Source organism: Eulemur rufifrons, chromosome 9, assembly GCF_041146395.1.
Source record: "Eulemur rufifrons isolate Redbay chromosome 9, OSU_ERuf_1, whole genome shotgun sequence".
In the NCBI taxonomy this organism is placed as follows: Eukaryota; Metazoa; Chordata; class Mammalia; order Primates; family Lemuridae; genus Eulemur; species Eulemur rufifrons.
This window is the reverse complement of record NC_090991.1, coordinates 3,983,145-4,126,393: the sequence shown is the minus strand read 5'-3', so window position 1 is coordinate 4,126,393 and position 143,249 is coordinate 3,983,145. Positions and strand designations below refer to the sequence as shown.

The window sequence follows — 143,249 nt, the reverse complement described above, 5'->3', positions numbered from 1 at the left end:
CAATGAGCATCTCTGCCATTCTGCCTGCCTGAGAATAAAACCAATCCCCAGAAAAGGAGTGAGATAGCAAGAAAGTGATCTGATGACATCTTCTGAATACCCAAATCCACTCATATCTAAAACCAGACTTCACTCTTTGACTCTCATGGCAACCCTTTTGTTTAACATAGCCTGCAATGAGTTTTCACAAATTAAAGAGTCCTGGGTAGCCAGCAGGTTTAAGTCACTACAATATGAGATGCATAGGTCATAAGACTGGAACATGAGTTGACCATACATAAAATTATTATATGTTTGGTATGGCAAAAATAACACTTAGGATGGTGGCTGCTCTGTATCATCTTGGGTCCCTAAATAACTACTGATGAACAAAAGCCTCCCTGCCAACCAAGAGTGGACAGGTAGTATAAGTTAGCATTAAGAATTGGCACTCTGGTGAGAGGTATATGCTTTTTGTATATGTATCAGAGCCCTGCATCAAAGAATAGAAATCATTATCAAAATATAACTGCAATATGCAACAGAGAACTTTCACATCTATAATTTCCTGAAATTCCCACAGAAACCCTATGAAGTTGATGTTGTAAATATTTTCTTAGGTTTTGGTCCTCCTGTCAATGGGCCACTGTCTGATCTTTGAAAAACAGCTCTTTTGTGGGGAATACATGGCAGGAGGAGATAGACTTATTCATGCTGAAGTTCGCTTCCCAATTGCAGTGTTTGTTTTACCTGCACAGCATCTTTGGATTTCTTTTAGGGAAGCCCCCCTTCCCCACCTGCAGTACAAGTTGTGTCAGTGGGATGGACTCTACCTTCCCTTGCTCCAGGGTCTTACACAGACTCAAGCCCGGTCAGTGAGAGACCCCATTTCCAGAGCAGTAAATGGTTCAGTAATTAGCATGACTCAAGCAAAGCTGAGAAACAGCCTTGGGGATTGTGCTGGAGCTATTTGGGAAGAGGCACTCTCCTTGGGATTGTGAATGCTAAGAACCGTAACAACTTGCGATTGCCAGTAGACATACCTGTCACCACAGGAGGAGATGAGGAAAATAGAGCCAACATAGGAAACCAGCGCAGAGATGGAGGTAAACAGTCCTTGATCTCACAAGGCCTGAATCTCCAGTTTCACCTAATTCCCCAGATACGTGAATTTTCTGACATGACGATAACATGTTTAGGGCTGAATTGGTGGGAGTAGGAAGGAGGTGAGGTATGTACATTTTATGTACAGCCCACTCAGTCTCCAGGTAGATTATCCAATTCATGGATGAAAAATGTAACGAACAATTCATTGAGCACATCTAAGTTTTTGAGGGCATTAACTGGAGCTACACAGTAATCTACAGATTACCACAGGGAATACCACCCTCCTCGTCAATAACACTTATGGTGAGGGACAACTCGTGTGGCTCCGGATCCCAGGGCCGTCCAGCTGAGGCCCAGGAATGGAAGGGAGAAAGCAGGGACACAGAGCTGCCAACTTGAGACCTGTTCTAATGTGACCAAAAAAAGTGAAAACATGTCTAAGAAAATAAAAACAATGAAGGACTTTTAAAAGATAATTGAAATAGTTAATTACAATTTAGTTTGAATGATTTTGGTATTCTTATACTATTATTTTTATACTTTTGGGTGATATTACATTGTCTTCCCCCAAACCAGATGTAATTCGAAGTTAACATTAAACCAGGTTTTCTTCTTTTTCTTTCTTTTCTTCTTCTTTCTTCTCTTCTCTCTCTCTCTCTCTTTTTTTTTTAACCATATTTTGCCTAGTTATAACTGTGCTTTTTATGTGAAGTTCTTCCCTCCCTAGTCCCCCCAGTACTCTGCTAAGTGAGTGGTACCTGTACTTGGCCTGAGGACTCAGCACTATTTGGTAGAAACCACTCTCCTCCACTTAACTTTCTCACAGACACATGGGCTGCTGAGGGTATTTCCCACCATATCCCTCCAGAAGTGAAGCCAGATGAACTAGAAATGGACTGATTTCCTCAATGATATGGAAATATTTTATGGTTGGGCCTTCAATACATCTTAAAATATGATCAGGAGAATTTAAAGCAATTTACAAAAGTCTCTGACAAAACATATATAAACAACAGCTTTATTGACAGCAAGCCAATAAGAGCAGTCAAATTTAGTTTATAGATAACCAAAAACATTTGAAATGCATAACATTAAAAATTCCAAGATTCATGTGGAGTACAAACATGTAATCAGGTTGAACATCATGCACAAAAAGGACAAATACTGGAATGCAAAGGGCCAGAGTTCCCAGTAAAACTGACTTAGAGCAAATCCATTAACACTATTTAAACTGCAATCAGATTGCAAACTTGAGCCTCTGGAATCATCAGATAGCTCCTGGTTAACTGATCCTCAGAAGGAGAAAAGCACATTCAAGGAGGTCTCAAGGAGCCTGTGTAGGGAATAGCACCAGATGGAAGCAAGAGCAGAAAGAAGCCAAGCCCTTTCTCTACAAGCCAGAGAGCAGCATGGTCACAGTTCATCGGTAAACAAAAGGTGTGGAAGATACTCACTCCTAAGTAACTTCTACTGACCAATGCTTAACCACTTTATTATACATATACACACTCACATACTAACTGATGCTTAGCCACACATGACACACACATAAAGTGGGAAGCAGAAAGGGAGCTTTCTATATAGCGATTTATTGTGTGCCAGGCCTTTTATATGTGTTGTCCTATTTAATCGTCATGACCACCTTATGAGAAAGGGATGATTTATTCCCATTACTGAAATCAAATACAGATAAAGAAACTGAGATTCAGAAAGAGTAAGTAGCTTTTCAAGGTCACATCACTGCTAAATGAGGGTGGCAGAATTCAAGCTCAACTTTGAAAAGCCGAATTTGGTCTTATTTGCTTAGTCAAATTTTGGCCCCCAAATGAATTTCTTTTCATTCAAGCATTTGGCATACTGAAAAAGTTCCAATAACTTCAGTTCTCTCAACGATGTATAGTAACATCCTACAGTTAGGGGTATTTTGATACATCATTTCCCATCTTTTATCTCCTGACCCCAATTCTCTCTCTCTCTCTCTCTCTCACACACACACACACACACACTCTCCTGTAACCATAAAAATAGAGTGACAGGACTATTGTGTTACAGAGTAGTACCACTGGGGGTGTTTATCTGCCTTGCTCTGCTTCCCAATCTGGCCAGTGAGGGTAACTACAATGGCTTTAGTCTCTAGTGAAGGGTAAGTTCACCATCATTACAACTTTTTGATTCCACCTCATTTCTCTGTTTAATCTCTCTATCCCACCTTTTGACAGGGATGCTCTAGCACAGGGACCAGCAAACATTTTCTGCAGAGAGACAAATAGTACCCATTTTAGGCTTTTTGGAACATACAATCTTCTATGGATGACTGAATGTCCCTCTTCCCTGCAAGACGTATGTTGAAGCCTAACCAACTATGTGATGGTATTAGGAGGTGGGGTCTTCAGGAGGGATTATGTCATGAGGGTGTGGCCCTCATAAATGGGACCAGTGCCCTTATAAGGGGCTGTAGAGACCAGAGTTCTCCCCTTCTACCATGTGATGACATAGCGAGAAGGTGCCTCCTAATAACCAAGAAGCAGGCCCTCACCAGATCCCGAAACTGCAGGTGCCTTGATCTCAGATTTCCCAGCTCCCAGAACTGTGAGAAATAAATTTCTATTGTTTACAAGCTACCCAGTTAATGGTATTTTGTTATAGCCCAAAGACACAATTTCTGCTGCAGCTACTCAACTCCACCATTGCACACAAAAACAGCCAAAGACAACATGTAAATGAATCAGAGTGGCTAAGCTCCAAAAACTCTTATTTACAGAAATAGGTGTTAGTCCAGAGCTGGTCCATGAGTCCAAGCCATAGTTTGTCAATTCCTGCTCTAAACCATTAATACAGAATATTAAGGTGATGGAAAAGTTGAGCTCCTTTCCCTGCATTTTGTTCCTCAGTCATTCTCCTACCCTGACCTCTTATACCCTAAGCCTTCCTACTGTGACCCCTTCAATGAGTTTTTTTGTTCCTTCTGAAATCTCCTCGTGAGGAGTCCTTTCACTTGTTTCCTATGATGTCCACCACTGCTGGATTTACACTGCATTCACCTTTAATGACTGTGCTCTCCACTACCACTTCTTTAAACTCTATCCTTCTAGTTTTCCACAATCATAAAACTAAAGTCTACTTAGAGGAAATTATAAGAAGTAACAGGGACAATGTGGAAGGGGCAGGAGTATGGGCTGGTCATGAAGGATAGAATTCAGGAGAGAAGAAGAAATCTGTGATTAATTCTGTGATTAACGATGTCTTTGCTACCATTTTCTATACTTTTCTTTCCATACAACATGCAATATGTAATACAGTAACAATAAAAAATTGACATTCGTACAGTGTTTTACTAAATATTTATTTGAACTTATGCTTTTGTGTTTGCAATCCCATACTGGTCTGTGGTCACCCATATAACTTATGCTAATACATCACTGTGGTTTCATGCCTTGTCTGCCTCCTTTAGGGCTCTGGAATAAATACCAACCAACATATAGAGAACAATAACAACGACAAAAAAATGTGGGCAAATACAAAGGCCAGAGAAATGGCAACTCCTTCATGAAGGGAAGCTGCTTATCCTCAAGTGAGTCACTTAAGGACTGTCCTGTGAGCTGTTCTCCATACCTGACGGGAAAGTGTGCCCTGGCATTTCACAGGTTGCTTCAGTTCTTCTCCTTGACTGGGACCCTAAATATAATAACACATTGAACCCATCAACTTTTCAACCCTCAACATCCCTGGGGCTTTTTCTCAAAGTAACACAGCATAGCTTACAGAAAGCTGAATAATGTAGGGAAATGAAGTCTCCCTGATGCTTTGATTGTGGAAAACTAAGGATCCATTCAATGTCAAGAATAAAAAAATGGGGACTTGATCAACAAATACTCAAGATCCGGAACCATTCTTTACTTCAGGGAAACTCCCAGGGAAATGGAAAATGATGGAAGATCTTCACAGAAGTGTAACAATTATATACACCCATGACCAACATAATCCATGTGAGCATAACTTAGGATCTGCTGTAAATATAATTAGTTATGTTCATCACATTAGACAGCAGCTTTCAGAGGGAGGAAGGGAACCCTAAGCGGCTTTCAACTCTTAACCTTTTGGCTAATATAAAAGAAAGGACATTCCCTGGAGAAATAGCACCCTCTGAATATCTAGATCTCTACTTGGGATTCAAAGAGTAACAAATAACAACACTGTATCTTCCTGATAATGACATAAGCCCCAAGACTAATCTACCAATTAAGAATTTCCTTACAAGGTAAGAGGCTACAACAAAGCTCTGACATCACCAAGAGAGGGGAAAACTGGATTTTACAATGTTTATACTGATACCCACTCTCAGGGATTTCTTGAATATTCATGAATAGGTATTTGGGAGGTCAGGGATTAAAATTTGGGAATCTCTGATTAGAAGTTTTCATAGTTATGAAATTACTGGCATAAGGAAGTCTATGGCTCAAAACTATGTATTATGTAAATAAAATCAGATGTATGGAATTGACCCTCAAGGGCATATTATGGGTCTTCCACCTAAACACTCTGGTATTTAATATACTGATAAAATCAACTTACATTTCTTCACATTCAGTAATTTTTTAGGGTTGCTCTTCAGTGTGAATTCTTTGATGTCTGATGAGGGATGAACTGCACTTAAAGCTTTTCCCACATTCACTACATCTAAAGGGTTTCTCTCCAGTATGAGTTCTCTGATGTTGAATAAGAGCTGATGAATGAATGAAGGCTTTTCCACATTCACTACATTTGTAGGGTTTCTTTCCAATATGAATTCTTTGATGTTTAGCAAAATTTGAACTCCGGCTAAAGGTTTTTCCACATTCATTACACTCATAAGGTTTCTCTCCAGTATGAATTCTCTGATGCTGCACAAGATGTGTGCTCTGACTAAAAGTTTTTCCACATTCACTACATTCATATGGCTTTTCTCCAGTATGAACTCTCTGGTGCTTAGTTAGGGATGAGCAATGGCTAAAGGCTTTTCCACATTCTTGACATTTATAGGGTTTCTCTCCAGTATGAGTTCTTTGATGCTTAATGAGTGCTGATGAGTGAATGAAAGCTTTATCACATTCATTACATTCATAAGGCTTCACTCCAGTGTGAATCAACTGATGCTGTACAAGATGTGTACTTCGATTAAAACCCTTCCCACATTCAGTGCATTCATAAGGTCTCTCTCCAATGTGAATTCTCTGGTGTATTGCAAGGGATGAGCTTTCTGTGAAGGTTTTCTTGCATTCACTGCACTCAAAGAGAATTCTAGTATGAGTTCTCTGATGTTTAGTTAAATTAGCTCTGTGGCTAAAAGATTTCCCACATTCATCGCAGGTATAGGGTTTCTCTCCAGTATGGACTCTCTGGTGTCGAATAAGCACTGAATGGTATGTGAAGAGTTCACCACAATCATTACATTTATGAGGTTTTTTCTCTTTATAAGTTCTCTGCTTTTTCATTAAGTTTGACTTCTGTTTCAATCTTTTTTCAAGCACATGAAAGGCATAGGATCCTCTGGGACCTCTGTCATCGGTGATAAGGACAGACTTCTGACTGAAGTTTTTCCAGTATATATTATGCTCATGATCTCTTTCTGCAGGGAGTGAATTCATGTGAGCAAACATTTCTCTCAGATGTCTCTCCTGATTTCCTTGCTGATCCTCTAACCAATTTTCACATTCAATTGTTGTTTCCAAGTTGGAGTCATAGACACTACTCCTTGTCAGCCTGTCTATTACTGCAACCTGGCATGACTCTTCTTTGGAAAAATCTTGCACCGAAGTTGAATCCTTGCTCTCGGGTCTAGTCTCCACGTCTGAAAGACATTGGAAATGCAAATTTCCTTTGTTTTCTGTGCTCAACAAAAAGGTAGTTCTGTAATAGGTAAGAGTTAATGAATGTGAAAAGCATGCCTTCAAGGAGCAAGTTGATTTGACTCTTATTAGATGATTTGCAAAGATGGAGGGAAATAAATGCTCTGTATATGTAGAGAAAATGAGTACACCCTACCCAGGAGAGACAGAAAAGGGGAAAAATGACCAGAAATATAGGAGAAGAAATGCAGATGAAGCAATATATCAGTGGCTGAGTAGGCAATAAATACACTAAACCAGGATGGGGAGAGGCAACTTTTTATACAGTATCTACTGTTGTAATAAATATCTGGGCAATTATCAACTAAGTGTAGGGTACAGTTATGATTTCTAAGTTTCCAGCTTTCCATCCTATTCACATCCAAATATGCATTGTACTGGTAACTTTTAATTTTCCTATCAATGCTTTTATAGTATGTCCCTGATCTAAAATCTATGATCTCCGAAGGATATAATGACAAATATATGAAATGATATATGCACAAGGCTATTCATTGCAATGCTAACTGAAGTAACAAAAGACTGGTAACATCTCAAATATCATACTATGAGAAATGACTGAATATATAATGCATATACACAAGGGAGTACTATAAAACTTTTTTAAAAATGAGAAAGATCTCTATATGTTGCTATAAAGTGATCATCAGGATATATTAAGTTAAAAAAAAAGCCAGGCATAAAAGAGTACACATAGTTCACTACTTTTTAGTGTATCAAAAAGGGGAGAATACAAATAAATATATATTATTTGGTTATATTTTCAAAGACCAAAAAAGGATAAATGAAAAACTAATAAAAATATTTACCTATAGGGAAAATATCAGAACAGAGGAGAGCGGGCAGGGATGGGGACTAAATCTTTTTAAATATATCTAATATAATATATTGAAATTTTTACATACAATATCAAACCATTTTATAAAGATAAAGTAATTTAAACAGTGTGGTTCAAAGGAATGAACATCAGTGAAATAGAAGAACAAGTTCAGAAATAAACTCAGGTATATATAAGAATTAGGTAACAAAAAGCTGATCTTTCAGTCAGTGAACAAAAGATAAATTTCTTTTTCCAACAAATGGTGCCATGACAACTGATTAACCATTTAGAAGAAAATTAAGTTAGATGTGTCCCTCATTTCATACACCCAAATAAATTCTATTCATTTACCTATCTACTCATCTTCTATCCATGTTATTCAACCAATATTTACTGAATGTTTACCAAGTTCTAGGCTCTGTGCTAGTCCCTAGGGAAAAACATAGTCACTGCATATGGAGGAAGAGAGAATTTAATCTAACATTCATAAATAAATATAAAACTGCACCTGTTGGAAGTACTGAGAAATAAAAGGCAAATGAAGCTATGAAAAAATACAAGAGGGGGAATAAGAAGGAGAGGCTTCTCTAAGGAAGTAAATCATTGAGTGGAATGAAATTAGTGTAGGAGTTGGGGCTGGAATGAGTGTTTCAGGTGATAAGTACAAAAGTACTGATGTGAGCATTCTAGGTGGAGGAAAGAGGAATATTCCAGAAAAGCACAGTAGTTGAGAATACGGACTCTGGAATCAGAACATGTGAGTCTGAATTGCAGGTCTGCCACTTATACACTAGCTTTGTTATTTGGGCAAGTTATTCAATCTCTCTACTTCAGCTTCCTTACGTGTAAGATATGGCAATAACAGTACCCGCCTCACAAGGAATAATAATACCTACCTTGTGAGCATTAAATAAAAATATTTATGAAGCACTTGAAACTCTGACATAGTAAAAATACTACATGCGTTAAATAAATAAAACGTAAACTGATATAAGCTTGTGTAGGTAAGTAGCGGCAGAGATCTTGAACTATAGTCTGTGAACCCCTGGGAGACTGTAAGTTCAAAACTGCTTTCAAAATAATTTAGATGTTATTTGCCTTCTTCATTGTCTTGACATTTTCACTGATGTTGCAAAAATAATGGTGGTAAAACTGCTTATAACTTAGCATAAATCAAGACAATGATGCCAAATTTGCTAGTAGTCACTGTATTCTTCCCCACCATGTAGTCTCAGTTTAAAAAAAGAAAAAGCCAATTTCACTTAAAAATGTCTAAGAAAACAGTAAATATCATTAATTTCATTAAATTTCGAACTCTTGAATGAATGCCTTTTTGATATTCTGGGTTGATAAAACAAGAAATATTCTTAAGGTACTTCTGTTCATACCAAAGTACAGGGGAACTGTACTTTGAGGAAAACCACCATGGGATCATTTGTGCTGTGAGGTGAAGGAGCCACTTTTTTCATGGACCATCATTTTTATGTGAAAGAAGGACTGAAAGACAAATTATGTTACCCAAGTTGAGTATCTGGCAGAGAATTCCTCAAAAATGAACAAAGTGAGCTTGTCATTTCAAGAAAAACAAATGACAATATTTGATAAAATATGAGATTTTAGGCAGACATTATTTTAATGCAAGGTTTAGAATACTTTTATCTACCAAGAGTTTGATAGATTCCTAAAACTGAAAAGACTTTCTCATAAGGTAAGTTGGGATACTAAAAATTGTGATTTTTAAAAATATTGTGCAATGTCAAGCATCAACATGGAAGATCTGCGTAACTTAGTGAACCAGTATTTACCAAAAGATCAACAGATTTTAATGTAAGAGAGTATGAAAAATTTACAGTTATAGTTTCAGATTCCACATTGTACTTCATCTTTAAGAAATTACTATTTGTTCAGTTTTGAAGGTGGTTCAAAGAATAGCTATAATTATCTGAAAAGGCTATAACATATTCCTTCCTTTTCCAACTTATATCTGTGTGATGCTGGATTTTCTTCATACACTTCAACCAAAACAACACATCACAACAAACTGCATTGAGAAACAGGTGAGAGAATATAGCTATCTTCTATTAAGCCATTATTAAGTCATACATTAATGAGATTTGCAAAAGTGTAAAGTAATGCCATTCTCCTAACATTTTTTTGTTCCAGAAAATAGTATTTTTGTCTTAAAAATTATACTGTGCTAAGATGTAATAAGTTTACAGTTGTTAATTTTAAATAAATTAACTAAAAGCTTAAATTTTTTTTTCAGTTTTAACTTCTAATACAGTAAATACTGGTAGACATAACACACATAAACAAACCTCTTTAAGGTCTTCAATAATTTTTAGAGTCATACTAGGTCTTTTGATGCCAAAACATTCAAGAACTGCTATAATAGAGCACAGAAATGGAGGGAGAGTAGCTATGAAATGTAAAAGCCAGATGTTGCAAGATTTTGTTATCCTAAAGGCAATGAGAAGCCATTGAAATGTTTAAAGCAAAGAGATGACAGGACTGGATTTGATTTTGAAAACATCATTCTTGGTACAACGTAAAGAATGGAGTATATGGGGGCAAAGGTGGACTCAGGGAGGTTATCATAGTAGTCCAGGAAAACAAAAGGGATATAATGCAACGTTAACAGTGGAGAAATACTTTGAATATAAGTAGGTAAATATAATGATGAATTGGATAAAGGAGAGAGGGAGAAATGTAAAGACTGTTCATAGATTTCTGGCACGTACAATTTGATAAGACAGTGAGTATCATTAAAACAGTTATCAGAAAAGGATCCTATTGGGGGATGGGGAATTTAGACATATTTTAGCCATTCAGTTCATTCAGTTTTAAATATGGTATATTGAAATGTCTTTGACATTAGCAAATGGAGACATCAAATAGTTACACAGATGTTCAGAACAGAAGCTCTGAGGAGAGGTCTAGGGTGGAAACACAAATTTGGCTCATCTGGATAGAATGCAATTGGCTGTGGGGATGATAAGACTACCTAAGGAGAAAGCAGAGGCTGCCAACAGATGACCAGTTGGCCAAATCTGACCTCAAACAAGTTTTCTATGGCCCACATTGTTTATACAAATTTTTAAAATTACTTGTCAACATTAAAAAAATGGGGAGATTTTACACAGAAATGCAAATTTGGAGTTTCTCTTGAAAAAACATGGAAGCATACCGAATGACAACAACCGGTTAGAGCAGGGGTTGGTGACTACAGCCTGCTGCCTATTTTCCTAAATGAAGTTTTGCTGGAACACAGACATACCACTCATGTATGTATCGTGTAAGGCTGCCTTCACACCACCATGGCATATTGAGTAGTTGCAGAGAGACCATATGTCACACAAAGCCTAATTATTTACTACCTAGGTCTTTACACAAAAAGTTTGCCAGCCCTTGAGCTAGAGCTAGTGAAGTGATGGCCACTCCTTCAGCTTTTTCAGGCCTGTGCTCCTCTGGTTTACCAGTTCCCACCCTGTTTGCTTCACTCAGTTATGTTATCTCCCGGCCTGTGTAAGCCCTCAAGTTTATGATTCCAGGTATACAAAGGGAAGGAAGATTAAATTCAAATCTTGACAATTCAAACATTTAATTATTCAAAAAGGAAGGCTAAGAAGATAAACCCAGAGAAGCAAGAGGATTAAATGGATTAAAGATTTCAAGGAAAAATTAAAAAACAAATATACTAGAAAACAGAGGCAATACTTATGTAATCTTGGGGTAAGAAAAAACTTTTTAAGCAGTACTCTAAAGGCAGAAAATAAAAAATGGCAAAACATTGAATTCATACATCAAAAACCTCAGCAAAACTGAAAGGCAAAAACTAGAAAAAGTATTACAACAAAGTGTTAAAACCTCATCTACCAAGAATTTGTACAGATCATGAAGAAAATGGCAATATCTCCCACAAAAAAGAAGGGTGGTGAGTAGGCAAGTCACAAAAACTGACAGGCTACAAAGAGAAACAGACATATCCAGGGAAAAGTTGTTAAAACTCAGTATCCAAAAGAACAAGATTTAGGAAAAAAAAGAATATTCAGGAAGAATTTTCTTTATGAGCTACACATATTAAGTATAATAATTAAGACAATATGTGATTGCAGCATAGGTAGATAAGCAACCAGAGACCCTAGAAACGGATCCAATATTAATATATAGGGGAACTAGGTTTACCACAGAGTTAGCTTTATAAATCAGTAACAAAAGATTATTCAATAATGTTGATAATTAATGTTATAAATAATTGATGTTTTAGATAATTAATGTTATAAATAATGTTGGACTGGCAATAAGGATGGAAAAGGATAAAATTTATTTCCTATTTCATACCATATACAAAAATAAATACCTGTAAAACAAAACTTGAACATTTTAGAATAAAGTACAGATTACCTTTCTGACACTAGGATAAGGAAGACAATTCACAAAAAGCAAACTATTTTAACATAGCTTAGATACTAATTCATGACAAAAGTATTAGTATCTTAGTATCTAAAGTATACAAATACTAATCTAAAGATACTAATACCTTTGTCATGTATGAGTATCTGAAGTATATAAAGAACTCCAGCAAATCAAGAGAAAGATGTGAATAGCTGAATTTAAAAGATGGGCAAAGGATTTTAAGAGGTAGTTGAAAAAGGAGGAAACCTGAATAGCCCATAAACAAGAAATGCTCAAACTCACTCACATTTATTACTCAGAGAAATGCACATTAAGAAACATGAAATGTCATTTTGTACCCATAAGATCAACAACTCTAACATCAACTGCTGGCCAGGATAGTGGTAGGAACTTGGCAGTTCCTAGTGAAGCTAAATATGTGATGATTCCTTAAGACCCAGTAATTCTTCTTCCACTCATCCACCCTACACCCACTCTCAAGATGAACATAAGCAGTCAATAAAAGAAAAGATGATCATTTCAACTCAGTTACTAATGGCAAAACAGTAAACATAAATTGTTCAGTTTATTCACACATGGACTTACTCCACAGTAGTTAAAATGAATAAACATGATTCATATATGGTAACATAGACTAATATCAAAATATAATATGAAGTTTAAAAAAATCAGATTACAGAAAGAAAAGTATAACAAAATAAACATATTGTTTTAGGTACATATATATATGCATGTGTATGTACATACACATATACGTGCAAAAAATGATGTGCACCAACTTCAAGATATATTGGCTACTTTTAGTGGAGAAAGAATAAAAGGACTTTGAATATGTAATTTTTTTATTTCTTAAAAATTAAAAGATATCACACACCCATAAGAATGTCTAAAGCAAAGACAGATAATATTAAGTGTTGGTATTAAGCACGTGGAGCAACTAGAACTCACATACTCTACTGGTGGGAATGCAATTGGTACAATGACTTTGGTAGTATCACCTCTTTGGTACTATCTACCAAAAGTGAACATGAACCTACCTTATGGCCCACCAATTCTACTTGCATGTATACATCCAATAGACATGCATATATGTGTTCACCAAAAAACATGTAGAAGAATGTAGATAGTTGCATGATTCATATAGCCAAAACTGGAAACTACCCAAATGCCCATCTTCAGAATGGATAAACTGGTATATTGACACAAGGAAAGAATATATAAAAGTGAGAATAAATGAATCACAGTGACATACAAGAACATGGATGTATCTGACAGCTAATGTCCAGTGAAAGAAGCCATACACAAGAGTATATGCAATATGAATACATTTATGTAAAGTTCAAGAACAGTCAAAATTAACCTATTGTGTTTCATGTTAGGATAAGGTTACCCATGGGAGCAGGGAGGTGACTGAAAGAGGGCACAAGGGTACTTCTAGGGTGCTGGCAAGGGTGTTTCTTCCATCTGTGCACTAGTTACATGAATGTGTTCAATTTGTAAAACTTCACGGAAGTGTACAATTATGATGCTTTTTATGTATTTTATATTGAGAAAAAAGGAAGCAAGAAAGAAAAAAGAAAACAGGCAAATGAGGTAAAATATTAGTATGTGTTTAATCTTGGTGATGAATACATACATGAATGTTATTTTATTTTCTGGAGTTCTGTATATATTTAACGTGCTTTAGAATTTAAAACAAAATATTTGAAAGATAAAAGCTTACAGGCACTTCTAATGTTCTTTCTTATGCATTGAAGAGTGCCACTTCTTCACTGTCCTGCTGGGCTATCATTTCTGAAGACTCCTATCTATCTGACTCACCTGAACAGGTGCTTTTGGGGGCTTTTCTCTCAAGCTTCAATGGTTCCTTTCCATTCTCCAAACTGTAGTTCTCAGATTTGGAAACTGGAAGCCCTGTTCATTAAAAAAAAAAAAAAAAAAGAACAAAGAAATGAGACTTAGCTATTGTGATGGGCACAAAGATCCATACTTGAGTACAGTCCCAACCCCTTGATCTACAAAGAGTACAAGATATTAAGGAAGATCTGGAGTAAGGGAGGATGGACCTCAAAATGGGGCTTAAAATATCTATAGCAAGTATCTGGGCCTGGTAAGGAGTTAAATGGAGTTTATAAAGACAATATTTTTGCCTGTCAAAAAAGAAAAGAATTTCTCTTAGTTTTCTTATTGTGTGAGGAAATTTCAGAAAGATATTACAGATTGGTCCATACCTTAGGAAGGAAGATGGAAAAAGTGGACTTCAGTGGCAGCACCATAAAACTGTGATTGTGGTAATTCAAGTTTTTGTCTTCTAATGTTTTTCCTTTCCTCCTCCTTTATTTGCTAAAGGTCACTTTCTTTTTTTTTTTTTTTTTTTAATTTCAAAATATTAAGGAGGTACAAATGCTTTTGTTACATGTATACCTCATGTAATACTTAAGTCAGGGAAAAGTCACTTTCTAGTGGGGATTTGTTACTTGAGGTTTGGGAGGTGCTAACATAGTCCCTTCTACCCCTCATACAAACATATGCATTCATGTGTGGATAAACACACACACAGTGGTTGGGCATAGGATCAAGAACTGGGCAGAGAGTACTCTATCTCTCTGGCTGTAGTGATTACTTTACCGATGGGCATGTGACTCTATTTGCTGAAATTCCCAAGATAGAACCATTTTCTCTTTTTGCTTAGCTCTCTAACTAGAAGAATAATGTAACCCTAGGGCTGCCAATGGCCACCTTTGCCACATGGGGAGAGCCTAAGAATAAAGCTAATACAGGGAAAAATCAAGCCAACTGATTAAAAATAAATAAAACATATTCCTGATAATATATTTGATTTTCTGAATTAAGATTTTTTTCCCTTTAAGCTAGCATGAATTAGATTTCTGTCACTTGAATCTAAACAATACTGAAATAAAAGAAGAATAGACATTCACCAAGAGCCTAGAGCAGAAACAGATTTTCTTGAGGCCCAAAAGAATGAACACTTTTTGACTTCTGAATGCAAAAGTGGAGGCTTTGTTAAGCTATTTGACTTTTGCTAAAGCAATGATGTCTCCATAAACAGCTTCCAGGGCCACAGTGAGAATACATTCTTACAAAGCGAGACCAGGTTCCTATAGTTCTCCAGCATCACATCCCTTTGTGCAGGATCCAGCTTCCCCCACTCCTCTGGTGTAAAGTCCATGGCCACATCCTTGAATGTCACCGTTTCCTAAGAAACAAAACACAATTTTGTTCACCATCTGTGACTTGATGACCTCCCTTTCATGCCCAGTTTCTGCTGGCCCTTGAGCAAAGGCCTATGATACATTCAACAGGGGAAATGACTGTGACAAATGTAAGTATCTTAACAGTATTCAGATTCCAAATATTCTAAGTAAAGTCACTGGGTATCAATTATGTGCCTGGCACACTGTGCTAGATTCAATATGAGAACCAAAAGAAAGAAGACCATGGTTTCTCCATTGGGATACTAAGAATTTTCTGGGGAATAAAGTATTAAAACATGAACCATGAAGTCAACAATGTACTTTGACAAAGTAAAATACAGACAAAGGAAAAAAAGCCATGTGTGCATAATTGCCCTGTGAGTCCTCAATAAAAACCTGAAGACCCAATCTAGCTAATCATAAGACGAATTGTAATACAGAACTTGTAAATGCAGAAGTCATGAAATGCAGATTGGCAGTGAGCACCAAATCCAGTTAAACATGGAATTAATTCAAGGCAAAAAGCATTAAATTGTAAAATGACTGCAAAACAATTAAGGGTACAGATATAACATACATTTTTTATGTAAAATATCATAAGATTATATTTCTATAAGATAAAAAATACAAAAACTATAAGGAGGCCCAGCATGGTGGCTCATGCCTGTAATCCTTCAATCTGGGAGGCCGAGGTGGGTGGATCGCTCGAGGTCAGGAGTTCAAGACCAGCCTGAGCAAGAGCAAGACCCCATCTCTACTAAAAATAGAAAGAAATTATCTGGCCAACTAAAAATATATATAGAAAAACTTAGCCGGGCATGGTGGCGCATGTCTGTAGTCCCAGCTACTTGGGAGGCTGAGGCAGGAGGATCACGTAAGCCCAGGAGTTTGAGGTTGCTGTGAGCTAGGCTGACGCCACAGCACTCACTCTAGCCTGGGCAACAAAGCGAGACTTTGTCTCAAAAAAAAAAACAAAAAAAAAAAAAAACAAAACTATAAGGAGATAGATTCATATCAGTATTGAACATGATATGAATCTATTTAAGTAAAGCCATAGACAATGGGAATAATATTCCAACCTTTCTGAAATAAATACCAAATGCTGTACTGGATAGAAAACACCTTCTGTTTAAACAATCATTAAACATTTGTGAAAAGTAAGTAAATTTCAATAAATTCCAAAATAGAAATATAACAGAGCAATAACAAAAACCAATGCCCAAGTGTTAAAACTATACTCAGAGGAAATTTCATAGCTTTAAATACCTCCTTAACATTAAAAAATGTAAATTAATGAGCAGAGCATACAAATCAATTAGAAAAAGAACAACAAGAAAGGAAAACAGAAAGAATTACAGAATAAAAGCAGAAAACAGAAAAATGAGACAGCTGGGAAATCTGAATAAAGTCGTAGGTTATAGTATTATGCCAATGTCCATGTCCTGCTTCTGGAAAAAGAATAAAGCAAAGTAAAATGTTAACTTCTGGAGAATCTGGATGCAGTATATTCAAGAAATTTTTGTACTATTTGCAACATTTCTTTTTTTATTATTATCTCTCTCTTTTTTTTTTTTTAGGGACAGGCTCTCAGTCCGTCATCCACGCTGGAGTGCAATAGCATGATCATAGTTCACTGTAACCTCGAACTCCTGGACTCAAGCAATGCTCCGGCCTTAGTCTCCTGAATAGATAGGACTATGAGTGCACACCACCATGCCTGGCTAATTTAAAAAAAAAATTTTTTTTGTAGAGACAGGGTCTCACTATGTTGCCTAACCTGGTCTCAAACTCCTGGCCTCAAGCAATCCTTCTATCTTGGCCTCCCAAAACGCTAGGATTACAGGCATTAGCCATCACACCTGGCCTTGCAACATTTCTTATGTCTAAAATTATTTCAAAGTAAAGTTTACAAAAATGGAAATAATCTGAGATTTAAGAAATCAAAGAGGCCAGGCGTCGTGGCTCATACCTGTAATCCTAGTACTCTGGGAGGCTGGGGGGGAGGATAGCTTGAGGTCAGGAGTTCAAGACCAGCCTGAGCAAGAGTAAGACCCTTTCTCTAGTAAAAAAATAGAAAAGATTAGCCAGGCAACTAACAGCCAGATGTGGTGGTATGCACCTATAGTCCCAGCTACTCGGAGGCTGAGGCAGGAGGATTGCTTGAGCCTGGGAGTTTGAGGTTGCTGTGAGCTAGGCTGATGCCATGGCACTCTAGCCTGGGCAGCAGAGTGAGACTCTGGCTCAAAAAAAAAAAAAAAAAAAAAAAAAAAAAAAAAAAAAGAAAAGAAATAAAAGGATTATCCTTTGAAAATAAAACTAAATGTAAAAATCACTATGTAGCCACTAAGTAGAAAAGGAAAAAATGACGTTGATCCTAGAATCTGCACATTCATAGCTAAATCAACACTCAGTGGGAATTAACTGCCAATTAGAAAGAAAAAGATCAGAAAATGCAAACCATTGCACAAATAGCAGGAAAAGTACAAAAAACAAAACAAAGAAAGTATAGGAAACAGACAGCAAGAAAAATCTGAAACATACATATTACATGTGAATGAATACATTTTTCCCTTATGAAAAGGTTTTTAAAAAAGCCAAATCCTGGCCGGGCGCGGTGGCTCACGCCTGTAATCCTAGCACTCTGGGAGGCCGAGGTGGGCGGATCGTTTGAGCTCAGGAGTTCGAGACCAGCCTGAGCAAGAGCGAGACCCCATCTCTACTAAAAATAGAAAGAAATTATATGGACAGCTAAAATATATATAGAAAAAATTAGCCGGGCATGGTGGCACATGCCTGTAGTCCCAGCTACTCGGGAGGCTGAGGCAGGAGGATTGCTTAAGCCCAGGAGTTTGAGGTTGCTGTGAGCTAGGCTGACGCCACGGCACTCACTCTAGCCAGGGCAACAGAGCGAGACTCTGTCAAAAAAAAAAAAAAAAAAAAAGCCAAATCCTGTTTACAGAATAGGCTAAAAAAAGGTTTTTAAGAAAGCCACATCTTGGCTGGGCGCGGTGGCTCATGCCTGTAATCCTAGCACTCTGGGAGGCCGAGGCAGGAGGATCACTTGAGGTCAGGAGTTCGAGACCAGTCTGAGCAAGAGCAAGACCCCGTCTCTACTAAAAATAGAAAGAAATTATCTGGCCAACTAAAATATATATATAGAAAAAATTAGCCAGGCATGGTGGTGCATGCCTGTAGTCCCAGCTACTCGGGAGGCTGAGGCAGTTGGATTGCTTAAGCCCAGGAATTTGAGGTTGCTGTGGGCTAGGCTGACGCCACAGCACTCACTCTAGCCAGGGCAACAAAGCGACACTCTGTCTCAAAAAAAAAAAGAGAAAGCCACATCTTGTTGAAAGAAGAGGCTAACGAAAAAAATACTATCATTAAGTTAGAGACTGGAGAGTAAATGGAAGGAAATACAGCATACCACACATCTGAATACAGTAGTTCGAACTCAACAGAAAATATGAAAAAATATACATCAAATTGTTACCCTCAGTAGGGAGAGGTAAGGGACTGAATTTGGGGAGGGAAATAGTATTATCTTTATATTATATTTCTATATGTCTGTGCTGTCCATCTTGTTACAATGAGCAAGAATTAAAACTTTAATATTATAAAAAATCTAATGAGTAAAAGATAAAAAATAGCCCAGGCAAATTCTAATAAGAAAAAAAGTTGCAATATTAGCATTAAGCAAAATCTAATGAAATGGAAAAATAACAAAGAATTTCTAAAAATTTCCATAAAAGGTTCAATCTACCCTGATGCTATAACAATCTTGAATCTAATAACAAAATACTGAAATATATGAAGTACTCACCCTTCTTCTGGTAACTGTACCCTTATTTTCCTCTAGCCACAATGCCTGGCCACTTTTAGTCTGTGTAGTTTAGGTAGTATTGACTTTATCTCTGACTCATGGGTGGTATGCGTGTTTTTATGTGTGTGCATGTAGACATATTCCACAGAGAAGTGCACTTAGATCTGGTCAATAACTGGTCAAGGAATGGGCCTAACACTCCATTAGAGTTGATTCCAGCACTTCTGCAGGAATTTCTAGGAGAGAAGCTGCCATTTTTCTCTAGCGCTTAACATGGGGAGATGTAAGCCTAAACTTGTTCCAGGCTAGCACTAGAAGAAAAACCTGCTTGAGAGCAAAACCCATGGAGAGAAAAGGTCTGTGAAATGAAGAGAATAGGTTTTAATATTACTGCTTGAGCCCTGTATTTAGACTTGAATTTTTCTGTTACGTTAGTCAATAAATACTTCTTATTGCTTAAGCCACTTTGAGTTTTTATCAGCTGCAACTTAAAGCTTCTTGACTAAAAATGTCTTCAAGATTAATGTAAAGCAGTTGAGAAGACAATGGAGACAGGCAAGTATATGAAGGGCCCTGAGAAGTCACTTTCACAAACACTATCGATGTGCAATATCTACTTTTTACACCTTGGATTACAGTAGCAAAGAGAAAGACTGATTGAGGAATCTTTGAGTTGTGGTATGCCACACCCACCATGGACAGCTCCTTTTTTTCAACCCAGCTGCTTTTAATAAAAATTTTCAAACATCCAGAAGTTGAAAGATCAATACAATAATCACTCATATAGTACAACCACCACCTAAACTCAACAATTCTTAATATTTCCCATATTGGTCCTTTTGGAGGGAGGGGCAACAACATAAGAGTAACCTATAGATAAGATAATACTTTAACATTCTTCTTCTTGGAGGCTAGATTCTAGCCATAACTCTTTAAATTAAGCCTTCATTGGTTTTCCTTTTCCAGCATTCCTTTGAACCATTTGAGTACTTATCATTTTTATAATTACTTCCTTTAAGGTGCTTTCTTAAATTCCTTCTTAAAGTCACATGTTTGCAGTTTGCTCTAGAGAAACAAGTTTTAAGAGGTATGCGCTGCATTATCTTTAAAATAGTTTCCCAAATTACCAAGCACAGAAATTAGCGTAGTAGGCTAAAAAAGGGAAATGCTGCATACCTGTATGTTTAGGGACAACAAATACAGATGGAGAAGAAATTCATCTAGTATTATGGGTAAGTATAAAACATTTTCTACTGAGTCTATTAGTCCCTTAAGTAGTCTCTTAGAATTATGACTCAGATCGGATCTAGTGGACAAAGAAACTCCACATCAAAAAGAAGGGAGTGCATCTGTCCTCTAGAAACAAAGTAGAATCCCAGTAATCAGTGGAGACTCACACTCACCTGGGATCTGGCTGTGAGGCGCAGAGCTGCTACTTCTCTCTCTTCTGTGCTCTTCTCCCGGGAAAGGGGAGAAACTTGGGAAGACAGAGCTAAGGGTAAGAAAGCATTAATGATGGGGCCAGGACCTATCTTGCTACTCAGATTTACAAGTCTAAAATCCCTCCATCTCACCACATATGCTCCCTACAAACACTGAGACTGAAGGGAGCCCAAAACAACAGACCACCTCCAAGGATCATGGAAAATATACTGGAAACGTTGCTACTCGGGGCTCAAATTCAGTTGCTATAATTATAACACATTCTGGAAGATGGAACTCTTTGATCTAGAAATTAAAATATGTCGATTAATTTCCCAGCCTAATCTATACTAAATTAGTACCAGAGAAAAATAGGCTCAATGGTTCTCAAAAATCACCCTGCAAACCTATTTGTAATGTAGATCTCTGGACCCCACCTCAAAGTAATTACCATTAGCTGAGTCTAGGGTGCCATCTAGGAATCTAACAAGCATCCCAAGGGGAATTCTCATGTAGGTAGTCACAGATTAAACTTCAAGAAACACTGGTCTAGAACAGGCAGTCAATCACCGACTACTATACCTGTTTTGTTATACGTAAAACAAAATATTTTTGCCAACTAAAAAGCTGAATTCTCTTCCCATTTACGGAGACTAGGAGGGGTTAATCATTTGGGAGTAAGAGAGTGTGAGAAAATGAAGTAGCTGAGGCTACGCTCGAGCCTTAGAAGCCAACATTTCACTCACAATTTTGGGGTGGCTTTGAAGGGTCCATTGTGCGCCCAGCTGCAGTGGAAAGGGGGGTGGTCCCATAGTAAGTCTTCCCGTCTCACTCAAAAAGCCCATCCATTAAGACAATGGAGACAGACAGCCCTCCATGCCAAGAGCCGCCTCCCCTAAGGCAACCGTCTTCTCTTCATGGGTAGGAATTTCGCCCTTCCAAGACCCAAGTTCGACACTTCAGCAATTCTCACCTCTTTTCTCCGGCATTTCGGCCAAATCTGTCTCCATGATCACCACCTCCTCCTTGTCCTGAAGATCCTGCTCTTCGCCCCAATTCAGATCTCTCTGGGCAGTCTAGGAAGAAGTCCTCCGGGAGCTCCGCAGAAGGTCTCGGTCAGGTCAGGTCGAGTTTCTTGCTCACTACGGAGCCTGCCTCAATCCTACGGAGCCGGAGCCTGGAAACCCGGGGACAGCATCCCTGAGGCTGGGTCCTCAGACGCCTGTCCCTGCCGCTTGGAGCTGGCCCCGGAGGACCAAGCGCCTGGAGGAGATGGCGTTGCGGCTGCGGCCGAGGCACGCGGAGCGCAGACCACCCCCGCCGCGCTCGGGGCACTGGCCCAAGCCCCGCGACTGCCTCGCGACTGCCTCGCGACTGCCCCGCGCCGCCAGCTCCGCCCCGCCCCGCCCGCCGCGCGCCCGCGGGCACCGCGCTCGCACTCGTGTCCCCGCGGGAGGGAGTCGGGCCAGAGCGTGAAGGGATGGGGCTCATGGTCCGCGCTCGAGGCCCTTTCCACGAACGCGCACTGCAGCCCCGACTCGGCACAGAACGGCTCCGGGGGCCACCACGGAGGCCGACCCGAGACGAGCGGCATCCGAACAACCAACTCACCTCCCACCCCGGCCTGACAAAGGCTACGAACTTCTGGGGCCGGCTCGGAGTCGCGCATGCGTAAGAAGGAGCGGGGCGCAGGCTGGCTGGCCTCATCCCACCTGGAACTACGATTCCCAGAAGCCCCTGGGCGTCTGCAGATTCCGTTTCTCAGCAGGTGGGAGCGCGTGGCGCGGTTGGGAGAACGAGGGGGATCCGCGAGCGCCTTCCCTCTCGCGAGACTTCGAGGCCCATCCCTTGTGTCTGACCCCCGGGACGAGGGAGGGCGGGAACACACGAGATGTGAAGCGGAGTCGGTTCCCATCCCTGCGCTTTGTCTACGCAGGTGGCTTCGGCACGGTGCTCAAATCACTCTGATGTATGACGTGTTGGAGTACATAGCTTTTATCCATAGTTCTGCTCTCCCCAGACTCATCTTTTGCTTTCAGAAAATATGAAAGATACTTTTAGGAAGAACAGGTTCCTCTTTGTACACTCGATACGAAGTTCTTGTGTTTGTTTCATAGACTACTTGTAATCCTAAAAATTCGTGTATTTGGAATGAGTTGAAAAGATTGAACCAGTTTCAACAAATTTGAGCAACTTCTTTGCAGGCACAAAAATTTAGTTTAAATTTATAAAAGAAGGCTGTACTCTTAAGGGAAAGTGATTAGGTCTCTTCGATTCTGTTAGAGAACTAACCCACCTACCTAAAACTCAGCATGTCTCTCAGTGAATGACATTACTGCCCAGTCACGCATTTGCACAGGCCGCAACCAGAGTATTCTCAACTCTTTTTCTCACCATCTGTTTATGACCAAGTCCTATTTATTATATTTCTTGCCTCTCCAATTTTTTCATCTCTCTGTATTCCTCCTTCAGGCCACAACCATTTCCGTAGGATTACAGTCACAGCTTCTTAACTGGATTCCCTAACTCAAGTTTTCTCTCCCACCAATCTGTTATCCACACTTTCTGGCTAGTGATCATTCTAAAGCAAAACGTGATATTACTTTACTACTTAAAACCCTTCAGTGGCTTTCAGAAGCTTCAGAGAAAGATGATTTCCAGCTCTCACAAACAGAGACTTGTGACTCCCATTATCCGGGCCTTCTGGTAGTCACCCCCTTGTGCAATCCTCTCCTCTTGAGGGTAGGTAGAACTGTGACTTGCAAACCAATACAGTAGAACAAAGGTGACATGAGAGTCTAATGTTTGTCTTGCTAGGAGACTTCTCTTTTGCTGGCTTTGACATCACCATTGGCCTCCAGCCAACAGCCAGCAAGAACCTAAGGCCCTCAGTCCTGCAGTCTGCAAGAACCTGAACCCTTTCAATAGCCTGGTGTGCTTGGAAACGAACCATTCCTTGTAGAATCTTCCCATGAGGACCCACTTGTGCCTGACACCTTGATAGCAGGCTGCAGAGGACCCAGTTAAGTTGTGCCCAGACCTTCACCCACGGAAACTATTAGATAATGAATGTGTGTTGTTTTGATCCACTAAGTATGTGGTAATATTGTTATGCAGAAAAAGATAGCCAATAACAGCATTCAAACATAAAAGGCTATCTCTTTTCCCAAAACCAATCTGGAGATTCTCTGGAAGTGGGAGAGTTTGTTGGATTAAGAGACTATTGAAAAGGTGATTTGAAACCCTCTAGAAGACAGGTGGCTACAGTAGGTCCTAGAATGTGTGTGAGTGAGAGTGTGTGAGTGTAGATAGGGAGGTAATGGTAGCTGCTGCAGTGAAAGATTCCTAGATGCCACAGGGGGGTTGTGGGGAGGTTCTGTAGGCAGTGGGGGTGCATTTTAGGGTTTTTGGTGCTCCTTTCTATCCACTTCCCACATTGCCTTGGGTAAGTCTTTGCCCAGTCTTTCACCATTGCACAGGATAGCCTTGGAGCTGGGCTGGAAAAGGAGTGGATACCAACAGACACAAGCAGATCCACCTCAAAGGGTTTATTCACCTTCCTATCACCTCTGATACACATGTAAACATTCACATACAGTGAGCCAGATGATTACAATATAAAGAGGTAGAGGTAGGGAGGTTTTCTGAGGGACAAGGTCACCTGATCAGAAGAGGTGGCAAAGGGAGAGTGGCCATGGCCAAATTTTAACCCCAGAGATTCTCTGCATTGAGAATAACTCCCTCCACCTCCCCACCACATACATACATATAATTCATCTACAGCTTGTGCCCTTTCTGGTGAGTTTAAGAGGTACGGGAAGTACCCCCAGGTTGGGGTTCTCTTCCCTGCATTACCAGCTTATACCTGGGAACAGGGAAAAACTAAGAATTCTATTGCTATAAAAGAAAAACAATAAACTGAACAATCTATATTAATGGACCATTTAGAAAATATATATATATATATATATATATAAAGCTATACTAAAAGTGAGAATACAGGAAATATCAAGTAAAAAACTTTTCATAAAAACAAAACACAACAAAAATTGAGTGTGAAAAATATGATGGTTGAAAGATAGTATTCAATAGAGGGATTGAATAGTAGAATGTATAAAATTTAAGAGTGAATTTCAAAGCTAGAATATCAGGTCAAGGAACTCTGCTTTTCCATAAAATATCAGGAAAGGATAAAAAGTTGAAAAATATGAAAGAAATGTTAAGCAATATGGAGACTGACTAGAATTTATATAATGAGAGTCCTAAAGGGAAAGAAAAATAGGAGGCAATATATCAAGAGGTAATAACTGAGAATTATGGAGAAATAAAAATTAAAGACCTCATATTCAAAGTACTCAGTCAAACCAAATTATGCAAAGACACCACATATTATAGTGAAATCTAACAACATAAATAATAAAGAAGAAATTCTAAAACTTTCCAGAGACATAACACAGATCACCTACAAAATAAAAAAATCATAATAAAAAAAAGGAAATTCCCACTGTCAAAAAAACAGTGCCTGGCATTTTGTGGCTCCTCAACAAATAATAATTGAATAAATAAATCTGATTTGTCAATAGCAGCACTGACTACAAGAAGAAAATGTAATATTTTTATTGATACATAATATTTATACATATTTATGGAGTAAATGTAATATATGGATACATGCGTAGAACATGTAATGATCAAGTCAGGGTATATAGGATGTCCATCACTTAAAACATTTATCATTTCTTTGTGTTGGGAAAATTTCAAATATTCTCTTCTAGCTATTTTGAAATATACAGCATATTGTTAACTATTGTCACCTACTGTGCTACTGAAGAATGGAACTTATTCCTGTATGTTTGTACACATCAACCAACCTCTCCTCATCCCTCTCCCCTTTCCCAGGATCTAGTAACCATCATTCTACTCTCTATCTACATAAGATCAACTTTTTTACCATCCACGTGTGAGGGAGAACATGTGATATTTATCTTTCTGTGCCTGGCTTATTTCACTTAACACAATGACCTCCAGTTCCATCCATGTTACTGCAAATGATAGTATTACATTTTTATTATGGCTGAATAGTATATCTCATTGTGGTTTTGATTTGCATTTGCCTGATTATTAGTGATGCTGATGATTTTTTCATATACCTGTTTGCCATTTATATGTCTTCCTTTGAGAAATGTCTATTCAGATCTTTCGCCCACTTTTTAATGGGGTTATTTGATTTTTTGATGTTGAGTTCCTTATATATTCTGAATATTAGTTCCTTGTTGGATGAATAATTTGCAAATATTTTCCTCTATTCAACAGATTGTCTCTTCACTCTGTTGATTGTTTCCTTTGCTGTGCAGAAGCTTTTTAGTTTAATATAGTCTCGCTGAACTGTTTTTTTTTTTTTAGTTGTCTGTGCTGTGGAAGTCTTAGCCATATGTTTACCTAGACCAATGTCCTGGAGTGTTTCTCTTATGTTTTCTTCTAGTAGTTTTATCATTTCAGGTCTTACTTTTCAATCTTTAATCCATTTTGAGTTGATTTTTGTAATGGTGGGAGACAGGGGTCTAGTTTCATTCTTCTGCATATGGATATCCAGTTTTCCCAGCACCATTTATTATTCATTGAATTCTTCAGCTCCAGGATTTCTGGTTGTTGTTTTTTTTTTTTTTTAATGATATCTATCTCTTTGTTAAAGTTCTCATGCAGATACTGAATTGTTTTTCAGAATTTTTGTATAGTTTATCTGTGTTCTCTTGTATCTCACTGAGCTTCCTCAGTATCATTATTTTGAAATATTTTTCAGGCATTTCATAGATTTCTTTTTTGTTGGCATCTGTTGCTGCATGATCATTGTGTTCCTTCAGAAGTATCATGTTTTCTAAGTTTTTCATGTTTCTTATGTTCTTACATTGATATCTATGCATCTAACGTAACAGTTGCTTCTTCAAATTTTTTGTATTGGCTTTCATAGGAGAAGACTTTTTCCTATTAATGTATCTATAGTGTTGGTTGATTAGGGCACTTTAGCTTTTATTCTTTGTTCCCTACTTCCCCGCCCCCCACAATGGAAAAATTGTCTTCCGTGAAACCAGTCCCTGGTGCCAAAAAAGTTGGGGACAGCTGTTCTATAGCACTGTAGGATGGTTATAGCTAACATTGATATATAATTTCAAATAGCTAGAAAGAGGATATTGAATATTGCCAAAACCAAGAAATGACAAATGTTTCAAATGATTCGTGTGCTAATTACACTGATCGGATCACTATAAATTGTATGTATAGGAACAGCACTATGTACTTCATAAATGGGTACATTACGTCAATTCAAAAATAAAATGAGTTTTAAAAAAGATTTAGGTTAAGATTAGTTTCTTAATTTGATAAATCTATATACCAAAACCCTAGAGCAAATGTGAATTTAACAGAGGAGCTTAGAAGTATTCTCTTTAAACTCCTAAACTTCTTTAAACTCTGCTGTTCAATATAGTAGAGGAGGGCCTATCTCATATAGTAATTAAAAAAAAAATAAACTGATGAAAGTGCGGTGGAGGATAGAGACAGGAACAGAAGAGACAAACCTTGAATAGCAATTACTTTGGGAGCAGTATAAGTAGTGGTTAAGAGCATAGACCCTGGAGCCAGACTATTGGGTTTAAATTTAAAATCTTGGCTCTGCTGCTTGCTGTGTGATCTCAGGCACATTACTTCACCTCTTCATGCCTGACTTCTCTCATCTGTAATGCAGAGACAGTAAATAATACCAGCTTCATAAGGTAGTTGTATAGATTAAATGAGCTCATATTAAATGAACTCATATGTATTTTATTTACTTATTTGCTAGTGATAGGGTATGGCATGATCATCTACTTATAAAACCTAAAAGAATTAACAAATCTTTAAAACTGAGAAATAAAGTTCAGCGAGTTTTCCAGATTCAACCTTAGTTTACTAATATCAATAACATTCCTCTGTACCAACAGTAACAGAAAGTAATAAACCACTCCACAATATATCTTAAGCTGGGTAGTGGATACATGGGCATTTGTTTTATTATTTTTAAGCATTATGTATTCTTTTGCATGTGTAATATGTATATCATAATACAAAATTTTAAGAAACCAGGCATAACAAACTCAACAGAAAGTACCTAGGAGTTAACCTAATAAAGAATACAGAGGACAATACAAATATTTATTAAGTGCTTACTTCAGAAACAACATTGGGCAAAACAGAAGTGCTTACATTTGGAGTGGAGATAGGAAGACATCAAACAAACAGATAAATATATAATGTGTGAAGTGGAAATAAGGGCCATAAGGTAACTGTAAAGCTGGGTAAGGGAAGTAGTGAGTGATATTATAGGGCTCCTATTTTATTATTAATATATATAGGGTGTTGAGGGAAGACACTGCTGTTCAAGATGACATTCAAGCAAAGATTCAATGGAGGTGGGGCAGTAAGCTCTGTAGATATCTGAGGGTAGAATATGGCATGATGAATAGCAAGGAGGCCGGAGTGGATTGAGGCATGGGGGGATGGTAAGTGGTAGGGTGTAAGAGAGAGATATGAGGCAGGAGACCAGATCACTAGAGCAATAATTTTCAAACTCTTTTGACCATGACCTGCTGAAAACACACACATGTGCATACATACAACATGCATATGACATTGCGACCAAGTACAGTATACTCAAACAACCAAAAGTTCATTGAAACAATACTTATTCTTACTGCATGTAATACACTCTAGTGTTTTTTCTTCTTTTCTCTTCTATTTCATTTTTTAAAAAAAACTGGTTGTGTGGCACTAAATTGATTACGGGACCCTGATAATATGAACTTTGGGTTTTACTCTGCAATGGGAAGCCAACCAAAAATTGTGAGCATAGAAGAGGCATGATCTAACCTGCCATATTTTTAAATTTAATTTTTATTATTAAAACTTACTTCATGGAAATTTTTATACATACACAAAAGTAGCGGCAAAGCATAACTAATCCTTATATATCTATCAGTCACTGTCAACAATTGTCAACAACTTGCCATTCCTGTTGCACCTATTGTGCTAATATTTTTAATAAACCATTATCAAAGGTGACTCCTGAAGGCTTTGGGGATTTTGAGGGGAGGGAAAAGACGGGGAAGTCCAGCTGGTAGAGTGTCCTGTGGGGTTTCTCTTGGGGTCACTGAACCCAAAATTATAGAGGCCTCAGCATTTCTTCAGAAATCCTGGCCCAAGGATCTCATGATTGAGGTTTTTCTTTCTTTACAGTCGCATCTTTGTGAATGTCTATCACATTCTGGCCAAAGCAGTTCTTGGAAAGACCGGATCCAGAGTGCAGGTGTGAAGACTGGATAGGGTGAATTTAGGTAGAGATCGCCTCAGCTGTGCGATTGGTGGTGCAGGTGGTGGCTTGGGGCTGTCCTAAAAGTTGGACTGTGCACCCTCTCAACACCTCCTGATTCCGGAGGTGACAAAGAAGAGACCAACAACTCAGCTGTCTTCATCCTTGTCCCAGCAGAACTGAGTAGGACTAAATCCCGATGGGCCTGCCATGGAGAGTGGGGAGCAGAATGTACCCCCAAGAGGCTGAATTAATGGAACCTGGAAAAATATAAACTCAATGACCAAGAGGTTTGGAGGAATGATGCATATGAACGTGGCTAGGAAATACGAAATGACAAATAGGAATAACAGGGCGCTTTTCTGGGCAGAGACATATAAACACTGTCGGGCTAAGATGGCCTAGGAAGGGCCCCACCTCTCCATGAATCAGAACGGAGCACTTCAGTAATAAGAACCCAACGGCGGTCCAAGGACGACGTGCTCTGAGGAAAGGGTGCAGAGCCGTGGGAACCAGTGAACTGGCCACCCGTTGTGTGCGACAGCAGCCAGAACGTGAGAGCGTGAGGCAGCCGTCAGGATGCCCGGAAAGAGTCAGAAGCTCAGGCGCGGGACTGCTGTGTCGAGCGCTCCGAAGTAGTGCTGCAGCCCCGCTTACTCTGTGGCGACAAAGGGGACAAGCCCACCGGACCGGACCTCTGCTCTCCCGACCTCCCATCTTCTCCCCCTAAAAAACTCTCAACAGTCCTTGATGGTATATTAAATGCTCCCAATAGCTCCCGTCCGCTTTCGCCGGAGAGGCCAACGTTAACACTGCGTTTCAGGGCCGCGCGAAGGCTTCTCTCTGCCGGCAGAACGAGCCGGTGTTTCGGAGAGCAGGGCAGGGTAGGGGTCTCAGCGCCAGTCCTGCGACTCGGCAGAGCCGGACTACATTTCCCAGGAGCCTCGGCGCGCACTTCCGCTTCCGGCCCCTTTGTCTGGGCATGCTCTGCACCCGGCGAGTCTGTCTGCGCTGTTCTACGCAGAGACCCTCCTAGTGTCTGGGCCCGGGAGGCGCAGATGCTGGGCAGGGTGTGTGTCCAGCAGGGGATTGCCAGATTTGGGGGCCCGGCTGCGCCCCTCTGAGTCTCTCCGCAGGCCCACTGATCCGACCATAATTCTTTCTGCTGGACCTGGGGTGGTGTTTGTCTGGGCTCGGCCACCTTGACCCGCCCCTTCTGCCCCAGGAGCGTTTTCCGTGTGCCTGACAGTGGAGTGCGTGTGTGTTTAATATCTGAGACACCTCCGGGTCCTTTGCTCGCAAGCAGGCTGAGGGCCCACGTAGCCTGAAGCGCTTGGCTGGAAGGTGAGGCACGTAGCGCCCAAGACTCCCAGTGCTTGGGCCAGGTCGGAGACCAACGCGCCTACAGTGTGGTGGAACCGTTTTATAGACTGTGTTAACGAGGCAGGGGATGGATGTAAGAGATCCGTTTGTCTACATTTCAAGAAAGCGGTATTGCTCTATGATATGACTGCAGGCAAGTTACTGCACTCTAAGCTTGGTGTTCCTTATCTGTGAAATGTTTATTGTACCTACTTTTAAGTTATGGTTGTGAAGATTAAATGGAATTTTAACATGAGACAGTTGACACAGAGCCAGGCACCAAGTAAGGGCTCAATCAGTAGTAGAGATTATTACTAACAGGCATCTATCTCCTCATTTGTACATAAAAAGAAACTGAAAACCAAGAAGAAAAAGTAACTTGTTCTAGGTCACCCAGCCAACTGGCACATAGTAGAAATTAGAATTCAGGTGCGGTCACTCCCAGTAGGGCGCTTCTCACCATGTCTTGCACTGTGTATTCATCAGGCATGTTGGTAACAGTATCTTTACGTTGTTTATAATTCTCTGTGTTTCTGAGTGTCTGACTCTGCAGGGCCCTGGAGTAAAGCTATTGAGGCTTGCCTGTGTTTAGGACTTCCAGGAGATTGAGTGGCTGCCGAAGTTCTTAACTTTAGCCTTAGCTCAAAAGATACTGCTTTAGACGTTCTAATTGTGTTATGAGTAGAGTATCAGAAAATGAAAAAAGAAATACAATGAAAAAGAAAAAGTCAATCCAGAATCTCTTGCCAGAGTTTCTGGGAGAATGCTGGCAATTCCCAGGAAGAGATGAGGAGGACTTGGGAAAGGTTGCTACACCCAAATGGTGGTGCAAAAGTTGTGATCATGGAGGATTGGACCCACGAACTCCAGAACAGAGTTAAGGAATACAAGTGAGAGAGGGTTCTGCTGTTAACTGGGCGCCTACAGTGTGCACACATAACCTCATCTTAGTTTTTCTTTGCAGCAACCTTGTAAAATATGTGTGGGCAGCACCGAGACCTTGGGCAAGTTAACGGTTTCCTCATCTGTAAATGGTGATTTATGGAAAGCACCTGGTACATGGTGAGTGTGTGAAGAATGGTAGTAATTTTACTAATATCACTCCCTTTTTATTTGAAGCTCTGAGAAAATGAGATGTCTTACCTCCATACTCTTTCCATTATGACAGCTGCCTCTCTGAAGGATGAGAGAGAGACAAGTCAGAGTCCCTGGAAGGAGATAAGGAAACGGGCGTGGAGAAGCTGATGATTTGATTTGATTTGGCATTATAGGACTTGGGAGAGCCCCAGGCCCTTGAACCTTCTGTGAGCTCAGGTGTAGAGCTGGGGCCTGCATCTGCAGGGTCCATGGACCTGCTGCCCAGTGTGGCAGAATTAAACAGTGCTCTTTCTTAAGGAACTACAAAGGGATGGGCCAGATCAGAAGGGACTTCTGTAATCTATTTCTGGTCTGTTTGTCTTTCCCATAACATCCTGCCTTCAGCCCCTCTAATTATCTGGAGGCCCTGGAACTTATGAGTTCTATCTCTACTTTACCCCCACGGATTGTCAGTGTCCAGCACAGGAAGGAGGGAGGCATCTTGTAGGGAAGTGGGGCTTTGGGAGTGTGATCAGACATACTGATTATACCTTTTTTCCCCCTATAAAACAATGTATAGAAAGAAAACCCCATAAAGTCTTGTTAATGTTGATATGCAGAAGGTATTGAGAATAATAATTAACTCATGATTAAATGACCTTTCCTGAGTGCTTATTCTGTACCAGATACTGGTTTGGGTCCTATATTTGCATTAATGCACAATGCAGCAAGGTAGGTACCATTATTATTTTTTAAAATGAGGAAACTGAAGCCCAGAAGAAACTTGCCTATGGTCATACAGAACCAACATTTAAGACAGGCAGGCAGACCCCAGGGCCAATGTTCTAGTGAGAAAGGATTATACGAGGCATGGACTTTAAAAAATTGTGAAACCCTGTACAGTTTATAATGACTGAGGACTAGAAATACTTCTTTCCCAAACGAATCCACAAGTTTGTTTTTTGTTTTTTTTTTTGAGACAGAGTCTCGCTTTGTTGCCCGGGCTAGAGTGAGTGCTGTGGCGTCAGCCTAGCTCACAGCAACCTCAAACTCCTGGGCTCAAGCGATCCTCCTGCCTCAGCCTCCCATGGAGCCGGGACTACAGGCATGGGCCACCATGCCCAGCTAATTTTTTCTATATATATATTTTAGTTGGCCAGATAATTTCTTTCTATTTTTAGCAGAGACGGGGGTCTCGCTCTTGCTCAGGCTGATCTTGAACTCCTGACCTCGAGCAATCCTCCCGCCTTGGCCTCCCAGAGTGCTGGGATTACAGGCGTGAGGCACTGTGCCTGGCCCACAAGTTTTAAGTATTGCTTTTTTGGAGATGGGGGAGGGACAATTAAAGAAATAATAAACTGTAGCATATCAGGAAAATATAGAAGTACATATAGAATAACATAAATAGCATGCAACCCTATGACCCAGAGGTAAGCTCAAAGAAATGCTCAGAGTTAATATGATCAGGAGTTTTCTCCCTGTGGCAAAAAATCAAAATGGGTAAGTAAATCATAAGCAGAAGTTTGCTTGATGGGCATGGACTTGGACAAAGGGAATGAAGTGGATTGTTCAATAATTCATTCACAATACTTTGGGTCTGCTGTGCCAGGTGCTTAGGATGCAGGGGTGAATGAGATGACACACTGCAATTTCGTGGATTGTGTGGTGGAACAGACCTAAGATGGCCACAGACTTACTGTGGGCTTGGAATACTTACGATGGGGTGGCTGAAGGTCTCTGTGACAGTGACTGCTGGGATGGGCACTGCTGCCTTTTGCGTCTGTGACTCCTTTTTCTTGTTCTATAAAGTTGGATAGTTTCTCCATTTGTGAGTAAAGGAGTTAAGGCTAGAGGTCTTTAAGCTCCTCTCCAGACTGAACATTGTTTTTTTTTTTTTTTTTTCTTTCTTTTGGTCACAGGGAATCTCATTCTCAGAGCAACAGCTCATGTAGATCCTGAACCCAGTTAATGGTTGTACTTTCCCTGATTAAGTTCACATTCATTCTGTCCTCTGGGTTTATCTTTGAAGCCTCATTGCTTAGATGTCTGCAAAATCCTTCAAACCAGCCATATGACAGCCAAGGTCAGGGGCACATTTTTATCATAAGTGGTTGTTTCTAATCTAATAGGTTTGAGATACATAAAGATGAACTGGATTCCTTTATATCGATTTCCTTCCAGCTCTGCCATCTAGAGATTCAGCCCTTTTCCAAAAGGGGTGTCTTGAGGAAGAAAACATGGCTTCTCTTTGCCAGACCACAAAGTCCCAGGTGAGTTGGGGGTTTTTCTCTTTTCCCTGGAATCTCATTTTAATTGCTGAAGCAAATAGATTTCTTTCTCTTAGCATGACCTTGTCAGCCCCATTAGCAGCAGCAGTTTGAAAAGATGGGATCAAGTGTGTGGGACGGACTACCAACCAGATGGTGTGTGGGTGCTCTTCTGTTGTGTGGGAGTAGCAGTAAGGGTCAGGAGGTATGGCGGACTCTCCCATTGACAGTATGGAAAAGGGAAGAGGAAGATGAAGCCTCCTTAGCAGATAATTGGGGAGGATGATTCCTAGAACATGGTAGGGTGAGAATCAAGCTTCTGCTTGTTTGCTTGAGACATTTGGTGTACACATGCAAAGGCACATGACACATTTCTTGCTTCCATCTGCTTGGAATCTCTTGGGGAGAAAATCTACGTGGCAAAAGTCAGCAAATTTATTGAGGGCCTACTCAATAATAAAGTGCTGTGGGGAAAATGCTGTATGAATTTTGAGGAACATGAGCAAGTGTGTCTGGCTGAGAAAGGTTTAGGAAAGCTTTATTCATTCAACCAGGATTTTAAAATCTTTTTAAGCGACTCCCAAGCCAATGAAGACAGTGAAATTTGAAGTGGGTCCTGCGACATGGGTAGATTCTTGGAAGATGTGTAGAAAGTCAGTGACATAAATGACTTGGAATCTAGGATACTGATTCCTGTCAAAGGAAAAAAAAGAAGCACATTGAAATCATGGATATGTTGTTCCACAAAAACTTAAAAGCCTTCTGAAACCCAAGTTCTTTCCTAGATATAGTTTGCAAGCTTGGTATATTTCTTAGTTTCTTACTTACCATGTCTCACTCTTAATTTAAGGAAGATAACGTTAAGGCCAGCTGAACAATAGGCTTGGTGGGAAGGCCACATCCTAAATCTGACATTTTCTTTTTTTTACAGGGCTAAGTCACTTTGTTTAGTCGAGAAGTTTTAGTGGGCCTTTGTTGCTCAAAGACAACTTATTTCCCACTGTTTGAGATCTAGAAACAGTTTGCTTTCCCAACCATATGAAGGCCCACGTTTCTGGACTCTGTATTCCATTTTATTTTGGCAAATTCTTTCCTGAGCTCAGCTCTTTCTTCTTTGCCAAACATATCTAGTAGATTCTACACAAACCAGAATTGTGGCTCTTTCCAACCTATTCCCCTGAAGCCACAGGCCCAGTGAGCATTAACTCTGCTCTCATGGTTACTAATTATTTTGCCAGTATATATCAAGAGTCTACATCTTTCTGGCCTTAAATATCCATTTCCTTGAAATCTGTCACCTGATAGTCAAGCCAATACCGCCTGTATATTTTAAGTTTTCATTACAATATCTCCCACTTCAAGTTGCTAATTTCTGAATTAGTTAGGGTTGGCTTATAATAACTTTTGTAACCAATAGAGCCAAAATATGTAATGGCCTTAATACAACAGAAGTATATTTCTTGCTCTCATAACCATATGACTAGTTCAACAGATTGATAGGATGGCCATTCAGGGACTTGAGCTATCTGAAGCTATCTTTACCACATGGCTTTCAAACTCTGGGGGCTCTGTCCATACCAACCAGTCAGAAGGGGAAAGCAACATGGAGAAACATATGTGAGTCAAGCCTGGAAATGGTACATATCACTTCTACTTGCACTCCATTGGCTAGAATCTCATGGCCACATCTAACTGCAGAGGAGGTTGGGAAATGTTTGTGTACCTGGAAAGGAGAGGAAGCAGTGTGTTTTCACGAACAGTTAGCAGCTCTGACACCTCTCAAACATTTAAGTTATTTAGAACTATTTTGCTGTTGTAAGCTGTAAATAGATATGATTCTTTGTTTATAACTCTTTCTCCATATTTCTGATGATTTTCTTATAATTTAGTTCTAAATATGAAACTACTATAAAATTATGACAAAAGGGTATACATGTTTTAAAATTCTTTAATATATGAGTCAATAAAATCTTGTCTTTGACACTATGAACATGGTTGGATCCATTTTCTCTCCATCCCATCCATCTCCCCTAATTCTGCCTCATTCAACCTTTTCTTCAGAACCCCATACAGGTGTTTCGGGGCTTTGTGTCATTCAAGGATGTGGCTGTGAACTTCACTGAGGAAGAATGGAGAGAACTGGACCCTGCTCAGAGAGTCTTGTACAGGGATGTAATGCTGGAGAACTATAGGAACCTGGTTTCCTTGGGTAAGCTTAGGTCCTTTAACCTCAGATCTACCTTTGGAGATACCTTTGCTTTCTAAAGATTCCCTTGTTCCTACTAGGGGATGATAACAAATGATGCTTTGGTTCTTTTTTCCTCCCAGAATCCAGATCAAATCCTTTATTTGTCACCTTATTTGGGTAGAAAATATTTAGTTGCTTTTGACAATTAGTAATCTTGTCTTCTGCTCTCTAACAGAGTGGAACTGAGGATGGGGTAGTACTTTGTCTTTTGAACTTACAATCACATTCCATTTTTTTCCCTTGAGTAGGATTTCGTTTTTCTAAACCTGATATCATCTCCCAGTTGGAACAAGCGGTAAACCCACGAAGACAAACGCTGGAGGGAGAAGTGCTAAGAAGCAGCTGTATATGTAAGTGAGAACAAGGCAGATTGCATCTTTTGAAATATGAGTTAGAATTGCTTCCCTAGATCCTCTAGGCCTGTAGAAAATGTTGAAGCCCACAAAGTCTCATTTTTACTTGACCATGTCAGAGTCCTGATAGCTTACCTCTCTACTTCCCAGCCTCAGGGGGGAGGTACTTCATCCTTAAAGTTATAACCCCAATGTTTAATCCAGAGATCACCTTTTTACCTCATCCCTGGGCATTTTATGAGGTTGTTTCCCTCCCCTGTTTATAGTTGGAGTCTCTCATTCATTTAGATTGTCCCCATCATACCTAGTTTTTTGCTACCTAAAAAATATGAACAGAATGAAAGAATTTGAATAATTTTAAGTCTGTAAAAGTGACTGATTTGCTGAGTAGGTTTGAGATATAAGGATGTAACAGACAAAGATAATTCCTGGGTTTCCTAGGTGTAGATGGATGGAAGTTTGCATCCCTGAGATGGAGAATACAGAGGGAGTAGCAAGTTTGGGGGGTGGAAGAAGAGTTCGGTTTATCTAAATTGTTTTAAATGTTTATGGCAGGTCTAAAACAGTGGTTCTCAAACAGGGACAATGTCCCTCAGAGGACATTTGGCAATAACTGAGGGGTACTGTGGGCATGTAGTGGGTAGAGGCCAGGGATGCTGCTAGCCACCCTCCGATACATAAGACAGTCCCCAACACAAAGACTTATCTGGCCAAAATGTCAAGAGTGCTGCAGTTGAGAAAATCTGGTCTAAGTGGTGATGTCTGGAGGCCAGATGAATTTAAGGAGGATATGTCAAATGTATCTTAGTAAAGAAAAGAATTCTCAAGTGGTGTTACAAATTTGGGAGTCATCTGAGAATAGATGGTAATTGAAGTGGTGGGAGTGGATGAAATTACCCAAAGATCATGAAAAGAGTTACAAGAGATCTTAGAACCCTAATGAACACAAACATTCAAATATCTGCAAAAATAAACTTTTGTGATATTTCAAGAGTAAATACATAGAGAAAAAAACTTGTCGCAAAAATAATAAAATGGTAATATTTTTAATAATGGGTGATAGCAATAAATATGTAAATTTTTGTATTTTTAAAATTTCTCAATATATCAATAATTAAAGGAAAGGGAGTCCAAAATGCATACTATGATTGGCCAGATCAAGGAGGAAAACCTGGTCAGAGTAATTGTCATGGAACCAGCAGAAGAGAGCATTTCAAGAAGGAGGGAAGGGGCTGACAGTGTTGCATGCTAGAAAGGTCAAGTAAAAAAGACCTGAAAAATGCCCATTAGACTTAATACTAACAGGTTGTTCCTTCTTTTTGGCTAACCTAACAGTGGATTAGTACCTCTGCTACCGCTTCTGTCTTCTATTTAACTTCCATTGCCTTCTTTTAACTTTCATTTTCCTACATTATATAAGGTTGCCAAATCCATATGCTAAGATTACTTGAAAAATAATTCTCAACTTAAGACATATGTGCTGTTTGTTTTACCCATAATACGGCTGAAAAAAACACAAAATCCCAACTTACAAAGTCCCACTTCACAGCAATAAACAGTATGTCATGTGGTTTATCAGTAATAAAGTTGAACTGGTACTCATAATAGGACTCATCCTTTAAAATTTCTGCAGTCCAAACTTTGACTCTATTTAAACCTTTGATTGGTGTGTGTGTGAGAGAGAGAGAGTGAGAGAGAGAGATTGAGATAGAATAAGAATGTGTTTTGGAAGGTTCAGAGCAAAGGAAAAAAGTGGAGGCTGAAGGAAATCTCTGGTAAATGGATAACACCCAGAGTAGCGAAGGAAAATATGGAAAATGATCTTATTGAATTGCATAGCAATCTAAGCAGTAATCAAGGAATTTTAGGAGGACTTTACAAGTGAGAGTGGAAGATGCAGGCCTTAAAGATGATCTAAGCTGGGGTGAACTTCAGACAAGGGGAGTGAGGAGGTGGTATCAGAAGCTAAGAAAAATTCCAGTGGTTCAGAGGCTAGGGGCAGTTGTCATGCCTAAGCATAGTATTGATCATTCCCCCATTGAGATCTCTGTAATACCTTACTTTATAGCATTCATCCTGCTTGAAATTATTTGATTAATACCCATCTTCCCCAATAGACTGTAAATTACAAAAGAGCTAGTACCATATTTGTTGAGTTAATCATTGAATCTTAGCACATAGCATAGTACCTAGCCCATAATAGGTATTCAATAAATTATTTTTTGACTGTTTGACTTACATTTGTGACTAATGTGATATTTATAGCATTATTATCTCATTCCCATTTTAGCCATTTCCTTCTTCTAGTACAGGGAACATTTTTACTTTTTTCCTCAGATTTGAAGAACAGAAAGTCAAAACCAAAGAAGGTATTTGATGAAAAAAAATCATACCAGGGGATAGATATGGAGAGGAACACAAAAGCTGATGCAAGAACCTCCAGTTTGAAAGAGTCCTGGGGATATGACAATTACTCAGAGAGCAAGCAGGTGACTCAAGAGAGATTCTGGAAACAAGCAACAGTTATTTGTGATAAAAGAACTTCTATAGCTTACAGTAACCCCAAATGTATTGAATTTGGGAGATATATTGGTCTGAAGTCAGACTTTCTTATACAATCAAGGCATCCTAAAAAAGAGAGACCTTACACATATGGTGCTCAGGGAAGGAGCTTCAGGCAGAATTCAGAATTAGCCAGACATCAGAAAGATAGCATAAATGAGAAAGTTCTTCAGTATAATGAATGTAGTAAAATTTTCAGTGATTCCTCAGTTTATATTCATCATTGCATAGTTCATACTGGAGAGAAAAATTTGGAATGTAATCAATATGAGAAGGCCTTTGGTTGTGGTGTACACTACGCTGAACATCAGAAAACTAGTATTCAAGAGAAATCTTATGAAGATAGAAAAGCTTATAACTGGAACTCATACTTTACGAGACATCGTAAGAGTATTCACAGTGGGAAGGACTATAACATGCAAGAAAGAGCCTTAGTTCAGAATATACCATTTATTCAACATCACAGAGTCCATAATGGAGAGAAACCTTATGAGTGTAGTGAGTGTAGAAAAACTTTCGGTAATTATTCAGCCCTTACAGTACATGAGAGAATTCATACTGGGGAGAAACCATATGCATGTAATGAATGTGGCAAAGCCTTTAATCACAGTTCATCTCTTATTCAACACCAGAGAATCCATACTAGAGAGAAACCCTATGAATGTAATGAATGTGGGAAGGCTTTTACTCAGATAATGCACTTTATTCAACATCAGCGAATTCACACTGGAGAGAAACCTTATGAGTGTAACACATGTGGTAAAGCTTTCAGTCATAATTCATCCCGTGTTGAACATCGGTATATTCATACTGGAGAGAAGCCCTATGAATGCAGTGAATGTGGGAAAGCTTTCAGTCACAACTCTTCCCTTATTGTCCATCAGTTTATTCACACTGGAGAGAAACCCTATGAATGTAATGAATGTGGTAAGGTCTTCAGTCAGAGCTCACACCTCTATCAACATGAGAGAACTCACACTGGAGAAAAACCTTATACCTGTAATGACTGTGGGAAAGCCTTTAGTGATCGGTCAGCCCTTATTCGACATCACAGAATTCATACTGGAGAAAAACCCTACAAATGTAAAGAATGTGGTAAGGCCTTCAGTCAGAGCTCAACCCTTATAAAACATACAAAAGTCCACACTGGAGAGAAACCCTACACTTGTGAAGACTGTGGGAAAGCCTTCAGCCAGAGTTCATCCCTTATTCAACATCAGAGGGTTCATACTGGAGAGAAACCATTTGAATGTCAGGAGTGTGGGAAAGCCTTTAGCAGAAGTGCCCATCTTAGTCAACATCAGAGGATCCACACTGGAGAGAAACCTTGTGAGTGCAACAAATGTGGCAGAGCTTTCAGGTGTAGTTCAGCCCTTATCAAACATCAGAGACTTCACAGTGGAGAATCTTCCTGAAAGTATGGACAAATTCATTCAGACTTTTCATTTTGTTAAATACCAAAGAATCATACTTTCACAGGTTGTTACAATTGTGATGCTTTTCTATTTTGAGGGAGAAGATCCCCCCAGCCCCATTTTCTCCTGCAAAAGATTAGCTGTGAGAATATCACAAATCCAAGTGAAGAAACACTGATCCAATATCTCAAATAGCCTAATAGACTCTAAACAGCAATCTTTATATGTGTATATGTGTATTTTTGTCTATACTTGAAAATGTCTGATGTCACCATGCACTGAGTTTTATCTCCTAACAGGAGGAATAAGCCAAGGAATTCTAGTTGTTAAAAAAATTGAGCTTGTTGCCTAATTTGTACTGATGGAAATAGTACCATGTCCAAACAAAATAGAGAAACTCCTGGTTAATTATATGTCCAAATACCACCTTCCTATAAATCTTTGCCCTAATGTATAGTCATTTCTATCCCCAGCACATACCCTCCTGTGGGCAGCTATTGTCTGCTTTACCTCATCCCACTGTTTTGTGATCACCCAACAGAGGATGATGGATCCAGTTAATAGGCCAAATGTCAAGACTGATGACACTTCATACACCAAGAGAATTTGAAGGAAAATTTATTATTCAAATCAGGGTGGATGCAAGCTGGTCCAAAATGGCATGAACAGAGAGGAGGTTGGGTCTTTTTAGTGGCTAGTGTGTGGAGCTAAAGAGCATCGCCAGGTATGCAATTGGGGGCTTCAAGCTTCTGCCAGTGCCAAGAGCTCAGGTGATGCCCATGGGTTTCATTTTCTAAAGTCTGAGACGTGGGGTGGGGAGAAAAGTGTGGAAGCTCGATGCTATCAGTGGCCAGACGTCAAAAATAGAGTCAAACTCTTTGTTACATTTGGTTTCTCAGAAAATCTTTGTTCACTCATCTCAAAATAGCTCCTTAAATGTTGTGTTTTTTGTTGACAAGGAATCTGTTTTGCTTTTTCCATCTCTCCCTTCTTAGGGTTTTTTTTCTTTTCCTTTTCCTTAAGGTTGAAATTATAACTAGCACTTCTCAGAAAGTAAGCACCATTTACCCTGGAAACTGACAGCCTTATACAGGAACTGTTGTCTCATACAATCCTGACAGGAGAGTTGGGGAGGAATGAGCCAACACTTTTAGAAAACATTTTAGGAAAAAATAGCCTTATCAATTTGTATCAAACTATCACCAGATTGAATTACTTGGGGTTGTCTGAAGAAAATTCCTATATGTGGCTTTAAGAAACTTTATTACTGTAATTCGGGGACCCTTCGCTACCTTTCACCTTAGCGCAGCTCCTCCCCTCCCCCCTACGTGCCCTCCGTGGAGATCCCCTAGAGTCTAGACTGTTTCCCGTTGATGTCTCCTGTCCACAGAATTCATGTAGAGCCCGAGCTCTTGGTGTGGGTTCACGGACTAGGGGAGGGAGCCACCCAGGGAGCCGCCCGGCACTCTATGGCTCCGCAGCGGCTAGGCTGTGGACTCCAAGATGGCGACCACCTGTCTGCAGATCGCTGGCGCTGGGGGTGAATGTTCGGGGTCTGGCAGGCACTGGAGCCGGGAGCCTGGCGAGCACAGAAGTCCACAGTAGCTCCCCAGCTAGAGGGCCGCCGAAAAAGAAAAAAAAAAAAAAATCTGTAGTTCGGCGACCCTTCGCTGCTTTTCGCCTTAGCGCAGCTCCATCCCTCCCCACTAATTGCTATCTTGGTGGAGATCCCCTAGAGTCTAAGCTGTTTCCCATTGATGTCTCCTGTCCACAGAGCTCCATGTCTCCCGCGGTGATTCTGCACCGACTTCAGGCAGGTCCCCAATTAAGTGGGTGTGGGGATCAGTGGGGAGAACAAGCCGCTTTCTTGTGGGGCTGAACCCACCTCACTCATTGGTGAGGTGGGTACAGCTGTCCCACACTCTGCTGTCTATTGTCCGTCCCGCACTCTCCAGATTTTCGCGATCTTATTTCCCCATTCACCTCGGTCTTTTCTTGCTCTCTGTGTCCCACGTTGATTCTCTGTGGATTCACACCGCTGTTCTTGCAGGGGAGCGATCCTCTAGCATTGTGGTAGGCCGAGATCCATGCCTTCCTCTCCGGGAGCACGAATCCAGGAGGTCACCTCCACTCCACCATCACAGGACCCCCCCAGCAATAGAATATTCTGTATTTGTGTACTTACTGTTATCAGTGAGTTTTATACCTCCAGATGATTTCTTATTGTTCATTAATGTCATTTTCTTTCATATTGAAGAATTCCTTTTAGCATTTCTTGTAGGACAGGTCTGTGGTTGATGAAATCCCTCAGCTTTTGTTTGTCTGGGAAAGTCTTTATCTTTCCTTAATGTTTGAAGGATATTTTTGCAGGATATAATATTCTAGTGTTAAGGTTTTTCTTCTTTTGCACTTTGAAGTCATGCCGCTCTCTTCTGGCCTGTTAAGATTTCCACTGAGAAGTCTGCTGCCAGATGTGTTCTTTTATGTTATTTTTTTCTTTTTTTTTCTTTCTCTCTCTACCTCCATTTTTTTTTTTTTTTAAAACAAAGTCTTGCTCTGTTGCTCATGCTAGAGTACTGTGGCATCAGCCTAGGTCACAGCAACCTCAAACTCCTGGGCTCAAGCAATCCTCCTGCCTCAGCCTCCCGAGTAGCTGGGACTACAGGCACACACCACCATGCCCAGCTAATTTTTTTTTTTTTTTATTTTTAGTTGTCTGGCTAATGTCCTCCTATTTTTAGTAGAGACAGGGTTTCACTCTTGCTGAGGCTGGTCTTGAACTCCTGACCTCAAGCGATCCTCCCACCACAGTCTCCCAGAGTGCTAGGATTACAGGCGTGAACCACCACATGTGGCCTCTACCTCCTTTTTATGACCAATAACTTTTAGATTTTCCCTTTTGAGGCTATTTTCTTGATATTGTAGGTATGCTTTATTCTTTTTTCTCTTCCCACTGTGTATTTTTAAATATCTTGTCTTTAAGCTCACTTATTCTTTCTTCTGCTCAGTTCTGCTGTTGAGAGACTCTGATGCAATTTTCATTTTGTCAATTGTCAGTTCATAATTTTGGAGGTTGAGATTTCTGCTGAATGCAAAATCCAGGTGTGAGGAAGGAAATTAAGACACATGTTATGACATGAATGGACTTTGAGGACATTATGCCAAGTGAGATAAGCCAGTCATAAAAGGACAAACACTGTATGATGTTGCTTATGTGAGGTACCTCGAGTAGTCAAATTTATAGAGACAGGGAGTAGAATGGTGGTTTCCAGGGGTGCAGGGAGGGCCAATGAGGAGTTATTGGTTAATGGGCACAGAGTTTCAGTTTTGCAAGATGAAAACAGTTATGGAGATGAGTGATCGTGATGGTTACCCAATCATGTGAATGTACTTAATGCGACTGAGCTGCACACTTAAAAATGATTAAGATGGTAAATTTTATGTTATTTGTATTTTATATTGTGTGTATTTAGGTGTATTTCAACACAATTGAAAATAAAAAGAAATCCTAGTGTGCCCATAGGGTGTGGGTGGCAGGAAGCATTAAGACTTAGAAGTTCTGATGATAACAGAGTTGGGGTGGGGGCAGGCTGGTAGAAGACGCCAGGAGGAGCAGAGGGGGTGGCACTTCAGGACAGCACATGCATCAGGGGAGCAGGCTTTGCCAGGGACTGGAGTGGTGGTCTGGGTGCTGTGATGGGGGGGCCTGAGGAGGGCTCCCATCCCACCTGGCTCTGAGATAAGGCGGTGTGAGAAGGAACAGTGGCAGTTCACAGGTGGCAGGAGAAACAGTGTATTTAGGGGACAGTGTCTTTAAGGCAAGGAGGCAGAGCAAAGCATCCAAGGAGAGACTGGGAATAGCAGGTTGCCTCAGGGCCTGGCAGGAGCAAAGGGTGGTGGAAGTTGTGGAAAACTTGGGTCAATAATGAATTTGAGTTCAGAAGGATCACGTGACTTCAGAGCCTCAATCTGCTAGTGTTGAGGTGTTGAGCAAGGGCACTGAGGCTTGATGAGACGCGCCAGAGTCCCTGGTAGTAGGATCAGAGTGTGGGCCTAGCAGTGTTCTTCCGAAACCTCTGCTTTAGGGGTTGGCGGTGGAGGGTATTTAGAAGTTGTGGTGAATTCTGTGGTCCCAGAGGGTTAGAGACCGGCCTCCAGAGGGCGTCCCATGCCCATGCCAGACATCACAACCTGAACATGACGCCCTTTCCCGATACATTCAGACGTGAACTTAGACTCCTTATCTACGTAATTTCCCATAGAGCCAAACCAGAAACCTGTTTACCAGCCTTGGCTTAGGCCAACATGTTTATTTTATGGTCAAGGAAGCTGAGGTTAAGAGAGGGCAAGTGATTGGCCCAGGCCAGGCCAGGACCAAAATTCAGATTTCCTGTTTTCCATACCACTGTGGGACATCTGCTAGCTCAGGGGTCCACTGGGGTATGGACGGAGGGCTGAGCACTGCTCACGAGCTGCCCTAAAGGGTTAGCCATAGAGAAGGGACAGGCATGGAAACAACTTACCAAAGAAGAAAGGCTGGGAGTGAGATAGTGAGGGAAAGAATGAGAGAGCAGTGAGAGGCCAAATGGAAACCCAGGCAGGCCCAGCACCTCTGACTCATACTTGAGGCCGTGGAAGGGCCAGGCAGGGCAACTGCCTTCCCTTCCCCCTTCCCAGAGAGATCAGAGGCTCTGTGGCATGTGGGTGGACAAGTTCAGCTTCCAGTTAGTTCCAGGTCATTCTGAAAAAGGAATTAGAAGGAAAGCAAACCTGTCTGTTAATATTGGAGAAAGCACTGAAAACTGGCTGGACTGGTAGCTCCTTTCCCTCCTAGCTGGAGATATAAAAACCACAAAATCACATCCGGAGCTCTGTTGGAAGCCTGTGTGGCTTTGTGTGGTCTGACAAGCTAATTTTTTTGTTTTCGTTTTTAAAACTGATCCAAAATGTAAAGACTTCAATGACAGGGCAGTCATTCATCCCTTCCCATCCCATAGGAGTGGACATGAGGAAGCTAGGAAGAGGACGATGTTTCTGATCCTAGGATCCTAACCGGGTATGTGTGGCTCCTCCTGTATCTTCCTCTGATACATCTGTGTCCTGATCTCTTCTTCTCATGAGGACTCCAGCAAGACCGGATTAGGGTGACCCTAATGACCTCATTTTACCTTAATTATCTGTTTAAAGACCCTACCCAGGGTCAGAAAGAAGGACACCTCTTTTGGAGGGTCTTCGGCAGTAGAAGAGGGCAGTCAGGACATGAACGTTTGGGAAACTTTACATTGCTCAAAAGAGCTGCTTTTAGGCAATCAGGATATGCATATTATATGCATAGTTGACAATAAACAGGGCCACTTCTGGGATGAGTGTGTAAAGTCTTCTATGCCCTCCAACTCTGAGTAGCCTCTGGATTTCTTGGATTTCTGAAATTTCCTGGTCAGTGACAAGAAACATCCCTGGATTTATCTAGTTTAACCCAAATCCTGCAGAACTCCCCCAGGGGTGCAGAGCCGCAGGGAGTGTAAGGTCTGGGAACCATCCTGACCCCTGGTGTCTGGAGCTGGCTGGACCCGACCCCGCCCTCTCCACCCCATCTCTGTTCCATTCACTTTCCAAATCCATTTGAGTCTAAGCGTGTATCTGAATGAATCTTGGGGGAAAGCCGTACAACCTCTCTAGGATACAGAATTTGAAGTCCAGCTCCCCTGGAACAATCCTGAATTCCTTTGTGCCCATCTGGCAAACACTGAGTACACTGTGTGTCCCTATGGAGCGGCTGTGCCCAGGGCCTCCTTTCTTCTAAGGAGCTAGAAACTTCCTGTCTCAGACTCTGGCCCTGTGTTATGGGCTGACTCCCCCCTCTCCCGCCGCCAATTTGTATGTTGAAGTCGTAACCCCCAGGACCTCAGAATGTGACCGTATTTGGAGGTAGGGCCTTTAAACAGGTGATTAAGGCAAAATGAGATCATCAGGGTGGGCCCTAATCCAATATGACTGGTGTTCTTATAAGAAGAGGAGATTAGGACACAGACGTGTACAGAGGGACGACCATGTGAAGACAGAAGCCACCTGCGGACCAAGGAGAGAGGCCTCAGGAGACACCAACCCTGCTGACGCCTTGATCTCAGACTTCTAACCTCCTGGACAGTGAGTAAGTAGATTTCTGATGTTGAAACCAACCAGTCTGTGGCACTTGGTTATGGCAGTCCTAGCACACTAATACACCATGTCTAGGAACGTTTTGTAAAGTGGGCCGAGGGGCTATTTCTTAGCACACGTCCCTCTCAGGGAGCCACAAGGCAGGATGTGTGGTTGGAGGGGCTGTCTGAGTGGAGCTCTCTGTGAAAGGAGACAAGCTCTCCCCTCACCCTTCTACCCCTGCTGAATGCGCACGTGCACACACAGGACACGGAAAGGTCAGGGTCAGAACACGCATCCTATTCCTAGCTGCCTGTGTCCAGGTCTAGGAGATGGGAAGGGGTGAATGGCTACCCTATCACTGAGGTTCTTATATTTTGGATCCTTTTTAAAAATGAAAACAAAACAAAACAAAACAAAAATTAGCTTGTCAGACTACACAAAGCCACACAGGCTTCCAGCAAAACTCAGAAATCTTTCTAGAGCAGCCACAGACACACGCGACCTTCAGCAGAGCCCATGGGGAGCAACGGATTCACCTGAGAATAGACGTTTCTGGGCTGGACCCCAGGAAAGTCTTGAGCCGGTGAGGAGCCATCCGGAGCCAACCGGAGCCTGAGTAATCTAGCTGCGCTTGCTGGCCGCCATCCAAGCCCCGGGCGCAGCAATGAGTAACTGAGCTTCCTGCGGGAGGGAGGAAACAGTTAAAGTTGCAGCAGCTGTAATCACGCAGGCGTGGCTCTCTTGTCCACTTGGGCTGTGCAGATCCTGGGCCAAAAGGCAGAGGAAGGGCAGCTTAGGCGGCAGAGCCTCCCAGATGGCGGAGTTGGATCTGATGGCTCCAGGGCCACTACCTGGAGCCACTGCTCACTCTCTGGCCCCTCTCAGCCCAGACTCGGGGCCGGCCAGCCTGGCAGAAGAAGAGGACATGGGCTCCCTGGAGAGGCCGGATCGGGAGGCTGAGGGACAGGACGGCAGCTCCCCAGAGCAGGGGGCCCCTGGAGGCGAGGAGGAGGAGGAGGAGATCCTGTGTGATTTCTGCCTCGGGACCAGCAGGGTGAGGGCGGTGAAGTCCTGTCTGACCTGCATGATGAATTACTGTGAAGAGCACCTGCGGCCGCACCAGGAGAACAGCAAACTGCACAGCCACCAGCTGACCGAGCCCGTGCGGGACCGCGACCTGCGCACCTGCCCCACCCACCACAGCCCACTGGTCGCCTTCTGCCGCCAGGATCAGCAGAGCATCTGCCAGGAGTGTGGCCAGGAGGAGCACATGGGTCACACCAAGGTCTCTCTGGATGCGGCCCGCAGGGACAAGGAGGCGAGTGCTGGGGTCCCTCCATCTGGGAGAGGGCAGTGGGGGATGTGCTCAGGGAGGGGCCCGGCATGCTGCAGCTTCGGGATCTGCCAGTTTCACTCTTTGCTCTGAGTTCACCTGAAAAGAGGACTTTAGCCTCAGCACCTGGCTGCTTGGTTGTCGTAAATATCTACTACACTTGGCTTTGGAAAATGTTTGAAGTAGGTCACTCTGTCCCCATCTCTGCCCCCCATGTCTGTGCTATCTCTGTCTGTGTCTGTCTCTCCTGCTTGCTCATTCCCTGCTGTTTCTCATGCAGCATTCCGGGATCTGTGTTTGGGTGTGGCTTGCAGAAGTTCTGGGGCTTAGGGGAGCGGTGGTTGCCTGTGGCTGGATCCGCACGGCATGTCCGCTTTCTATTAATGAAATGCAAACCTTGGCAGGAATTCAAGAGAAAAGAATAAATGTTTCTCCTAATTTCTCTTTTTAACTTTGCCCCCAAACAAGAGGCTAGTAGAATGAACAAGCCCCTCTGGAGATAACTGGTGTGAAATCCAAGAGCTTGAAAAGCGCTAAGATAACATAAAATTTGAAACTCACATCCAGGTCTAATGCCAAGGATGGCTTGACTTAGAGAAAATAAAAGTTCCTCACCAGACAGAGGTATCAGGAGAGACTGAGAAACACTAGGCTCATAGCCTGTAACTGTATTTCCATCAGATAAGGAAATTGTTTCTAGAACAACTGGCTTTTCTTTGCCCTAAAGCTGAGAGCCTAGAGAAGTTCTTGGGAATTGATTTAGCAACTCTGGATGCTTTGTTTCCCCTACTGTGACTTTCCAGGACAACTTTGTTTTCAGTAGGGAAGTGCAGTTGACTTTTGTCCCACATTCCTATGTCCACCGCCGTGGCAGCTCCCTGTTGGCACTCCACAGAGGTGGCAGGCACACAGCCATTTCTTGGCAAATGTTCCCAGGCGTCAAAGGAAAGAGGTTTCTGGAAAAGGGGGTTCACTAGCTGGGACCTCTCTTCTGTACTCATCCCCAGATATAGGTTTTATCCGGTGCTAGTGGGACTTGTTCTGGAAAGCTCTGTCTTTCAGATGGTAATGAGTCACCATTTCTGGCCCTGGAAGCCACTTGCCAACTGTTTCCGGGATTTCTAGTGTCAGGGTATGTCCCATCAGGAGAGCACGTAGATCAACAAATATATCAAAGGAAAAAGCTCCACATAATTGAGGAAAGTCGACTTCATTGAGTGTTGCCATGTGCTAAATGCTTTTTGTGGATTTTCTCACCCAATCCTCAGATAACTCTATGAGCTGGGGACTCATTATCTCCACCACACTTGTCCAAGCTCATACGATCAACTAAGTCATGGAGTGAGGAATGGAAGCTTCTGGAAAGCCATCCTACTAGAGGGACATGCAGCAAGGACTCCAAAAATCACAATATTATAACTTTACTTTTTTTTTCCTTGTACCGAAAACCTGGTCACACATATACTAGAGAGATTAAGACAAAGTATACGACTTTTCCCTTTGGGGATAATATCTGAATATTATTACTTTTAACCAGAAAAGTGATGGATGAAGGTGTTAGAAAACATCTCCACTAAAGAATGCAACAGATTTAGGAGGGTCTCCAGCTCCTCCTGGATCCTCACACCCCCTCTGCCCTCAGGGGCTATTACTATGTGTGGTCTACACTTTGTTTCTTTTTAAAAATGATGCCTGTACCAACACAGATATAATATACACTTTAAAGAGGGCACCTAGTGTATTACAGAGACTTGGGGTAATTGTAATTCCCAGCAGGAGGAGTTGTTTAGAGCATGTGCAAAACTCTAGAGTTCAGACATCCTAGGAGAGAACTGTGTGAGGTCAAATGAGGACAAGCGGGAAAGGGGCTTGAGGGCAGTTTGGGCTGAAAAGCAGCATGGCTGTAGGTACAGTCCCGTACCCCAGACTCCTCTGCTGCAAAGAGCCTTTCTGTACTATGTCCTTGTTTTCGGCTCCGAGAACAAGTTTACTCTAAGTGAAGTCACACTTTAGGTGGCTCCCCCAAATCTTAGGAGCCAAAAGATTTCTTGCAAGGAGCCCAAGATATGAGACCAGAAGACACAGGAGGCTGCAACTTCTGCCAGGATTATTTTAAAACTGTTAATGGACATAACTGAGTCTCCAGAAGCCCAGGCGTCCTTCAGCTGTCCCAAGCCTGCTGGAGTTACTTGCTGAAGGTCACTGTGGAGCGTGCTGAGGGCTGATTACCCAGGCAGGCGTGCTGTGTATAGGAAACTGCACTTGGCAGGGGCAGCCGTGATGCAAAGCAGCTGACATCCAGCTTGGGATCCCCAGAGTGCATAATTCTTGGTTAACCAAGTGAGCCCTTTCTGAAGCTCCCGTGGATTTAGCTATGCCAGTGGGCAAAAACTGGGCTTTGAGAGGCAGGTGTTCTTTGATTATTTGTTCTGTCCTGCTGAGCTTCCAGCTATTCCTGGCGGGGACCTTAGCACTTCCCTTTGACCTAGCCCAGCATCTCCAGGCCTCTTTGGTCTTAAGGGCAGCTGTGCTTGGCTGCTGGCTGCTACTTACTCTTATAGTCTCTGAATCTCAGGCTTGCTGCCATGCAAATGATACTGTGTGTGTGTGTGTGTGTGTGTGTGTGTGTGTGTGTTGGAAAATCTGGACTCCTCTATGATCTTTTTGCTGTTTGTTCTAACTCAGGAAGCATGTATGGTTCTCTTCTGTTCTTCAAGCTTATCAAACATTATGGAGTGCTTCTATGGGCTAAGTGCTGGGCTGCACTGTCTACTCTCTGGGAGCTTGAACTCTGATCAGGACGCCAAGGTGCATGCCCTGGCTCAGTGGAGTGCCAAAGGGCTAGCACAACACAACTGCCACACATTCAAAGGGGGAGCTGGCCCTGGGAGCGAGGTCAGGTCAGGGTTCCTAGAGGAGGGAAGACCTGAGCTGGGCCTTGTCTTAGATTTTTGGAGACCACTAGTGCCAGGCCTTGGCATTCACCCGAAGCATTGGTCCCAGAAAGTTCAGGACTGGATGCGGACTGTGGGCGCTGTCTCCGTGTCGAGCGAGCACCAAGTGTCTGAGAGCCAGAAGTGTTCCTGCCTGTCTGGGGAGCAGTTAGCCAGCATCGCTCACAGTCTGTTTGCTGTGGTCAACATGCAGGTGACATATGGCCACTCAGGAAAAGAATTTCTTCCAGAAAATTTTGAGGAATGTCTTGACTTAGTATTATGTAACTTTTTTTTTTTTTTTTTTTTTAAATATTCTTCCAGGCTATAAGTATTTCAAGAGCAGGGAGTGTGTGTCTCATTTGCCTGGCCTGGTATGTACTGGTATGTGGGTTCTGACCAGCTGACTGAGATGTCCATGTGGACTTTGGTGCTGCCAAGGGCAGACTCTCCAGAAGGGCTGTCCTCACGTGGCTGGAAATACAAAGGCACTGCCACCATCTGGGATTTTTCTTCTCTCCTCTCACTCCTGCTCTTCCTACTTGTACCTCTAATCTAGCTCCAGTCCACTGAGCTCTGGGTACCACCTTTGCTCTGTAGACAGAAGGAACAATTCTGTTAACATATTTATGTGGTCTTGCACCAGAGGAGAAGTTAACTGATTTGACAAAGATCATATAGCCAGCAAGTGGCGGGGTCTTTGGACCTAAAATACTGTGCCTTTGGCATATTTGTGATGTTATCCAAAAGGCCATCAGGATAGCTAGTAGAAGTAGTACAAAGGAGAGCTTTATTGGTGCTATCGGTTTGCACACCAGCAAGAGATAGTGTATGGTGTGCACTGAAGGTGCTCTCTCTTAGAAGAGGGAAGGGGCAGTTTGGGTTTTAGGCCTCACAGGGTCCACATTACACAATAGAGTCACATCTATTTCAGCAGGTTTTGGGGAAAAGCTATACATATTTATGAGGTGAGCTGAGCACAGGCACAATGGGGTGAACCTACATGGAATATACATCCCATGGGGTTTTAGCATTAAAATGAGGTGGAATTTGGCTCTTTCTGTCAAAAGGTGAACTATAGGACACAAAGACGGTTTGTATGCGGCCCGTATAAGCTGGCCGAAGCTGCTTAAGGTCTGCATTGCTTATCAGAAAAGAGTGCTTGCAAGGCCGTCCAATGTCCAGTCCGATTTGCAGTGGGGTGGGTTATAAATCAGAGTTAGGCGGTGTCTGATAATTTGCCTGATAGCTCCTGTTGCTAGGGAGGTTAGCAAGAGTGTGGGTTTTCTTGTAGCTGTAGGAATTCAGAAATCTGCCATGCTGGCTGGGCCCTGAACCCTTGACCAGTGGTCAGCTCTTGTTTCCTTACCCTTAGGGTCCATATCAGTGGATAAAGGGGCATCTGCTTTGGTCTCTCAGCTCACAGCGATGATCCTGCTGAGGGAGGAAGGCTGCTCCGGGCCTGTCAGGGTAGGGCTCTCCACGCTCACAGGCACCTCTGTCCTGTGCGGGGCCCACCCTGCCCTGAGATGTGTGTGGCTGACATCTTGGAGGACCCCAGAGCCGGAGTTTGAGGCATCCCATTATTTTCTAGAACAGGAATAACTGGAGACACAGGTCTCCCCAAGTGACTCCACCTTTGTGGTAATCGGGAGTGTCTTCCCTTGGGGTGACTCACTCAGGGAGTTCCCCATTGGGTCCGTAGGAGTCCTTTTCTCCTTTAATGGCAGTCTGCAGATGGCAGAGAGACGCCTGCCCACTCCCTGAATACCCCCTGGGTGTCTCTCTATGGCTTTGCTGCTGCCGCCTACTTTGCCATATTCTGAGGTCCACGCTGTTTGGGTGCCGCATTGCACTAGCCTGTTGCTAGGGTGTGTTGTGTTGTGTCTTCACCACCTTCAAGCAAGCAGTTAATGTTTTACCCCGCTCCCCCAGAATGGGTCACTGTGTAAACCTTCTCAATAGATCAGGATTCCAGGATTGCCCCCAAATTGACCAGACATGCCCCTCCTCCCATTCCCAGGCATCAGCTTTCAGGCATCAGGGGTGACAGGTCACTGGGGCTCCCTCAGCTCCACTGTCAGTGACCTGGAGCCCGAGCAAACCGTGTGTGCCTTCTGCAGAGCATCCTTGACAGGTGAGCCCCTGCCTGCCGCTGCTGCCTTCGTGGGGGTCTGGCATTCCCCCAGGCTTCAGTGGGAGAATGAAGAGACACTTAACTTCTGCCTTCTGGGTTTTATTAGGGTATAATGACTCACAGCTTTAAATGCAGACAGACACCATTAAAAGCAGTGAAAGCCTTTTTTTTTTTTTTCCTATCTTGGAAAGTGACAGGAGCTTTGAAGTTTGCAAAGGCTTAGGTTTTGTGCCTTGGCACCCTCTTTGGCAGAAGGTGCTTAGTAAGTCCCAGGAGGCGAGAGTGTAGCCAGGGTCAAAGCGGGCAAACCCCAGGTTCTTGGGCAAGCACTGGCCGTGGCTGGGGGGTGGAGGGTGGGGGGTGGCTTGATGGAAAGCAGCCATGGCAGCACTAATAGTAACAACAGTGGTGATGATGATGATGGCAATCACTGGCATTTATGGGGCACTTCCAGTGTGCCTGGTACTATACAAATTCTTATTAATGTACATTATCTCATTCAATCCCTTCTCTCATAATCCTGTGAAGTAGACACTTTATTGATCCCCAGCTCACAGGTGAAGAAATGAGTTTGGAGGCATTAGTCATGAAATAATAAGAAATATGTGTTTGGGTTCTGCCCCCATTTCCTGGCTCACAGCTCAAAAAACCCTTGGAATCTCTGTAGTAATAAGTGTTTTTTTTTTTTTTGGTCTGCTGATGAGATGACTGGTGGCTGGGGCTCCTGGATACCCTCAGGATGGGGGCTAGTTGCCAGGGAAACCAACCCTGTGATTGGAGGGTTGGAATGTTCAGCCCCATCCAATGACCCGCGGGAGAGAAGTGGGGCTGAAGGTTGAGTTGATCACCAATGGCCAATGATCTATCAATCATGCCTCTGTGATGAAGCCGCCATCAAAACTCAAAAGGCCGAGTTTCCGGGAGCTCCTGGACTGTTGAGTTGGTGGAGATGGCTGGCAGGTGGGGCTCCCAGAGAGGCACCCCCCCTCCCCCGCAGCCCGGCAGCCCCGCCCCCCAGAGCTGCCCCAGGCATCTTCCCCGTGGGCTGTTCCTGAGTTGTATCCTTTTTAAATAAACAGGTAGATGCAAGCAAAGTGTTTCTGTGAAATCTGTGAGCCAGTCTAGGAACTAATCGAACTTGAGGAAGGGATTTTGGGGACCTCTGATTTATAGCTGCTTGGTCAGAAGCACAGAAGCAGCTGGACTTTCGACTGGCATCTGAAGGGGGGCAGTCTTGTGGGACTGAGCCCTAACCTGTAGACCTGACACTCTCTCCAAGTAGATAGTGTCAGAATTGAGTTAAAGCTTAGGACACCAGCTGGTGTTAGTGAATTGCTTGGTGCGAGAAACAAAACCCACATGTTTTGGTCACGAAAGTGTTGTGTGTTGAGTGTGACTATAAGAAAAAGAAAGTGCATTTTTTGCTATACATGAATAAATTTGTCCAAAATCTCAACTGGTAGATAAAAAACTGGGTTTGTCGGCCGGGCGTGGTGGCTCACGCCTGTAATCCTAGCACTCTGGGAGGCTGAGGCGGGTGGATCGCTCGAGGTCAGGAGTTCGAGACCAGCCTGAGCAAGAGTGAGACCCCGTCTCTACTAAAAATAGAAATTATATGGACAACTAAAATATACATATACAAAAAATTAGCCGGGCATGGTGGCACATGCCTGTAGTCCCAGCTACTCGGGAGGCTGAGGCAGTAGGATAGCTGAAGCCCAGGAGTTTGAGGTTGCTGTGAGCTAGACTGATGCCACGGCACTCACTCTAGCCCGGGCAACAGAGTGAGACTCTGTCTCAAAAAAAAAAAAAAACAAAAACTGGGTTTGTCACCTGGCCGCCTGGCTCCAGCCTGTTCTCAGTGTGAGGCTGTTGTGAGGGCCCAGGCTCAACTCCATGGATGAACCTGGATAAGTGACTTGATTTTATCATGTATGAAGTGGGGATAATAATAATTTTTACCTAATGTGGATGTGGTAAGGAGGATGTGAGGCTATCCATATAAACGCTTTGAGGTGATGACCAGCACAGCGGACGTGCTCGATGCATTTTGGCAGATTTATGCTGCGCTCAGCCACAGGAGTGAGCTGGCTCACCGCCGACGCTGGGTGCCTCCGGGCTGGCTTCTGACAGCAGCTTCAGAGGCCACACTCCTTCTCAGAGACCAAGGGCAGAGACCTCAAGGGCGGAAAGTGCCCTTTTCCTTGGGACCTTCTGTGTGCACTGGGCTCCTTCCTCCCTGACTCTCTCCTTCGTACTCCTCAGGCTGAACTTCGGTGCACCCAGTTAGACCTGGAGCGGAAGCTCAAGTTGAATGAAAATGCCATCACCAGGCTCCAAGCCAACCATAAATCTGTTCTGGTAAGGCGGGTCTGGGTCACCTGTCGGGCTTCCGCACACCTGGCTGCCGCTCCAGGGCCAGCCAGGCCCACCTGGGGTTGTGGGACACGGGGCTGCAGGTCCAGCCTCCATGTCTACGGGTTCCTTGGGGTTCCTCAGGGAGTGAGAACTTGGTACCATTGGCTACACCATGGGGGAGCTCACCTTGATACCAGGATTTGTTATAAAATTAGCTTAAATTTCCATACTGCCAAATGATTTGCTTTTTAATGATATACAGTGAAACCAAGACTAGTCCTGTAAGAACAGCATTCTCATTTTTATTAATACATTTGCACTTGCTTTCTTGACCAGGAGAAAAGAGAGAGTGTGTGTGTGTAGGGGTGGGTGTTTAGTCAGAGCTCCAGAAATTATACGTCATCTTGGTTTCTTCCATCACGAAAGTGTGTTCTGTGTGTAAGTCTCAGCAGTCTTGCGCCTGGCAGCCAGACAAAAGAGTGGAGAACTGCTGGATTAGTGGATGCTACATGAGAAGGCCAATGGTGTGTCAAGCGCTTAGCTTTAGCGTCTCTGGTTTGTGGCCATTTTGCAAATGGACTCAAAGTATGCAGTGGGCAGTCTCCAAATAGACTCCACGCAGTTCTACAAGTGCCTCTCATTAGTGGCAAGCCTGTAACCCTACGCAGAAGAGAATGCAAAGCCTCTTCCCTACAGCAGTGAGTCAGGAGTATCATCTTTGTACACTGAGAATGAATGATTCCATCCATCTTCTATCCATCCATCCATCCATCCATCCACCCACTCATCCATCCATCCATCTCTAATGCATGTACCCATTTCAACTTAATTTCCACCTCCTGGGTGTTTACAACTAATGAGCTGCAGAAAGATGAAAAGTATTTTTTTTTTAATTAGAGAAAAAAAAATTTTTAGAGATGAGTTCCTGAGCTCCAGTGATCCTCCCAAGTCAGCCTCTTGAGTTGTTGGGACTATAGGCATGAGCCACTGCACCCGGCAGAAATATCTTTCTTACCCACAATATTTTATTAAAGGAAGAAAAATAATTGTGCCTTTAAAGCCTTGTAAATCTTCAGAGATAGTTGATTTCCAGGCTCCATATAACTGGAGAACCACGTGGAGCAGCGTATGTTTTTCCAGCTCTTTCATTTTTAGAAATTTTGATCCTTACTACTCAGTTCTCCATGTAATCGCATGGGGACCAGGGGAGGTAGCTCTTACAATGGCCACCATGTACAAGGGCCATGAAGACCCAGAGAGATGAGAAGACTTTTCTAGGGCCCCCCAGACTGGTGGAACAGGAGAGCCTGGGCTTGTTGTTCCCTCCACCTAAGAATGACTCAGTCTGTTGACAGGCATATACACCACCCTAGATCTTTAAACCGTTAACTGTTGGCTGCTTTGATATGTTTGTGGCCACTCCTGCCTGTACTATTTACTTGTCATCCTTTGGGCAGTAATGTCCTTCCACACATACCATTTACATGCAAGAAAGAAGTATTTCCCAGTGGGAAGGTTCCGGAATGAGATGCCATGGCAGGAGTCAGTCCACCAGGAGCATCTGAGGCCGCCCTTTCTCCATCCGTCCTCACGGTGGCCTCCGTGGTGGTGGGGGCTTGGATCTTGAATTTTGTCTTTGGACTTAAGTGTCTTAGTCAAGCTTCCAGGAGGAACTCGCGTGTCATAATGCCAGAGAGTAAATGGATTCTGCCCCTTTCCCTCAACGCCCTCGTGTTGGTTCCCACACCTGGTCCTGCTCCTGCTTTCTGGCCCCTGCGACTCACGGGGCCTGGACACCTGGAGCCCGAGTGGGTGGGAAGGGGTGAGTGAGCAGGAAGCTAGGGCAAAACACCAACAATGCTCCCTCCCACTCCCAGACGGTTAGAGCAAACCTCAGCTGTCTTCTGAGCTGTGTTTCTCCATCTTTACTTCTTGGCGATATGGAAACATAATTTGACATTTAGATTAAAATCCAGTTACAATTGCCTCAATTCAGAGTATCTGCAATGGCAAGGAGTCAACACCTGTAAAAGTTGGTTCAGGAATTGCTGGGGAGACTTGGCATCATTTTCTTTTGGTCACCTGCGCAGCAGCAGCCTGTGTGTTTAGCCCATTATGGGTGTAGCTGGCGCCCCTTAACTGGTGCCCATAGTGACCCAGGAACTAAGTCCTGTCCCTTGTCTGGTCCTGGAAGGGCTTTAGTTTAATGAGCTGAGGCTCAACCTTCCCTGCAACCCCTATGTGGAACCTGTGGGCTGAGAGCTCAGCTGATCTGCCCACCCCCATCCCCGGCTCGTCCTAGCGAGTGTGCCCGTGTCCACAGGGAGGGGCCAGCTGTGCTTGCTGAGTGCTGGGCAGCCACATGGATCCTCCACCTCGGCCCCTGCTCCACGGCAGTGTGGAGTGGCGGTCAAAGGGATGGGCTCTGGGGACAGGCTGTCTGGGTTCACCCTTCGCTGTGTGATCTCGGGCAAATCACTGCAGTCACCGGTGTCTCAGTTTCCTTGTCTAAGAAATGGGGACCATAGTAGTGCCTGCCTTTTAGGGTTGCGAGGAGATAGTATGAGTGAGGTGTCTAGAACAGGGCCTGGCCCACAGTGAGTCCTTACCGCACATTGGTTGTTGTTATGACTACTATTTTGTGTCATTGAAGGGGTACCCAGGTGGGCAGCAGAGGGTTCTTGTTCCCAGGCGAGCGGGAAGAGGGAGAGAGGGGAAGTGTCAGCGGGCTGCGGAGCCTGCACTTGGCAGAGCCCCTGGCAGCAGGTGTGGCTTCCCTGGTCCTCAGGTATTCACTCTTCAGACAGTGCTCTGAACCCCTACCCCACAGCCCAGAGCCCATTCTCTGCCTGCCTTGGTTTCTCCATTGTCCCCACCCACCTCCGTCCCACCTGAGAGCTCTCTGTGAAACCCCTTCAGGTGCAGCTGTTCCTCCTCCCAAGGGCCAGGGCCAGCCCTGAGCACCCAGGGCTCCAAAGGGAGCCACAGCAACAGCTGTCCTTGGGTGTCCCACACTGCCCTCGCTTCTCAACACTGTTGTCTGTTCAAAGTTTCTTCCCGGTGTGGGCTCGAGGAATTTGGAGAAAATCTGCCATCTGCCCTCTTCCTCAATGCTCTTACTACAGTTTACTTGTTTCCAGCTCTGTCAGCTGCCCCTACCTCAAGGAAGCCAACGGGTGATGGAAAAGTTGGCATAAAAATGAGAACGTGGGGAGATTCTACATGTCTTCCCACTACCCCCTCCAGTAAAGATGCCCCTTGCTCTCTCGCCCAGCTCATTCTTCCCTCTGCCACCAGATGAAAGACTGATCGAGACTAGTCATTCCAGTGGGATTGCATTCCTGAGCCCTGGCCCGAGCCAGGCTCCCCAGCCAGGCAGAGAACCTCCTATCTGGGGGCATCTTTTTCTTCCCCTCTCCCTCCAAGCCTCAAGGCTCCCACATGTCCTGGGCCCAGAGTTCCATCCTTTCTGAGTCCCCTCCTACTGGGCTGGGGTCTTATTCTTCCTCCCTGCCAGGGGGGAGGTGCCCCGTAGCCTCTGACTGAGGATATTTGTTGTTCTGGCTGCCTTTAGGGCCCTGGTGTGCAGGGCTGGCCTTAACTTCGGGAGGAGGAAGAGAAAACAGCACCTGGAGGGGCTGCTAGGGGGCTCTGTCAGATGGGAGGGGGGTGGGCGGGACAACAGGGAGACTGGGGCACACAGAGAATGGGCTTTGGGCTGAGGTGGGGGGGTGCGGTAAAGGGAGGAAGAGCAAAAGAAATTGTATCTAAGACCTTTATGTGAGGTTTAGCAAGATAATCAGTGTTTGTGGGCCGTGGGGGACTGAAAGGAGTCTGAGCAGAGGCAATTGTGTCCAAGACCTTTACATGAAATTTAACAAGGTAATTAAGATATGTGTAAGGAGTTGCAACTGGACAATAGCAGCAGGAGCTGTCTGCACTAATACTTAAGAACTGCCAAAGAGAAAAGGAAAACAGGCTGGGCACGGTGGCTCACACCTGTAATCCTAGCACTCTGGGAGGCCGAGGTGGGAGAATGGCTTGAGCTCAGAAGTTAGAGACCAGCCTGAGCAAGAGTGAGATCCCGTCTCTACTAAAAATAGAAAAAAATTAGCCGGTCAACTAAAAACATAAACAAAAAATTAGCCAGGCATGGTGGCACATGCTTGTAGTCCCAGCTACTCGGGAGGCTGAGGCAGGAGGATCGCTTGAGCCCAGGAGTTTGAGGTTGCTGCGAGCTAGGCTGACTCCAGGGCACTCACTCTAGCCTGGGCAACAGAATGAGACTCTGTCTAAGAAAAAAAGAGGAAAACGTTTAGAGCTTGGATTTTGTGACTATGATATTGGCCGAAGGCATTCAGAAAGGATGTCGCCATGTTTGTATATGCGAGTTCCATACACACAGGCATCATCATGCAACCTCTTAATATCTCTCACACTGATTTTGTTTTATATTTCATTTGAATGTAGCATTCCATTCTGCATAAATATGCTCATCCTGCAATTGCCTGGGTGCCGTGGTTGTCTACACACACCCTAAACATTTTGTGGCAACTCTGTACCTGGTAGAGACACTATAATCTTAGATGCGCTTTTGGCTCTGACAGACTCAGTGGTCAGTTTCATCAGGCATAATGAAATGCTAAGAAAACTAATTCATGCTACTGATTTGTACCAAAAAGCCAAATTAGTAATTTATTTCTTAAAATAGGCCTATCAAGTATACTGAATACATGTAGTGCCCCTGTGGGAAAATCGATTTCGGAAACTTGATCAACAGTCCCAGACTGTCAGAGTAGTCTTTCACTTTCTGATCAAATGGATGAGGACACTAAGGTAACAAGCAAATCATTTTTCCAGGAACCCAGAATTCGTGTGAGAATAAAGGGTTCCTTTTACAATGGAGAATTGCTCCCTAATTTATGGGTTTCTCAAGTTTATGTTTCTGCATGTTGCGTGTTGATAAGGTTGGACGCCTCACTGACAGGTGCCTGGCTGCCCCCACCCCATCCCTGCCAGGTGTCAGTGTCCGAGGTAAGAGCGGTGGCCGAAGAGCAGTTTGGGGAGCTCCTTGCTGCTGTGAGGAAGGCCCAGGCCGACGTGATGCTCTTCCTGGAGGAGAAGGAGCAAGCTGCTCTGAGCCAGGCCAACAGCATCGAGACCCACCTGGAGAAGCGCAGTGCAGAGATGGAGAAGAGCAGGGAGGAGCTGGAGAGGATAGCTGCCATCAGCAACACCGTCCTGTTCCTGGAGGTACGGGGCGGGCAGGGGAGCAGGGCTCACCCCGCTAGGCTGTGACAGATCCTCGAGTGGTAAATCTGCTCTTTGGTAAATGGGGTGCACGGGGAGCTGTGGGAACGGAGAGGGGCAGATCTTAATTCAGCAGAGAACGGGAGGGTTAGGGAGGGAGGACTGCTCCGAGCAGGGAAGCTTGAAGCAGGTCCTGGAAGATGAGCCAGGTTCAAGGTGCAGTATGCTCCAGGTAAAGGGAACAGCATATGCAAAGGCTCAGAGGTTTAAGAACACACAGCTGACTTGGGGAGCCAAGGCACTGTCCCAAGGGTGGAGCACAGGACGCGGGGAGCATAGCACTGGAGACGAGAACAGGCGGGCACCTGGCTGCGAAGAATGTGATGAGAGCAGGTCAGTGTGTTTTGTGAACCGCTCTGGTGCCATGGTGGGTTGGTGGTATGGAGAGGCCTGCCGGGCAGGGATGACACTGGAGCCCTGCTGCTCTACAGAGGGGGCTGTGTGTGCTGGGGAGACTGAGGAAGGGTCAACCGAGGAGGTGGAACTTTCCATCACAGTTGATCATTATACAGTAAGCCACAGGCCAGCAGAGCCAGGTCTGAAGAACACGTACTCTTTCAGGGAAGGAACACTAGCGTGGGGGTACATTCTGTCCTCCTGGATCTGTCACCAAACAGCTGTGTAGGTTTTAGGACGTCACTTAATCTCTCTGGGTCTCAAATTTCTCATTTATCAACAAGCAGGTTGGTGTAAACAATTTATAGGGTTCCTTCTAAGTTTTAATATTCCAAAATACAAATAATTTTTCTCACTTGCATTTTTGAAAAAATTCCCTTCTGGTTATAATAAACAAAAATGTTTGTTGTGGAAAAACTTGGAAAATACAGAATGAGGTGAAAAAAATCACCCACAATCCCAGCACTCAAAGACAGTCATAGTTTTAATGAGTAAGAGAAAGAGAAGCAGAGAAAGATAGACAAAAACATGGACAGTATCTGGCTTTCTGTCAGTTTAGTTGCTTTTTCAATATCACAAAGAAAAGAATAAATATTTGGCTTCCTGTGTCACAAATTTCTCCTAAGATCTCCTACTTAAGGAGTATATGAATAACTTCTGTTTGGTTTCTTTTCTCCTTTTGTAACTTTATTTTTAACATAAAAACTTTAATATGTATAAAATAAATTTTATTTATGTATTTTGGCGAAAGATAACTTATTTTCCCTCAAATTGTTAGTCAATCAAAACAATAACATTTATCGAACAATTCATCCTTTCCCCCGCTGATTTAAAATGCTACTTTTGACAGGTACAGTACAAATTTATATACAACATTAACATTTGATTATCTTTCTCTCTTATGAACTCTCTGCATTGGACTTCCATGGCCCTATCTAACCATTTTGGGATAAAAATGGTTTTCAGCACTGAGTTTTCTGCTATTTAATGCTTCAGTTGAGTCTGAATTTTGATACTGTGTTATGCCTGAAAGCAATCTTTCCTGATCACCACATTGTTTTGAAATTTAAGTGGCTTCATGTGATTATTTATGTGAAAATACTTTCCAAACTCTCAAGCACAGTATAACAATTACAGAAAATTATGCACTGGATTGAATTAACAAGGAAAAGGCAGCATTCCTGCCCGAGGACTTATTTGTGGATTTTCAGATACTGCAGTCAGCTCCTCAATTCTCTACCACACCATGGCTTGGGTTTAAATTATCCAAAAAAATTAAACATTAAAAAGAAATTTTTAAAAAGGGCAGAGAGAATGAATGGAGCAGGAATGTTCTTATTCATTGGCCTCCAGTCTGGGCTGTGCATGGGAGCTATTCATGGACATCTAGCATCTTTTGATTTTTAAAAGGCCCGCTTTTCTTAGGGTCTAGCAGCATAGAAAAGTGCTTTCTATCTTGTCAGACCCTGAGCTGAACAGTTTCCGCACGCTTTCTTTGTGAAGGACACGTTACTAGCAGCCTGTCGTACAGATGTAGACGGTGACGTTCTGAGGAGAGCAGCCTAATTTGAGACACACAGAAACCACAGCGAGTTCTGCCGTTTCCTTCTCTGCAGGAGTACCGCCAGTTTAAGAACACGGAAGACAGCGACGCCTTCCCCAGTGTTTACATAGGCCTGAAGGATAAACTCTCGGGCATCCGCAAGGCCATCACGGACTCCACTGTGCACTTAACCCAGTTGCTGGAGAACTATAAGGGGAGACTCCAGGAGTTTGCCAAGGAAGGTGAGAGGCTTTCTGGGCCCTGAGGTGTGGCAGGTGTGTCTCTAGCAGTGACTGATGGGAAGCCCAGAGTGGCCGGAGAGGGGAGGGTGAAATCAGGGGGACGTGTCATTTGCAAAGCCATCCTTCGGATAGGCCGTGACTAAGGGGCCCTCACCTTGATGCTTTTATTTTACAAGTAAGACCAAGAGAAGGTAAAATGGTCACATCATGCAACTGGCAGGCATTTCCGGGACTAGCTCCTCAGGTTGCCGCTTATACTTGAAATCCAAGTCAGTCTGGGATCTTTTTCAGCAGATTTTGCCTTACTCGCGAGGGAAATGTCCCTCCAGCATGCTTCTCTGAGACATTACCAGGCTCCAGCCTCTTCCTGCCCCGGGAAGCCCAGATAGGGGTTGCTGGGAAGTCCTCTTCCTCTCATTCTCCTGACAACGGGGGCAGGTGTGCATTCATAACTGTCTGATTCTCTAGAGGAATACGACATCAGAACTCAAGTGTCTGCTGTTCAGCGCAAATACCGGACTTCGAAACCTGAGCCCAGCACCAGGGAGCAGTTCCTCCAGTGTAAGTCACGAACAGCTCCCCTTCCCCGTCTGTTGCTGTCAGCTCAATGCCTTGCTGAAGCAAGAACCACCATCTCTCATGGAGGTTTCAGGTTCTTGCAACCTCGTGTCCAACCCTAAAGGATAGACTTTTAAAAATGCAATTAAAAAAGTTTTCTAACTTTTCATTTTGAAATAATTTAAAACTTACAAAAATATTACAGAAATAGGACAAGGAATTCCCACATACCTTTCACTCAGCTTCCCCAAATGTTAGCACTTTATATAACTGTAGTACCTTGATCAGAACCAGGGAATTAACATTGCTACAGTGCTAGTAACCAATCTACAGAATTGATTCAGGTTTCACCAAATGTTCCACCATGGTCCTTTTTCCTGCCCAAAGTCCAATCCAGGATCACAGATGTTTCCACGTCTCCTTAGTCCCCTCTGTTTGGGGTCAGTCTCTCAGTCTTTGTCTTTCATGACCGAGGTACTTTAAAGAGTCCTGGCCAGATGGTTCATTTTTAAGTCTGGCTTGGCCAGAATCGCATAATCCATTGTCCTGTCATTATGTGGTATTGACCTGGTCTGTTAGCATTTTAAAAAACACTGTACAGTTGGCCCTCAAACAATGCAGGGGCTAGGGCTGTTGATTCCCTGTGCAGTTGGGAATCCACATGCAACTTCTGACTTCCCCAAAACTTACTACTATAGTATAGCCTACTGTTGATCTGAAGCCTTACTGATAACATGGTCAGCACACATTTTCTATTATATGTATTATAAACTTTATTCTTACGATAAAGTAAGTCAGAGAAAAGAAAATAAGAGAAAATATATTTACTATTCATTAAGTGAAGTGGATCATCACAAAGGCCTTCATCCTCATCGTCTTCACGGGGAGTAGGCTGAGGAGGAGGGGTTGGTCCTGCTGTCGCAGGGGTGGCAGAGACAGACGAAAATGCACGCATAAGTGGACTCGCACATTTTAAACACAGGTTCTTCAAGGGTCAACTGTATTCTAATCAATACTCATTACAGAATAAGTTCAAGAGATCTGTCATACAACATGGTGACTATAGTTAAATAACAATGTGATGTATACTCGACAATTGCTTCCAGTAGATTTTAAGTGTCCTTACTACACACAAAAAATAAGTGTGTGAGGTAATGCATATGTTAATTAGCCTGATTTAGCCATTCCACAATGCATACATATTTCAAAACATCATGTTGTATACCGTAAACATATATAATTTTTATTTGTCTAGTAAGAAATTGAATTAAAAACATACTTCATTATAGTCAACACATCCATGAGGTTTCATCTCCTAGTAGAGGAAAGACTGGCATTTATGTAGTTCATGCTCATTTTTATGACATCTTTTTGGAACACTGAATGCTGCTTCTGCTTGTTTTCTGGGGCTGACCACTGGCTAACTAACTTGCAGGTGTCTTTTCCTCTGGTTGTGACGTGGGGCTGCAGGTTGCCATGACTACCTGGTTCTTGCCACAGCGCCTCCTGTCTCCCCGGCTCTCTTGGCTCTCACACAGTTTCCTTCCTTCCTTCCTTCCTGCTTCTCGACAGAGGCACATCCGTGTTTTACAGAGAGACAGTTAATACGAGAACCCAAGTACCCTTTATTCTTAACATTAAAATAAAAGTTTAACGTATCTTTTTATAATCCATCTTCTTTTGCATTATGGTATCTTTTTTCACTCATGATATTAACTTTTCTCTTGTTAATATTATTATGAACTCTTGACCTTTCATCAACTCAGATTGTTTCAACTGTCCAAGTTCTGTGGCTCCAGCTGCCAACTTGACCAGTGGAAGCCACTTTCAAGCTGGCCTCTTTTTCCTGCAAATGGTGACATTCTGCCCTTGACATTGTTAAAAGTATCATTGCTTTCTGGCACTAACAGTGTTCCAGACTCCTTCTCGTTTCCTTGTCCCAAGACATAGAATCACCTACTCTCCAGGGAGTACTGGATCCCCTTAGATGAGAAGAGTATTGTTCTTCCAAAGCTGTGTGCTCAGAATTGCCAAAAGAGTTGGTTGTGAGCAAAAGTGCCACCACTGTGCTGTTGGGCCACTTTTAGTAACATGGAGCTGCAGACTCTATGCCTTATTTTCCCTTTTACCTTATTAGATTGTGTGTTCTTCTTTTCTTCTAGGGTGTGTTCTTATTGGCCACTAAGAATTTCTCTTATCTGGACATAAAGAAGTTTGGAAAACTCTGGGTTAAACTGAGAGAACTTGTGAAATGACAAGATTTTAAAAATAATTTTTAATATGCTAATTCATTTAGCAAGTATACACTGAGCATCTTCTCTGAGCTAGAGCCCCGGGAGAGTCCCATGCAAAATGTGGAGCTTAGAGATTAGAAGGAGGACAAGCATGAAGCAAACACACGTGTGAAGTTATTCCAAACAGTGATGAGTACCGTGAAGTTTAAAGAGCCAGAGTGCTCTGAGAGAGTGATTTAGAAGTCACAGAGGGCCTCTCGGAGGACACGAATGCTCAGCCACAGCCTGAAAGATCAGTAGGAATCACCCAGACTCAGAGCAGGGCAACAGTCACATCGCAGAAGGGACAGTCTGTGCGGAAGCCCCAAAGTGGGGTGAGTGTTGAGCAGGTCTGAGCTCAGGGACACTGGGACGCGGTGATCCAGGGGAAGACAGTGGGTGACACAGGCAAGCACCAGCCATGCAGGGCCTTATCCTAAGAGCAGGGCCAACGTGATTCACCCTAGCCTGTGAAACAAGCACCGTGGCTCTGTCATGGAGAGGGTTTCAAAGGAGGGTGAGAGAGGGAAGCACCACTAGTCAGGAGCCTGTCGCATGAGTCCAGGCAAGACCAGTGGTGCCTTAGCTGGGGACTGAAGCCACAGGCTGGAGAGAAGTGGTAGAGCATCTACAGGACTTGCTGCTGCCTGTGTGTGGGGGGCGGGATGGGGGTGAAGAGGAGGGCAGAAATGTCAAAAACACCTTTGAGTTTGACTTGAGCAACTGGGTGCATGGAGACCCCATTATTCTCTGGGGTCAAGAAGAGAATATGAGGGCATGTTTGAGAGTTCACCATGCTAAATATTGGTCAAATATTTTAAAAAATGGATGAATGGATCAAATGTGGGTATATGAGTACCTACTTCCCCAAATCCTTGCCAACACTGGGTAGCAGGGTGCCTGGCTTTCAGCACTTATTTGTTGAATAAATGAATGAGTAAATTAATTTATTTCTTGGTTCGGGTCACCAAATAATACAGTAAACATCAAGCAATTTGAGCTTCAGAAAGGAAGCAGCAGAGAGTGACTTGTGTTTTGTTTTCTGTGTTCACTCACCTCCTTTTCCGGGGGCACAGCAGCCAGGGTAAATAGATGGATGTTTTCTCACACATGCTTTGGAGGCCAGCTGGGGGTGAAGGTTCTGTCTGATCAGCTGTCAGTTCCTGAAATACTCTCCTGCCTTCTGTATCTCCTCAGACGCGCATGACATCACGTTTGACCCGGACACGGCACACAGGTACCTCCGGCTGCAGGAGGACAACCGCAAGGTCACCAACACCTCGCCCTGGGAGCATCCCTACCCGGACCTGCCCAGCCGGTTCACGCACTGGCGGCAGGTGCTGTCCCGGCAGAGTCTGTTCCTGCACAGGTACTATTTCGAGGTAGAAATCTCCGGGGCAGGCACCTACGTCGGCCTGACCTGCAAAGGCATCGACCGGAAAGGGGAGGAGCGCAATGGCTGCATTTCCGGAAACGACTTCTCCTGGAGCCTGCAGTGGAACGGGAAGGAGTTCACGGCCTGGCACAGTGACACCGAGACCCCGCTTAAAGCCAGCCCTTTCCGGAGGCTCGGGATCTACGTCGACTTCCTGGGAGGGACCCTCTCCTTCTACGGCGTGGAGTGCGATGCCATGACTCTGGTTCACAAGTTCGACTGCAAGTTTTCAGAGCCAGTCTATGCTGCCTTCTGGCTTTCCAAGAAGGAAAACGCCATCCGGATTGCGGATCTGGGAGAGGAACCCGAGAAGCCAGCACCATCTGCGGTGGAGGCTGCTGCCTAGACTCCAGGATCCATATCCCAGACCTCTGCTAACCACAATGACCAGGCAGCAGCTTGCATTTTAAGGGTGACTTGGGGGCAGAAGCATCTGCCAGTGGTAGCTGGCTTTGGAAATCATGTGTGTCTGTGAAAAGGGGAAGGTTCTCTGGCTGCTCTTTTTTCGCTTGATGCAGTGCTGTCCTCTATGCGTTCGTACTAACTGTTAGGTGCCAGTGTCTCCCTTATCATCTTCTAGTGATAGTGTCCTGTCTGCTCAGGTGAATGTCACACTGTGCCCAGAAATAATAACCAGGAATTTTCAGAGTGGCTGAAAAGATTGCAGAGTCATCACAATAAATTATTAACTTAATTGTGTGTTTCCTGCGTGCCAGACGCTGTTCTGAGTGCTTGCTGCACATTAACTCACCCAGTCCCCACAGCAGACCCACGGGGGAGACGCTTCTGCCACCCCCACTTTGCAGATGGAAAATCCACGGTCCAGGGTGGTCCAGAGTGGTCAGCTAACTTGCTCAAGGTCACTCTGGTCTCACAGTGAGTGAGTGGCAGAGCTGGGATCCAAAGTCGGGCAGGCTCACACTGAGCTTTTTACCTACCACACCATCTTGCCTTCCTCAGGAGATGATGGACATTGTATGTAAGGGAATAAACTACATGGCAGAGAAATAGGGCACCTTAAACCCGCCTCTTAGAGTATGCAAATCCCTGTGCACATGCTGTGTCTGACTTGGCCATCCCGCCGGGCACTGGCCGAGAGCCCACAGCCTCGCACAGCTGTTCATTCTACTTCGGGACAGCAAGGATTAGAAGCAATGTCTTTAACGCAGTGCAAGTCCCTGTGACCTCTGAGAGGGGTCTGTCTCCTCTCCTCAAGTCACCTGGACTCGTGGACTTGTCTGATTTCTCATTCAAAGGACAGCTCTTCAAGTGTTTGAGGACAGCTCTCAGGCCTCCCCAGGGAGGTATTCTTGTTTTCATGCTACATTTCCCACTTTCCTTCATGGTCCTTTTCCCCCACTGGTTACTTCATCCTGCTTTCCACAAATAAGCTCCCTAAGATTAACGGTGAACATTCGTGAAGCCTTGAGGAAAATGACAAACTGTCTTTCAATAGGTCTCTGAGGCCATAACCTGAAGACCTGGTGCAATTCACCAAAAATGGAACTTCTGGGTCTTCTCCTAGGACCTGTGCTAAGGCAAGTCTCTTCTTCTTTGACTAGTCTGATGGGCCCATCTCAAGAGTATGTGACTTTAGCATTGCTTGACTTGTTTCCAGAGACTCTGTCCCATATTTGTATCTAAGGATATAGACAGTGTGGGATTTAAAGGTTTTTTTTTTACTTTAATTTCATCACATCATTGCTGCGTGCTGAGATAGTTTAGACTCATGATTCTGCATCCAGTATGTTAGATGTCCTTCCTAGCCTAGTGTCACCTGTAGGATTGGCAACTCTTCTTCAGTCTTAACCTTATTGATAAAAATATTGATGTAGGTAGGGCCAAATCCAGAACTTTACAGCACTCGGTCAACAGCTCCTGGGTTTATTATACTCGTGCTGGGCATGGCTAGAACCGTATGATAATGTAGCCTCCACCCTTTGCACCCTTATCCACTGGACATGATGAAAGACTTTTTGATGACAGAAATCAAAATACACTCTATCTGAGTTTCTTTGATTTTACCTGTCTAACAATGCTTTCAAAAGAGAAAATGAAGTCAGCTTGGCCTGCCTGTTTTTTTTTTTTTTTCAGAGACAGGATCTGGCTCTGTCTCCCAGGCTGGCATGCAGTGGCCTGATCACAGCTCACTGCAGCCTTGAACTTCTGTGCTCAAGTGATCCTCTTGAGTAGCTAGGACTACAGGCATGTGCCACCACGCCCAATGGGATCTTGCTATGCTGCCCAGGCTGGTCTTGAACTCCTGACCTCAAATGATCCTCCCACCTCAGCCTCCCAAAGTGCTGGATTACAGGTGTCAGCCACTGCACCTGGCAGACCTGCCTTGTTTTTATAGAACCCCTATGGGTTTTTGATACTTGTCACTCCTTTTCTAAATGATCACAAAATATTTGATAAACCATTTTAGAATTATGCTGTGGGCTAATGTCAAGTTTACTAGTCTGTTATTTCCAGAATCGACCTTGATTTTTAAAAAATCAAGATGATTTTGCCCGTTCCCGTCTTCTACTATTTTTCCTAGTTTCTCAAAGATTCCTGCCTGATTTGCAGTCACGTAGATAAGTTGTGTCAGTGTCTTAACGTGTAATTTGTTTAGGCCAGAACACTGGATCTCACATAAAAGAAACCATTTAGGTGTCTCCTCACCTGTCTTAAAGTTTATTTTCCTGTCAGATTTTTTTTTTTTGTCTATTAGTTTTCAGGTTCAAGACCTTTCTTCTTGATATAAAAGATGAAAGCAAAAGGAAGGGTTGGGCATAATTGCTTTCTTTCTGTCATTTCTTCAAGCAATGAGCATATCTTTTTTTTCTTTCTCTTGGTCTGAAAACTGAAAATTGCCTAAAACAAATAAAAAAACTAAGGAAAGAAAAGCAGAGAACAAAGGCCTATTTTATATTCTCTGGCATTTTCCCGAGCTGTGTGAGTATGTGCCACTCTTTTGTTTTTACCTACCTTTATCTCCTCTTCCATTATGCAGACTTATTAAATAAACACAATAAAACTAAATTAAACAAAAGCCTGAACTTGTCAAGAGCTTGCTTTGGTGCCAGATGGTTTTGTTCCATGACCAGACCATTTGTGATTGCAGAGTCACAATGTAATCTTAACCACTCCGTAATTTATTCTTGTCTCAGCTTTTTGAAATCCAAGCACGCAAGGCATTCTCTTCCAGGAGTCTTATGAATTCTGGATAACTCCCCACATTGCCCGTGATTCATGATGGAATGATGAGATAGCAATACTGGTCCAACTTGAAGCCCTTATCTTGTCAACCTGGCTCAGTATGTTTTTCGAATGACTATCCTCAAATCAAGTCAATTCAACACCTGTGGCATTTATGACGTGTAAACCGCTGTGCTAGGTACTAAGATAGAGTAACCCAGAAGATAACTCGCTTTGATCACAAGAAGATGATTTAAATTGAAGTGAAAAGTGTTCCTATGTGAAGAGCTAGATAGGAATCTACTATTGGAGACAGTGACGGGGAGGCGATACATGAAATGGATGCCCCATCTCCGTGTCCTGGTGTGCCGCTTCATTCTCTCAGGCCATCTTCGGTGACTGAGTTCTCTACTGTGTCGTCACTGACTAACTTCCCCCACTCCCGGAGCCGCCACTCCAGCCCCTGGACCCGCAGATGGAAGATGGGAGGAGAGGCAGGCCCTCCTGCCTGTTGCCTGCTTGTCCCAGCTCCCTCAGGGTTCGGCACCAGCTCCCCTCCCTCTGCTCCTGCGACTGGACGTCTCGGTGGCTGGGCAGGGAGGTCCACTGCGCCACGTGCCCCTGATATTCACACTCGGGGCACTGGCTGTGCCAGGCTCAAGCAGAGTGCTGGCCACCCTGGGTTTGGGGGCAGGCCCAGTTTTTATCTCCATTGCAGGCTTGGTCCGTAGTCTTGTGGAGAAAAATCTCAGGATCTCCCAGAAGGAGGGAGGCAGGTACTGGAAAAGAAGAGAGCACAAGTCAATTCACAACGGGTCAGTACGGCAGTGGTTGGTCATTTGAGGTAAGGATCCTTTCCCCCAGATTCATAACTTAAGGTGTGACCCTGATGAGTACCTGAAAAAAAGTGTGTGTATGCGCGTGCGCACTCACCCATGATTTTATTATCTCATATAAAAAAATAATTTTGAAAAATCCTGCCAAGCCAGTCGCAGCCAACCAAACTGCAAATAATGCCTTAGGCATCTTCGAGGCATTGAATTGAGCGACAGCAGCTCGGTGTTTGTGGCCTTTTCAGATAGCAGTGTGCTCTCCAGGAGTTCCCGTACAAACTGTCAGCCTTTCTTCAGACCCCTCCTCCTGTCCTCCTGCTGCCCCTCCTCCCTCTTCCCTTCAGTCCGTCAAAAGCTTAGTTTGGAAGTGAAACTTTATTTTCCCACAGGGTGCTCCAGGCTTTACGCTGCACTGTGAAGGTGATCCCGTAGGTTTTGTGTGTCAGCCTGCTGGTCTCTGCCCTGACATTGCTCCTTCAATCTTTGCAGCCCTGTGAGGTACATGCTGTTTCTCTGTTTTCTGGAGTGAAGATGACAACACTAGCCATTCAGAGAGGTTATGTAACTTGCTCAAGGTCACTCAATAATAAGTTGTGAAAGAATTAAGTAATTTATGCTTGTTTCTGAAATGAAGCTACTTTCACAGATTTTGAGACATGAGCAAAGCTTACTTCCCAACCAGCAGCATCAGTGTGTCACCCGGGAACTTGTCAGAAATGCACATTCTCAGGGTCCCAGCCCAGAGCTACTGAGTCGGGAACTCTGGGAGTGGTGCCCGGCAGTCTGTTTTAAGAAGGCCTCTGAGGGATTCTGATGCACGCTGAGCTTTCACCTGTTCTGTGCTTCAGCCATCAGTAAGCAAGTGTCTGCAATGTCAGTACAACAGAAAGATGTTTTTGGCCACCCCGGGTGTACCCTACCTCCCTGGGGGCGGCGGGGCGAGGAGGGGTCAGCTAAGTTGAGAACTTTTCTGTGCTAAGCTCTCCCTCTTCTGGATAATGAAACATTTCTAGCCAATGCCCTTGTTTCCCTAACTTCTCCTTTTCAAACCAAAGGGCAAATCGGTGAGTTGGAAACTCACTGGTTTCTCATGAATAAAAGCTTTTTTAAAAAATTTAACCTTGACAACATATGTGATACTACATGATGGGAAGGTGATGGATAAGACATCACAACTTCTCTGTACAGAAGTCCATTCATTTGACCCTGACAGCCACCTGGGAGCTGGGTGGGACAGTCCTCTCTATTTTGTGGAAGGGAAGTAGGCTGAGAGCAGTGAGTGAATCATCCAGGGGTATAATTCACCCTCCTACCTGCTCACGGCAGAGCCCAGCTTGCTGCTTCGTCCTCCTCCCCTGAAACCTGTGCTCTTTCCTGAGTCCCTGCTGGCTGAGCAGGGCAGGTGGCTGTAGGGCAGACAGAGGGACGGGGCTGGACCGGCAGAGGCTCAGGTCCTCTGGGGCAGTGTCAGGCATGACAGCACAGGTGGTGGGGATGACGTGATGTCCTCTACCCAGCCAGCCGTGGCCACAGATCCTGGGCTTCTGCGTGCCACGTGGGACGGTGGGAAAAGCAAGTGGAGGTTTGGGGCGGTATGGCGACGGGGTTTAGCCAGGATCATGAATGAAACAGAATAAAGCAGGGCAGAAGGGAAAGGTAGGGGCCTGGCACGAAGCCTGCGGGCTGCTTGTAGCCTGGACACCTGAGAGATCTCCAGGTGCGCTTCCCGTCCCAGAGTTTCCTCCACTGGGCTCCTGTGCCTCACTCTGATGAGACCTATTGCCACCTCTGTGGGTCCCCCTGGCGCCACTTCCCCACTATGGGCCCATGTGGCCCTCCACCCAGGCCACATTCTCAACCCAGATCTCAAAAGGCTCCAGCTCCCTCCTGAGCCAGGTGCATAGTCCCGCCCTCCACAAGGCACAGGTGAGTGGCAGGCAGGGACGAAGGTGGCAGGGAGTCACCTGCTTGCACTTGCTCGCTCTGGAGCACCCTTTGTCCCTCTGTTCTCAGGAGGCTGCCCCTCGTCATTGCCAAGAAGCTGTTTAGAAAAGGAGGTGCCGAGTGTGGCGATGACGTACTCTGGTCCCCTGGTGTTTGAGGAGAACGTGTGTGTGTGTATGTGCATGTGTTGCGGTGGCGGGGATGGAAAATGAACCGTGGCTAATGTCTGAAACCCAGTGTACTGGGTGCTGATGGAAAGCCGGGTGAGTTGCCGTGTGTGTGTGTGTGTGTGTGTGCGCGCGTGCACACGCTTGCTTGCTTGCTTGCGTGTGTGTATGCAGTGGTGCTGAGGGGGATGGGGAGCTGCCACGCTCACCAATATTTGTGAATGTAATCTTCACACCACAGCACCCTGCAGGGTAGGGACTACCGTGTCTTCTACAGATCAGGAAATCGGGGTGCGAGAGGATTGAATTGCTTGTCCAAGACCGCACAGCTGGTGAGAAAGAAGCAGGATGAGATTTGAGCTGGTCGCTCGCTCTCAGACCGCAAGTCTGTGCCGCTCTGTGGGGCTGTAGTGAGTACTCAAACGCGGAATTAAGACTGAGGTGGGTGCATCAGACTGCGTCCTTACGTACGTCAGCCTCACAGATTAATATCTGAGTTTATCTGAACCTATAAAAACAAGCTACTTTTTTTATGTGTCTATTAGAAATAAAAAATAATTAATAAAAAACAAAATACTTTTAGCTTGTGGCACTTCTGGGGGCAATATGCCCCCCCCCACATATTCCAAAGTCTGCCTTGGGCCTGCCTTCTCCTTGCCATCCTCCTTTGTCTGGCTTCCTGAAGAACTAGATGTTCACCATCTGTGCGACTGCCATTGCCAGTTGTCCCCCATCCCTGCGATGACCTCCATTGCCTTCCTCTGATTGTGCCTGGTCTTCAGACCTGGGCTCTAGGAAGGATGCAGTATTGCAAACCTTTTGGTTTTATCTGGAGCGATGATGATAATAACAACAACAGCAGCAACAACTACTCAAATATATCAATATTTTATCTACTCCTAGGAGGTAGCTACAAGTCTCCTCATCTACCTTCTTCTCTCCATCCTCCTAAGTACGTGAAGACGCTGAGGCTCAGAGCGGCCAGGTGCAGCTTCTAAGTACTAGAGTCAAGGCTTGAACCTAGTCTTGTCTGAAGTAGGAGAATGTCTCAGAGTGCCTTAGAAACTCTTTTTCTGGGCTGCCCAACATTTGCATGGGTACTTTGGCTGCAGTGAGATTTCTGGCCACCGTTCCGAAGCAGTTAAATAACTTTCTGTTTTTACTTGGAGATGACTTCAGAAAATGACTATAAAGGTCCTCAGGATCATTGGGCTAGCCACCTCATAACTGAACAGCTGTAAACATAAGAAATTTACATCTTATTTTATATTCATGAATATTTAAGAGTCATTAATAACAACAACAATTGAAGCTCAACACCAGGCTCTACGATATATTTTTTTTTTTTTTTCTTTAAAAGGAGTCCAGGCCGGGTGCGGTGGCTCACGCCTGTAATCCTAGCACTCTGGGAGGCCGAGGTGGGCGGATCGTTTGAGCTCAGGAGTTCGAGACCAGCCTGAGCAAGAGCGAGACCCCATCTCTACTAAAAAAATAGAAAGAAATTATATGGACAGCTAAAAATATATATAGAAAAAATTAGCCGGGCATGGTGGTGCATGCCTGTAGTCCCAGCTACTCGGGAGGCTGAGACAGGAGGATCGCTTAAGCCCAGGAGTTTGAGGTTGCTGTGAGCTAGGCTGACGCCACGGCACTCACTCTAGCCTGGGCAACAGAGTGAGACTCTGTCTCAAAAAAAAAAAAAAAAAAAAAAAAAAAGGAGTCCACATGTTAAATTTGACTAACAGCATTCTTGTTGTTCTAGAAATGAGATGACCAGCTCTTCCAGAATATACAGCAACTGCCTCTGCATACATGGCGCCAAGTTTAGGAGATTTACGGTAAAGCCCTGTTTCCTAGGAGTTCAGTACAGAAAGCCAGACTTCTGTTGGCAGTTTCTGGGAGACATACACTTTCCATCCATCGCAGCAGTTTACTTTTTCTCCAGGAGATGTTTATAATAGAAAAGGCTCAGTCTGGGTATTTATCCATTTCCCCTGTTCCCCTGGTGTTTGCTGGCGTTGCAAATGGGCAAGGCTAACATGAGCTGGTTGTCTCAGGATCATGGAAAACCTGGAGTCGCGGCTTAAGAATGCCCCGTATTTTCGCTGTGAGAAGGGAAACGATTCTGTCCCCGTGTGCCAGAAGTGTGAGACGTGTATCTTGGCATGGAAGATCTTCTCTACCAAAGAGTGGTTCCGGAGGATCAACGAAATAGCGCAGACGAGGTTTCTAGTTAGCATTCTGGAGCAGTTAAATAGCTTATATTTGTTACACTATTTCCAAAATATCCTTCAGGCCACACAGGGGAAGGATTTCATCTATAGCAGGTCCCGGATCGACCTCAGCAAGAAGGAGGGGAAAACCGTGAGGTCCTCGTTGAACCAAATGTTGGATAAAACCGTAGAAAAGAAGATGAAGGAGATGTTGTACTGGTTTGGGAACAGCACCCACCAGACTAAGGCCAATTACACTCTCTTGCTTCTACAGATGTGCGACCCCAAATTGCTGCTCACTGCTGCCAATGTGATCAGAGTCCTCTTTCTGAGAGAGCAGAATAATATCTCAGGTAAACAAGGGCCCACAAAGACCACAGGGCAAGACCTCAGGAGCCTGCAGGGAACTGCAGGTTTGGGCAAGCTCAGGTAGATGAGGAGTGTCCAGAATGCAGCACAGGGTTCTTGGAGCTGACACCTTGTTCTGACACCTGATCCTGTTTGCCAAAGGAGAAACTGAGGAATGTAACTTCCTTCAAGAAACTGTAAAATGGCAAATGCAGGAGGAAATACAGAACTTTTAAATGTCAAGCATTTAAAATGGATTTTCGTGTCCCTTAGACTGAGAAATGTCTGATCCCTGCTTCTCACCACTTAATTCTAGTGTTGTTCCTGCTTTAGGGACTGGACTGGGCTTCAGAGGGGGTTAAGAGAGAAGCTGCTAAATTGTTTTGCCTTCAGCTGTCCTGCCCAGAAACTAGGCCAAGAGGTCAAACCTTGGAGCTTTTTTTTTTTTTTTATTCATTCACTCCACCATATTCCTTGCTTACACATAAAATCAAAACTTAGAGGAGTTTCTCCGAGGCCGGAGATAGCTGAAGGACCACATATGTCTAGGGTGGCAGTTCTCAAACTGTAGCTTGTATCTGGTCTCCAGGAGGGCTTGTTAAAACACAGACTTCTGAGCTCCTCCCCCAGAGCTTCTGACTTAGCGGATCTGAGGTGGGGCCCAGGATTCTGTATTTCTAACAAGTTTCTAGCGGATGCCAATGTTGCTGGTCTGGGGACCTCACTTTGAGAATCACTGGTTTAGGGTGTCAGTGAGAGAATCTTGGAAACATCTGGCCAGCTGGTTCAGGGAAGCAAAAGAAGCCAGAAGGGAGGCTGGAGACTTGGGATCAGGAGGGCTCTGGGAGCGGGAGGTCCAGGGTGGAGAAGGGCAGGTGCAGGGAGGGGTGGGAGGAGGCTGGGAGGTGTGAGTGCATGGAGGAGTTCCAGAGTTCGGGCTCTAAAGGTTCATAATTCCTAATGCCAGTGAGACTTGAGTTTTGGTCACATTTGTAGACTCATGGAATCCTAAAGAATTTTAAAGCTAGATGATCTAGGAAGCGATTAGATTGCAATATATGTCACTTGACTGCTTTAGTGTGTCAGGGATATAAAAGAAGGATAATACAGAATAAAGACCTGGTGAAAAAAATTGGAGAATTGTAGGGTTTTAAAACTATAAATTAGATTAGAGATCAACTAGTCCAATTTCTTAATTTTATAGATCAGTAGGCCAAAGTTCTGGGAATCTGAGGGATTGGCTTAGGTCACCCAGCAAGTGGGCTGAAAACCAGGGTCTCCTCCGGAGCGCCTTGCGCTGGCCACACTCCCCGCAGGGGAGGGCCGGGTCGTCCCCACCTGACCACGCGCTCCCTGCTTCCTTTCAAAGGCCTCATCCTGCACCACAGGAATGGGCTATTTATCTTGGAGTTGTGTGAGTCTTGTTACAGATTGTAGCAACCTTCCTCTTTTCCTAGGGAAGACTCTCTTTAAAAACTTAAATTTTCTAATGTTACTCAAGGGAAGTTATTTCTGTCTTTAAAGCAATTCAGCAAGAGCTTCCAAAATGAGTCCCTCTTGAAGTTCCTGCCCATGACTCTCTCCTTGTGTTAAATATTAACGTATAGAGAGCTAATACATTTTGCATTGGAGATGGGCTGAAAGTCAAACGGGGCCTGCTGAGATCTTTGCATAGAAACTCAGGGGCCCCAAATAAAAACAAACGTAACTGCCCTGTTCTGTTTTCTGTATATTTAAAAAAAGGAAGGAAAAATAAAACCATTTCTCTCCACCTCATTTTCCTTCACACACCTGCTTTTTAAAGAGCAATTTTGTCTTGGTCTTTTGTTTTTCAGAGCTTGATCAAGGTTCCACCAATGTGTATTTTTTACCCGAAAGAAAGTGCAGCCCCACCTCTGAGACCTCACATGTCTATTGGGCAGCTAGAACGAAGCAGACATCCTTTCCTTTGTCCAGAGCCTCAAGAAGTGAAACTGTGCCGGGGAGAGCATCTCATCCTGGTGAGTGAGCTCACCAGCTGGTAAGGGGAGAAGCAAGGATTAAAATTGCTCGGTATACTCTAAAGCCCGTGTTTCACCTAGAGACACTTGAAAATAGAGATCAGAAAGGAAACTATCAGGGGGTTTCCTTTGAAGACCTCCTGCCCCGGGCCATAACCCATCATCCAGCCCCGGTGCTCTGGCATGGTGGGCAGCTCTAGAATCCAGCCCATCAGTGGCTATTTTTGTAGCATTGGATTCAGTCTTGAGGAGGGAAGAAAAACAGTGGGGAATTAGGTCCCTGAACTCCAGGCCCTCCTAAGTTGGGTTCTGAAGCAAGAAATATACATGAAATACCATAGGAAACACAATATACCAGAGGAAATATCATAGGAAACACAAAGCATAGATTCTAAAACACTTTTTTTGTGGGAAATTTCAACTTTCAGAAGTAGATGGAACAGTATGAGAACCACCCAAATAACCATCACCCAGCTTCAACAATGACCAACATTTTACTAACTCTTATTTCATTCATCCCCCTTTTTGTGTTATAAATTATTTACAATTTTTTCTTATTGGGATATTTTCAAGGAAATTCCATGATGCCATTTCAGACTTTGCTAATATAGATGTCTCCTTGAGTTGAGAAGGCTGAAAAGCACACGTGTGTTTGGGTCAGGAGCTTCTATTGTCATGTAGACAAAGAGGTGACAGAAATCCAGTGGCCTAAGGGTAGACTCCAATGAGCTTTATTTTGGGGAGAGCTTTTGGCAAGGACTTGTTCTTGGCCTGGAGTTACGACAGAGACAACTCAACCATGCATCTTTCTCTGGCTTCATTCTAGAGGGACAGTGGAAGAGTTCGCTGCAGTGTATTTCGGAGATGAACAGGGTGTTTTCTGGGAAAGCGAAGAGTGCCAAGCTTGGGTACGACCCCTGCAATCTGTTGGTTGACCTGGAAGAGGTTAAGGACGTGTCTTCTGTATTCAGCAAATACCGAGACTTCATCCGTCACCTGCCCATCCACCTCTCCAAGTACATTTTAAGTATGCTGGGATGGCCTAGAGGTTTCGCGGACACCTCCCATCTTGGCCCAGTTCTGGAGTTTCTGGGTCCATGTTTGTTTTTTTCCTCCAGGACTGCTAGACAGAAACACCTTGAACAAGTGTGCTTCCGTGAGCCAGCACTGGGCCGCCGTGGCTCAGCAGGTCAGGATAGACATGTCGTCGCAGAACTTTGTTCAGAACCAGATTACTGTCTTGCAGGTACTTCCTGGCTGGGAGGGGAGCACCTGGAGGCCGGCCTCGCTTCCGTGTTCAGCCTGCCCTGACCTTTCCGTCGCCCTGGCAGGCCCTTGGCTGGCCGCCCGCTCCATGTCGGTGGCTCCTTAGGCTTCCACAGTCCCTTCCTTTTGGTCCACACTCCTGTCGGTCACCATTTACTCTCTCATTGTCAGTGCCGCCAGCAGGGACAACACACATAGAAACCGCTCAGGAGCAGAGAGGCAGGCCCTTTCCAAAACCTCACAAAACAGGGAAATGTTTTGCCCCCAGGGAGTTTTATTGCAGCTTAAGCAATAAGAAAGCCATAAGTGTGTTTCTGCGTCAGCCTCCTATGGTACATAGATGTTTACAAAGCCACAATGTCTATTTTTAGGTTAAAAGGCAATTTTCCTCCGGATAGTAATCATCTCCAGCACTTTTACTTCTTAGTTTCTTGCTGGAAGCCTCACCCTAAGCCATGGGTTCTTGGTAGCTCGGATTTTTTCCCCGTAGAGAGAGATGACAGAGGACGAGAAGCAGCAGGTGCAGCGAGGCCGCCGTAGTCTGGAAGCTGCTGCCCGTCTCCGCTGGTCCCCTGCAGGCATCCGGTGTCCTCCTCGAGTCAGTCTGCACACACTGCGGGCACAGCTGGCCGGGCCGGGCCTTCCTTCCTCAGCCAGGGCTTACCCGTCTTTCAGATTTTGCCGAGAACTAGTTTTTCCCTTCCTCCTGGAGAATGGAACCGAGAGCAGCCATCTTCTGTTTTTTCCCAGGGGTCCTACACAAGGGGAATAGAACCAAATTACGCCAACAGGCTGCCTGTCCCAGTCCCTAAAGTGTCGGATGACGGGAAGCGCACACGTGTGAAAAGCCAGAAATGGAAGCCGAGAACGAAGGTGGGTTCCAGCAGCACCTGGGGCAAGTGGCTGTGAGTGTCCCATTCTTAGTGGCCATTGAAGGCTGAAGTCCAGACTCAGCCCTCGAATAAGGACAAAGGACCATGGTCTTCCCTAAGGGAGGCTTCATCCGTCTTGTAACTTCAAGTGACTTGCAAGTCACTTCCTCTTCTGAAGCCTTGATTTCCTCGTCTGTTGAATGAGCGGGTGATCTGGTTGTCCCCTCGGGTTCTCCCTTACTTTAAACCCCGTGGCCATGTTCTGAGTCCACGGCCCCAGGTCATTTAGTGGAGAGTTCCAGGCCAGGAGCCACGCTGGCTGCAGCTGGGCTTCCCCTCAACACTGTCAGCCCTGCCTCTGGGAGTGGCAGGCATGTGCGGCTCAGGAACAAGGACACATGGGGAGGGTCAGGGCTTGTCCTGAATGTCCAGGGTCTGGAATTAGTTCAGCTTCCTCATCTCTCACTTCCAGGTTCCTTTTTGTTCCCGGATAGGAGGGAGTTGATTAACTGTAGCCCTCCCCACCAATTCTTGGGCAATGATGAAGAAGAGTAATTGGAAGACTCTTGGGCTCTGTGCCTTGCCTGTGCAGGGATGGTAGTTATTGCTAAAACCATTACATGGCGGCCCACTCCTCTCTGCTCAAGGTCCCTCTATTTCAAAGTCTATTCAACTGGCCCAAAAAGGATACGAAATGAGGGGTGATCTGACTGTGGCTCCCCATAAGGAAGTTGTATGTTATAAATTAGAATTTGAGAAGTAGAAGCATCCAGAGAGACCATGTAGCCCATGTAGACAGACATGTCGGGGCCAGACAGGTCACACAAGGGAGGAGTGGGCGGCGTGGGCAGTGGAGGGTGGTGGGCTGTGCTGTGATGACCTGGAGAGTTTACGCCCCATCTGAAGAGCCAGTTGCTATTCAGCTCCTGCTGATTATTGCCTTGGGGTACTGTGGACCTGCCAGACCATCTGAGCCTTCAAGAGAAGATAGATATCTAAACTGTCACATGAAATCTCTTTTCCTAAATGCTGGCAACCAAATAAAAGCATTTTATAAAACTACATGGGCGAAAAAAAGCACATTTGTGAATCTCCTTTGACCTGTAATTTTCGTCTCTGAGCTGGTCCACTTACCCATTTTATAGACAAAGCAACTGAGGCTCAGAGAGGTCAAGATCTCCCTGCCAGTTGAGTGATAAAGGCACGTTTCGAGTGCAGACCTGCTCTTTCCAAGTCTGTTGCTCTATTAAGTGTAAGAAAATGAATGCCTTTCTTCCTTGGGTGAAGTAGTTAGTAATGGCCCAACAACAGGGAGTACTCAGACAGTGTTTGATATTCTAGGAATGTGTAAGTTAAGAAAAGGGAGAGAAACAGGTAACACAGTATGGAGACTGGAGGGGAATAGCGAGACTAAGCAGTTACAGGGTCTCTGAAGGTGGCGGTGAGTGCTCGGAGAGGTGCCGATGGCCGTGAGCACAGGCAGCATGCTAGGCGCGGTGCCCACGGCTTTGCATACACCATTTACTTGATACTCACCGTAGGTCAAGGAGGATCATCACTCCTGGTTTATGGATGTGGACATTAAGGATATGATGTTGGGAAACTTGCCCACGGCCTCATAGCTGGTCAGTGGCAGAGCTGGGATTTGAACTCAGGTCTTTTCCTTCCCAATGACTCCGCCATGTGGCTTCTAGGGCTCACAAAACTTAGGAGATGAGCAAGGACCAGGGACTTTCTGCCTGGGCCAGGAGAAGCCGGGGAAGCCTGATTGAATTCAAACCAGGATATGGGGCGCTGCTCGGATGCTGGAAGGGAGGCAGGTTGGCGGATTCCTCTGGGGGCCGACTTTTTGGTGGGCATCACTATTTGGTTAAAGATTTAGGAGGAGAGTGAGCAGAGGAAAGAGGGCATCAGGGAAGAGTCTAGAGGCATGGAGAAGGCTAAGGTTTTGGAAGGAGACTTCAGAGGAGAGGTCCCCTGGAGGACTCTGGGCTGCAAACACGATGCTGTAGGCTTCTTTGCTTTCACGATAAACTCACTCTACTTTTTTTTCCTCTGCCAGTCTAGTGTGACTATTATTTCCTGCTTTTTGAGGGTGCCATATGGCTGGGAAGAAAAGTGGAACTGGGAGTCCAATTCAGTCATCTATGCCAGAATTTAGCATGCCTGGCATGCCTTACCTGCTCAGAAAGTGTGGGATGGAGGATGGAGGGAAGGAAGAAAAAGGGAAGGCAGGAGGGAAAAAAGGGAAGAAGGAAGAAAGGAAAAGGAAGGAAGGAAGGTGGAAGGAAGGAAGTTAGAAGGAAGGAAAGAAGGAAGGAAGGAAAGAAGGATGGATGGATTGACTGGGAAGCAGAGGAGAGCCCCCCTGTCAAGGCTTGATAAAATTTATTTCCCCTCCCTGAGACACCTCATCTGTAAACTGATAAGAACATGTTGTGGGGCCAGTGACCTACTTTGTGAGGCAGCTGTAAGGACAAATGAAAGTTGTAGATGTATGAAAACTTGGAAATGCAAATGCAAATGCATAGAGTGTGTAGCAGTGATTTCACACAGGGCTTAAGTTCCCGTGAGTGCGCTTGGTACTGTCAGGTACCTGGACTATATCTGTGAAACCCCAATTTCCATGCAGTGGCCGGTCATACGGCCCCTGTGATCATACCATCTGTGAGCTCATTTTTGGAAAAGTTGTATAATCAGTGACATTTGGAATTCAGCCTCGAAAGTTCATGGAATTAGAACACACAGAAAATACAAAAAGGCGAAAGAAGAATTAGGCCCCTCGACTCTGCACTTTCTAACTCATGGATCACTTTGGTGCCTGCTCCTGGGGCCCCCCTTCACACATAGCAGCAGCCTCAGACTTCCGAGGAAGAATCCGTGGGGCCTCTGCCCTTGCCAGGGGGACGCTAGGGGTCTGGGACTGTGGGTAAAGGTGCTGCCATACTCTGACTCCGAGTATTCCCTTGTTAGAATGACTACAGCCTGTGGACTGCATACCAGAACCAGGAAACTCAGCAGGTCATGATGGAGGAGAGAAATGTTTTCTGTGGGACCTACAATGTCCGCGTTGTCTCCGACACGTAGGTATCGGGGTCAGAACCTAGGTCTCCGGGGACCCTGGAATCACCCACACTGGCTTCTCAGATTCCCCTGGCCATTGTTTACTTGGAAAGGCAGTCCCCTCCTCCCCTCAAGCTCTAGCCCCGAACTTCCTCGAAATCGGTGGATCATCGGTGCTTGATTTTACACCGTTCTTGGCAGTGGATAGAGGACACTTTCCCTTTATAAATTTTGGGTATACTGACCAACAACCTTTTGCACAAGCCACATTCATGAAATCTTTATTTTTTTGAGATATTTCTATCATATTATTGTTATTATTTTTTGAGACAGAATCTCTCTCTGTCACCCAGGCTGGAGTGCAGTGGCATCAATGATGGCTCACTGCAGCCTCAGACTCCTGGGTTCAAGTGATCCTCCTGCCTCAGCCTCCTGAGTAGCTGAGACTACAGATGCCCACCACCATGCCTGGCTAATTTTTTCTGTTTTTAGTAAAGATAGGGTCTCGCTATTGCTCAGGTTGGTCTCGAACTCCTGAGCTCAAGCGATTCTCCTGCCTTGGCCTCCCAGAGTGCTGGGATTATCTTTATTGTATTATTTTAATTTTAGAAGTAATATGTGCTTATTGGAAAAAAAAAAATCCTCCAAGTTCCAGAAAATGTATAGAGAAAAGCAAAGATCTCCTACAATCTTGTCACCTAGAGATAGCCACCATTAACGTTGATGTCTACTCTTCTAGAATTTGTTCTTTGCACACATAGCACATATTTTAAATAGAAATGGGGGTATGCTGCATACATTTCTGTAACCCAATTCAGCAAATTACTATGGATATCTTTCCATGGTAAATATGAAAATTGTATTTATAATAATTGCATAATGTGACATTATTTGGTCATACCATTAAGAAGAAGGCCCTTTAATAATCAACTTTCTGCCATACTTTAGGCCTAGGACTTCATTTTTTGTTCATAAGGTTTTGGGAGGGCCACCCCTACTTTATTTTTGGCCATCAATCTTATTAACAAATTGCATCTTGAAAATAGACCGGTCAGTATGGGGAAGACAGAACAGACAGGGCAAAGGCAAAGCTGAGTTTTTATGGATAGTTTGGCAATGACTGCTCTGTAGAAGAGATGGTGACTGAACTCCAGATATGACAAATGGAACGAGGACAAAAATGTCAAAAATTACTCCTCTATTTAGAGTGACTATACATCCTTGTTTATTGGAGCAATCCCACTTTACTCTGTGGTCCTAGTGTACTTAATAATAGTGTCCCCTTTCACAATAAAAAAGTCTCAGTTTGGACAATAAATTATTTGGTTATCCTGTTCATATTTTACCTATTTGCTTATAATCCCGTGATTGGAAAATGAGTTCAACTCACCTAGTTTTATTGGACTATAAGCTCACTGAAAGCGCATTGCCAGGTCCATGTCTTATTCATCTTTGTATTTTCCATGGTACCAACTAGCACAGGACTTTGAACCTAGTTTGTGCTCCCTGGATATCAGTTAAAGGAAAAAAAGAAAAGAAAGCAATGTGTGTAAGGCTTCCCAATTGTGTTCCTCTGAGGTTTTCCATGAAAAAAGGTTTGCACGGTCAAATAAATCTAGGAAATGCCACAAGCTCTATTCTCTCTCTTGGGGATTAGCATACCTTAGCAGAATTTTTTTTAAAAAATAATTTTGCCTTGTGTCTTTAGGTTTCAAATCTACCTGAAATGCATTTTTGTCAAGGTATAAGGTTAGGGACTCCCTCAAGGCCTGTTAATGCTCAGCCGCCTTCTGTTGCCTCCCTTGTCCAAAGGCCTTCAATTTTGCCTGTCAGCACCATTGTGTGCAAAAGTCACCGCTAGGTAAGTTCCAGGAAGGACCCGAACTCTACTTTCATGGATAACCCTTTACCTCTGGCACCTCAGGTGGGACAACAGCAGAGTCATCCACTATTCTGGGGGAGATTTGGTGGCTGTGTCATCTAATCGGAAGATCCACCTTCTGGACATCATGCAATTCACGAAGTTACCCATCGAGTTCCGAGGCCACGCCGGGAGTGTCCGGGCCCTCTTCTTGTGCGAGGAGGAAAACTTTCTCCTAAGCGGAAGTTATGACCTAAGTATCAGGTGAGAGGTCCAAGGACATCACGATCCCCATCCACCTAGGGCCTAAAGGCAGCTCGTGAAAGACCTGTCTCTGCTTTTTCCTATTTATATTTATTGAAAAGTGATACTGACTTCTAGAATACCTACAACTTTCTTTTTTTTTGGCAATGTAAAAGACAAGAATTTATATATTGTTTAAACTTTGGGTGAAATAGATTCGTAAGAATTATCAGATATATTTTCTAGTTGATGACTATGAAAAAGTTTCTTTTTTTTAGCATTCATAGATGAAGACATAATTTATATTTCTTCTTGTAGATTCCTTTGGGGAAAGTAGTTTTTTCTGGCAATAAAATATAGTATAGAAGCAAAATAGTGTTTAAAATGTGTTTATACATATATTTTTAAATAATTCAATTCACATCCATGTACCCATTACTCAGGCCAAGAAAGAGGACGCAACCATTCCCCAAAACCCTCCTGCGTCCTTCTCTTCTTGCTTCTTTCTTCCTTCCAACTAGAGGGAATGTTATCCTAAATTTTACACTAATTATTCCCTTGTATCTCTTTATAGTTTTCACTTTCTGCTTATATATCTCCAAATATATTAATTACTTTTGCCCATTTTTGACCTTAATATAAATAGAATCATATTTTTAAAATTCATCAGTACTCTATTCTTACATTGAACTATGTTTTTGAGATTCACCCATATGATTTGGGTAACAGAAATTAATTTATTTTTTTGGAGATACAGTATTTTATTGGATGATTGTATCATAACTCATTTATGTATTTTTCTCTTGGTGAACATTTGCATTGTTTCTAGTTTTTAATTCTTTCAAAGAATGCTGCCCATGGACATGTTTTCTGGTGCCCATGTGCGTGAGTTTTTTTAAAGGTATATTCTTAGCAGGAGAATTCCTGGGAAGGAGTACTAAACTGTTTTCCAAAGTGGTTGTAGTAATTTACATTCCCACCAGCAGATTACCAGAATATCGCTTCTTATAGATCCTCACAAATGCTTATTATTGTCAGTCTTTAACAGTTTTGTTGATCTTATGGGTATTAAATAAAACCCACTGGGTTTTGTTGGGGTTTTAATTTTAATTAATTAATTGCTAATGAAGTTGAACACCTTTTCGTATATGTATTAGTCAGAATTCTGAACCAATAGGATTTGTATATACATAGAAACACAGAAAGAGATTTATTATAAGGCCTTGGCTTGCATGATCATGAGCTGGCAAGTCCAAAATATGCAGTGTGGGCCGAGAGGCTGGAGGCCCAGGAGAGCCGATGGTGCTGATGAAACCCAAGGCCACCTGTTGAATTCCCTCTCGCTTGGGGAAATCAGACTTTGGTTCTATTCAGGCCTTCAGTGGACTGGATGGGGCCACCCACATTATGGAGGACAGTCTGCTTTACTCAAAAGTTCACCGCTTTAAATGTTAACCTCATCCAATAATACCTTCCACGTTGACACGTAAAATTAACCATCGTAATATGTTTTGGACCCATTTGTGCTTCCTCTTCTATGAAATTCATGTTCGGTGGTTTTTTTTTTTTTTTTGCACTTTTTTGTTGATTTACATATCCTTTTATTTTTGATTCATAAGGATTTTTTTGTAATTTCTGGATATTAATTCTTTATTTTTGTGTTGCAAATTCCTTTTTCTAACTTGAGACCTGTCATTTCACTATCTGTGGTGTCTTTTCGTGAACAGGAATTCTTAACTTTGATGTAGTAGCATTTGTAAATGGTTAGTGCTCTCTGCGACATGTTAAGATTCCTTCTCTACCTTAAAGTCATGAAGATAGTCTCCTGTGGTATCTTTTTTAAAATTTAAAAAAAATATTTTTTAGTTTTTTTGTTTTGCCTTTCATCTTTAAGTCTTAAATCTACCTGATTTTTTCCAAAAATCCTGGTTTTTGTCATGGTATGAGGTAGGAGTCCAGTTCCTTCCTATTTGGACACCCAGTTATCTCAGCACCATTTATGGACAAGACCGTCTTTTCCTCCACTGTTCTGTGATACTGGCTTTGTCATAAGACAAGTGTCAGTACCTTTCTATTTCTGGACTCTCTACTCTATTTCATTGGTCTGTTTGGCTATCCTTGGTCAATGCCACACCGTCTTAATTACTTTGGTTTTACTTTATATCGGGTAGGCCAAGTCCCTCATCTCATTCACCTGCAGAGTGTTTTAGCTATTCCTGGACGTTTACACTTCCATCGAAATCTTTTTTGTTTGTTTTCATTCTTTTTTGGACTTTGAGTGCAGAGGATTGAGCTGATTATACTTCTCAGTTCATGTTATGTTATCATCACTGGTCTGTGTAAGGCTCCACTCCTGTTTTTATTTATTCATTCATTCATTCATTCATCTCTATTCTTCACTCCAATTCTCTTCCCTGCATGAGTTACCACCTAATCTTTCTTAATGTGTATCTTTTTATTTATGTGTGTTCTTTCAAAATGTGTATTGAAGTGTTTTGTGTGTGTATTTATAATTCACACCCATAGTATTGTGGTAAACCCCTCTTGGTTTCTAACTTTTGCACCTACCCTATGTTTCAAAGATTCGTCTGTGTTATCATTCGTCTATGTAGTCAGCTGTTTACAGCTGCTGTGTAGCACTGCATGGTCTGCGTACCTGGTTTACCAAGTTGCTTCTCTAGTGATGGACGCTAGGTTGTCTCCAAATACTGCTGCATTGAACACCTTTGTACATGTCCCTTCATGGACACTGTGAGGTTCTTTGTAGGGATATGAACCCAGGAGTGCACTTGCTGAGACGTAGGTTAGGCAGCACCTAATTTAACTAGGCAGTACCAGGCGGAAGTCCGGAATGACCACACCAGTCTGCACGCTTCCCGGCAGGACCCATGTGTCTCTGCTTCCAGACCAGTGCTGGACATTATCTAGCTTTCCAGTTTCTGCCAAACGAATATGTGTAAAAGCATTGCCATGTACATTACCCTGGTTACTAATGAGTTTGCTGATTCCCTTTTGTGACTTCTTCTTTTGTATTATAAATCGCCTGATCATGTCCTTGCCTACTTTTCTTTTGGGCCCACTCTAATTTTCTCAGCGATTTGCAGTTCCTTCTATTTCCTTCTAGATAATACTCTTTTGTTAGTTTTAAAACTGCAGATATCATCTCTATTGCTTAATTTGTCTGTTAGCTTTGTTCATAGTATCCTTTGTTGAATAAAAATTCTCAATATGGATGTAATAAAATGTATCAGTTTATCAGCGTTTTTTTTTCCTCTTATGTCTGTGGTTCTTCCCACTTCTAAGTCACAGAGATATTTTCTATTATTTTCTTCTATTAATGTTATAGTTTCACCGTTTGCATTCAGTTCTTTAATCCACTTGCAGCTCAACTTTGTATGTGGCGTAATGTAGGGTTTCCATTTTATTTGTTTATTTTTAAATGAAGTGAACAGTTTCCTACATAATTGAAGGAAATTAACCTGGACACAGGGACTGCCATGTTGCTGGAAACAAAAATTCGAAACGTGCTTTCTTTCGGAGCACGGGGACGCTGCCCCTGCTCTGTGACTGCGGAGTAGGCTCTGACAGACGGGTAAGACGTCAGTGAGGCTGCTGGGCCTTTGGGAATATTAGAAGGAAAAATTTAACATATCAAAAAAAAACTGCACAAGAAACATTTATTAATCATTTACTATGTGCCAAGTCTTACAATAACTCAGTGAGATAAGTACTGCTATTATCCCCAATTTACAGATGAAGAAACTGAGGTACAGAGCAGTTCGGTTGCTTACCCAAGATCACACAGCTAGTAAGTGATGGCCTGGGATCGGGCCTCAGGCAGCCTGCCTCCAGAGCCCATTATCCTAACATTTCACTTTGTCCTGTCACAAAAGCAGCCTGGCTGAGTGGAAGACTGTATCAGTGGCAGTTGAGAGGCGGGTGGCACACGCCTGCAGTCCCAGCTACTGGTGAGGCCAAGGTGGGAGGATCACTTGAGCCCGTGAGTTCCAAGGCCAGCCTAGACAACTTATTGAGACCCCATCTTCAGTAAATAAATTAATAAATGTGTGGCTCATACACGTTCCCATATATCTCTTAGATATGCTTTAGATAGATAAGGTATTTTGAATCTAAATGACTGTGGTAAATTATTCTGTTGCTTTTGTTTGAAGGTCATTTCTACCATTGAGTCAGTGCCGTGGATTCTAAGCCTGATGGTCATTCCAGGGATGCTTCCACCTAAATTTCTTCGAGTTAGTACTGTTCTAATGTCACATGCGTTAGTGCAGAGGTTCTCAACTTCTGCACTATTGACAGCTGGGGCTGGAAAATTCTTTATTGTGGAGCTGCCGTGTGCAGCATCGGATGTTTGGCAGCCTCAGTGGCTTCTACACACTAGAGGCCAGTGGCACTTTCCTCCCTTCTTGTGACCACTAAAAATGTCTGTAGACATTTCCAAATGGCCCCTCGGGGTAGAAATCGCCCCTGGTTGACAATCACCGCATTAGTGCACTTAATTCTTCACAAAACCAGTGTGAGGTAACTGCTATTGTTATCACTTTCATTTCATCAGTGAGGAAATGAGGCTGACATAGAAATAAAGTAACTTTCCCTAAGTTACACCAAATGGGTGCTGTGACTGGCATTCAGATCCGGGCCTTGGCCTCTAAGTTTAACCAGGAAACTCTGCTGCTTTCCAACTACTTACTGATCTAAAGGGACTCTGCATAGTGTGATCCCTTGGGCCCTCAGAAAATCTCAAAAACATTTTTTTTTTGGCCCGATTCCTGCAGATACTGGGATCTGAAAAGTGGGAGTTGTGTACGAATCTTCAATGGCCACCAGGGGACAATCACTTGCATAGATTTATATAAGAACAGGATCGCATCGGGAGCAAGAGATTGCCAGGTCAAAGGTGAGAAAGAAATGCCTTAAATTTTCTAAGAAGTTTCCGCAAATCCATGGGTTACCAAAATGCTCGTTTTGCTCGTTTCTATAGGCAGTCATTTATTCTTGCATTCATCCATCCGTCCACACACACACACATCCTCCAGCCTGTCTGTTCCACGGCTGCGAACCCCTGCAAGGCGAGACATGCTGCGCGAGGTGCTGACAGGGAGAACGTGAACACGACATGATCCCTTCATTGTGGCTCTTTATTTCTTGAAGAGGCTCACAGTCTCTCAGTGAAAGCAGACGTGTGAATATAGAATGGGGGATATGATATATACATGAATAACAGCTGCCATTTACCGAGTGCCAATTTTGTGACAGGCACTGTAATAGTTGCTTTGTATATATTATCTTATTTCATCCTCACAAGAGCTCCATGAGGCGGATGCAGATGAGGAATCCGAAACTCATGGAGAAAAACAACTTTGCCCCAGTCAAGCTGCTAAGTGGTGGTGGCGGGGGTGGGATTCACACCCAAGACCACCGTCTCTAAATCATGTGCTCCTGACCACATGCAGAGATCTAAGGCACCATATGGATAAGAGTGAATTAGGGAAAGCTCCTAGGCAGGGTGCTCTTTGAGTGTGGTCTTGAGGTGGTGTTTGGTGTGGCTGGACCGCCGGGTGTGGTGCTGGAGATGAGGCTGGTAAATCTGTTTGGGACCAGATTATAAAGGGCCTCTGCAGCATGGTACAGAACTCAACAGTATCCTGGGGTGTGGAACGCCAGGAATGCATTTTAAGTTGGGAACTGACATGATCGAATGTGTACTTTAGAGAGAGAACTCTAGTGACAGTTTGGAAGAAAGATTCAGAGAGGGGTGACTACTCGGAGATAGGGGACACGTTAAGATGCTATTTGGTCTAGACAACTGTCACGGTGTCTTCTGAATATCTGAGAACAAGCAAGTGTGAAGAGACTGCACAGATGTGACTTTGCATTTCATGGGCCAGACCGAAGGGAGATCGTTCAGGGGGAAATTGGCAGGGTTTTACCCCCAACTGGATAGGAAAAGTGAGGAAGGTGGAGGAGCAGATGATAAGGCCACTGGGTATATGGAAAAGCCATTAATGAAAATAGGGACTCCAGGGGAAGAACAGCGTAGGGTGAGAATGGGGAGGAGGTCACAGGTTCAATTTTGGACATGCTGGGTGTGGTAGGCAAAATAATGGCCAACCAAAATTGTTTACACCCTAATCCTTGAAATCCGTGACTATGTCATCTTGCCTGGCAAAAGGGATTTCACAGATGTGATCCAATTAAGACCTTAAAATGGGGAGATTATCCTGAGCTATTGGGGTGGGTCCAATGTAATCACATGCATCCTTAGAAATAGAGAATCTGTCTGGGCTGTGATCAGAGGGAGACGTGACCATGGAATAACGGTCAGAGAGAGGCGATGTTGCTGGGGGAAGGGGCCGTGAGCCAAGGAGTGTGGGTGGCCTCTGGAAGACGGGCAAGGAGATGGAGGCCCCACCCCCGACCCTCCATGAAGGACAGCGTCCCTACAGACACCTTGATTTTAGCCTTGTGAGATCACAGTGGACTTCCATTAGATAACACATTGGTGTTGTTTTCAGCCGCCAAGCTGCGGGCATTCGTTATAGCAGTCGTAAGAGAGCTAACATATTGAGGATGAGATTCCGAGGGCACCCAGGTGAGAATGTCCGGAAGACAGATGCAGTTGTGGATATATTGGTCTGGGGCCCCAGATGTGTGGACCTGGTAGTTGTCAGTTATAGAGAAAGGTGGAAGCCCCAGGTGTGGATGAGATTCTACTAGAAGAATACCAGGGAAGAGTGGGAAGAGAAGGGAAGCAAGGAACCTGGGAGCCACAGCACGTCAGGAGCAGGTGGAAGGAAGTGACGTGGGAAAGGGGTGGTGAAGTGGCGTCATACGCAAACACGCAGAGCTGCTTGGGAAATCTCACCGCTCTTCCTCGCCCTCCTCTGCCTGACCGAACAGTCATTGCCGTGGTTGCTTTGGGGAGCACCGCAGAAAGGGCGAGAGCCGCCCCGGTGAGGGTTGGGATGGAAGGCAGCCATGGCCCCCCAGCAGGCTGGAAGAGTCTCTTGGGCGGCAGCAGGGCCAGGACGGGGGGGGGGGGGGGGGGGGGTGGTGGTGATGAGGAGTTAGGCCCTTGTCCCAGATGTAAAATTTAAGGAGACACCAAAAAGACTCCTCAGTGATCAAGATGCACATTTCAGTGCAATGTTTAAAAAGGCAAAATTAATGCACAAAATCCACGATGAACAAATTTCAAAATCTCTCTCACTTCACCCTAATCCTGGTCCCGGCCACCAGCCTGCCTGGATTACAAAAATAGAATGAACAAGGAGACTATTAGAGACCTGAAAGGTAACCCTTCACTTTTAAAATTCTTCAAAATTCACCTTACCAGCGAATCCTTTAATTCATCTTTCCTTTTTTGCACTGGCAATTTTATAAATGGGCCAAGATCTATACATAAAAAATAAGTGAAGAAAAGCATACTTAGGTACTTAGAATTAACCTAGCATAAATGATTAAGAGCATGGCCTCTGGGTCCAGACTCCCTGAGTTCAAATCCCAGCTCTGCCACCCACCACCTGTGGGACCTTCAGGAGGTAACTGAACCTTTCTATGCCTCAGTTTCCTCAATTTTTTTTTTTTTTTTTTTTTTTTTGAGACAGAGTCTCACTCTGTTGCCCGGGCTAGAGTGAGTGCCGTGGCGTCAGCCTAGCTCACAGCAACCTCAAACTCCTGAGCTCAAGCGATCCTCCTGTCTCAGCCTCCCGAGTAGCTGGGACTACAGGCATGCGCCACCATGCCCAGCTAATTTTTTCTATATATATTTTTAGCTGTCCATATAATTTCTTTCTATTTTTGGTAGAGGTGGGGTCTCGCTCTTGCTCAGGCTGGTCTCGAACTCCTGAGCTCAAAGGATCCGCCCACCTCGGCCTCCTAGAGTGCTAGGATTACAGGCGTGAGCCACCGCGCCCGGCCCAGTTTCCTCAATTTTGCAGTGGGGAATAATAATAATAGTACGTGTCTCAGGAAGATGAGTTAATCCCTGCATTGTTACTGTAACCAGCTCTAATGGTTCCTGGCTCATGGTTCGTTAGTGTCATGTATCAGCCACAGTAGTTATTTTGTCGCAGGCCACTCATTCTCTTGCCTGAGGAGGAAGGTGCTTCGGGGACTGATGAAGCAGACCGTAATGTTTTCATTCCTGAATTAAGGGTGCCCACTTTCAGATCCTTCCTTTTAGCTCTGGTCTCCCACCCGCCCTCCGTGCTCCTCCCCACGCGACCCCGGCAGGATGCAGAAGCTGCTCTGACACTGTCGGTGTGGAAGCAGCAGCTCCATAAAGTCCAAAAGTCAGATCCAGAAATATTTAAAAATGTAAGTGAAGGTTGACAACTTTCTTTTCTCCTGGGGACTGAAAGTGTGGTCAGGAAGCCAGCGTCCAGGAGGAATGACAACACCAAACATTTGCCATGATTTTCGTGAGCTCTACCCGACAGCAAGCATTTTTTTCAGGCTGGAGGAATAGGCTTATTGGAGACGAGCTGTCTAGCACGTGGACCCCAGGGCTGAGTTCTAGGTCAGGGCCAAGGTCTTCTGCATTGCCAGCTCTCCCAAGGGCCCACCCACGGGCGGGCAGCTGTGTTGTAGGGGTGTGGAGCTGGTGATGAGCCTGCCTTGGGGGCTGCCAGGCCAAGAGAGGGCCTTCTAGAGTCTCCTTGCTTCTGTGAGGGGGAGTGGACGGCACTGGAACGGTTTCCACTCTCCCCTCTCCCTCACCTCCCCTCGCGTCCTGTCTCTTCCTCTCTCCTTCTCCTCTTCAGAATGGGATTTGGACACAGGGAAGTGCCTGAAGACATTTAAACACAAAGACCCCATCTTGGCCACCAGGATCAATGACACCTATATCGTGAGCAGCTGTGAGCGAGGGATAGTCAAAGTGTGGCACGTTGCCATGGCCCAGCTTGTCAAGGTGCGAGGGCAGTGGGCTGGGGGCAGGGGCCGTGGTGGTGACGGGTTGGAGAGGATGGAGGGATCCCCCCACGTCGCTCCCCAGGCCATCCTGGGGGGAGGGCCGCAGAGCGGGGCATGCTGAGTCCCTGGAGGGTAGGGGCTCCACCACGGTGTCATGGGCGTGGAGCAGGAGGGCTGCCTTCGGACTCAGCAAGGGATGCCGGGCTTAGGGCCTTTTACAGCAGCAGAGGTCAAGTGCCTTTTTCTATTCCAGAGTTCTACCCTGATGAGGGGTAGAATGAGGGAATGAACAAAGCGGTTTTTTTTTTTTTTTTTACCTCCTTACTCTTGTCAGTAAGGAGAAAACATTGGGGGATGAACAGACACGTTTCTTTTGTCCTTACTCACTAATGAAGAGAGAACATTGGCAATGTTGAAAGTGACTGGGTGTTCACAAAACAAGTTCTTGCTGGATTTGAACCCCTGGCCTTAGTGGATGGAGCTGATGTGTCATTTGCACCAGGAACACGGGATCATAGTGAAAAGAGGGCTGGCCTGGCTTGTGGGTTTTTCCCCACCAGTCTTGTCACTGTTGTCGGGCCATTAGCTGCAGTGCCCCGTGTGCACGCCAGGTCCTGGCAGGGAGCCGGGTTGGGCACCTCACCTTCGCTCATCTGCGGGCAGAAGACAGCGATCTCTGGCCCTCTCTGGTGCTCCAAGGAGACGGGGTCTGCCACAGCCACAGACCCGGGGAGCAAGTCCCCTCCCTGATCACAGTCCTCCTTAACTGAGGAGAAAGCCCTTCGAGAGAGGGAGGCATGGGCGCCACTGGCCCTCTTAGGGCAAAAGAGAAGTCAGCTCAGGCCGTGCTAAGTGAGCGGCAGTCGTGGATTGGCGGAGCGTGAGTCTGGGATTCCTCTGCGGAAGCCTCCAGCCTCGGTTCTGGGAGCTGTCACAGTTTGAGTTGAAGAGGGGCTGAAAGCAGCGGCATCTTTTCTTGCAGACTCTCAGTGGCCACCAGGGAGCTGTGAAATGCCTGTTTTTTGACGAGTGGCATATCCTGTCGGGGAGTGCTGACGGGCTGGTCATGGCCTGGAGCATGGTGGGCAAGTACGAGCGCTGCCTGATGGCCTTCAAGCATCCAAAGTAGGTGCCGCTGGAGCCGGGACTAGCAAACCTGGTGCTCCCCGCTCCCTGTCACAGCCCGGCCTGGGGTCTTGGCCAGGCCCTTCTGTCCCATCCTCTCTGTGCCTCACCCGCTTCTGCTTCCCTCCTTTTCCACCCGGTGCGCATTTTCCCCACCATCGTCTCTGTCTGGCCATTCCCTCTCCCACCTTCCCTTGTGTCTCTTGAGAAACAGTACTACCAGATGTGGGTTTTGACATGTTATTGAAATTTTATGTTTATGTTATGGCATACCTGTTATTGACCAGACATATGAATACTAGCAGAACCATTCCAAATAATTCCAGAAAATTCTTGGACTTGGTCTTTATCCAGGAAGCTTGTGCTCATAAAAGCTTAAAATGATCCAAGTGCCAAAGTCTTAAAAACAACCAAGGCCTTAAAAAAAGAAGCTAATACCTATATGTCTGTGGGCCAGATTCCATTTCAGGACAGCAAATGGATTTCATTTTACATTTCAATTCAAATTAGGTGGTGGCTGCTTGGAGCCAATTAATAAGTGTTCTGGGGTCACATCTGGGCTTATTTGAAAAGGGTATTGTGGTCAATTAATGATTCTGCCATGGTCATGGGTGTCATAGGCTGCTTTACACCACTCTTACACTATGTGAATAATGCACCTTCCCCTGAGTGCATTATACAAATTTCCAGGAAACTAAATGCTATCTTAATTGACTTAAAAATTGAGTGGAGTTTCCAGGGGATCTTTCAGGGTATATTTATCTTAGTAAATTATGGCCCTAGATATCCTTATACTCTCCTAGGAACCTTTCAGACAGGCACACTGGTCTTGTGGAAGGTGTTAGGGGATATGCGTGTATATGTACATGTGCTCTGTCTGTGGCGTATGACTGAATTATTAACAGGTGGGTGCCAGGAAGGGCCCGTGTGCAGTGATTTGGCCAACCATTAGATAATTATCAGCCTTTTAGCATGTCATCTGGACTATCAAGCCTTGATCTCAAGGAGGGAGTCAAACTTTATGACACCAAGATGGCAATTATATGTTTTTAAAAACTTCTAAGCAGGATTCAGTAGGATTTAGCTAGTTATTGGAAAATAAGTTGTTTCCAGCAAACCCAGCAATTTGGTCACCATTCCACCACTGCATGAGTCTCCCACTCCACTTCTGCTATGAGACCTCAGACAACACCTACTTTCATTGAATGACAGCCCCAACATCCCATTCATATTGGTTGGTTCTTGTTAACAGAAAAGCCATAGACATCTGGAAGACATGGTCAATGCTTTCATTTATAGGTTCCCTTCTCCCCCAAGTCCTCAAAAAATATATCTAACTGATTGACAATGAGAACTAATTTGACGGATTGACATTTTGGAGGGTTCTAATGATTGGACTGATACCCATCTTTTGAATATGACATAGGTCAGAAAACAGATAGAATTACTGTCTGTCCTTTGGTGGAAGAAGGGCTGGAGAAAGGGATCTCCTTTCTGTTTTCTTGATCCAACATTGTTTTCAACCAAAATGAAGATTTTGCATACAGTGTGGGACAAAGGGGATATGAGAGAGGCAGTTCAAGGATGCAAAGTAGGACTGACAGGAAGGATTTTTAGGAAAGCTTCTGTACTATATAGTGTCTTTTTTAAAAAAAACTTTATTCTTCAAAATCTTTTCCATAGCTCATATTCTAATTAGGCTTTCTTGGTACTTTTTACTTAGGATATGATTCACATGACATAAAATTCACCACTTTAGTGTGCAATTCAATGTTTTTTTTTTTAGTATATTTATAATGTCATGCAACCATCACCATTATCTAATTATAGAACATTTCCATCAATCAGTAGAAATGTCCCATTTCATTCTTGACATTAGTAATTTGAATCTTCTTTCTTATTTTCTAAGTAAAGATTTGTCAGTTGTCTAGCTAGAGGTTTGCTGATCTTTTTAAAGAAACAATTTTTGGTTCCATGGATTTTCTGTAATGTTTTTCAATTCCCTATTTCATTCATTGCTGCTATAATCTTTATTCCTTTCTTTCTTCTGCTTGGTTTGGGTTTAGTTTCTTAAAGTGATCCTTTTCTAGTTTCTTAAGGTGAAAGTTTAGTTATTTTTTCTAGTTTCTTTTTCTAGTTTCTTAAGGTGAAATGTTAGGTTATTGACTGGGGGTATGTATGAATCTACTGCTATAAATTTCCCTTTGAGCACTGCTTTAGCTGCATCCCATAAGTTTTGATATGTTATGTTTTCATTTACACTCATCTCAAAGTATTTTCTAATTTTCTTTCTGGTTTCCTCTTTGACCCAGTGGTTATTTAAAAGCAAGTTGTTTAATTTCCACATACTTATGAATTTTCTAAATTTCCTTCATTATTCATTTTTTATTTAATTACATTGTAGTTGGAGAGCATACTTTGTATGATTTCAATCTTTCAAAATTTACTGAGACTTATTTTGTAGCCTAAAATATGGTTTATCCTGGAGAATATTCCATGTGCAATTGAGATGAATGTGTGCTGTGTTGTTGTTTGGTAGACAGTTCTGTATATGTCTGTTAAGTCTAGATAGTTTATGATGTTGTTCATCCGTTGAGTCATCTATTTATCTGTTTAATTCTATAAGTTTTACATTATATATTTTGGGGCTCTTCCATGCCTTTATAATTGTTACATCTTCTTCTGAACTAATTTTGTGAAGTCTGTATTCTTTCTCTTTGGCCACTGAAGTCTCTGTTTTATTAGCTTTGTGGTGAGCAAATGACTGGATAGAGATTTATTTGAACACCTAGAACCAATTTTTTCCCACTCTTTGCCAAAGGGCTCTGTATGCCTGTTGCTGGAAGACTTCAACATTCAGCGAGGTAGTTTACAACTCTATCCTAGCCCTCACTTCCTGCTCGCACAGAACATCAAGGTTAGCCAGGGGTGAGAGCTTAGGGCTTTCCCAGTTCTTTCTTAAGCACGTGCACAGCCCTGGGCATGTGTGTGGCCATTTAGATTTCCAGGAATGTGTCTGAGTTTTTCAAAACCATCATGGATATTTCATTCCCCAGCCTTTCCTCCTAAGTTTTCTGGTTAGTATATTGTTTGCCCTAATGGACATCTGTTGCCTCAGGTGGCAGTAACTACAACATTTGCCTGTAAATGTTTTCAACAAATGCCCCCCAGGTACCAGCTTTAACAATGGATGAATTCCTAGCCAGGTGACATAAACACAAGCCTTTTGAGCCAGGCTTCCAGGAAGCTACCAGACAGGTCAAATAATGAATGAAGTCCATTCTGTTCCCTCCAGTACCAGGAATGTGTGCTGTTATGTCCATGGCTACCATTAAGCTGGGGTGTGAGGAATGGGACTAGGGCAGTTTGACAGGCCACAAAGCTCACTGTTCTTACTGACACAAAGCCATTTTACTTGTCTAAGCACTCACTGGGTTGTTGCACACCTTTGGTTTTTTCCAAGAGTTCTGGAAAAGTTGATTCTGATGTTTTTTTTTTTTTTAAATGAGTTTTTCCATTGCTTTTATGGAAGAGCACAATTTCAGAGTTCTTTGCTCTATTATTATCACTGACATTACTCTCTGCAGTGTCTTTGATGAACAAGGAGCAAAGGAGCAAAGAAGGAGACAATTTATTTCTAAGGCAGAGATAAAACCTGAAAGAAGACTGGGCTGTTCTAATATCATAATATCACTATTGTATTAGGTACTGGGCTAAGTTTTTAAAATACCTTAATTAATTTAATCCTGACAGCGATCCTGTGAGGAAGAAATTACTATCCCCATTTCATAGAAGAAAAAAACTGAAGACTGAGAGGTTACTCCCTTAAGGTTATGTAGCCAGTAAGTGGTAGAGTCAGGTTTTGATCCCAAAGCCTGTGCTTTTAATCAGTAGGCTACAGTGGCATAGTTAGACCCACCACATGTCACAGGAACCTATAAGAAGGGAAGTGTAGGCTCAGCTCAGCAAGACCAAAAGAGATACACAAAGAGACAAACCCTTCTATCTCAGGGTTTTCTCCCAGTGCTCAATTACTGAGTTGCTGCTTAGGGTACCAACAAAGTTATTATATTTTCATCTTGAAAAAATTAGAACTCTGTTGGACTTTTCAATATTTATTTTACAACTTAGTTCTAACTTTCTATCATCTATCTTATTTATCGATCACATAAGGAGGGGTTCAAGTCACATTTGCCTCCTTGCTGTCCTTTGAATGGGCTAAACATGTTTCTGCCTTTTGGGGTCTTTGTTATTTCTATTTTGTTAGTGGCTAGGGCCACGAAAAATCTTCATCTACCCCTGGGATCTGACCAAGGCTAAGGCCAAATGCCACGGATAGATATTCTTTTAATGCACTGTAGAAATGACCATACTCTGAAAACATGAGCAGACAGTCTTTTTTTTTTTTCACCAAATATATATTGAGGGCCTACTATGGGCTAGGTGTTGTTCTAGGTAATGAGCATTCAGTGATGAATAAGACATGAATAGTCTTATAATTATACGTGATAGTATACCTGAAGTTTTTGTACATGTGTGATGGGGAGGGGGAGATGTGGGGAGGAGATTGAGATAAGGGATGGCTTTTTGGAGAAGGTAGCACATGAGCTAGGCCATGGATGGACTGGGCTGGGTAGACAAGGCAGTGATCGATGGACTTGCTTTGCATATAGACTCTAACAAATTGGTGGCATTAAATTCAACTTTTCAGTGTCATTAACAGAAATGCGATAATTATAGTTCTTAGAATTGAATGCTCCACATATCTGAGGTCCAATGTGAACCCAGCTATTGTAGGGAGGATTTTGTCGGAGGAATCTACCTAGGTCTTCCTCCTCCTGGTCTCCTCTCTTCTCCTACTAGTCATCACAAAGGACACTCATAAATCTCATCTCTGGGTACAATTTTCCTTAAGGATGTTTCACTGAAAGAAGGAAAGCCACTAATTTAAGACCAAAAAGGAACTGCTAAAATAAAAGGTTTTGCTTCATATAATCATTTTCCCTCTTGTTTTTTCTTTTTTATATAATATTAGTTTAAAAGGAATCAAAACATTAAATAATTCTCAGCATGACTTTTGTATAAGTAGATAGCTAGAAATCAAATGGCAAGAGAAAAACATGGTCATCTATATAGTAGACCAAAAACAGACAAACTAAAACCTGTGACATCAGCCTTTTTGTTTTGCCCCCTTGTGGCACTGTGGCCTAACTGCAGGAAAAGTAACTGCAGACGAGGAAGAGGTATGGCTTGAAAGTGCTTGGTTGACATCCAGGATTATAAAATAATGGCAAACACGGCTCTGAGACAGTTATGGCCACTGCCTCCCAACCACACACAAAGTACCCCAAACTATAGTCCAGCCCAAGCAGTTTGCCGGGTACTGCCTGTTGCTCTGTTCCCTTCCAGGGAGGTACTTCATGTGTCCCTTCTCTTCCTCCGGGTCATCAGCGCCTGTGCAGACGGCAAGATCCGCATTTACAACTTCCTCAGTGGTAACTGTCTGAAGGTGATAAAAGCCAATGGCAGAGGTGATCCTGTGCTGTCCTTCTTTATTCAGGGCAACAGGTGGGTGATAGGTGTGGAGGTCAGAACCGTGAGCAATTCTGACCTCTGGGATCCCAGCCCTGGGTTTGCAGTCAGGCGAAGAGAGTGGACGTGCTTCCCTCCAACTTTGGCTGCAGTGAAGTAATAGTCTTGTGGGGGACTAATTGGGCTTTGCACAAAAGTTAGCAACAGGAAGCAGTCATAGTTCATTCTGACTCTTCATTCATTCTGGGTGTTTGGGGAAATCATGCAATGGGTACAGGATAGCTCTTCTGTAAGGACCCTATGGTCTGCCAAGGTGCGGCCCCTGCGTGCTCTTGGACTGTGCATTCAGCTTCCTGGAGCTCCATGGGCTGTCTCTGACGCCCACTTCTAATGCAGAGAGACTTACAGCAGCAGCAGGGGGCCAGTCGGGGAGAGCTGAGCAGGTGAGCTTACAGAAACCAGTACCCTGACTGCACTAATTGTATACAGTGCTGTGCTTATTACACAGGAATAGGTTCAGGGTGATATTGTGTGAAAATAACCAAATAGCATCAATTTATAAATTCTACCCCAGGCTCACTTGGGACATCATTGAATCTCTCTGAACCATATTGCCTTCCTTTTAATGAAACTTCATTAATACTATAGATCACCTTCAAGGCGGTAGCCTAGTAATAAGGCTCAATAAATGAACACTTTTCAGTTATGAAGTAATGATGCTGTAAAAAACAAATCAGCTCTGGCCTTTCCTCATTCACAGCATCCAAAGAGAAATGATTTCCTTTTGGCTTAAGTAAAAAAAAGTCTGAAAGAGATTTCTTATTGGAATGAGTCCCCAAATTCCATTCCAGCGTTTCCAGCCAAAAATAAGCTACTTTTCTAGAGAGTGTATGTTAACAGTTAAGGTCTTAAAATTGCAGCCTTTTGGACCAGAAAGGAACCTACACGTAGAATCTCCATTTCTTGTTTACAGTGATGGGAGATCTCTATGGGGTTGGGGGGCAGCTTGCTTTGTGTAAATGACAGAAACCAGTGGGTGGGGGAGGCAGGGCTGGGGAAGGGGTGCAAGTTCCAAGGCTCTTTGTCTAGGGGGCATAAAAGTGGGGATTAGAGAAGACAGAACTCATCCTGCTTTATAAAGCACAGAGACCCTAGAGTGATAGTGTGGAAAGTGTGGGCTCCACATGGAGGGTACCTGGTGCCATTAGAGAGTTTTCCTCACTGCCATGGCAGCAATGGAAACATTGGTTTGGAAGCTGTGCTGTAAAAACAGGGAGTGAGTTTCAAGACATCAGTGTGCAGAGTATTTAAGCTTCTGGGCATCTTATGTACCTGGCACTTGTGCTAGGAACAGAAATTCATTTAAAAGTATTTTAACTTAAGAAGTGAAACAATTAGAACATATGTGTCCATTCACATTTATTATTTAAAGAAAAGAGCTACAAAGTGACTCCTGCTGCATGGCCGATACCTTTCACCACCCTCGGCTTTCCAACACCCTACACTAGCCTGTTAGTGTGGCCATTACCTGGGCACTGCTCCCTGGGCCTAAGCATTGGAGGGGACTGTAATTGATCACAATGCATGTTTTGGTGGCCTCCATGCTCCTTTTGTGGGCAATCTTGTTGTTTTGGTTCCAGGATCATGGTCAACACAGAGAGCAACATCCTCATGTTCCAGTTTGAGCCCGTAAAATGGCAGTACGCCCAGGAAAGAAGTAAACAAAAGAAGAATAAGGAGAGAGAGGAGGAAAAGGAAGAAAACGGCCTCACGGAAATTCTCTCCAGGTCTAGCACTCAGATTTATAGCCTGAGAGACTCTGTTTCCAGTAAACAAACTGTGACAACAGAGTTGCTATCAAGTAAAACTCACAAGCCCCGTGTCGTCCTGAGGGCGGCCAAGTTACCTTCAGGTACAGGAGCCAAACCCAGCAGTTTCAGTGATAATCAGTGGAGGAGGTGAGGGGGGCCCAGGACTGGTTTCTCTGTGGGATATTTTGGCTAATGGTTTCCTGAGGTATAACTCTTAACCCTTCAGGAAGGTTGGACCCATTCTCTTCCATCCACCAAACTACTAATATTTGTTAGCCGGTTAAAGGGAATCTCCTGATTTTCAAGGCCTAGATTTTCAAACTTATTATAATCCTTGTACAGTAGATAAGATCAGCCTTAATACTTGCCATTAAAATAAGACAAACAAACAACATCCTTATCCCCCAAAATTCAAACATATATTAATTATAGCTATTTCCTCAAGACAGAGACAAGAAGTAACTCTAAGCAGAAAAGTGTTCTATACAGAATGTCTTCTCTTTAGACCTCGGAGGGAGCTTGGAGAGGACATGTGTAGCTAGAAAATCTTAGTTATAAAGCCAGGGGTGTGTGTGTGTGTGTGTGTGTGTGTGTGTGAGTGGGGGTGCAGGCATGGCTCATGCCATTTATAAGACATCCGAAGAATAAATTGTGTGTAGGTGAGAGTAGCAAGACTCCTTTTCACCTGTCCTATCTTTGGCATGTGAAGTTGGATCTACAGATCTATTGAGAACACCAATAGATCATTCCCAAGCATGTTGCACCACACATAGTCAGCTCCCTCTTGAGAAGAGGCAACCAAGAGTTTCAGATAATGCTTAAGCTTGGTAACTCAGTGGGAAAGTGGGTGGGAGGGGATTCAGGATGTGATCTAGACCTGAAACTCCAGGTGACTACTTAGTTCCTATGGCAATAAATGATATGGTGCTGGGTACAAAAAATACAGCTGGAGAGAAGGAATAAGTCCCAGTGCTCGACTGCAAAGTGGGGTGACTATAGTTAACAATAATTTATTGTATATTTCAAAATAGCTAGAAGAGAAGACTTGGAATATTCCCAACACAAAGCAATGATAAATGTTTGAGATGATGGATAGCTTAATTACCATGATCTGATCATTACACATTGTATACATCTATCAAAATATCACATGTATCCCATAAATATGTACAATTATTATGTACCCATAAAAACCAAAATGGCGATATTTGGGATGAAAATCAGTCCAATTATCAGCCCTCATTATTACTGATTATAGCATTATTATTATGCCCTCATCATTCACACCTAACTGAAGTATATCATGACTACAGTTTCTTCCTAAATCTCAATTCAATTTAGCAATGTCAATAGAGCAACCTCAAAGTCAAGAAAAGCCAAAATCGCCCCAAAGAGAGAGCAAGAAGAGAGCTTATCCTGTTCATAAGGAAGCACTTGGCACAGATGGTGGGCAAGAGACTTTGGAAGCAAACTCTGAGGCAGGAGGTAAGATGAATGGTGATACCTTATTCTGAATTAGTGGTGAGATCAGAACTCACTCTCTCTCTTTTTCTGTCTCTGTCTCTGTCAATTTTAGTTTTGTTTTCCAGCAGGCCAACAACTTTGCTTATCTTTCAGAATTCAGAATGAATGCGATCCTGGCTTCTCCTAAGAGTGATTGGTTTTCCTTAATTGTCCCCTTACTACCCTTGAGGCCATAGAGGGAGAACCTTTCTAAGACCTGAGTTTCCAGTTTTTGGCTCACAGCCTGCCTCTGTTCCTGGCCAGTCAGCTTCCTCACTTCTTGGGTGCAATGGTTGAGCAGATAATGAAAAATCTATATTATGGAATATTATATGTAGCTAAAAATTGTTTGGGGAGGATCCATATATTGTAACTTGGAAAGAGATTCACAATATACTATCATGTGAAAAAAGACAAATTGAAACGATGAGCGCATCACAATTCTCTTTTTTATAAAAAGAGAAAAATTATCTGTTCTTTGGGGTTTGGAAGGAGAGCAGTGAAGATTTGGACATCTTATTTTCACTCAGTTTTGTATGTTATAATAAAATATTGTTTAATTATCAAAGTAAAGATCAGGGAAAAATTTGAAGTTTCATTCTGTCCTAGTGTGTCCACACACAAACATCTTGGGCTAAAACCTATTTGGCCAAGGAAAATTATATACTTAACACACCATTACATTTTACTCCCTGGTTTAGCTTGGGGTACAGATTTTACTTGCTAGGTCAGACTAGGCAAATGAGTTCTACTTTTCATGACTCAGTTACTCCTTTTTGTAAAAGGAGGATAATGCTTTCAGTGTTTCTGTGTGGTATTGTAGGGACTGAAAAGCCCAAATGGAAGAGATGTTATAGATTTGCTTGCCTGTGAAGACATTTTTGTTAACTTAATGGTCTTAGACACCTTGGAGGCCTTGACCATAAAACACTATGGCAGAGGGAATCTCTTATTCTGGTCAGTGGCTTTTGGACCTGCTACTATTGTTCAAAACATTTTGGGATCTCCTCTGGAGGAACCATCTTTTAGTCATGTTATGATTATTTTGCATTACTCAGGGGTGATATATTCTTTGAAGACAGGTTTGATTTTGGGAAACATCCAAGATTATTTGGAGTCAAATTTGATCAATAAGTAGAGATCAAACTTTGCAATACAATTGCTGTTGTTGAAAAATACAGGTATGTTACTATTACACATTTACAAAGCCTGCTTTGTGTGAAGCATAAATGGTATGTGAAGGTCATTCCCCAAAGGGAAGTTTCAAAAATATGTGGACCATTGGAATCACATCTAGAGGCCAACACACACTTTGCACAATACTAGCATATTTATTAAAAACTTATTTTATTAAATCATTTCTGGTATCACCATTTCTGATACCATTGGGAATGTCTGCCCATGTGATGGCAATGCCTGTTAGGCAACAAAGACTTCAGCATGCCTAGTGGTTAGAATGGCTCTAACTTTCATGCATAAGTACTTAATATTTTCCATGGAATGCTGATCTTTTTTTCTTTGAAAAAGCAGATGATGTGATGAAAGTACGAAAACAAGGACAACTGGAAACTCCTGGAGAATTGATCCATCACCGAAAGAAAAAGTCCTGGAAAATGCCTATGTCGCCTGACAGATTCCTCCTGACTGTCAGTGCCCTGCAGAAAGCTCATAATTCAGGGAAATTTGCCTATCCCCATAGGCCCCAAACCCAAGTCATTGATGCCTGGGCACCTTCAATCTCACACCCAAGGAAGGTCCTGAATTTCAAAGGAAAATCAGTCCAACATGCAGTTGATCTGTTGAGATTCAGCAATCCTCCCATAGATGTGAAAAAAACCAACATTCCCCTTGAAACCCAGAAACTGCAGCCCAATTTGAAGAACTCTTTGCACAGTCCCAGAGTCCAGTCCACCATCCCCCAGCCCATGATTATCCGCCCCAAGTTCTCAGGCAGCTTAAAGGAAGACCAAGTGACCAGTTCAACTGAAGGGGCAGTGCGCCCTACGGGCCCCCTGACCAGTTTGCAGGTCATCAAACAGCACCACATGCTAGCTCCACATGTGAGTACAGCCACCCCGTCTGTCAAGAAAGAACGGGCTCGCTTCTGCACGGCCCTCGATCCCCTTAGAATGAACACCAGGTTCATGCTGTTGACCGTGAAGGAGGAGAAAGAGTACTGGGAAGCCAGGATGAAGGAGTATCAAGCGAGGGAGTCCACTGCAGTGGTTGATCCAGGAAAAGCCAGCAAAACTGCATGGATCAGGAAGATCAAAGGCCTGCCTATTGATAACTTCATGAAGCAAGGGAAAACTGCAGCCCCTGAACTTGGACAAAATGTATTTATCTAAACCAGCCTTGGGGAATTACCATGACTTACGATAAACAGAAAGCCAGGTCAGGTGGATGTTGGTGTTTGGCCTTTTTTTTTTTTTTTTTTTTTGACTGTTTCCTCCCTGGTAATTACAATTAACACGAGAACTCCTAATTATCTTCGTATAAGCCAAAGAATTGATATCATCAAAGTAAGAAATGGAAGGAGTCTGAGAGAGATCAGCATCTGTATTCCCACTGAAAACCATTCGATGAGACTTAGGGAAGCCTAGTTTCATTGATGGGGGGGGGAGGTGATCACTGGAAATTAGATATCATTACCAGTTTAGGGCTATTAGTCCTTCCAGCAATGAAGTGCTGGGATTATGTCAGGATAATGCATTGGCATTTCCTGTTATTTTTGTAAGATTTTTGAAGACTGATGAAACTCAGTGAATTCAGTTAAGAATCTAAAAGGGGAAGCCCTCAATGGGGTTGACCTATTGCATTGGAGAATGTTTTGTGTGCTTTTCCTTCTCAGGGCTAACTCCTATGGAAGAGAATTAAGCATATTCATCCTGTCTACAAAGAGGGACAATAATATTGAGTGTGTTGATGTTTCTACTTAAACTTTTGGAGGATGGTGTCAGGGACCAGATGAGTAATTCAGAAGAGTGCAGCCCACCATGGGGCTTGGCGAGCTCAAGCCCCATACAAAGCCTACTACTCAGTGGCTCAGCAAGGCCTGATCTTTTGTCTCTTCAAGAAAAGCCAGAAATTGATATTTTTCCAAGAAATGCCATAAATTTTAAAGGATGGTAATGAATTCAAATAGAATGCATAACAAAAGCAAAAGCAACAAAAAGACAACTCCATGAACTCCCACAATAATGGGTGGGCCACTGAAAACATGCCATGGGCAGGCTGGACGCCCGGATTTCACGGCTTCAGCTTTTCACCTCCGAGGGCACCAATGCAATGGCTTTGCCAAGCGCTCTCTCCTTTGAGAAGTGTGGGGGTTTTCCCCCTTCATTATTCAGATATTAGGTTTAAGAAAGCACTGGCACATAACTTTTAAGTTGCAATTTTAATGGAGAAAATCCCCTCAATTAAGGAAATGTGTGAATAAACATTATTCCATGATCCTTCCAACAGTAGCCTGACTAGGCTGGACAGACAGGATATTGTTATCATCACCGTTTCAAAGACCTAACACCCCTTAAATTTCACGTCCTTTGCCCAGGCAAGATCACATCATGAGCGGCTGGACCTGGAACGGTGATAAGAATAACATCTCCCATTTGCAAGATACTTACACTGTAAGGATACCACTATCACCCCCACTTTATGATTGAGAAAAGAAATACATAAAGGTTGGTTATATAATTGGTAATAGAGGACCCAGGACCCCAAACTCCAGGGCGCACGGTCTCCACTATTCCTTACTGTTTCCTAGCTTCTAAGATTATTTTCCTTCCATAATAATTCCCTCCATCGTCCTCTTGCCTTGTTCTTCTTAATAACGTTTTACCCCTTCAAAAGAGCACGTTTATTTTTTTAATTGCTTCTAAAATTTAAAGCACAAAATGTGATACTGTACAAAAATACATGTCATTGTGTAATACTCAAACAAAATTAATTTATAGCATAATTAAGTCCCGACCCCTGCACTCATGGCATCGACGCTGGCGGTAATGACTTTAGGGTTTGCACCCAGTAGATAGCAAACATTTCTCTGTAACAAACCACGAAGCTTTCTCCTTGGAGCCTACTGTGGTCCTGGGTTCCTTTCCCACCTCCTTTTCGCTCCTGTTTGAGCCAGATTTCGCTCCCGCCAGGTCTGCACTTCTCGCCCCGCCCCCCGGTAACCCCGCCCCCTGCCGCCCCGCCCCCAGAGTTGCTCTTCCCGCGAGACTCCTCAAAGCGGAAGTGGGGCGGGACTGGGGCTTGTATATAGGCCCCTCCTGGTCTGTGGTAACGGATTGAGTCAGTTCCGGTCCGGACCTGGCGGCTGCCGCGCTGACGTGGCTGCCGGAAGTGGGGCTGGCGCAGGGTCGCCATGTTGCAGCAGGTGAGGGGCGCTGGGAGAGGCGGCGGCTCTTGGGGGCCGGCCCGCAGGGTCTGTGGGGCGGGAGTCGAGCGTCTCCGCCCGGCAGCCGAACTCGAGGCGGAGCGGCGTGGGCGGGCGGGAGTGGAGTGCTGTGGGCTGTTGTCCAGGGAGGGCGGCCGGGCGCTCCGAGGGCTCCGGTGGAGGCGTGACCCAGGCGGCGGTGAGCCCGGCATCTTGGGGCTGTAGAGAAGCCACTGTCAGCAGACGTCGAGCGCTGGGTGGACCCTGTGCTGGGCTGCAGAAGCGCTCCAGGGGTGAGGTTGCGGGTGGTCTCCCTTTCCTCGGCCCTTAGGGCGTAAACGGGGGCGAGGGGGAGCGGCCTGCGGGCATCTCTTAGCTCCCTCCTTGCCTGACCTCTAGGGGCGCGCTGCGATCTTTTAGGAACAGGCGACTGCCAGAACTCTGATTTCAGGTTACTGATAGTAAACTAACATTGATGGTGATTATCACGTTTTTGCCCTTGGCGTTAATTATAGGCCACAGGTTTAAACCTGAAGATTGGTAAGATTAATAATCTCTTCCTTGTAGGAAAAAAAATTACTGTTTATAATCACTTAGATTATCTTAAGTATTTTTCCTTTTGGTTCACAAATAACTTATTGAGGGATTACTATGGCCCAGACACGGTTCTAGGCCCAGGGATAGGGCTATGAACAGTACAGACAGGTTTCTTGCCCTGAATTGTCAGTTTGGGGGAGTGGGTTCTAGGAGATGGGGGCAGTAAAGGAGGTCGGGTGACCTGATAAATTACATAACTATTTTCAGATAATAACAGCAAAGACAGGGTGATGAAATAGTAAGTATCTGAGGATAGGACAACTAGGATTTATGGTTAGAAAGGCCACTTAATGAGGAGATAACTTGAGTGGAGAAATCCAATGATGGTTAAATTCAGCTCTCTGAATTTACACCCAGGCCAAATGAGGCTGGAGAAACACACAACCGTGCTGACTGTTCCCACTTTATAAGTTGTGACTATGAACCTCAAAGGAGCCCTCAGTGCTGCAATCATTTCTACATTTCCATAGTCCCCTCACTCTCCCACCTTCCTAGGCAACTGTTGAAACTTCTCTCTTCTCAAACATTTATTCCCTTATTCTGTCTTAGCTGACAGCCTTGCTTCTTGTTTCACTGAGAGGTGGAAGGCATCAGAAGAGAATTTTCACACCACCTGCCTCCCTGTATGCATCTTTACCCATAATCTCCCATGTATTCTTTTATTGAACTGTCTTTGCCCCATTCTTAAGCCCTCTCCTCTACTTGTGCACTGGTTTCCGTCCCCTCTTGCCTACTAAAGGCATTGTTCAGCAGTTCTCTTTCCTGCATGGTCAGTCTTTTTTTTTTTCCTTTTTATAAGCTTGTTCACATCAGCATATAAACATGCTTTAATTTCTCCTATCTTAAAAAATAAAAACTTGACCTCACATGCCCTTTCAGCCATCACCCCAGTCTTTGTTCCTTGAAAGACTTGTCTATATTTGTCTCTTAATTCTTCTGTTCTCTCATATCCATTCTGGTTAGCCTTTTTCCTCCACGCCTGCCATACTGAACTGCCCTTATGGAGGTCACTGATGGCCAGTTAAAATTACAGTGGTCACTTGGTTTTAATCTTACTTGTGAACAAAATATGTCTCAGTTGGTCTGATCCTCCTCCTGGAAGCACTTCATTTGGCTTCCAGAACACCACCCCTCACCCTCCCCTGGCTCACCTCCCACTGCAGTGCCCACCACCGATTCCTTCTTATCTTTCTGACCTCTAAAAATTGGAGTGCCCGCAGTCTCTCTTTGGCATCTTTATCCTTTTAGCTGTTCAGGACAGAATCTTTAGCATCTTCCTTGACTCCTTTTCTCTTACCTCCATTCAACCCATCAGCAAATCCTGTCAGCTCTACCTTAAAATGTATTTGGAATCTGTCTGCTTTTCACCACGGTATCCACCCTGGATCAGTCTATTACTTCTTGCCTCCATTATTGAAGTGGTCTCCTAACCAGTGTCTTACTTTGTGTCTTTGTCTCTCCCCCTTCCCCCAACCTCCAGCTTCTTACTGCAGTAGCCAGAATTTTCTTTTTAATGGGTGAGCCAGAACACGTCAGTCCTATGCTCCAAACACTATAACTGTTTTTCCTCTCAGATTTTTTTTTGAAGTTCACATGCTAGCATCTTAAATTATCCAAATTCAAACTTCTGATTTTGCCCCAAAATCTGTTGTGCTCATGGTCTTCCTCACTTAGTAAATGCAACTCAAAAAGGTCAAAAAGGGCAGTGCTATTTGTCCTTTTTTTTTTTTGGCTGTACACTCACATCAATGCCTGGCACACAGTGGGCACTGTGTTCCTGAATGAGAAGAAGCCAGTCTTTCCAAAGAGCAGGGTAAGAGGAGTGTTGTAGGTAGTGTGAACTGTGCAGAAGGACCTGATGGGGTACAAGTTTGGCATGTTTAAGGAACTAAAAAGAAGGCCAGTCTGGCTGGAGGTTAGTTACTGTATAAGTTTCCTATTGCTGCTGTAGCAAATTACTGTAAACTTAGTGGCTTAAAACAAATTTATTGTTTTACAGTTCTGGTGGTCAGAAGTCCGAAATGAGTCTCAAGGGGCTAAAAACCAAGGTGTGGGAAGGGTGTTGTTTCTTTTGGAGGTACGAGGGGAAAATCCATTTCCTCGCCTTTTCCATCTTCTAGAGGCCAGTGGTCCCTTCCTCCATCTTCGAAGCCATCAGCATAACATTGAGATCCCTCTCTGATCTCTCCTTTTTCTTGTTTTATCTCCTTCTCTGACTCTAACTCTCCTGTGTCCCTCTTATAAGCACTGTTGTGATTGCATGATTTGGCCCACCTGAATAATTGAGGATAATTCCCCCTCCTCAGTATCCTTAATTTAATTACATCTGTAGAATTCTTTCTTGCCAAGTAAATTTACATATTCATAGGTTCCAGGGGTTAGAACCTAGACATCTTTGCAGGGGTGAGAGAAGGCATTATTAAGCCTAGTGCATTTAATGAAGGGAGAATGGCCTGAGATAAGGGTTTAGAGGTGGACAGGGGTCAGATAGATTGTGATAGGTCAAGATAAGGAGTTGGTTTTTTATTGGAAGTGCTGTGGGTTTTAAGTAAGGGAATGAAAAAGTTGTGAAAAAGTCTCTGCTGGATAGAGCTTCAACAGTGGGGGTTAGGAGCAGAAGGCCTGGACTTTTTATTCATAACATCATATGTTGGATGTTGGCTGCATATAATAGGCATCCTAGGAGCTTTAAAAAAATCCAGATACCTGGATCATACCTCAGAGCAATTACATTGAAGCCCTGGGGGTGATATCCAGGTACCAGCTTTTTTTTTTAAGAAAAAGAAAAACCAAACCCAAAACCAAAACAAGCATTCCAGTCCGTAGCCAAGGTTGAGAACCAGTGGTCTCATAGATCTAAATCCATTTGCCTTCCCAGCCTTAGCTTGTACTCTGCTTCTTCCACCCTTCACTTACTGTGTGGGCTACTTGGCCTTTTCCTGTATTCCCACATCTGTGCCTTTGAACATATACTTAGTCTAGGGACTACAGTGAGCAGGAGGCCTGCGTGGACTGTCAAGGCCTCGCTGATAAACCGTCTGCCAGGAAGCTTCTCCAGTGTTCACATTTGTACTTATAGTTCTCCTGGTACCATTCACAGTCTGCTGTGTGTTATAGGTAATTGCCTCCTTTGCTTATCACGCCGTCAACAAATACTGTACCATTTGGCCCATTGCTCTGCTGGACACTAGGACTTACTGCGTACAGCACAGACAGTCCTTGTCCTCTAGTAGTTTAGTCTAGATGGAGATGGGGGGGGCAGACTTGCAGTAAGAGGACCCTGAGATAATTGTTCAAATGGAGATTTGTCCAAGTGCCATGGGAACCTGGGGGTTTCAGGGAAAATTTCTCAAGTATTTCAGTATTTGAGCTGAAACTTGAAGGATGATTTGGTATTTGCCTGATGGTGAGCTAGGTAGGAGATGGGGACAGGAAAAACTTTCTGAGTAGACAAAATACATGAAAGGCAGAAAGATGGGAGAGTCCATAGTGTTTTCAGAGACCGTGTAGTAACAGTATTGCTGCAGTTTCTAGTGGAGGAGTTCAGTTTTATCCTGTGTATGTAGAGGTGCCATTGAAAAGTTTGAACAGGGGAGTGACATGGGAAGATTGCCCCGGGTAAGGTGGAAGAGAGGCTGGAACATGCGTGAGACTGGAGATACAGGCAGGGGGGGCTGGTGAGTGGCCCTAGGAGAGGCACAGAAACAGCTTCTTGGGGTTGAGGTTGAGGGGGAATTGCATTGACTTGAGTTATGAACCACTCTTCAGAAGCTCAAGGTGGCGAAAGGAAGGAATGCTATGCAAGGTAGAAGATTGAAGGGGAGATGCAGGATCAGGTTTTATAAAAAATCTTTTTCTCCCAACAAGTGGCATTTGAAGAAATTTGTATGCTGTTTAGAAAGATCTAATAGAAACATTTGAAGATAGAAGAAAGTGTAAATATGTAAACAAAGGGAAAAATGACGGAACAAGCCCCCGAGGAGGCATGAAAAGAAGAGATTCAGAGCACAAATAATTGGTTCAGCCTTGGATAAGAAGAGAAGGAGTTGTGAATAGGAGTCCTGGAAACAGGGGTGCAGTTAGATGATTTTGTGAAGGAGCCGAAAACGTCGAGTTTATCCCTGATAGCCTTAGCTTTCTCTGTGACTCGGGAGAGAGCAGCTGAAAATAGATGTATCAATAAGTTTACAGGACTGTTTTGTGCACCCCAGTGTTTTCTCGCGGTGCTCAGCAGTCAGGGGCAGGGGAGGAGCAGCCGATTTTTGGATCACCACGGGAGGCTTTTGCCAGATTGGAGTCGGGGTGGAGGGTCTGCACATGCCCTTTGCCTAGGTTGTGGATTGCTGTGACCACATCCTAATTTTATCTTTTTTTTTTTTTTTGATGAGTGTGCAACTTTGCGTGTGGTGGCTGTGTAAATACTGAATTTCATTTCGCTTCATGGATATTTAATTTGCCTACCAGGACAGTAATGATGACACTGAAGATGTTTCACTGTTTGATGCAGAAGAGGAGACAACTAACAGACCAAGAAAATCCAAAATCAGGTATGAGGATAGCTTGCCGAGTTGTGCTGGTGCCCAGTGCTGTTTTGTTCATAGGTGGCAGCCAATGGGAGTCAAGGCAAAGTGGTTGCGATGTGCTTGTGAACATTTTTTTTTTGTGGGAGGACAGAGTCTCGCTTTGTCACCTAGGCTCGAGTGCCATGGGCTCAGCCTAGCTCATAGCAACCTCCAACTCCTGGGCTCAGGCAATCCTCCTGCCTGAGCCTCTCTAGTAGCTGGGACTACAGGCATGCGCCACCATGCCTGGCTAATTTTTTCTATTTTTAGTAGAGACAGGGTCTCGCTCTTGCTCAGGCTGGTCTCGAACTCCTGACCTCAAGTGATCCTCCTTCCTCGGTCTCCCAGAGTGCTGGGATTACAGGTGTGAGACACTGTGCGCCCGATGTGCTTGTGAATATTGTATATTGCTAGTTTGATATTTAGTATGAGACAATGGTGTCATTTCAGATGTTTTTGGGCATAATTGGCAAATGGAATTTTACTTTATATAGAGTTTTTAAATCAGCAAATTCAATTGTTTGAGCACCTGTGTTTTGAATTCCTTGCTACTGTTTTCTAAGAGTATACCATTTCATTATATAGTTTCCGTTGATACATTTTGATTTATTGTGCAAATTTCAGAATTACATCTTTTGTATAAAAAACATGAAACTATCAAGCCAGACATATTTCTGTTCTAATTTAGTTCTCTCTAGTCTAAAGAAATTCACTTAATGAAATCAAATTCTACCTGAACCTTAAAAACATGCTAAGTGAAGGATGCCAGTCCCCAGAGACCACGTGTTGTATGATGTCATTTACATGAAATGTCCAGAATAGGCAAATGTATAGAGACAGAAGACAAATTGTGGTTACCCAGGGCTGAGGGGGTTGGAGGTAAATGAGGAGTGACTGCCAGTGGGTACAGTTTTCTTTTTGGGGTGATAAAAAGTTTTAAAATTTGTTGTGGTGATGGTTGCAGAACACTGTGAATATACTAAAAACCATTAAATTGTATACGTTTAAATAGGTGAATTGTAGGATATGTGAGTTATATCTCAATAAAGCTGTTAAAAAACCAAAAACTAAAAAAACTCTACCTGATAGTGACTTTGTCTTAATGCCTGAAGTGACTTCAGAGGGCCCAGGAGTTCTTTTGGTATGATTTAAAAACAGGATTCAAATCCTAAGACTATAGTTTCCTTATTTCTCCAAGCTAGGTAAAGTTTCTTGTTATATATTTTGTGAAAGTTTATATTCAATGAGGAGTTAAAGTCCTGTTTACATACTGTATTTTCTGTGATGACAGGGCCCAGTCAAATACTGGGGCTTAGGAAAAAAGAGAAATAGGAGATTTGCTTCCTGCTCAAGTCATCTTATTTTGACAAAACTCTCACGGTTATGCTAGAGCTAAAACATTTTTCATCTCTATCTGCTAGTACCTGTAGTAAATGTAACTGTATTTCTTTTATTATGTTTTGGTTTTCAGACATCCAGTGGCATCATTTTTCCATTTATTCTTTCGAGTCAGTGCAATTATCGTCTATCTTCTCTGTGAATTGCTCAGCAGCAGCTTTATTGCCTGTATGGTGACAATTATCTTGTTGTTGTCATGTGACTTTTGGGCAGTGAAGGTAGGTTTGATTGTCTTTATTTTAAAATTGTATTTAATGTGAGATTGAATGACACGAACAGTAAAAAATATGAAACCTAGCATTTTGGATTGGTATTAATTTCTCTCTCTTGTTACTTCAGGCCTCATCTGTGTTAAATGCTACATATATCAGATAGATATATCATTACATGTCATCACTTTATATGTTCTACATACATCAGAACACGTAGGTTATTATACTACTGAGTTTTCTGTGCCACATGTCAGCCTACATCAGCTTTAAAATTAAGCAAACAAATATGACTGGCAGCCACAGACTCTACTGTAATCCAGACCTCTAGTTTTGCTTCAGGATCACCTCCAGGTGTGCTGTGTATAATCTCTAGATAAGGTCCCAGTATAGTTTGTCCACAAATACTTAAAAAGTACCCACCTTTTGCAAAGACTTCTGTGGGAGTCTAGGGCAGTGTTTCTCAACCAGAAGCAAGTTTGCCTCCCACAGGACATTTGTCAACGCCTGAAGACATTTTTTTTGGTGGTTACGACTGGGGGTGGGGGAATGTGATAATGGCGTCTAGTGGGTAGTGGCCAGGTGTGCTGCTAAACATCTTAAGATGTACAGGGTATCCCCCCTGCACTGCAGCAAAGACTTATCTGGCCCAAAATGTCGATTGTGCCAAGGTTGAGAAACCTGCTGTAGGGGATGGAGAGGAGTATAAGAAATGGTTTCAAACTTAAAGGCAGTGATGGGATAGAGGGAGGGATGGATAGATAGTTACCTTGCTAGATGAATATGTAATGAAGTAACTATAATAAGATAGTAAATGTAGACTCTATTGTGGGAGGTAGGTGTTTGGGTATGCACTGTAAGATTTAACTTTCCTGTGTATTTGAAAATTTCATAGTAAAATAATGGGGGGAAAAAATCAAAGGCTAATTTTGGAATTTCAGGGACATGTATACTGATTCAAAGACCAGTAAGATGTTCCACGTCTGTTCACACCCACCAACCCAGCCATTTTTAGGTCTTTTAATTCGTGCAGATATCAGAAGTGGTTGGCTGGGGGATGGCCAGATTCCATAGGCCACATAATGCTGAGAAGGAAGATTTCACAAGTCTGTTTTCTTTAGGCTTTCGTTTGTCCACTCTTCTTTGGCTTGTATCTCTTTGAATTTCTTCTGTTGCTTTATGCTCTAAAATGTTTACTGTATCCTGGTTACAGTTTTGTTTTGATGAATGTTTCTTTTTGTTGTTCGTACAATTTCTGTTCAACCAAATAGAACATTGCCTCAGTCAGTTCTTCTTGGTAGTTTCCAGACTTTTATAATTAAATCCTTCTGGGTTAAGGGTTTTAAAGAACATGATCAAAATAGTATATGTTCTGATTTTTCTTTTTTTTAAACAAGGGCTTAAAAAATGGTCACCCTTTTATCCTTGGCAAAATTAGTTATAGATATGCAAACAATGGTGATATGAAGCAAAATGAAAAAGTTAAGAATGGATAAATTATTAAATGGACTTGGGAAAGGGGTAGGCGGGGTTCTGAAACTAGTTAAAGCAGAGATGTGTCATAACTCTTATAAATCTCAATGCAGTTGTCAAAAGAGATCTAATTACTAAAAAAAAAAAAAAAATAAAAGCGATCTTCATCTGAACCCCTAGGTGATAATAATGAAGACCAAGAAGAGGTGGAGCAGGGAGGGTAGTTTAAAAAGTATGTTATGGCGTTTGTGTTTTTTACTTTACTCTGACAAATAGAGTAAAAAAAGGTTAAATAATGGTTTTTAAAAATGTAATGGCAATTATTAGTAAAATTTAAAGAAGTTGTGTATCTTTGCAACATTGGAGAAGATGGGCGCACCTAAGACAGTTCATATAACAAAGGAAGGAAAACAAAGCAAGCGTCAGAGTGTCAAGGAAGCTCAAGTATCACAAAGCCCACGTACAAGGTGATGGAAGGAATTGCAGATTTGTTACAGCAGTACTTGAATTTGGTTAAACTCCCCTTTTAAAAATAAGAATTCTAAGATTCGGTCAAAAATCTTACTAAAATAGTGACATTAGAAAAAAACAAAAGAGGGCAGACTAATTCAAACAGAGAAACCTGACATTATAATATTATCAGACAAAATAGGAGTCAGAGTAAGAAAGCACTAAATGGACTAAAAAAGGGTCATTTTATGAACTACAGTGAATGAAGATCATTCACAGAATAAGATTATATCAAATTATAGTGAAAAATGTTAGAAATACTAGAAGATGAAAGAAGTATGCATTATGATAGTTTAACAAACCACCGTCTTTCACAGATCAAAGTGCCAGAAAATAAATATGGTCTAAAGGATCTGAATGAAATAATAAATAAGGTCAGTTTAATAGCAATATTTGGGACTTTGTATGTACAGAGATAATACCTTCTTGTTTAGTATCTGTGGAATATTTACAAAAAATTAAATATCATTATGAAGAAAATCCAAATAAATTGCCCAAAGTGCTTACATTTTCCAGGCCAATGAAACAAAGCTAGAAATTAATAAAAAGTGGTTGTCAAAATTGAAATTCTTTTTAAAAAGACATCCTACTAAATATCTTTGTTTATAAAGGAAACAAAAACTATAAATACAGATTATTTACACCGTAATGACCATGATCATCAACAATCACATATAAAGAATGTGTGTAAAACTGAATTCAGAGGGAAAATGATAGACTAAAGGCATTTATTATTAGACAAAAAGGTGAAAATAATGGACTACTCTGGTCCAGAAGTTTGAAGAAAAAAGAAATAAGCCTGAGAGAAATTAAGAAAACAATAATGATGAAAACAGAAAATAAAGAATGGGCCGGGCGCAGTGACTCAAGCCTGTAATCCTAGCACTCTGGGAGGCCGAGGCGGGCGGATCGTTTGAGCTCAGGAGTTTGAAACCAGCCTGAGCAAGAGCGAGACCCTGTCTCTGCTAAAAAATAAAAAGAAATTAGCTGGGCAACTAAAAATAATAGAAAAAATTAGCTGGGCATGGTGGCGCATGCCTGTAGTCCCAGCTACTGAGGCAGAAGGATTGCTTGAGCCCAGGAGTTTGAGGTTGCTGTGAGCTAGGCTGATGCCACGGCACTCTAGTCAGGCTGACAGAGCGGGACTCTGCCTCAAAAAAAAAAAAAAAAGAAAGTAAAGAATGGAAAATGGGAACATGGAGGAGTTTGAAAATATTCTGAGAGTTCTTTGAAAATGCCAGTAAAATAGACCTGTGGCTGTTCTTGGTCCCCTTTGGCAGCTCTTCTCTTCTACTTAGCCTTTAAACACTGGCATTTCTGCAGTAGGAATTTCGGTCTCTAAGGCTCCTCCTTTTCTTCTGCGGTAAAGGAGGGCCACCTGTGCTGCTGGTTTTGACTGGTGATCTGTAAGCTCTGTTGACTCCAGATCTGTATCTGCATCCAGCTTTGTCCTCACAGTTCCAGACCTCTCCATCTGTCGTCTTGACATTTTTCCGTGGCTGTCTTGAAGACATCGCAATCCAACATGTATAAAATAGTACTTGTCAGCCTCCACACCCAAAATGCTCCTCTTTTGTAACTGTTCCCTTTCACAGGGCCTGGAGTCGCTGTTTTTTCACTTGAGCAAACCAGAAATGTATAAGTTACCTCCTTCCTACCCCATATGCAGTTAGTCACTGGTCCCATAGTCACTTTCTTCCCTAGGGTTTCTGTGCCTACGGCTCTGTCTGGAATGCTCTTGTTGCTCCCACGTCGCCTTAATTGAGGGTTCCCTAATCTGTTTTTGTGCCATGGACCCCATTCACAGTCTCCTGAAACTGTGAATGTTTTTAAATACATAAGATTACAAAGGAAGTAACTAATATTGAGATAAAATTTTGAAATATTAAAAAGGTAAAATTCTGATTTAATTATGTGTACAGTAGTTTCCTCTTATTTGCAGTTTGCCTTTCTGTGGTTTCAATTACCCATGGCATAGTACAGTAAGGTATTTTGAGAGAGATACAACATTTATATAACTTTTATTACAGTATGCTGTTATAATTGTTCTATTTTGTTATTAATCTCTTACTATTCTAATTTTTAAGTTAAATTTTATTATAAATATGTATAGGAAAAAACATAGTATACATAGGGCTCAGTACTATCCATAGTTTCAGGCATCTACTTGGGGTCTTGGAACATATCCTCAGCAAATAAGCGGGGACTTTGGTACTACTTTATGAATATATTAATAGTAAGGTCTAGCGACAGGTCTAATAACTACTTTCAAGGCAGTGATGAGCATAAACAATATTTTGAGATAAATGCAACAAGTATAGTACAAAGTGAAAAAATACCTGTGGTTTTTATTGTGACAAAGTCAGGGGTAGTGTTAATTCTATCTGTGTACATGGTTTGTTGTCAACATTCATAATTTAAAAATACATTAAATTTTAATGAAAATAAAGATAATTTTTTCCCCTGAATCAGAACCCTTGAATCTATTAGTGGACATCACTAATTACACATCCCCTGTATTGGTGACTCCTATTTACCCTTTTCATTTCATTCTGAAGGTTGATTCCTCGGGGAGTCATTCTCTGATAACTCAGACTAGATCAAATTTCCTGGTGTACTCTTCAAGCGTCCCACACATTTTCCTCATAGCACTTACCACAGTTGGTAATGGTGCATTTGTGCAGTGGTTTTCTGCCTCTCTTCCCCACAACACTTAACAGCTCCTGAAGGCAGGGGTGGTATCTGTTAGTCACCCTACTATTACCAGCACATAGTAGGTGCTCAGTAAGTATTTGTTGAGTAAATAAACATTAAGAAAGCTATCAAAGTAAAGTGTTACATTAGTAAGCTGGAAAACAGCTGGGTACATTTGAGGGACTTAATGAAGGCCAGTACTATAACCATTTTTAGGGATATATACTTGTAAAATATATGTAGCGACAGTCAGAATATAAGATAGGTCACAGCTGCCAAAGAGCAAGGGGCTTAGGAAGAAATTAGGAAATTGGAGAAAGGACAAGTGTTCATGAAGGAAAGGGGGGAGTAATGTTTATGGATGGACTTGCTGCTTACCCTGTCACCTCCACCCTTGTGGGTCCTGCCATTGCCATTTTACTTGGTCTTGTAGCCAGGCCTGATAGATAGTGGTCTTTGTTAACTGGATATTATGGAGGTAAAGCTGAAGAGTTTTGATTGTGAAATGTTACACTAAGATATAAGCTTATGGTAGATCTTTAAATAATGTTTTACAATATGTGTGTTTATATTAATCTTTACCAGAATGTCACAGGTAGACTAATGGTTGGCCTACGTTGGTGGAATCATATTGATGAAGATGGAAAGAGCCATTGGGTGTTTGAGTCCAGGAAGGTAAGCTGCCTTTTTTTTTTTTTTTTTTTTTTTTAAATAAAATAGTATCATTTGATAAATTATGTGTAAATTACATTTGAATATTTAGGGAAGAAGTATTCAAGATTAAAATCACTACACCAAATCACTTGGCATATTAGTGCTAAACCAGATAGCCTTTTAAAACTTAATAGATTTTTCTGTCTAGTTCAGGCCAGAAACAAGGGATGTACAGGACAGAGTCCTGAGAGAGGACATTGGGTCAGAGTTTATACAGTATGCTAAGCTGTCTGTCAGGGCTTGCTGATACAAGATCTCTTTCTGCTGCCCCCAGCTTTGTTGCCTTGCCAGATGTCTGCATGGCTCCCTCTATGTCCAGCAGATAGATAACTGCTTCCAATATCTTGTTCTCTCTCTGCTCCCATGGTCATCTTCCACTGCCGGGCAGGAAAAAGAAGGAGAAGGATTGCAACTGTATAGAAAATCTGAATTGATCAGAGCAGTCTATTCTTTAAGCCTGTGCCTTCAGGAGTCCTGCGGGGGGCCCTTGTCTGTTTTGGGTCAGCCTGCTACTCAATAGTGAATATTCAGTTTGCCTGTGGAAATCAATTTGGGAGGCAGAGGACAAAATTTTGGGGGGCAGTACCAATTAAATTGCTTGCCTTCTGCTTGGAAGGGCCTTGATAAGTAATACTTCTCAGAAAGCAGCACTGTGCTCAGTGAGCCTGTGTTCCTTTATATCATAAAATCTACTTTAGAAACAATTCACCACTTTTGTAAATTCCTGGATATTGCTAAGACATTTTGATCATGTCCAGAATCCTTTGATTCCATTTCTTTCTATGGACTCTGACTTGACCTTTTAGTCTCCAGGATGACTATAACCTTGATTTCCTTGATCCTCACGCAAAAGGTATTATTCAAAGCTTCCTTATGAGTAAGTAGTATAAGTGCTAGAAGAATTGAGGAGAAGCCTACCAGAGACCACTGTTTACTGTCTTAGGTTATGATAAACTGTCCATTCTGCCCTAAAAATGCAAAATTCTTGAGTTAAAGTACACTAAAATCATTTCCTAAAATTACAACAATGGTAGAGTCATTAACTGATTTATAACTTAGAACTTGGGTTGTCTGTATTAATATTTGAATTTGAGGGTAGTGTGTTTTTTATTAAAAATGTTAAACTTTGTACGGATAAATCTCACAACAGTGATGATTGAATTTATGTTCTTTTGTAGGCGTCCCCTCAAGAGAATAAAACTGTTTCAGAGGCTGAATCAAGAATCTTTTGGTTAGGACTCATTGCCTGTCCAGTGCTGTGGGTGATATTTGCCTTCAGTGCCCTCTTCTCCTTCAGAGTAAAGTGGCTGGTGAGTGTCAGCGTAGAACTTTTGAATAATCCGCTGGATGTCTGATGGTAATCATAATAAACCTTCTGTGCCCTTCATACTGGGGACCTACTTGAACAGGCAGCTTCATTGTGTATTCCCAGGCTGTGTTTCCCAACTCCATTTTTCTCTAAGTACCAGAGAGCAGATCCTGTAAAAGACCTCATTTCACCAATGTGTCTGTAATAGAGTGGTCTTTTCTGAAAGTAGTGGTTGGTAACCTGCTTTGTTTACCTATTGTTGCTTAACATCACCCCAAAATACAGTGGCTTAGAACTGCAGTAATTTTATTATTTCATTGTTTCTGTGGGTCAGGATCTTGGGAAGGGCTCTGCTGGGAGATTCTGGCTTGGGGTCTTGAGTAGTTGTAGTCATACAGTGGTTGCAGTGGTTGGAGACTGCGAGACATCTCCTCTTCATGAGGTCCCATGGCCTCTCCACATGTCTCTCCACGTGGCTTAGTTTGGGCTTCCTCACATGGTGGCCTTCTGCCAGTGGGAATGCTTACATGGAGGCCCAGGACTCCGCTCAGGGTGTCTAGCTTAAAAACTGAATTTTTTTTTTACAACTTAGCCTAAGAGGTCACACATCACTTTTGCCACCCACCCTCATTCAAGGTAATGGGAATTTAATTAGGCTCTATCTCTTGATGGGGCCTGAGAAGGTTCTGGAAGAAAGTTTAGAATAGGAGATACTGTGGCTGCCATCTTTAGAAATATACTTGTTCTTTTAATAGTTGAGCTTATTCCACTTAACATTTATTGATATAAGATACATTTTGACCTTAATTATGTTTTCTCCCCAATTTTTAGTATTGTGCTATTTTCCTATATAAGTTCTCTTTTTCTTTGTGTGTGCTTATACATTCATACTTTCCTTCTTGGGATTTGGAAGCTTTATTGTCCATTTTCAGTTCTAGTAGTTAATCTTTATTATTTTACATGTTTACATCATAACCCTCTTTCGTGAGTTAGGAAATTTATTCAATATTTATGGATTTCCTGCTATGAAAGATGGGAAATTTAACATTCATATGCTTTCTCCTATTTCTCCTGCTTCTGCCCTGGATTTTCATGTGTTATAGTCTTATTTTAGTTCTGGTGGTTTTCTTTATAACATTAAGTAATTATACTTAAACCTTTTAATTGACTTAATAGATTCTGTTTAGAAAGGGAAGAAAATAAACATTTTTATATTTCTTCTTATATTCTGTGTTCCACTGTTACTTTTGTGTTGCCAGGTTTTATAACAAATTAGTTTTTGAAATGATATTCCTTATTGGCTGTTCAGTCTTTGATCCATTTTTTAAATAACTGACCTACCACCAGTCCTTTTATTGCAACTTCTCCTTTTATTTCTTAGTTGGTTATATTTTATTGTTGTGCGATATTTTCCAAAAGAACATGTAGGTGTTATTTTCCTTTGACTCTTTTCGGTTTATGAATAAGAGCCTGTAGATTATTCTTGAATGATGACTTGGCTGGGTTAATATTTAGTATTCTTGGGGCACAGTGTCTGTCTTCTTGGAAGAAGTTACTCCATCATGTTCTTATATTGAATATTTTAAAGAAATCTGAGGCCAAGCTTACTTCCGTGTAAGTAAGTGAATCATTTTTCTCCCTAAAGAATTTTTTTTTAATTCTTGAAATTTTAAAATATCATAACCAGGATGTATCTGTCTTTATCTTTCCATAGTGAGTGTTCTGGAACTCACGTGCCCTTTTGACATGCAGACTCGCAGTTTTGCTTGGGATCAAGATAATTGTTTTCTTTTAAAAAAATCTTCAAATTTATTTATGTTCTATTTTTTGACCTAATTCTGAGGTTCCAGTTATGTCTATGTTGTATCTTTTTTGTCTGTTCTCATCTACTGTTTTCTCATTGCTTTAATCATTCATCTTTTTATTTTCTATTCATTCAGCAAGTATTTTTAAGAATTCACCGTATGTCAGAACTGTTCTGGGCACTGGGGATATAGGAGGGGGGTACAGATAGGGGCTTAGACAGACAGGATAACTTCTCCCGTAGAGCCTATCTTGTGGAGGGTAGACAGACAATGAAAAAATGTAATAGGGATCTTAAATAATGACACCAGGTAATAGGCTACTGTAGATTAGGCATCAGCAAAGGCTTTGCTCTCTATTTCCTTAGCTCTGCCAGCTCCATTGCTCCATTTTTATCTCCTGTTGTCTTATCTTCAGGGTTTTTTTTTTTTTTGTGGGGAGACAGTCTTGCTCTGTTGCCTGGGCTGGAGTGCAGCGGTGTGATCACGGCTCACAGGTGCACGCTACCATGCCCAGCTAATTTAAAAAAAATTTTTTGTAGAGATGAGGGTCTTGCTGTGTTGCCCAGGCTGATCTCAAACTCCTAGCCTCAAGCAATCCTCCTACCTCGGCCTCTCAAAGTGTTGGGATTACAGGTGTACCTTCATGTTTTTGACTTATCTTTAGATTCTTCTGTAGAGTGAAACAGTCCAAGGAATGCTTTTATTTTTGTGGATTATATTTCTTTAGAGTAGATTCTTCACCTGTGTTATTGCATACTATGTTCCTTCCTTATATCCTTTTTTTTGCTATAGTTTGGCATAGATGCATTTCCCTTTTTCCTTATCCATTTTGCTCCTGCTTACAGTGGCAGCTCTGTGCAGACCATCCCTTTCTGGTGAATCCTCCTTGGCTGCCTTCTCACGTCTGAGGCATGTGGCTGCTGCTCTCAGCTAGAGTTTGAGTGCTGGGTTTGCTGGCCTGAGGACACAGGTGTGAGGAGGACAGCTCGGCTGGGCTCTGGCTGCCTTGGCTGGCTTGCTTGGGTTTTGCCTTCTCTTACCTAGTGGAGTTCTTGTATCCTGATTGTACTCTCTTCTGGTTCCTGTCTCCTGCTTTCGATGAGACCCTAGAGCCTTAGCATCCATTTAGGAGAGTCAGCCCAGTGATTCTCTACCAGTGTTTCCAGTTCCCTAAAACAGAACAGGGAGAGCTCATGTGAAAGGCTGTTTGGTCCTGTGTGAAGACCACAGGACATGAAGGGAGCGTCACTCAGGCTCACTATGAGCCTCTTACTCCCTCACAAGATGGTCAGTTCTCATAACCAGTGACCCCTCCGTGCTTCCTCTCCTGCTGCCTTCCCATCTGCGAGGAACTGCCATGGCCAGGTGCAGGGATTTTCTTGCCTTTTTGAGTCGTCGTTGGTTGGGAGGAGTTTCTGCTCTTGTGGCTATTTCTGCATTTTTTTCCTCAGGGCTGTCTGTCTTCTTCTGGCCTTCTGCTTCTCTCTAAGTTGTTTGGGGTGGTAATTTTAGTGAAATTTCCCTTAGTGTTTTTTTTTTTTGGAGAGTTAGGAGCTGTGTAGAACTGTACCAAGCTGGCTTTTTCTGTGACCACTAATCCTTTTTGTGTGTTTATTGGTACTAGTTTATTTGCCTTTTTTTTTAAAAAAAAAAAACAACAAACTGTTTGCTGTCTGTATCTTAAGGGGAGGAAGGTCTTCATGTCTGACTTTTAATATACCATCTTAAACCCAAAGTCTGCTTATTTTAACTTATAAATACATTTTAAAATTTGTTGCCATTGAGCAAAATTAATATCTCAGCAAGACCTGTGCTTAGTCTGTGAATTCAGGTGCCCCCTGGCGTGTTGGTACATATGTACCCAAGAGCTCCCCAATATGAAAAGCGTAGGAATTTAGAGGAGATTTGTTTAAATAAAAATACAGTTTTATGTTTATTTAGGTAACTAGCAACTTTGCATAATACTAATGTGCTTATTTCCATGAAACATAAGTTCAGAACAGAAAGTACTGGCTCTACTTCTATTGCTAGGAGTTTGAACCTGTTCCTTAATTAAACATTTAAATTCTCTGACTTGCTTAAAATCAGCTACACAGCTTGTTAAGTAAGGGTTAATGAGAATAAATCTGGGTTGGAAAAACATATTTTGTTGAGCTGCTTTGCTTGTCACAGATGTAAAAGAGTAGAGGAGTTGATGCACTGTTTATTCTAGAATAGGGGTTGGCAAACTATGGCCTGCAGGCCAAAGACAGCCCAGTACCTGCTTCTGTAAACTTTTACTGGAACACAGCCTTGCCCATTTATTTGTATAGTGTCTATGGCTGCCTTTGGGCTAGAACGGCAAGAGTTTAGTAGTTGCAGCAGAGACCATGTTGCCCACAAGCCTAAAATAATTATGTGGCCGTTTATAGAAAAACTTTGCTGATCCCTGTTCTAGAATATTTCACCTTTGGACCTTCTCGCATTGTCCTAATTAATTTTTCTCCCATAATATTTAAAGAGTAGGCTTGAGTTTCTTGCACAACCCCTGCTTTGCAGAACTTCCTTTTTCCTTCCCTTCTGTGACGGTCTGTCTTGTCTCATTTATGGCACAGAGAAAGGTCAGTTTTAGGTCGGTAACCATGGATTATTTCCCCCCATCGCAGGCGGTGGTTATCATGGGTGTGGTGCTCCAAGGTGCCAATCTATATGGTTACATCAGGTGTAAAGTGGGCAGCAGGAAGAACTTCGCCAGCATGGCTACCTCGTATCTGGGAAAGCAGTTTTTAAGACAAGTAAGTGTTTTCTGGATGTAATCAGTGACCAATGCAATGATTTCTAAATTTTGTAGAGTTTAATTTTTATGAAATGCTTCTTAAAAAGTTTTTTAAAGACACATAGTTATTTAAATACGAGATAATGATAAAGATGTTTTAATTGCCCTTTGGAAGCCTTTAGGACATTCTAGAACTGTATTGTCAGTGTCCTAAAACATTTTAAAACCAGGAGGGATAAACTATCATTGATAATAACATGTTTTAAAAATTACTTTTTTTAGGTACTTTCCATCAAGTGTGCTGGCTTTAAATGAATGGTTTTAGGGCTTATGGCAAGAACAGGTTGAAACATAGTAAGACTATCTTATTAAAGATTGTTTTAAAGCACTCGTGTTTCTTTCCCCCAGAACATAAATGTTTTTACTATAATTCACCAGTATCAGGGTTTTCAGTGGGATAAATAGTAGTCAGAGGTAAATAGTCACTGGTTAGATCTCTTGGGAAAATTGCCTAGGTCTTTATGCGAGTAATACCTTGTATTTCTTTAGTGCAGTAGGTTGGGCGAGTAGTGTTAGTATATAGGACAGGGTTCGCAAACTCGAACATGCGTCAGAATCACGTAGAGGGCGCAAGGTTGCTGGACTCCACCCGCAGGCTTCTTACTCAGTAGATCTTGGGGTGGAGTCTCATAATGTGCATTTCTGACCAGTTTCTGTGAGGTGCTGGTCCCAGGATCACACGTTAGATAACTAAGGCCCTGAGAGATACTAAGCGACTTACTCAAGAATATACAGTTAATAAGTGGTAACAAAGCTATGGCTTGACTGGATCCAGCTCTGTGTACTCAGAATTTATCGTTCTTTCCATTCTACTGTACAGTCCCTCTTACAGAAGATAAGAAGTAGAGAAAGCAGATGCACCTTTTGTGTGGTCCACCTTAGGGTAATTTTCATGCATGTGCATGTTAGGGTTTTTCCCCTCAGGATTTTCAGTGTTTCTGTAGGTAGGGAGGGACATTGAATACAGGTGAAATTGAACCTTGAGCCTGGTGTAACATGGTTGAGGGGTTAGTGTCTTACGTGGCACCTGGCGATTCTTTGCTCAAATGGGACGAGCTGGACATCTGGGTGGGTGATGGTTTCCATGGGTTTGTATCTTCAGCTTGTCTACTTTTTAACATGAGTGGGCCATTGAATGTTAGGTAAAGTATTAATAGTAGCTGGCTCTGCTTAGAAATAGGGAATGTTTTCCTAGGCCTGGTGCTTTGAAGGCCAAGGTGTGTGAAATAACTGAATATTGAGATTTTTTTCTCTTTTACAGAACGCTGGAGATGATCAGACTTCCTGAATAAAGAGAGAAAGCTTATAAATTTTGTCACATTGGGGAACAACTGAAGAGATTCTTGACTTTGAACCTTTTAGAGCTCAGTCTGTGTTGCAGTGAGGAGTGTTGGGTTTGTTTTTCCACTTAATAATTTTATTTAAAAAAAAGGAAAAGTAATTTTCATATTAAGTTTTTATTTTCTTTCCAGTAGTTGGGGCTAGAAAGTACGTTGTCATTAGAAACATGGTTAAAATTTGTTTTATGGTGTACATATGTGCATAGTTATGTAGAATTAATATATCCCAAATTAATAAAAGTGTTTGTGTTCATTTATATATGTAACAGAGACCTTGGCATTTTGATCCACGGAACGTAAGAGGATGTTCTTAGTTTATCTCCAAGTTCTATGTGTTTACATATTATTTGTGTAGATTATTTTCAGAAGTAAGCACTTTGGCTTATATTGTTAAAATGTGTACTTCATGGTGAAATTTCTTTGATAAACACAAGCAAGTAAAAAACCAAATTCGGGCCAGTGGTGTTACCTAGTTTCTAAAATTTTGTTTATTTTTATTTGTAACAAGTCATTTACTTAAGGCCCAGTTAACATAAATGGAATCTTCACAGTTTATGTTTAAGGGATACCCAGAGATTGCTGCTGTTCTATTTATTTTATGGCAAGGATAGCCAGATTCTACTCTGGAACTTCTGGAAGCTCTTCAGTACTCCTTGGGCTAACAAGATCTCTTCTTTATCACTAAAAGAGCATTATTCTTATGTCATAATAAGAATAGTCATTTAAATACTTGGCAAAATAAATGCCTAAAAGACTTTTTATGAATCTTTTTTTTCCTTGCTATAATGGGGATATCGTAAATCATACTTTTGTATTAATGGTATTTCTTAAAGCAATATATTTAACTGTAAACTAAACCGATCTATAAACTATTATAGGCATCTGTAAATTCTGTTGTATGTACTGTAAACTTTGGTGGGGTCTTTTAATCAGCAGATTATGTTGTAAATGTATTTATACATTGTTAAAATATTTTTTAAGATATTTGTTTAACTGAATAAGTATCTCTATTATAGTGATAGCTTTGAAGGTGCAAAACTTTATATTTGCATAAAACTCTACTGTTTACAAAGCATTTGGTGTGTGTAATCTCATTTAACCCTCACACCAAGTATGTGGTACCTCAGATGATGAAACTGAACTTCAGATTATTGAGTGACTTTCCCAGGGAAACACATATTATAGGAATATCTATAGGATATAAAACTGGATATATTACTATTTTTAGAGGAAATATTTGTCTCTAAATGTCTTTCCCTTTCTTAAGAATCATTAATTTGTTAAGTGCTTGTTTGCCATTTTACTTATATTCAGCTATTCCATCTGGTGAGAAAAGTTGGTGCTGCACTAAAGACATGTTTTTATTTAATTTGAAAGAGCTAACCTAAATCTTTAGAATTGAGATTCTGTCAGGAGATACATTGATATAGTTCTTGAGGTAACCGTTATTTGAACCTGCAATCCTAAACCAGATAAGAATTGAATTCGGAACATGCATGTGTTCTGTGTATCCTCTAATATCCATTTTTTCCCTTCTCCAGGTTTCTCTTAATTAGCTGGGGCCTGGCAATCTGGAATAAAGATAACTTTTCCTAGCTTTTATTGCTACAGCTTGGTGTGGCCATGTGACTAAATTCTAGCCAGTGATACACTTCTAGGAAGTATCCTTAAAAGGAGGGGTAATACCCATTTCCTCTTTTTTTCTTCCTACTGGCAGAAATGTAGACAGAGTAGCTGAGCTGGAGCAGCCACCTTGGACCATGGGGTGGAGGCACAGAAATAAGGTAGAGATTGTCTGAATCCCGTCTGATGGGTACAGCAGCTCTGAACTGCCTATCTAAATTTCTGAGAGAGAAAGATCCTTAAGTGTTATTGTTCTCACTTCTCTGTTACTCATAGCCTAACTGAATTCTTGTCAGTACAATGCACTTTGAGCATCACCTATAATTGTTTGCATTAGTACAGTATTTGAGATGTAATAATTTAGTAAATACATATTTGACTTTTTGTCTATGTAGTAATTAAGTGAACATTATAGGTGCTGATGAGTTTCACTGTTCCAGATGCTGTTGCTGCATAAAAATTCACCCCAGAAGTTAGCGGGGTACAACAGTCATTTTATTCTCAGAAGTTCTGTGGGACAGGAATTTGGAGGGAGCACAGTGGGGACAGCTTTTCTCTGCTCAGCAGTGTCTGGGGCTGAGCTAGGAAGGTGTGAGGGCTGAGTTCGACCTGACAACTGGAGCAGGAGATGTCTAAGGTGTCTTCAACCCCGGGTCTGGAGGTCAACGCTGGCCGCCAGCTGGGGCTCCAGCTAGGCTAGTGGTTGTAACATCTACATTTGTGAGCTCTCTGTGTGGTTTCTGTGTGGGGCCTTATCTAGGCTTCTTCAAAACCTGACAGTGGGTTCTTACAGCCTCCCAAGAGAGCAAAACCAGAGTCTCTTCCTGGCTCTAAAGAATACGTTCTAAGATTGTATGTAAAACAGTGAGATATTATTATCTTACTCTTGAAAAAAAAAAACAAAGAAAACAAAAAAAAACCCAGGACATACTCCCTAAAACCTTTACATTGTCATTCTTATTAAGAAAGAAAGAAAGAAGCATAGCATTTCCTCAAGAAGTCATCATTTAGTGCCGGGGAAAAAATGCAATCTTAAATACATTTTCTCCCTACTATAATTAAAAAACTACACATGGTGAGAAAATCAAGTAGTACGGAAGGGCTTGTAAAGAAAAGCAACAGTCTCTTACCCCACTCTCAATTCTGTTCCGCAGAACTGCTTCTGTTTTTACATTTTGGCATAGTTATCTCTGTACCACTAAATAATACACTTGTAATGCTTATAGTGTTTCTGGACTTAACAACTTTATGTATTAACTGTTGACTTCCTGCTACAAAAAGGGAAGATTGAACTCAAACCCCTCCCCCACGTAGAGTTTCAGCAGTGTTTTTTGTTAAATTGGTTGTAATAATAAACGTACATAAATCTCTATTTTTTTTAGTCCCATCAGTTATCTTTTGCACCTGTTGATTTCCTCTGTTAGGAATTGCAAATAACAGAAAATCCCACAAATAATAGTGGCTAAAACAAAAAACAATTTGTGTTTTTTCCCACAAAGGAAGTCTGGAACGAGGCAGTTGCTGGTGTCAATGCAGCTATTTAACAGTTCCATCAGGGACCCTGATGCTCTGCCATCCTTAGCTGGTTTCTGTCCCCATGCTTGTCTCATGGTCACAAGATGACTGTCACAGGGAAAATGACACATCTATTTTAAGGAAGGAAAAAAGATGAAAGCTTCAATTATATGTTCCCTTTTATCAGAAAAGTAAAAGCTTTCTCAGAAATCACAGGAGACTTGCTTCTACTTCCATCTCAGTGGCTAAAATGGTGTCACCCAGGTGTAAGGCAGTTTGGGAAAACAGATATTTAGGTAGACACATTGCTGCCTTGAATAAAAGTGAGATTTTGTTAGTAAGGAAAAGGGGGAAGGGACATTGGGTAGGCAACTAGCAGTGTCTACTGCACACTTCTTGTGGCGTTTTGTGCAGAGGACATCAGATGCTGCATGCAGTGGCTAATGCCCCCAGTGCCATTTCCAAAATAAATAAACAGCATCCTGTCTGCACAGCATCTATTTTAGCCAACTTTTGATGCAAAGCCCTTAAAGCACTACTTGGTAAGATAGTTCTGTGAGGGTGTAGGCTGCTGTACTCTTAAGGATGTATCCCTGTTTAACGTGATTCAGGGTTTGGATTTAGACTGTCCAGAGCAGTGGTTCTCATGGGGATGGAGCCACCCCCACAGTGGGTGTTTTTGTAATTTGGGGAGGGTTTGGTTAACACATGACTGATGAGAGCTGCCGATGTTGTAGTGGGTGGAGACTAGGGATGCTAGGTGCCTGTATAGGACACCTGTATATAACAAAGAATTGTCTTGTATCATAACTTCTTTGTACCCCACTGAATAATTGTGTACATGGAAATCTTGTTTATAATGAGAAAGGAAAAGCACGCCCCGCCCCCCACAATAGCTGTCAGCTGGAAGCTGACGTGGCCGTAACAGCTAGGCGATGATCTGTTGAACATAAACAATTTTATAGAACACCAACATCCAACAAGGCCACTCTGTGATGAAGCAAGACAAAAATAAGGACACTCCATAGTCTATGTGGGGGCGTAGAAACAAGATAGTGTGCAAACTACAAAAAACAACCAGACATCTCTGTTTTCTGGCTTACGTGAGTGACTGCTGCTGCTTTGCTAACTGCAGCTTTGGACCATTCTGTTCTCCTGCCTCCTAGATTAAAATTTTTCAGGTATCTGCTCCTAGTATTGCCTTGCTTTCTGAAAGCACCCAATCCAGAGTCAAACTATGTGCGATTCATGGAACTCTTCTCGCAATCACCTAACACAAGCCCAAATCCTATAAAAAGCTCTTCCTAGCACCCCCATACTGGGGTACCCTATGGTTCCCCATGGTGTGTGGTCTTCGTTATGCAAAAAAAAATGCGGATAAACCCAACTTGATTCAATCACAGATCTTTTCCTCATGATGTCTGGCTGGTGGACACTGACAATAATTATTTGAGCCTGGATTATAACTCCATCTTACATTTTTTGTTGCAGATCTACAATACCCAAAAAGGCAATTACCAATCAAGTGAGGGAAGGTTGTGTTCTTTGTTCGGTGCTTTACCAAGAGGTGTCCACCATTTTGAAGATGGTCACCAGTGGCAACACTGCTTGTGGCATTTGAGTTGCAAATCAAAACTGCAGTAGTCTGCATTTGTAGTGGCCACATTAACAGTAATTATATGTACACACACAAGCACTTGCTTGTGTCTCTAGGAGTTGTGGCCATTTGTTTTCATGTTGAATTACATATTACCATAAATTGCTTCCTTTTAGTTCTCCTTTATGTTATGGTTAGACATTATATTGATTAAAAAATGCCTGAGGTAAGTTATGTCGTCTATCCTTCTTTAAGTTTTTTTAGAATAATAAAAAGGAGTTTAAAATATTTGTAATAAAAACTGGCTGTGGGTCTGAGGGGGTGAAAAACATTGTTCTGCAGTCATTGATGACAGTCTGTCCCTAGTTGGAGCTGGAGAGTGGATGGGTTTGAGCTTATACTCTGGTGTTCTAATATTCTGTGTTGCTTACTGAAGGTGGATGTCGATGCCATATGCTTTGGAGACCGGCATGGACGTTCTGTGAAATCTGAGAAACTAAGCAGTTTTCTCAATGGCATATCACAGGTGGTATATCATAGGTGGTAAAGTGTAGTGTTCTAAGTAAATTCGGTATATGCTGCTTGTATTAATTTAAAAGAAATCCAATGTATCCCACTTTGTAGTAAATCCTGGAGAAGCATTTCCAGAGTGGTAGAGTAAGGATCTTTGAAAATCTGATTCTCCATAAAAATCAGTGAGAACACTGGCAGAAACTATCAAAATCAACTTTTTGAAACTCCAGAAATTAAAGGATTGCAACAACATGAAGAATATGTGTTTGAGGAAAAAAGCTGCACCTCTGTTAGATCACTAAGCTTTGTGGGCTTTTAACTTGTCCTGTTTCCATCCCCCTCACCCTGCTCTCTGGTGGTCTTGAAAATCAGCAGCCTTGAAACTGCAGTAGCTGTGAAAACCAGTAGCCTAGCAGCCAGAGAAGGAGTTCGGAGTTCCCCTGAATAGGTTTGGAATTATCCAAAAAGCCCCATCCCTACCTAGAGGACTGTCACTCTTTGACCTACCTGGCAACTCCCAGGAATAGTCCGAATCACAGGGCTTGTCTTCATTTAACCTGACTCAGGGGTCACTCAATGAAGAAAGCTCCATACCCAGGTGTTTGTCAGAAACAACTTGTGGCAATTGTTTAAATAGCACAGTTGCCTGAGATGGTAGACTGGGACAAACAAGAGACTGACCAGAAACTTTAAAAATATGGGGAATGAGATGTCCATGGGGGCTTTGAAAAGCTCCAATATATTTCTGGGGATCTAGAAAGTCGTGTGCAGGTGGGAGACTTACTGCTTCAAGCACTTAACGAAATCCCTATCTGATCATAAGCTGAAGACAAGCCAAGCAGAGGTTTCATGCTGCACATGATAAAGAATGTAGACTTTACAGAATTAGTACAGGAAAGTCACTAAACCACTACCACAACAAAAGCAATAACAACAAAAAGCAATGATAACTCTACAAAGGTAGGGGGCGATAAATCTCATTTCTAGAGTTGCCACCTTGTATTATGTAAGTTGTCCAGTTTTCAACAAAAGAAAAATGAGACACACAAAGAAACAGGAAAGTCTGGCCACTCATACATGGGGAAAAAAAATAAACAGAAAGCATCCCTGAGAAAGCCCAGACATCAGATCTACTAAATAAAGACTTTAAATCAACTATCTTAAATATGCTTGAAAAGCTAAAGGAAACCATGGACAAAAAACTAAGAGAAATCAGGAAAATGATGTATGAACAAAGAATATCAGTAAAGAGATAGAAAATATAAAGGAAATAAAATAGGAATTCTGGAGCTGAAAAACTACAATAATTGAAATGAAAAGTTCCTAAGAGGGGTTCAGCAGATTTGAGGAGGCAGAAGAAAGAATCAGCAAACTTAAAAATAGGACAAATATAATTAGTCTAGGGAGCAGGAAGAAAAAAAAAATGAAGAGTGAACAGAGCCTAAGGTGTCTGTGGGACGCCATCAAGTGTACCAACACATGCATTATGGGAGTTGCAGAAGGAGAAGAGAAAAGGGCAGAAAGAATCTTTGAAGAAATAATGGCTGAAACATCCTGAATTTGATGAAATACATGAACTCCACATCTGAGAAGCTGAACAGATTATAAGTAGGATAAACTCAAAGAGTTCCATACCTAAACACATCATAGTCAAGCTGTCAAAAGTCAGAGATAAGGAGAATTTTTAAAGCAGAAAGAGGAAAACAACTCATCACATATAAAGGGTCCTCAATAAGACTAAAAGCCACTCATCAGAAACCACAGAGGTCAGAAGGCTGTAGAATGACATATTCAAACTGCTAAAAGAAAAAAACTTAACCAAGAGTTTTAGATTTAGCCAAACTTGTTTAAAAATGTAGGAGAATTTAAAACATTGCCAGATAAAGAAACACTAAGAATTCATTACTAACAGACCTGCCTTACAAGAAGTGCCAAAGAAACTCCTTCAGGCTGAAATGAAAGGATACTAGACAGTAACTCAAATCCACATGAAGAAATAAAGAGCTTCATTAAAGGTAACTACATAGGCAAATACGAAATATGATATAATTTGTATTTTTGTTTGTAATTCTTCCCTCTGACCTAAAAGACAACTACATGAAGCAGTAAATATGAAATGGTGTTCATAAGCTTTTAACTTATAAAGATGTAGTTTGTATGACATTAATAGCACAAAGGTGGGGGGAGGGAATAGAGCTATATTGGAGTAAAGTTTGTGAGTACTATTGAAATTAGCTTGGCATTAATCTGAATTAGATTTTAAGATATTAATTGTAGTCCCCAGGGCAACCACTATGAAAAAAGCTCAAAAAAAAAAAAAAAAAATACAGTAAAGAAACAAGAAGAAAATTAAAATGATACACTAGAAAATATCCATTTAATTAACACAAAGAGAGGGTAGTAGTAGAGGAACAGAGTAACAAAAAGACAAGACATAAAAAGAAAATAATAAATATCAGACATAACTCTCACCTTATTAGTAATTATATTAGAAGTAAGTCAATTAAATACTCCAATCAAAAGGCAAATATTGGCAAGAACATGATTCAACTGTATGTTGTCCACAGGAGATGCACTTTAGATTCAAAGACACAGTAGGTTGAAAGTAAAAGGATGGATACAAATATACCATAAAAAGAGTAACCAAAAGATATCTGGAGTGACTATACTGTGTCAGACAAAATAGACTTCAAGGCAAAGATTGTTATAAGGAGCTCAGAAGGACATATTACATATTGATAAAAGGGTCAACTGATCAGGAAGCCATAACAATTTTAAACAAATATGCGCTTAACAACAGAGCCTCAACACATGAAGCAAAAGCTGACAAAATTAAAGGCATAAATAGGTAATTTAAAAAATTATTAATTCACTTATTATTATTAAAATTATTAAGTCACTTATTCCATTTTTACAGATGAGGCAACAGGGTGAGAGTCATAAGGATGACTAAGTACTTACCGTCTTGACGGGGGAGGAGTCCCTGAGGATTAAATGAGATAATCCATGGAAATGGTCCAGTCCAGTCCCAAGCTCACAGTAAGCACGCAACAAGGGTAACTTATTGGAAAGGAAAACCGAGTTTCTTCGTGAGCTAAAGGTAGAGCAGTCAGAAATCTAAGCCCTGGTTAAGTGTCTCCTCTTTCATTTAGGTTCTCACGCAGCGTATGGCACGGATTATCCAAATGGAGTAAAGCAGTCAATTATGGGAAAGAATGCCTAATTTATTTTATTTTATTTTATTTTTTGCTTAGCGCAAGTTAGAGATGGTAAAAGAAAAACTTTAGACAAAATAAATTTCATAGTTTATTCGAGCAAAGAATGATCATGCATCTGACAACCTTCAGAACCAGAAGAGGTCCAGAGAGCTCCGCTCAGCACGGTGGACAGTGAGGATGCACAGACAGAGGTTAGAGAAGCAGGTGCAAGGAGCGAAAGTGGATTGGTTGTTTTGAAGTTGCTTTCCTCGTCAAGGTTAAAGCAGAGGGATTTTGTTATCATGCTGGCTAAGGTGGGTCTGATTTCTCTGAAGGTCAGATAAACAGCTTGGTTTTGCCTCGTGGCCTGGAAGTGCAGCACGAGCGACCCTGTTTTGGTTTGGTCTGTGGGGCCTAGTGCAGGAGCTCCGTTCAGACCAACAGTCTCCTGTAAATTTTATTTATTTAACAGAGATCTCAAGATTATGGGATGGTAACGTGCTATAGTGTTCATTTCTAATTTATTTTACATTCAAAACATCTCGTTACTTTTGTTTTTCAGGTAATTGTTAAAATCCAACAATGCTGTGAATCGGTCTTTATAGTTTTAAATATTTCTTCTGGATGTTGCCTTTCTCTGCAAGCCCCATTTCCTGTTTTGGTTTGCAACCTGCGCACGGTCCACTAGATGGCAGTATAGCAACATATGCTGTCAATGAAATAGCGTGTACTGTTTACCCCGTTTACTCGGTTTATTCAGAAATGACGGTTTTCCTGCAAGTAGTGAGTGAGGAGCAAATCTGTTTCCTGTCATGAAATTAATTAAAATCAATGCTGATGAATGAATAGGTACAATAAAGTACCCACAATGTAGCAGACGCCAAGGTAGGCACTGCAGATGCAAAGAGACATGGGAACTAGGCGTGATGTGTCTGCTTCCTGATCTCGTCAAATCTCCCTGTTTAACAAGTGAGAAAACAGGAGTAGAGAGTCATGTAACTAGAGAGAGGTGGAGCCAGAAGTTGGCAATGGTGAGGGGAAGAAAATGAACTTGAATTTACGACCCGTTAGGTTTGAAGGCCATGGGTCACATCAAAGTAGCAGACTGCAGCGGAAACCTGGACCTTAACCTGAGGATTAGGCCATGCATTTAAGAGGCATCTCTGTGGCCCAGAGTTGAAGCTGTAACAATATGGGTGGCCTATGGCAAAAGGGTCTGTTGAAGAACTGACAGCTGAAGTGTTACTCCCAAAGAGCAAGGAGAAGGTGGCCAAGGGCTAAGGGAACACGCATTGGAGACAGACCTGAGTTTAGATCCTGGCTTCATACTTCCCAGCTGTGTGTTACTCGTGGGCACTTAACCTCCTAAATATCATGAGCTACTTGACCTCTCTGATGCCTTGTAATAACCCTACGAGGGAGACACTGTTTCCATTTTACAGTCCTCTAGCCACTCCATCCAGGGGGCCCCCAGGAAAGTCATGTGTGAGTCAAACATGTCACTTCCTGCCTGCCTCTACTTTTGTGGCTCCTGCATTGAATTGTAATCATCTGTCTATTCATGTACCCCTTACCGACTGGGAACTCCTTAAGGTCAGGATCTTGGTCTTAATTTCCATATCGTTGGCACTCAGTCCCTAGTAGATGCTCAATGAATGAACGTTGAACAGACGTACTATGGACTGAGTTGTGTTTCCCCCACCCCACATCCATATGTGATGATACTGGAGGTGGGGCCTTTGGGAGATAACTAGGTTTACATGAGGTTATGAGCGCGGGGCCTTCATGATGGGATTAGTGTCCTTATAAGAAGAGACACCCGAGGACTCTCTCTCTCTGTGTCTCCCTCTGCCATGGGAGGACACAGCAAGAAGGTGGCTGTTTGCAAGCCAAGGAGACAGCCCTCACCAGAAACTGACCATGCTGGCATCTTGATCTTAGATTCCAAATTCCAAAACTGTGAGAAAATAAATTTCTGTTGTTTAAGCCACCCAGTCTACGTTTTTTGTGATGGCAGCCCAGGCTAAGTAGATGAAAAACCTGCTCCAACCTGACAGAAGATTCTTTCAGCTTTCAAGGGTACATGTGCTGCCAGATTGATGGTCCATATTCAGCTTTGGGGTCCAGCCTCTGCTCCCAAGCAGTTAGCCCAAGGTGTTAACAAATAGCTGCATGTCGAGAACGGTGAAAGAAACACCCTCTTGGTAGTGGGCACAGGCTGCTTCTTGAAGCTGCGGTTTTCTGCCCCCGGACTCAGGGGACACTTGGGAAAACCGTGGAAGTCCTTTTGCTTTGTGCTGAGATGCAGGCAGCGGCTGCCTTCAGTGTCACGAGCTTTCGTCTTTTCTATGTCTCCAAATGTATTAGGGACCCGTTGCATGGGGTGGCGGTGGTGGTGACACTCAGCTGTACCTTTTCCCTGGACATTTCAGACTGTTGACGCATCTGTTGCTCGTGTCTCGCTGGGGGCAGCCAGGCAATACCAAGAACTAAGCATTTGGCAGATACTAACTTTCTGATTGAAAAGAACCCTTTGTCCTGCGATTCGATGCTATGAAAGAGAACCCTCAAACTGTCAGAAGGAAAAGAGAAAGCATTTTACGTCTTTGCTTTGAAAATATAAATCGTTAGAGAGATTTAAAGTTCCAAGTCTTGGCCCCTTGCTACAGACTCTAGGCCTGGAGCCCTTTGAACCGCGGCATTTGGTCCCCCATCCAAGGCTTGAGCCTCCTCCGTACTTACCAATCCCAGTAGTGAAAAATCTAAATAAAGAAAATGAATAACTGTTTTAAAGAAGAAATGCTCAATTGTTTTCACATAGAAAGATTTTTAAAGCATAGTTTAAAATTCAGTCCCCTCTCAGGATATTTTTAGTCTCTTGAGAATGTTCCAGATCGCTGACTCAGTAAGCCCAGGCTCTTAAAAAATGCGTGTTTTTAAACTCCACAATGTAACATTGTCTAAGATCCCTGCCATTTGGGTCTGACCGTATATTTTGAAGTCTGCCACGGTTTCCTAGGGACTGTTCTCAGCCTTGCTGAGCACGCCCCCCCAAATCTGATGAGGGGGCAAGTTCCTAGCATAGTACAAAGAAGAGGGGCCCAGCAGTGGCATGTGAAAGAACAGAAAGTCACTGTGTTTGTGGCAGTCAGAACCAAAAGGGCTTCTGCACTAATGGAATCTAGCACTTCAGCTTCGCAGAAGAAGAAATTAAAGCCCAGGGAGAGCAGGGCATTTGCCTGAAGTCCCACCCGGCCCACCTGCTCCCTGTCCTCAGCCTTCTCAAGCAGGGAGGGCGCCAGGGGGCAGATGGCTCACCTCCCTTCTGATTTGGTGTAGCCCCTAAGCGGGCATCTTTCCTTGGTCCAATGAGGTTTGGTCATGGGAGTAGGATCGGTTTGCTTGAAACCCAATGGCGGCTTTAGGAGGTGGTAAGCATGGGTGTAACTCCGTATTTCCTGATCTGAACTGTATAGATTTAATAAAAATATATCAGTGATCTTTTATGAGCTATTTAAATTTTATACACACACACATACACACACATACACACGTACTTGATGGATGTTCATCCAATCAGCAGTTCATGCACAGCAGGGGCTGGGTACCGCCAGATAGGACAAGGGCGTTTCCTTTCTTGTGATCCCCTAAACATGGCAGGGGTTTGGGCATCAGTCGTGGTTACCGGTACTGGTGAATTCCCCCTGTAGACTTGGCCCCTTTGTGTCCTTTCAGGGAAGTTCCCTTTGGGATCCCAGGGTCACAGGGAGTCAGACAGAGCCTGGTCTCACAGAAGGACCTTCAGTCTCATGATTTCTAGCTCACGGGGGAGAATGCCAGTGCGTGGTTAAACCCTGACTTAAAGAAGGAAACTGGCAAAAGTTTTGCAAAGGAGACCTGCCACCGTGCCCAAGACAGCAACGTCTTCCCCAGTCTCTTCCTAACCCCACCTCTTCAACATCAGAGCAGCCCTCATCCCAGGAAAAACAGAAGAGGCGGCTTCTGTGGTTTGTCTTTCTTGGTTCTTCCAGTAGCCATTTAAAGCCGCGGTTCTCAAAGTGCGGTCCCAGGATCGGCAGCATCGCATCACCCGGGAAGCTATTGGAGATGCAAACCGCTCTTTCCCACCCAGATCTACCGAATCAGCAACTCTGGGGAAGGGACCCAGCAGTCTGTGTTCTAACACGCGGTCCAGGTGATTTTTGAGAACTGCTGGTCTAAATAACCACCCTGGCACTTCTGTCATTTAAGTCTGGCATCGGACATCAAAGATACCAGATTATTTAACTTTTATATATTAGCTAGTGAAAGTATCTAATATTAGATAATATCATATTAGATTTTGAAAGTATCTCATATTTTTCCAGAGAGTCACAAAATGCTACTGAAAAGAGAACGGCAGACTATAATGGGGGTGTTCTTGAGCCATTAAGGGGGAGCCCATTCTGAGAACTTGGGGCCATTCTGATTGAGGGACGGGGAGGGACTGGTACAATTTTTTGATTAGAACAAAAAAAAATAAAAGAGGGACCAATTTAAAAACATCTGTCCTCCAGTTTATTAATAGAGACCAAAAATTGTAGAACTACCAGAAAGTTTATATTTCTTAATGGCTCAAATTCCTCAGGACCTAAATAAAACCTTTGGGTTCCTGGAAATTGCAGAAACTTTTAGGATGCTGATTTATAAATGAGTTACAATTTTAACATTTTCTGAAGGCTTCCAGGGGGGCAAAACGAATGCCTGTAAGCCCAGGGACTCTGTGTGTACTTCGGGGCCGCACCAGGGTGAGAGTTCTTGTTCTTGTCGGCACTCCGCACTTGCAAATCTGTCTCACTCTTGTCTGGCTCTGTGGTTGTTAAAGCTCTTTGACATTTGGTCTTGTATTTGGTCTTTACAAAATGCCTCTGATGTAGGCTGGGTCCCTGTGATCAACGTCTGTGATCCTGTTGCCTTAGCTCTGACACACAGTGCTTCGCCGAAGGTCCCGCGGCCTGTGGGTGGCTGCCTCTCCCGTTATCCTTTGTAAAATAAGAAGGGTCAGTGACGCTGATTTTCCATTTTTTAAGAAAAGATATGAAAGTATACGAAAGCACTGGCACGTTAGAACTTGGTAAGTGGTAGTCGTCATTATTATTCTATTGTCTCGTTTAATGTGGGGAATCTCAGAGAAAGTGGTGGCTCTTGGGTGACATACAGGCCATCCCAGAGTTGGAGCTACGTATGGAATGACTGGGCTCTTTGCCCCAAATTCCTTTCCCTGTACCACGAGGAAGTGGGGAGCCGACACTTCTGACACTGAGGAAGGCTCCGTAAATTTCAGCTCAAACTTTTATTCCTTCCAGCGTCACCTTATGTCCCCCAGCCCTGCTCGCCTGTCCGCCTCGTCTCCTGGACTCCTCTCTACGGTCTCCAGCAGAGCAAACGAGAGTAGCTACTGGACACACACACACGCAGAACACCGCCTTAAACACAAATGCAGTCTGGGCCCACGTTTCATCCATTGTAAGTGGTGCTTTTGCTTTTTAAAAAAATTCCAAAATCTCTGAAGTCAGGGTGTGTCTTATGACCTCTCATCTATTCACAGGCGCTTTTCTTTCTTAGAAGTGCACAAAATAGTGATGCATCTGACAGCCGTGGCATCTCAGGTTTGCTGGAGCACAGTGGTTTCTCCTCTCCAGGAGCTGGCGGTCTCTGCAGGGCGAGGGCTGCGGAGAGAGGGAGAGGGAGGCTAGAGCGCCAGCCTCTGTGCAGGACAGGGCAGTGGGAGCTGAGTGGGGGGTGCCCTGCGGCGAGGGAGGGAGCTCTTCCTCCTGACCCAGAGCAGCAGGGGGTGCTCTCTGAGGAGGGAGAATCCAAACGCCATCTTGGAGGCGAGTGGAATTTTCACGTGCAGAGGAAGGTGGAAGGGCATGTCACTCTCAGGGAACCGTATTAGCAGAGGCCAAGAGACTGGCAAAGGGGTGACTGATAGGAGCCACCACTTGGAAAGAAGGTGCGGTCACAGCCAACGCTCAGCGCTACTGGCTGCTGGTAACTCGCTGAACTATTTCCCCACTAGTTGTAACTGGCACCTGCCCTGGGCCTCCCCCGTGCATCCGCCTGGGCTGCCCCTGCCCTGCCACCTCCGTCCTGCAACCGGAGGGGTTGACATGGGCTCAGGCTGACTGGTCGGTTGGTGCAGGCCCTTCCCTCTGTTAGAGGTTGTGACTGCCCCCTGGCTGGGAGAAGAACGACTCTGGGGGCCCATAAAGCAGGAGAACCCACCTGGAGCCAGATCGGGGAATGACAAACAGGGACTGTGGGCCAGGACCCCAGTTGCCAAATCTTCAAAATTTGCTCACGCGTCCCCAGGAGCTGTGTATTTATTTATAAATGTAGGCCCAAAAGTAGAAGTTAAAAATCGAGATAAAAACAGAGATGGAAGTGAGTGCATTTTCTGTCCACATCGCAGCGACCGGTCGTGGACTCTCCCCCGGGGTGAGTGCACCCCAGCTGCCGGGCGCTGTCCTGGCAATCAGTGCAGTGAATTTGCCCTTCGTCTTAGAAACAGGCAAGAGGAACACGGGGAAGGAAAGGGCTATAAAAGTCATGACCAAGAAGTAGGTCCAGAAATACCCAGAAATATTTTTAAACATTGCAACCGTACCTTGTCCTGTACCCATTTATAATGGTCCCAAAGCAATATTGCGCGACTCTATAAGGTGGTGGAGCCTTGGGGGTGGTGAGAAGCAACAGGGAAGCCATGGGAAGGGGAATGAGGGCCTGTGCACCCCAAGGAAGGAGCAGCCAGAAGTTGGGACCCCCAGCCCCTGAGGAACAGGAGGGAGCTCCCAGCCAGGTCGGAGCAGGGCACGTGGGCCTCTGCAGGACCCGGGCAGGATGCTGCCCACCTTGGCCCGTGTGGCCGGGCAGTTACATGGGGTCTGAGTTGAGCTCCTCCGCCTGTAAATTCTCTCCATTCCTTCCTGAGGGCTGTGGGAACGGGACAAACGCCACAGCTGTCCACAGCTGTCTGCCAACGTCCTTTCTTTGCCCTCTCCAGTGAGGGACAAGTGGAGTGGCTGTTACAGGGGGGTGGACAAGAGAATCAAAGTGCACCAGGATCAGGTAGAGGACATGGCGCCAGTCACCACCAACTCAGAGCCACC

The 143,249-nt window shown here is 43.0% G+C and overlaps 5 protein-coding genes across 7 annotated transcripts; 4 read left to right on the top strand and 1 right to left on the bottom strand.

Annotated features, from left to right (window-relative positions):
• Positions 1-5,681: 5,681 nt before the first annotated feature.
• On the bottom strand, positions 5,682-21,689 carry ZNF286A (zinc finger protein 286A). Its single transcript, XM_069483203.1, has 5 exons — positions 21,638-21,689; positions 20,646-20,734; positions 15,310-15,424; positions 14,029-14,121; positions 5,682-6,913 (listed from the first exon to the last, which is right to left on the bottom strand). The coding sequence occupies exons 1-5, from the start codon at positions 21,672-21,674 to the stop codon at positions 5,682-5,684; spliced, it is 1,566 nt and encodes a 521-aa protein (XP_069339304.1). The 5' UTR covers positions 21,675-21,689.
• A 10,477-nt stretch (positions 21,690-32,166) lies between these two features.
• Positions 32,167-40,289, top strand: LOC138392594 (zinc finger protein 135-like). The gene is made up of 4 exons (XM_069483471.1): positions 32,167-32,176; positions 33,626-33,714; positions 35,773-35,920; positions 38,650-40,289. Exons 1-4 carry the CDS (start codon positions 32,167-32,169, stop codon positions 40,287-40,289), a joined length of 1,887 nt encoding a protein of 628 aa, XP_069339572.1.
• A 6,931-nt stretch (positions 40,290-47,220) lies between these two features.
• On the top strand, positions 47,221-67,942 carry TRIM16 (tripartite motif containing 16). Its single transcript, XM_069481887.1, has 6 exons — positions 47,221-47,748; positions 55,099-55,194; positions 60,211-60,444; positions 62,514-62,682; positions 63,151-63,243; positions 66,711-67,942. Exons 1-6 carry the CDS (start codon positions 47,245-47,247, stop codon positions 67,292-67,294), a joined length of 1,680 nt encoding a protein of 559 aa, XP_069337988.1. The 5' UTR covers positions 47,221-47,244; the 3' UTR covers positions 67,295-67,942.
• A 7,194-nt stretch (positions 67,943-75,136) lies between these two features.
• Positions 75,137-106,194, top strand: FBXW10B (F-box and WD repeat domain containing 10B). Of its 3 annotated transcripts, XM_069481883.1 has the most exons (14): positions 75,137-75,641; positions 77,472-77,636; positions 78,463-78,663; positions 78,755-78,882; positions 79,653-79,775; positions 82,748-82,857; positions 84,762-84,962; positions 89,735-89,856; positions 93,725-93,873; positions 94,858-95,000; positions 100,410-100,568; positions 102,173-102,444; positions 103,685-103,741; positions 105,374-106,194. In XM_069481883.1, exons 1-14 carry the CDS (start codon positions 75,137-75,139, stop codon positions 106,192-106,194), a joined length of 3,156 nt encoding a protein of 1,051 aa, XP_069337984.1. The 3 variants fall into 3 exon arrangements, with proteins under 3 accessions (XP_069337984.1, XP_069337987.1, XP_069337986.1); XM_069481886.1 differs by lacking the exon at positions 100,410-100,568; XM_069481885.1 differs by lacking the exon at positions 103,685-103,741.
• Positions 106,195-108,170: 1,976 nt separating this feature from the next.
• On the top strand, positions 108,171-128,568 carry TVP23C (trans-golgi network vesicle protein 23 homolog C). Its single transcript, XM_069481896.1, has 7 exons — positions 108,171-108,227; positions 113,289-113,371; positions 114,858-115,002; positions 120,256-120,345; positions 121,563-121,694; positions 126,144-126,272; positions 127,575-128,568. Exons 1-7 carry the CDS (start codon positions 108,216-108,218, stop codon positions 127,599-127,601), a joined length of 618 nt encoding a protein of 205 aa, XP_069337997.1. The 5' UTR covers positions 108,171-108,215; the 3' UTR covers positions 127,602-128,568.
• Positions 128,569-143,249: the final 14,681 nt, after the last annotated feature.

Bases quoted from the DNA above. Each gene is read 5' to 3' on its own strand.
- ZNF286A (XM_069483203.1), bottom strand. From the start codon at position 21,674: ATGGAGACAGATTTGGCCGAAATGCCGGAGAAAAGAG. The intron at 20,735-21,637 runs GTGAGAATTGCT...TCTTACCCTTAG, and splicing joins CGAAATGCCGGAGAAAAGAG to CTCTGTCTTCCCAAGTTTCT. The intron at 14,122-15,309 runs GTAAGAATGTAT...TTTAATGAACAG, and splicing joins TAGGAACCTGGTCTCGCTTT to GGCTTCCAGTTTCCAAATCT.
- TRIM16 (XM_069481887.1), top strand. From the start codon at position 47,245: ATGGCGGAGTTGGATCTGATGGCTCCAGGGCCACTACCTGGAGCCACT. The intron at 47,749-55,098 runs GCGAGTGCTGGG...CGTACTCCTCAG, and splicing joins CGGCCCGCAGGGACAAGGAG to GCTGAACTTCGGTGCACCCA. The intron at 63,244-66,710 runs GTAAGTCACGAA...GTATCTCCTCAG, and splicing joins CAGGGAGCAGTTCCTCCAGT to ACGCGCATGACATCACGTTT.
- LOC138392594 (XM_069483471.1), top strand. The intron at 33,715-35,772 runs GTGAGTTGGGGG...CCTTTTCTTCAG, and splicing joins GCCAGACCACAAAGTCCCAG to AACCCCATACAGGTGTTTCG. The intron at 35,921-38,649 runs GTAAGCTTAGGT...TTTTTTCCTCAG, and splicing joins TAGGAACCTGGTTTCCTTGG to ATTTGAAGAACAGAAAGTCA.
- FBXW10B (XM_069481883.1), top strand. From the start codon at position 75,137: ATGGAAAACCTGGAGTCGCGGCTTAAGAATGCCCCGTATTTTCGCTGT. The intron at 82,858-84,761 runs GTAGGTATCGGG...CTGGCACCTCAG, and splicing joins GTCCGCGTTGTCTCCGACAC to GTGGGACAACAGCAGAGTCA. The intron at 95,001-100,409 runs GTAGGTGCCGCT...GTTCCCTTCCAG, and splicing joins ATGGCCTTCAAGCATCCAAA to GGAGGTACTTCATGTGTCCC.
- TVP23C (XM_069481896.1), top strand. The intron at 115,003-120,255 runs GTAGGTTTGATT...AATCTTTACCAG, and splicing joins GTGACTTTTGGGCAGTGAAG to AATGTCACAGGTAGACTAAT. The intron at 126,273-127,574 runs GTAAGTGTTTTC...TCTCTTTTACAG, and splicing joins GAAAGCAGTTTTTAAGACAA to AACGCTGGAGATGATCAGAC.